Raw genomic sequence first — 144,179 nt, 5'->3', positions numbered from 1 at the left:
ATATTCAGCAACAAGCCTAGCCAGCCGGCGCCCTAGCCAACTTTGCTGGACACCACTCTCCCTGCCCCCACATGCATGGGAATGCACATACACGGCGATGGTGCGGCAGGGTGGGAGCACACATGTCATCACTTCACACCGGGGGGACAAGCACCAGTAATCCCGCTGGGGGGGGGGGGGGGGCATGGGTTAGGGAGTAGTGATGTGCTGGCCAGCTCGATACCCACGGGACCTGTGGGTAGGACGGGTTTTTGCAGACCTCAGTACATCAACTGCAGGTCACGGGCGGGGAGGGTGACCAGAAGAGCTCAACTTGCAGACCTTACACTGGCAGTTTCCTCTTCTGGCTCTCTAATTTATATAAATAGAGGGAAGAAGCCGGCTCAGGTAAGGTTAGGGTTGTGAGCAGTAGGGTTAGGGTTGTGAGCAGTAGGGTTAGGGTTGAGAGCAGTAGGGTTAGGGTTGGGAGCAGTAGGGTTAGGGTTGGGAGCAGTAAGGTTAGGGTTGTGAGCAGTAGGGTTAGGGTTGGGAGCAGTAGGGTTAGGGTTGGCAGCAGTAGGGTTAGGGTTGGCAGCAGTAGGGTTAGGGTTGAGAGCAGTAGGGTTACGGTTGGCAGCAGTAGGGTTAGGGTTGAGAGGAGTAGGGTTATGGTTGGTAACAGTAGGATTAAGGGTTGAAAGCAGTAGGATTAGGGTTGGGAGCAGGAGGGTTAGGGTTGAGAGCAGTAGGGTTAGATTTGGGAGCAGGCAGGTTAGGGTTGGGAGCAGGCGGGTTAGGGTTGAGAGCAGTAGGGCTAGGGTTGGGAGCAGGCGGGTTAGAGTTAAGAGCAGTAGGGTTAGGGTTGAGAGCAGTAGGGTTGGGAGCAGTAGGGTTAGGGTTGAAAGCAGTAGGGTTAGGGTTGAAAGCAGTAGGGTTAGGGTTGAAAGCAGTAGGGTTAGGGTTGGGAGCAGGAGGGTTAGGGTTGGGAGCAGGCGGGTTTGGGTTGGGAGCAGTAGGGTTAGAGTTGAGAGCAGTACGGTTATGGTTGGCAGCAGTAGGGTTAGGGTTGAAAGCAGTAGGATTAGGGTTGGGAGCAGTAGGGTTAGGGTTGGGAGCAGTAGGGTTAGGGTTGGGAGCAGTAGGATTAAGGTTGGGAGCAGTAGGGTTAGGGTTCGAGCAGTAGGATTAGGGTTCAGAGCAGTAGGGTTAGGGTTGAAAGCAGGCGGGTTAGGGTTGTGAGCAGGCGGGTTAGGGTTCAGAGCAGTAGGGTTAGGGCTGACAGCAGTAGGATTACAGTTGGCAGCAGTAGGATTAGGGTAGGAAGCAGTAGGGTTAGGGTTGAGAGCAGTAGGGTTAGGGTTGGAAGCAGTAGGGTTAGGGTTGGAGCAGTAGGGTTAGGGTTGGGAGCGGGCGGGTTAGGGTTGGAGCAGTAGGATTAGGGTTCAGAGCAGTAGGATTAGGGTTCAGAGCAGTAGGGTTAGGGTTGAAAGCAGTAGGGTTAGGGTTGGGAGCAGGCGGGTTAGGGTTCAGGGCAGTAGGGTTAGGGCTGAGAGCAGTAGGGTTAGGGTTGGCAGCAGTAGGATTAGGGTAGGGAGCAGTAGGGTTAGGGTTGAGAGCAGTAGGGTTAGGGTTGGAAGCAGTAGGGTTAGGGTTGGGAGCAGTAGGGTTAGGGTTGGGAGCGGGCGGGTTAGGGTAGGAAGCAGTAGGGTTAGGGTTGGGAGCAGTAGGGTTAGGGTTGGGAGCGGGCGGGTTAGGGTTGGAAGCAGTAGGGTTAGGGTTGGGAGCGGTCGGGTTAGGGTTGGGAGCGGGTGGGTTAGGGTTGGATTTCTCAACTGCACATCACTAGTAGGCAGATTGAAGAGGTACGTACCTTCCCCCCCCCCCCCCAAACATTGTGCCTCTTCTGCCTACCCCTAGTTCGGGCCCTGTTGATGTTTAACATTGTGCAATCATAATGCCTACCCTTAGCAAAAGTTATGAAAATGTGCAAATGCACAGTTAGTCGGCAAATAAGCCTACATTTGTTGCATTTATATCAAAATTCAAAATATCTGCCTAATTATCAGTGCTCTGCAAGTAAAAAGGGACCCGTAAATCCTTCTGTATCGCCTTGTCAAGTACTAAGCTGGATGCTGTGCCATCAGTATAGGGAGGAATCCTCTGCTGTCTAACTGCTCAAGAGCAGTAGGGTTAGGGTTGTGGGCAGTAGGGTTAGGGTTGGAAGCAGTAGGGTTAGGGTTGGGAGCAGGAGGGTTTGAGTTGAGAGCAGTAGGGTTAGGGTTGAAAGCAGTAGGGTTAGGGTTGGGAGCAGTCGGGTTAGGGTTGGGAGTAGTAGGGTTAGGGTTGTGAGCAGTAGGGTTAGGGTTGTGAGCAGGTGGATTAGGGCTGAGAGCAGTAGGATTAGGGTTGGGAGCAGTAGGGTTAGGGTTGAGAGCAGTAGGGTTAGGGTTGAGAGCAGTAGGAGTTGGGAGCAGGTGGGTTAGGGTTGAAAGCAGTAGGATTAGGGTTCAGAGCAGTAGGGTTAGGGTTGGGAGCAGGCGGGTTTGGGTTGGGAGCAGTAGGGTTTGGGTTGGGAGCAGTAGGGTTAGGGTTGAGAGCAGTAGGGTTAGGGTTGAGAGCAGTAGGGTTAGGGTTGAGAGCAGTAGGGGTTGGGAGCAGGTGGGTTAGGGTTGAAAGCAGTAGGGTTAGGGTTGGGGGCAGTAGGGTTAGGGTTGTGAGCAGTAGGGTTGGAAGCAGTAGGGTTAGGGTTGTGAGCAGTAGGGTTAGGGTTGTGAGCAGTAGGGTTAGGGTTGGAAGCAGTAGGGTTAGGGTTGGGAGCAGTAGGGTTAGGGTTGGGAGCGGGTGGGTTAGGGTTGGATTTCTCGACCGCACATCACTAGTAGGCAGATTGAAGAGGTACGTACCTTCCCCCCCCTCCCCCAACATTGTGCCTCTTCTGCCTACCCCTAGTTCCGGCCCTGTTGATGTTAAACATTGTGCAATCATAATGCCTACCCTTAGCAAAAGTTTTGAAAATGTGCAAATGCACAGTTAGTCGGCAAATAAGCCTACATTTGTTGCATTTATATCAAAATTCAAAATATCTGCCTAATTATCAGTGCTCTGCAAGTAAAAAGGGACCCATAAATCCTTCTGTATCGCCTTGTCAAGTACTAAGCTGGCTGCTGTGCCATCAGTATAAGGAGGAATCCTCTGCCGTCTAACTGCTCTCCTTCAGGGAACAGCCATAAAGCATCTGTATAAATTTTACTGCCAAGAGTCGGAGTCATTTCTCTGCAGTGAGATTCATTTAAGCCTCATTATACATTTTCTCTTTCACTTATTTACGACTGTTTGTATTATTTAAGGAAATGTTTATTTCATAAACAGTGAAAAAATGGAACCATAACAAGCACAATAGGGACTGCGCGTTACAGATAATTTGGAACAAATAAAACGTATTCACTGCACCCAGGGAAAGTGCAAACACTTCTAATTACACCTTTCTGTCTCACATTGAAAAACGATCTTTGAGATGTATCTGTATTCAATACATACAGACCTTCTGTAAATCATATTTAATACTTTACACAACCTTAAATACTGAATGGCACTTTGCACACAATTACTTTTATTTTTAGGTAAAAGTCATGACAAAGGGAAAATGTTGAAATGGTCACGCTTTGCTCCCAGTATGAACTAGGGGGTTTATAGTACATAGTGGTAATTACCCCAGTCCAACCCACTAGGGCTGTTTGTAAAATATACAATGTGTTTCAGGTCTAGAAACACATAGCAACCAATCAGATCTTTGCATTTAAACAGTACCCCAGATAATGCTACCTGCTTTGTTGATTATTTATGTAGCCCATACCAAATAGGAAATCTTTAACCCTTTTAGTGCCACAGGACGTACAATCTACGTCCTGGGTACCAAAGTACTTAAGTGCCACAGGACGTAGATTCTGCGTCCTGCTGCACTTCCGGATTTTGGGAGCAGAGAAGCGGCTTTTGACCGCAGATATTATTAGGCAAAAAAAAAAATGATTTTAGTGATTTTTTTTTATTTTTATCAATTTTATTGCATTTCACATTGTTTTTTATTAATTGTTTTTGCACATGGATATTTTGTCTGCTGTATTTCAATTTGGCATCCTGTGTACCCCACATAGTTTGGTAAATCTATGCATATTGGGCATCAAACTGTTCAGTAGACCCCTGGCATTCATACTTAGAGTGTTTTATGTTGGTACGTTACTAAATGTGGGGGTACATAATGGGGCAACATGCAAGCTTTGTGCCATAGAAATGCCATAAAAACCGTTCTGTTTAGCATAGCTAAGTAGAAAGTTGTATTTACCCATTTTTGTTTTGTCAGAATGTGTACTTTCAGAAAATATATGGTTTTATAGGGTCTTCGTACTGTTAGGGGTTCTTATGCCACATAATACACATACCGGGTGCAAAAATTGCATAAGTCGGAGTGTCTTATGTGAAAATTCATATGCACTATTTGGCTGCCCCTGTATGGCACGTAGTTTGGCCAATATATGCATATAGGGCATCAAACTGTTCAGTAGACCCCTGGCGTTCATATTTAGAAAGTTTTATGTTGATACGTTACAAAATGTGGGGGTACATAATGAGGTAAAATGCATAGCATTTAGCATAGCTTTGTAGTTTGGTAGTTTGCAGTAGAAAGTTGTATTTGCCCATTTTTGTTTTGTCAGAATGTGTACTTTCGGAAAATGTATGGTTTTCTGGGGTCTCCTTACTGTTAGGGGGTCTTATGGCACATAATGCACATGCCGGTAGCTTATATTGCAGCGTATACACTTTGTATGCACTAACTTCCTTTTGTATTTTAAGCTCTAAATCTTGTTCCAGAAGTGGAAATACACAAAAACTCAGGCAGATTTGGAAAGCTCAGGTTCTTCTGAAAAAAACAATATATAGTTTGCCTACCTAAACTTAACCCTGCCCCCAGTAAAAGCCCCTAAATTGAGAGAGCACAGAATGTTTACAAAACGTCTGGCACTGAGGGGAACCGAAATGTCAAATTCTGCTGGCACTTAAAGGGTTAATGGTTTCCTTTAACAATTAGGTTGAGAAAATTATATGCAAAAGCATTAGGAAATCATAAGCATAAAGGAAACCTATACCCCCAAACAATGTAGATCTCTATAAAAATATACTCAGTAAACAAGCTCATATGTAAAACCCTGCTTCATCTAAATAAACCATTTTCATATAAATATACTTATTTAGTAGTATGTGCCATTGGGTAATCCTAAATAGGAAACTGCCATTTTAAGTACTAAGGGCTGTCCCCTGGGATCATAGGATTCACAGTGCACACAAACAAGCCAAGGCACACATACATGCTAGGCCCCATCAGCCAATGAATGGGCAGAGTTCTGCCTTTTGCTCCCACACTACTTCCTGTTACAGTTAGAGCTGCATCACTTCCTGTTAGCTGATCTCTGAGGGAGCACAAAGCCCATCACTAAATGGCGGCTCAAGGGAAAGGATGTAAAAGGGCAATATTTACTGATATATATATTCCAGTTTGGCGAGATTCTTTAATAGGTCACTACACATTCGCCGCACATCCATGCCTGGAAAAAAATTTGCTCATCACTACTTTCCAGCTCATTAATATCCTTCTTAAGGAATGTTTCCTAAAACTACACGCTATATTGAAGATCAGGCTAGCGGGGATCTAAAAAGAGGCCAAATTATGTTTTAACCACTAGAATCGGATAGCACTTTATTTGCTTTATTAGCTACTGACTGATACTCCCTAGTGTTGCACAGTCTGTTGTCCACAAAAATCCCCAAATCCTTCTGCATTAAAGAAGAAGCTCCTAAAAGAAATAGTGCGTTTCAGCAGGTCTTGGGAACTAAGGAACATTTTTAGGAAGTCCAAAGTCTTCAAAAATCAGAAGAAACAGGAAAAAATGGTTGAAATTCAATAAATGAACCATAATAGTCTTTTAAATAGACAAATCTGAAAAGCGTTTAAACATTAATCAGTTTTGTAATTTCTAGGGTTGAAAAGAAGGGCCCTTGTAAACCTACATCACAAATATTTACAGAGGAATTGGACTGTCATTGGACACCCTGTAAAAATTGATGGGGGTTTTTTTCCTGTGATTTGAAAAGTTTGGTTGCAGCTTTTAAACAAGTTTGTATAGTACATTCCGCTGTCTTTCAGATTTTAATTTCAGAGCCTTGTTTGGTTCTAATGTTTATATAAAAATGTATAACAAAATTAAACACAACCCTGATACAATACTTTTAACAAAATGCTGACAGTTTAAAAACTGAGCTTGGATTAGGCTATTAGAAGTGCTACAACGTCTTTTTAATTGTTTTTTTTTTTGTTTTTTGTTTTTTTTTAATTTGTGTTTTGCCAAAGGCACAAAGCATTTATAGTCATTATTCCAAAGGAGCCTGTATATAATGTTAACGTGCAAGTTCCACTTACTTATATGGCATTGTCCCATCCAAATATGTCCCCTGGTTATAGTAAATGAGCAAAAGCAAAATACATTCAAGTACAGGTATGGGACTTGTTATCCAGAATGCTTGGGACCTGAGGTTTTTAGGAAAAGGGATCTTTCCGTAATTTGGATCTCCATACCATAAGTTTGCTAAAAATCATTTAACTATTGAATTAACCCAATAGGGCTGTTCTGCCCCCAATAAGGGGTAAATATATCTTAGTTGGGATCAATTACAGGTACTGTTTTATTATTACAGAGAAAGGGGAATCATTTAACCATTAAATAAACCCAATAGGACTGTTCTACCCCCAATAAGGGGTAATTATATCTTAGTTGGGATCAAGTACAGGTACTGTTTTATTATTACAGAGAAAAGGGAATCATTTAACCATGAAATAAACCCAATAGGGCTGTTCTGCCCCCAATAAGGGGTAATTATATCTTAGTTGGGATCAAGTACAGGTACTGTTTTATTATTACAGAGAAAAGGGAATCATTTAACCATGAAATAAACCCAATAGGGCTGTTCTGCCCCCAATAAGGGGTAATTATGTCTTAGTTGGGATCAAGTACAGGTACTGTTTTATTATTACAGAGAAAAGGGAATCATTTAACCATGAAATAAACCCAATAGGGCTGTTCTGCCCCCAATAAGGGGTAATTATATCTTAGTTGGGATCAAGTACAGGTACTGTTTTATTATTACAGAGAAAAGGGAATCATTTAACCATGAAATAAACCCAATAGGACTGTTCTGCCCCAATAAGGGGTAATTATATCTTAGTTGGGATCAAGTACAGGTACTGTTTTATTATTACAGAGAAAAGGGAATCATTTAACCATGAAATAAACCCAATAGGGTTGTTCTGCCCCCAATAAGGGGTAATTATATCTTAGTTGTGATCAAGTACAGGTACTGTTTTAATAATACAGAGAAAAGGGAATTGTTTAAACAATAAATAAACCCAATAGGACTGTTCTGCCCCCCAATAAAAGATAATTATATCTTAGTACGGTGATTCAAATTACAGATCTTAGAGTTTAATCAAAAGATGGCCTAACAGGTTTAGAAGATGCAGAGCTGCTACAGACAACTTTAATGACATGGGTATAGGGCTGCTGATCCTCCGGGCTGGTACTGTGAGTTCAATATATAAAATAAAGCATTCATCGCCATATACTTTCTCAGGTTCTTCTGTAACCAATAATTCTATTTGAACGTGTCACATGATAGAAATTAAATAATAAAGGCTACAATTAGCATGTTATATTATAAGGAAGAAGCTGTGGGTTCACTTGCCCGGTTTATGATAAGATTTTGTCCAGTCATGTACTGTATACAAGCCCTTTCCATATGTGGTAAATGTTTTTTTCTTTGACATTACACTGATACCTCAGGCACAGTAGTTCCCAGTGAAAATGTTCCGTAATATTGAAATACAGCTTAACCATAAATTACCATAGGTCTCAATAGAGACACCAGCATTTATCTTTCAAAACTTCTCTACAATATGTTCCTCTTTGATTTAATATCTCCGAGGCCCAAGAGGGTGATATATAACCGGATTTGCTCTAAGCTCTGCGCACCTATTTGATTTAGTAGAGTACAGTAAAATAGTGAAGAAATAACATGTCAGGTTGGAGAAGCCTGACTCTCTGTCTTTGAACTACAGGTATGGGCCACGTTATCCAGAATGCTCGGGACCTGGAGTTCTGTAGATAAGGGATCTTTCCATGATTTGGATTATACAGGCATAGGACCCATTATCCAGAATGCTCAGGACCAAGGGTATTCCGGATAAGGGGTCTTTCTGTAATTTGGATCTACATAACTCTAAGTCTACAAAAAAATCAATAAAACAATAATTAAACCCAATAGGATTGTTTTGCATCCAATAAGGGTTAATTATATCTTAGTTGGGATCAAGTACAGGTACTGTTTTATTATTACAGAGAAAAGGGAATCATTTAACCATTAAATAAACCCAATAGGGCTGTTCTGCCCCCAATAAGGGGTAATTATATCTTAGTTGGGATCAAGTACAGGTACTGTTTTATTATTACAGAGAAAAGGGAATCATTTAACCATTAAATAAACCCAATAGGGCTGTTCTGCCCCCAATAAGGGGTAATTATATCTTAGTTGGGATCAAGTACAGGTACTGTTTTATTATTACAGAGAAAAGGGAATCATTTAACCATTAAATAAACCCAATAGGGCTGTTCTGCCCCCAATAAGGGGTAATTATATCTTAGTTGGGATCAAGTACAGGTACTGTTTTATTATTACAGAGAAAAGGGAATCATTTAACCATTAAATAAACCCAATAGGGCTGTTCTGCCCCCAATAAGGGGTAATTATATCTTAGTTGGGATCAAGTACAGGTACTGTTTTATTATTACAGAGAAAAGGGAATCATTTAACCATGAAATAAACCCAATAGGGCTGTTCTGCCCCAATAAGGGGTAATTATATCTTAGTTGGGTTTAAGTACAGGTACTGTTTTATTATTACAGAGAAAAGGGAATCATTTAACCATTAAATAAACCCAATAGGGCTGTTCTGCCCCCAATAAGGGGTAATTATATCTTAGTTGGGATCAAGTACAGGTACTGTTTTATTATTACAGAGAAAAGGGAATCATTTAATCATTAAATAAACCCAATAGGGCTGTTCTTCCCCCAATAAGGGGTAATTATATCTTAGTTGGGATCAATTACAAGGTACTGTTTTATTATTACAGAGAAAAAGGAAATCATTTTTAAAAATTTGAATTATTTGATTAAAATGGAGTCTATGGGAGGTGACCTTAGAGCTGGCCTTATGACAGGTTTCTGGATCCCATATCCAGTACCATAGGAATCACCTGCAAATTATAGGGCTGATTTACAAGTGTACTTGCCAATAACCAACCAGATTTTTATTTTCATTCAAACTTGTAGAAGACTGATCAAAACTAACTATTGGTAACTGCACTGCAATCCAGCACCCATGTCAGTTGATAAGCCCCTATGACTTTTAAATGAAGTCATATTGATTTTCATATTGACTGGATTGATATAGTAGGCAGGGATGCAGCGAATCCCGATTCGGTTTGGGATTCGGGCCAAAACCAGGCTTTTTTTTGAAAGATTTGATTTCGGCCAAATGCACGGTCGCGGCCGAACCGAATTCAGATTCAGTTCGGGATTCTGCAGAATCAGTCAGGGTGGGTTCGGGGGTATGGTCGAACCCAAAAAAGTAGGTTCGGTGCATCCCTTACACTAGGACAGGGGTCCCCAACCCTTTTTACATTCTAAAGTAAAAAGAGTTGGGGAGCAACACAAGCTTACAGAAAGTTTCTGGGGTGCCAAATAAGGGCTGTGATTGGCTATTTGGTAGCCCCTATGTGTACCGGCAGCCCACAGGAGACTCTTTTTGGAAGTACTTCTGGTTTTTATGCAACCAAAACTTGCCTCCAAGCCATACAATTTTTTTGAAAAAGCACCTACTTTGAGGCCACTGGGAGCAACATCCAAGGGGTTGGGGAGCAACATGTTGCCCCTGAGCGACTGGTTGGGGATCACTGTAGTAGGGCATCAATAGCAGTAGGATTTATCAATGGAAGATCAATACTAGAAGCAAGACAATCCCAACGTAAATGAATTTTTCCAGAACATTATATATACATATAATTATATACATGTTCCAAAAGCAATCTAAATAATGCCTGCCAAGAGTCTGTGTGGCTTATGTAGTATCAGAGGGAAAGTGTTCCCCAATATGGGGCTTGTTTATTGCATTTCACATTTGTGTTCTGCGACAAATTGCAACACTCATGGGAAAAAACAAATGTGAAAAGGAATAGGTCAACTCCCCTATCAGAAGTTGTGTAATGCAGTTGGGATAATAAATGCAAGTATCTGAATGGGACCAACATTTGACCATTACACACCATTACTTCGTTCTTATTCATTTTTTATAACTAGTTAGTTCTCTTGGGGCTGTACTGTCTCCCGATAGCCTTTCCTACTTTTTCTTATGAATTAGTTATTGTCTTATGAAAAGTTGATGTCACTTTCTTACACTATATATTTTTATATACTAGTATTGCCTTTGTATTGCCTTTCTTACACATGTATCGTGATCTTTCTTCTTCTTTTGGTTGTCTTATAAAGGCTACCTACAAATGTGACCTTGTAGCCCAGCTTCCCTCTTGTTATCTGAAGCTAATATTCCAGATAATTTTGGACATCCAATTCATGGTCCTTGTCCTTCATACTTTATTCAATTATATCCTTACTTGCTTGATTGGTACTTCTTATGTAAAGATAAAAAAATAGCCAGTGACTGTGGCGGAGGATTAAATAATCCATATTGTTTAGCTTACAAATATAAATAATATGCTGGGGAGCAGCAGATCAGGAGGAGCTTCTGATAAATCTTCAGACTTTTCGAGTTAAGGCTACCTTTTGTGGCCCAACTTTTTGTCTGGTTCCTTGTAACTAGGGATGCACTGGATCTCGGATTCGGTTGGGATTCGGGTCGAATCCACGGTCCTGGCCAAACCGAATCCAAATCCTAATTAGCATAAATTAGCATATGCTAATTAGCAGTAGGAAGGGTTAAATGGCAGGGGGAAACATTTTCGGCATTCGCGCCCTTCCCGGCCCTAATTACCATATGCTAATTTGGATTCGGATTCGGTTCGGGATTCAGCAGAATCTGTCAGGGTGGGTTCGGCCAAACCCAAAAAAGTGGGTTTGGTGCATCCCTACTTGTAACAGTTTCAAATCTCACTATACCAAACAGAAAGGCAATCAGCGCGGCACGGGGTGTTTCTGTGAGTATAAGTCCAAACAGGAGATTAAATCGCTTGCTGCTCCCTTCCTTTCAGCCCTCTGATTAGACTTGGTAACACAAAACAGCAACTCATAATTAGCGAGAGTAATTTGATATACATACTACATGTGGGAGAGGTGGATGGATAGATAGATAGATAGATTATAGATGATAGCTAGATAGATAGATTTTGGGATAGACAGATAGATATATAGATAGATGATTGATAGATAGATAGATTTTGGGATAGACAGATAGATAGATGATAGATAGATAGATAGATAGATTTTGGGATAGACAGATATATAGATAGATAGATAGATAGATAGATAGATGATAGATAGATAGATAGATTTTGGGATAGACAGATATATAGATAGATAGATAGATAGATTGATAGATAGATTTTGGGATAGACAGATAGATATATAGATAGATAGATGATAGATAGATAGATAGATAGATAGATTATAAATGATAGATAGATAGATTTTGGAATAGACAGATAGATGATAGATAGATAGATAGATAGATTTTGGGATAGACAGATAGATATATAGATAGATGATAGATAGACAGATAGATAGATAGATGATAGATAGATAAATAGATAGATAGACAGATTATAGATAGATGATAGACAGACAGATAGATAGATAAATAGATGATAGACAGATAAATAGATAGACAGATTATAGATAGATCGATAGATAGATAGATAGATATTGGGATAGATAGATGATAGATAGATAGATGATAGATAGATAGATGATAGATAGATAGATATTGGGATAGATAGATAGATAGATAGATAGATAATGGGATAAATAGATAGATAGAGAGATAAATAGATGGTAGATAGATAGATAGACCAAGAGAAACATTTATATCAAATAAGAGTAATTTTAGATCTTTCTCAGTAAAACTATTTCCTTGCATAACATAATGCCGTCAAAAAGAGAACCATGAATAAGGAAAGAGCACCATGCAATTAAAGCAGCCACAAAATCATTCGCTGGGATTACACGTAAATCAATATGGCGTCTAAAGGAACATTTATAGTAAACTAAAATATCTTGCTGAGAAATAAATCAGTTTAATACAGCAATAACCTGGGCCGCACATAAATGTGTTCTCAGAGGTTTCATATGAAAAGCATCCTGTAGGAAAGATATACACAAGTCACGCAGAAGCAGAGGCCTGCTTAAAACTCATGGTATAATTGCAAATACCGGCACTCAATGTACAGAAGCAAATACAGGTATCGGGGGCAGAACAGCCCTATTGGGTTTATTTAATGGTTAAATGATTCCCTTTTCTCTGTAATAATAAAACAGTACCTGTACTTGATCCCAACTAAGATATAATTACCCCTTATTGGGGGCAGAACAGCCCTATTGGGTTTATTTAATGGTTAAATGATTCCCTTTTCTCTGTAATAATAAAACAGTACCTGTACTTGATCCCAACTAAGATATAATTACCCCTTATTGGGGCGGAATAGTCCTATTGGGTTTATTTAATAAGATATAAATAATCCTTATTGGATGCAAAACAATCCTATTGGATTTGATTCATGTTTTTTTTTTTAAAGATGTTTATTTTTCCATTTTTATAGACAAACAATACATACAAACTTTAGCTACAATAAGTGTAGCTGGTAACTTTTGCAGTCTCATTGTTAGGTACAATACACAGTTTTGTTCTCTTTATTATCATAGTCATTGTAAAGCCGTATTTGATTGACATAGCTTTCTATTGGCCTGGGTTCGGTTGCCTCTGATGCATGGCGATTTATAAGTGGCACAGTCTTGTTAATCATTGCCACCCATTCTGATATTGTGGGTGCGAGGGACTCATCCATTTCATAATAAGTAGTTTTTTGGCATAGAACAGCGTTGCCCTCATTAGGTTTCTGGGATGGTTTTGTGGGACCAGTTCATCTATTATGCCTAGAAGACATACTTCTGGGGTCATGACTCTAGGTAGGACCAGTTACTCATCCAGATATCGCATGATTCCAGACCAATAGTTAGCTATGTGGGTACAATCCCATACCATATGGATAAACCCTGCGTTGGCATTATGACATTTGGGGCATTCTGCATTTGGTGATCTACCCATGACTTTGAGTCTGGCTGGGGTGATATATACTTGGTGGTAGAATTTGAATTGTATGACTCTATCCCTTGTGGCTATGAGGAAGTCATATATATGGTCCGTTGCTTCTTCCCATTGTTCCTCACTTAGCTGCGGGAGTATTTTGTCCCATTTCTCTTTGGCTTTATCAAATGGGGTAGGTGTTACTTTCAGTATAGCCTTGTATAATTGAGACAGGAGTTTCTTCCCTCCCGGGTCCCATAGCCTAATTTCCCATGGGGTTGAGCCCGTTTCAATTGTTAAGGAACCAAATTGTGCTCTAAAAGCATGCCTTAATTGTAAATATCTAAAGAATTGTAAGTTTGGCTTTTCCAGCTTTTCTTTGAGTGCATTAAATTGTGCAAATTTACCATCAATTACCACATCTGAGAGCCATTTCACCCCATTAACTGGCCAGTAGTAGAAATCAGTCAGTTCCTTGAAGTGCTGTAGGTTGGCATTGTTCCACAGCGGCATTTGCGGTGAGTGACCCAGTGTATTTACCCTATTCTGCTTCCCCAGTTTGGCCCAGGCTGTCATTGGGGCAATAAGTACTTCTGTAAGGGGAGTGATGTCGCTCTTTTTTCTATATGGCGCATTGCGGAGTGCTTCCAGTGAGCCAATTATGTTCCCATGTAGTGCTGTGAGTGGGTTGTCCGGGTCTGGGTTAAACCAATTGTGTAAGTAAGTTAGTTGGCTAGCCATATAATATAACTGCATATTGGGAAGTGCTAGCCCTCCCTGCTGGTATGGTGCTGTAAGTGTATGCCATCCCACTCTCGGGGCTTTATTGGCCCATATGAAGGAGAGTAGTACCTTATTCACTTGATTAAAGAACTTGTTTGCTATATATACCGGAGAGTTGTGTAGTGGATACATAAATTTAGGAAGATAAATCATTTTGAAGAGATTGATTCTCCCCCAAACTGTTAGATGTAGTTTTACCCAGTGAACAGCATCTTTTTGGAACTTATTCAGGACTGGTTCTAGATTTGTGTCTTGGTATTTGGACAAGTCTCTAGTGACCTCAATACCTAGATATCTGAACTGCCGGACCCATTGCAGGCCTTGAAGCGTGCCTTCATGTTCTGGCCCTGATAATGTAAGGAGATGGCATTTTTGTCTGTTTATTTTGAGACCACTATAATTGCTGTATGTATCTAGGATTTTGAGAGCTTGTGTAAGCGAATTATCGTGGTTTGCCAAAAACAGAATTAGGTCATCCGCATATACCGCTATTTTTTCCTCAATTTGCCCCACTTGTAAACCTCTGCTTGCTGGATCCATGCGAATTGCAATGGCCAGCAGTTCGATAACCAGTGCAAAGAGCAAGGGGGACATCGGGCATCCCTGTCTAGTTCCGTTATGCAGTTTTATTTTGTCTGATAGTGTCGTGTTTACCCGGATCCGAGCATTGGGCTTATTGTATAGTATTTGGAAGGAAGTCCCAGTTAACCGTGTCAAAAGCTTTGGTTATGTCGAGGGATGCCAGAAGTCCCCCCCCCCGCCTCTGCTTTGCATTCTGTATATGCGTAAATACCCTTCTTAGGTTTATGGATGTTGTTTTGTGTGGCATAAATCCACTTTGGTTAATCAGTTCCGGGATAACTTTGAGGAGTCTGTTGGCTAGCACTTTTACCAAGATTTTTGCATCTGTATTAATTAATGAGATTGGGCTAGCACTTTTACCAAGATTTTTGCATCTGTATTAATTAATGAGATTGGGCGGTAGGAGTCGCAGTTTGTTGGGTCCTTGCCCTGTTTGAGGATTAGGGTTGTAATTGCATCATAGAATGTATCTGGGAGAGAGTGAGTATCAAGTGCTTCGTTGAATATTTTTGTTAAAGGGGGGGTTAATTGTTTTCCTAATAGCTTGTACCAGGCTGCCGGCAAGCCGTCTGGTCCAGGAGTTTTGTTAGTTGGTAGTCCGCTAATAACTGCTTCGATTTCTTGTGGAGTGATAGGGGATTCCATAGACTGTCTCTGCTGTCTGGTTAGCTTGGGGTTAGGGATGTTGTCTAAGGATGCCTTCATACTGTTTGGTGTTGCTGTGTTTTTTTTGTGTATATTTCTTTGAAATGTGCTGCAAATATGCTGGCTATTTCTTGTGGGTCTGTGGCTAGGTTTCCCTGTGTTCCTTTAATAGCTGATACTACTGTCGTGGCTTCTGATATTTTGGAAAATAAGCTAGTGCTTTGCCATTTTCATCTCCGGTTTCAAAGGTTTTTTTGGTTTTGGTATAGGAGTTTTTTCCTAGTTAATGTCACATGTTGTAGGTCAAGTTCCCTTTGGGCTGCTACTAATCTAGAGTGTGTTTGTTCTGATCTATTGATTATAAATTCTGCCTGTGCATCTTGATAGATTTGTTCTTTTTGTTTCATCTCCTCTTTATGGGTTTCCCTGACTCCCCTTATAGTACTAATCAAAGATCCACGTGCTACTGCTTTTGAGGCATCCCATACTATATTAGCAGTTGTTGAGTCTTTATTAATGCCCCAGTATTGTTCATAGTCGGCTGTGCATTGTTCTGCTACTGTGTCATTTTTTAACCATAGTGGAGATAGTCTCCATAGTCTATGATGGGTGCTAGGGCCCCATGATATTTTGATTAGTAAGGGAGAGTGGTCGGAGTGTACTCTAGGTAGAATTTGGGTGTCCTGGAGCAACTGCGCAAAGTTTGCCGTTCCAAGGGCTAAGTCTATCCTTGATAATGTGTTGTGAGATGCCGAGTGGCAAGTGTATTGTTGGTCAGTCGGGTGTTTGCTACGCCAGAGGTCATTAAGTGCTAAGGCTGTCATCCATCCCTGTAAGTGTGTTGACGCCGAGTCTATTCCTGTCAGTCTATCCATTGGGGGGTTTACTGTGCAGTTAAAGTCACCTATAAAGCCAAGGAGGTCTGTGGGTAGGGTCATTACCTTTTGTGCAATTTGCTCCAGTATAGTAATAGAGAACGGGGGAGGGATATATACATTCACCAGGATAAGTGGCTGGTTTTGTATCTTGCAATGTAGGATGAAAAACCTTCCATAAAAGTCTGTTTGTACAGTTAGTAGTCCAAATGACACACTCTTTCTTATTAAAATAGAGACTCCCCTGGAGTATGTTGAATAGGGGGCATGATAGACGTGCCCTACCCAGTGCCTTTTTAGTGCTAATAGCTTTTGTCCTGCTAAATGCGTTTCTTGTAATAATATAACATCGGTTCTTAATTTGTGAATGTGGTTGAGTATTAGTGCCCTCTTGAACTTTGAGTTCAAGCCCTTTGTGTTCCATGATAATATGGTGAACCCTGTCATTATTGGTTACTAGCTGTTCTGTGTTGTGCGTTGTACCTGCTCTTTTTTGTGTATTTCGGGGACTGCTTACATAAACATAAAATTATGTACAAACAATATTAACATTCCCAACTTTAGTTTCCCTTAGTGCTGGGCGGTATGACCAAAAATTTATATCACGGTATTTTTCAAAATTATATCGGTGTCACGGTATTTGACGATATTTTTTTTTCCAATTATTTAGGTGGCCAGGGCCCCTAAATAGTTTTCGCCCTTAGTGTTACTGCAACTGCAGTTGCTGTTGCAGAGTGCAAAGTAGAAAAAACAAGAGCAAACCAAAACGTTTTTCACAGACTGCCCAGAATAAAGGACCTATGTTTTCTTGTACAGCATTATATTCATGAGGGGCAACACGGAGGAAGCATGTATGCATCCACCTCTGGTATTTTTTACACACCCAGAACTTAGGGTTGGAGTTACGGGGCACCGGCAGTAGCCTTGACCATGTAGTAAGTACAGGGCTACCTTGCACCCACTGGCACTGCCCTCTGCACCTAGCATTTGCATTTGGGGCATTAATAAATTACCTGTCTCAAGTCTATTAGCACAGAGATTTTTTCATATCAGAAGCACATGCACTGATACGCCGCGTGCGTACTGACGTCACGTACGCACGCACGCGGCGCTCGTGCGTACTGACGTCACGTACGCACGGGGCGCTCGTGCCTCCGGACGTCATGTACGCACGGGGCGCAACCCCGATCCACTTGGAAGAAGAGAGGAGGCGCGCGCACACCGGTATTGGGGTATGCAAAAAATTAATTTTTTTTTTTTTTTAAAACGGTATTCGGTATGAGCCGGTATACCGCCCAGCACTAGTTTCCCTCCTCCCTGCCCACCCCCCGAACTTGGGTGGGCCTATACCCGTAACAGTAATTATTTTGAGGTACATGTTAATTGCCAAGACGGCCTTTTGTTGGCCTTTATTAAGTTATCGTCAAAAGACTCCCTTTTTTAGTTATTTCTGAGAATGGCAGGAGAGTTATAACAAGGATAGAGTTTTGTTGCCCTTTTATACTTCATCAAGGGCAGTTCACTTCTGGTTTTCAGTTCGGAAGGTCTCTTTTGCTTGTTCTCTTATGGGTTGCCGGTTTGGGGGTCGTTGTCCTTCTGCGGGTGCCTGGCTAGCAGGCGTAGTGTAGTTTAAATCCGCAGGTCTTGGAGTGAGTAGTTGAGGGTGCGTTTGCTGTGTTCGGATGTTGCTTCTCATCAGTAGGTCGGTAGTTTCAGCTTCAGGTCAGCCGTGTAGGCTCAGTTGGTTCAGCTAAATTTCGTAGGTGTTATTTTGCTGATTGCTTACTCAGGGGCTTCCCTGCGGGGAGCATCTCTGTTGCGTCGTGGAACTCTTTGCTTGTCGAGCCATTGGTCTGCTTCCTCCGCTGTAGTGAAGAATTGTGTTCGATCATCATGCACTATTCGTAGCTTAGCCGGGTACAGCATTGAGTAGATAATGCCCTCCGCTCTCAGCCTTCATTTTACTCCCTGGTATGTTGCTCTCAGCTTCTGTATCGCTTGTGAATAGTCAGGGTACATGGAAATATTCGCTCCATTATATGTAAGTTGCCCTTTTTTCCTGGCTGCTATCATCGCGGTCTCGGTAGTTATGGAACCGCATTATCAGTGGCCTGGGTGGCGCTCCTGGTGGCAATGCCCTTGCTGTTTTCTAGGTCTTCTGCTCGTGCAGTGAGGGTCATTATTTGTTGCTGTAGCGTATTAATTTGCCCCGGGAGTGGCGCGGCTGTGTCCTCAAGCGTTGAGATACGCGCCTCTGCTTCTGTGGTTCGTTCTCTCAGGGTTTGTAGGTCCTGCCGTAGCAGCGCATGTCTATTTTGATTGATTGCAGTTGCGCAGTTGCACTGGAGTGAGTGTTATTAATTGCCGCCAGTAATTCTGCGTTTGTTGGCTCTGAGGCTCCGAGACTCTGGCTATATGGCTGGGAGTTAGGCGATGCAGGCCCAGGGCCTTCGTCATCTGCATGGTCTTGTTCTGGCTGGGAGGGATGTAGGAATTTATCCAGTTTCTGCAACTGGTCTGCTTTCCCTCTCTGGGTGTGCTTCCCCATCTCTCTTGCCTTAGTTTTCTGGGTTTAGATGGGTGTCTTTATGTTTTGTGGCGCTCAGGATAATCTGGCCGACGAGGAGCTCTATGAAGCATGTTTACTCAAGTCGCCATCTTGGCCACGCCCCCGATTTGATTCATGTTTTATACATTTTTTAGTAGGCTTATGTTATGGAGATCAAAATTATGGAAAGACCCCTTATCCGGAATACCCTTGGTCCCGAGGATTCTGGATAATGGGTCCTATACCTGTACCAGAAATTTGAAAACATTTATCAAAGTCATAAGGCACCCACTGAGTCTGGGAGGGAGCTCAATGGGTGCCCCACCGGCCCAGTCTGACCCTGAAGATTAGTATCTGAACAACTAGAGTGCTAGAGTGCTAGAGGCAAAGATAGGGAGACACATACACCCCTTCCTTTCTCAATGGTGCTGGTTCAAGGTGGAGTCATTGATTAAGGTTAGTTCTTAAGAGGGAGGCAAAACCATTTTATGCTTTGCTCCATACCATACAAATTCTTCCTCAAGGTGCCTTTGTACAGATATAGGACTTGTTATCCAGAATGCTCGGGACCAAGGGTATTCCGGATAAGGGGTATTTCTGTAATTTGGATCTTCATATCTTAAGTCTGCTAAAAAAAATCAGTAAATTGATCAAATACAGGTACTGTTTTATTATTACAGAGAAAAGGGAATCATTTAACCATTAAATAAACCCAATAGGGCTGTTCTGCCCCAATAAGGGGTAATTATATCTTAGTTGGGATCAAGTACAGGTACTGTTTTATTATTACAGAGAAAAGGGAATCATTTAACCATTAAATAAACCCAATAGGGCTGTTCTGCCCCCAATAAGGGGTAATTATATCTTAGTTGGGATCAAGTACAGGTACTGTTTTATTATTACAGAGAAAAGGGAATCATTTAACCATTAAATAAACCCAATAGGGCTATTCTGCCCCCAATAAGGGGTAATTATATCTTAGTTGGGATCAAGTACAGGTACTGTTTTATTATTACAGAGAAAAAGGAATCCCATTTTAAAAATCTGAATTATTTGATTAAAATGGAGTCTATGGGAGACGGGATAACGGGTTTCTGGATAACGGATCCCATACCTGTATTTCAAATCTCCAAACAGATGAAAAAAAAATCTAAGTGTCCTATGGACTGAAGTGAAATAAAGCTTCTTATTTTTTAAGCACAGCCATTACATTACAGAGAGCACGTTCATCTAACGACAATGTTTTCCCTAGTCTAGAATTCTTTAGCATCCGTGTACTATTATTTTATCATTATAATGGATCATAAAGGTTTTGTAGTTATTATGGGTTTAGCCCGTATATGTGGCAAGTATTATGGGGTAGGTAAAATTTGCCTGGGGCTTTGACTTTCTGTTCCTTGCAGTGCTAAGTGGCTTCTATAAAATACCTGCACAAGCAGCATTCAGTGTGCCAAAAGTGGCAGATTTACAGCAGCGGAGATGTCCTGTCACAGTGGTTGAATGCGTTGCTGGACTCCAACTCTCTCTAAATAAACTTCACATAAACAAGAAAGTGGAGGAGGAGGGTGCAGAACATGAAGAGCCAGCAGCGGCTCTGCGGGGCAATTTGAATTTACTATGAAACACAATAAAAAAAAACTGGCTGCTTTCCCTAAAAGATAAAATATAAAATAATTATGGACGCCAGAGAGACTCATCAGGAACAATTTGCAGCATGAAATTATACTTGACCATACAACAAAACGGTACTGGCAAAACTTCAAGAGCTAACAACAACAACACATAATATCATTAAACCATGAGATGACATTTTGTTGGAATTTGTGTTTCACATGAGGTAGCCTGACCTTTCCTTTATAGTACAAAGACAATCCTCCTGAAACCAAAGAGACTATAATTGGGGACAGCGCGGTAAGCAAGAAACTTTACATCCCATCACAAAGACCAAGTTAATTGCATTGGAAGAGCCAATTACACACATTTCCATCACAATAGGAAACAGAAGGCTCTCATTTAGATCGGTGTCTGATCATATTCAATAAATAGATATAATAAACTATAATCAGTGCAATTACTGTTACATTATGGAACCCAGATTGATTACAAAATTACAAAGCAAATGAAACTCATCATTTTGGAAACCGTAATTTTGTGTTGCGAAAACCATTGTCTGATGGCATTTAACCGCAGATTTCTACATACGATTCAGTTGAAAATAAGGAATTTGGGTTTCATGTTTTATTGAAAAATGTTTTTGTTTGTTTTATACAGGTTTTTTATCTTTGGGTGACAACTTTGTTGCAGTTGCTCAGTATTAAACAATGCAAACACACTGACTATCTCCATGTCATCGGGAAGATAATGATTCAGTCCAATTCTGCTTTATTGTACAGGTATAGGACCCGTTATCCAGAATGCTCGGGACCAAGGGTATTCCGGATAAGGGTTCTTTCCATAATTTGGATCTTCATACCTTAAGTCTACTAAAAAATCAATAAAACATTAATCAAACTCAATAGGATTATTTTGCATCCAATAAGGATTAATTATATCTTAGTTGGGATCAAGTACAGGTACTGTTTTATTATTACAGAGAAAAGGGAATCATTTAACCATTAAATAAACCCAATAGGGCTGTTCTGCCCCAATAAGGGGTAATTATATCTTAGTTGGGATCAAGTACAGGTACTGTTTTATTATTACAGAGAAAAGGGAATCATTTAACCATTAAATAAACCCAATAGGGCTGTTCTGCCCCCAATAAGGGGTAATTATATCTTAGTTGGGATCAAGTACAGGTACTGTTTTATTTTTACAGAGAAAAAGGAAATCAGTTTTAAAATTCTGAATTATTTGATTAAAATGGAATCTATGGGAGACAGGCTTTCCATAATTCGAAGCTTTCTGGATATTGGGTTTCCGGATAAGGGATCCCATACCTGTACAGATTTTTCTAACAAGTGAGATCATTAAGAATGATGCAGTGCTTAGACACAAAGCACAAAGTAGTCCTTTGTGACCACAATGATACCAGAATTAAGGGAAAAAATCATGCATCGTGGGACACAGTGCCCCGGCAGCCCAGTTCAAGGCTGGCAACAATTCAATATAGTCAGAATTTTTTTTTTTCGCGACTTTTCTCAAAACGACTTTTCCTTGTGACTTTTCTTGGTAAATATTAGGCATTCGGAAAAACAAGCTTAGTTGGATTTGAAAATAAAAAAAATGAGAATTTACAGAGTGTTAGTAAATCTGCCCTTTAGTCATAAGTTGAACCCTGAAGGGCATCTTTTGTGCTCCCTGAATGGCTGAGGTCAGCCATGTTGTATTCAGAAGTGCCTTTAGGTGGTCAGCATTTGGCCATCTCACCTCCTAGCATGTGTGTGTTATTCAGACATGTAACATAAGGACCAGTAGAAGACGCAAGGCTCCAGGCACATCCTATACTTTCCACCTTGGCTCCCTTGGGTCCGACTGCATTAATCCAGAGCACAGCTGTCACCTAGCATTGCAATGAGTGCACCAGTGGCAATAGTAAATGAGCGCTATTGAGTCGCAAAAACATTTACATAGTTACATAGTTACATAGGGTTGAAAAAAGACCAGTGTCCATCAAGTTCAACCCATCCAAGTAAACCCAGCACACTTAACCCACACCTACCAATCTATACACTCACATACATACACTATATATACAACCACTAGTACTAACTGTAGATATTAGTATCACAATAGCCTTGGATATTCTGATTGATCAAGAACTCATCCAGGCCCCTCTTAAAGGCATTAACAGAATCTGCCATTACCCCATCACTAGGAAGGGCATTCCATAACCTCACTGCCCTCACCGTGAAAAACCACCTACGCTGCTTCAAATGGAAGCTCCTTTCCTCTAATCTAAAGGGGTGACCTCTGGTGCGCTGATTGTTTTTATGGGAAAAAAGAACATCCCCCAACTGCCTATAATCCCCTCTAATGTACTTGTACAGAGTAATCATGTCCCCTCGCAAGCGCCTCTTTTCCAGAGAAAACAACCCCAACCTCGACAGTCTCACCTCATAGTTTAAATCTTCCATCCCCTTTACCAGTTTAGTTGCAGTCTCTGCACTTTCTCCAGCTCATTAATATCCTTCTTAAGGACTGGAGCCCAAAACTGCACTGCATTCTCAAGGTGAGGCCTTACCAGGGACCTATAAAGGGGCAAAATTATGTTCTCATCCCTTGAGTCAATGCCCTTTTTTATACAAGACAGCACTTTATTTGCTTTAGTAGCCACAGAATGACACTGCCTGGCATTAGACAACTTGTTATCAACAAAAACCCCTAGATCCTTCTCCATTAAGGAAACCCCCAACACACTACCATTCAGTAGATAGTTTGCGTTTATATTATTTCTACCAAAGTGCATAACTTTGCACTTATCAACATTGAACCTCATTTTCTAGTTTGCTGCCCAGTTATCTAATTTTGTCAAATCGCTCTGCAAAGCGGCAGCATCCTGCATGGAACTTATAGTTTTGCACAATTTAGTGTCATCAGCAAAAATAGAAACAGTACTGTCTATGCCCACCTCCAGGTCATTAATAAACAAGTTAAAAAGCAAAGGCCCAAGGACTGACCCCTGCGGTACTCCACTAACCACACTGGTCCAATTACAAAATGTTCCATTTACAACCACTCTTTGTACTCTATCCTTCAGCCAGTTCTCTATCCAATTACAAATATTATGTTCTAGGCCAATATTCCTTAATTTGATCATTAACCTTCTGTGAGGTACTGTATCAAACGCTTTAGCAAAGTCCAAGTAGATGACATCAACTGCCATTCCAGCATCAAGGTTCCTGCTCACCTCCTCATAAAAGGCGACTAAATTAGTCTGGCAAGATCTGTTACGCATAAAACCATGCTGGCCCAAACTAATAGTATTGTGAACTGCAATGTATTCAAGTACCCTATCCCTTATTACCCCTTCCAAAAGGTTTCCTACTACTGATGTCAGACTAACAGGCCTATAGTTTTCAGGCTGAGAACGGGATCCCTTTTTAAATAACGGCACCACATTAGCAATCCGCCAGTCTCTCGGCACCATGCCAGACCTCAATGAATCCTGAAAAATTAAGTGAAGAGGTTTGGCAATCACAGCGCTCAGCTCATTTAATACCCTGGGATGAATCCCATCCGGCCCTGGACCTTTGTTTACCTTTACATGTTCAAGTCTCTTTTGAATTTCCTCCCGAGTGACCCATGCGCCAGTAGCTAAATTACTAGAACTGGGCATATTACAAGGGAAGCCTTCATTATCTGGCTCCTCAGATGTATAGACAGATGAAAAATAAGTTCAAAATTTCAGCTTTTTCCCCGTTCTCATCAACCAACTTACCCCCCCGTGATAATAAAGTTCCCACCCCTTCTTGCTTCATGTTTTTACTATTCACATAATTAAAAAATAATTTAGGATTCTTTTTACTCCTAGCTGCAATATCCCTTTCCATTTCTATTTTAGCTTGCTTGATAGCTTTTTTGCATGCTTTATTTGCTTCCTTGTACCTGATGAAAGTTTCTGCTGTCCCAGCTAACTTGAATGCCCTAAAAGCACGTTTTTTCTTACCAACCTCGACCCTAACACTTTTATTCAGCCATAAAGGTTTTGCTTTGCGATGCCTCTCCTTGCTTACAAGGGGGATATACTGTTGTGTATACCTACAAAGCAATGTTTTAAAGATGTTCCATTTTCCTTCTGTGTCTAACCCCATGAAAAGCCTTTCCCAGTTGACACATTGCAGAGATGCCCTTATACTGGCAAAGTCTGCACGTCTAAAATTGAGCGTATCTATCTATCTATCTATCAATAAACCAATTGCAAAACATACATAGTTACATACATAGTAAGTTAGGTTGATAGAAGACATACGTCCATCACGTTCAACCATAATGCCTATATATAACCTGCCTAACTGCTAGTTGATCCAGAGGAAGGCAAAAACCCATCTGAAGCCTCTCTAATTTGCCTCAGAGGGGGAAATATTCCTTCCTGACTCCAAGATGGCAATCGGACCAGTCCCTGGATCAACTTGTACTAATAGCTATCTCCCATACCCCTGTATTCCCTCACTTGTACTGAGAGCTATCTCCCATAACCCTGTATTCCCTCACTTGTACTGAGAGCTATCTCCCCTACCCCTGTATTCCCTCACTTGTACTGAGAGCTATCTCCCTACCCCTGTATTCCCTCACTTGTACTGAGAGCTATCTCCCCTACCCCTGTATTCCCTCACTTGTACTGAGAGCTATCTCCCCTACCCCTGTATTCCCTCACTTGTACTAAGAGCTATCTCCCATACCCCTGTATTCCCTTACTTGCAAAAAAGCCACCCAACCCCTTCTTAAAGCTATATAATGTATCAGCCAGCACGACTGTAACAAATCCTTTTTCGAATATTTAAACGGAACCTCCCTTCTTCTAATCGGTGCCCTCGTGCCCGTTGGAAGGACCTACTGGTAAATAAAACATTAGAGAGGTTATTATATGATCCCCTTATATATTTATACATAGTTATCATGTCACCTCTTAAGCGCCTCTTCTCCAGTGTAAACAAACCCAACTGGGCCAGTCTTTCCCCATAACTGAGACTTCCCATACCCTTTACCAGCTTAGTTGCCCTTCTCTGGACCCTCTCTAACTCAATAATGTCCCGTTTGAGCACTGGAGACCAAAACTGAACAGCATATTCTAGATGGGGCCTTACCAGCGCTCTGTAAAGGGGAAGAATAACCCCCCCTCCCGTGAATCTATACTCCATTTAATACAGCTCAAAACCCTGTTTGCCCTTGCAGCTGCTGCCTGGCATTGCTTGCTACAGCCAAGTTTATTATCTACAAGGACTCCAAGCTCCTTCTCCATTATGGATTTGCCCAGTGCAGTCCCATTAAGGGTATAAGTGGCTGCATTTTTTTACATCCCAGATGCATGACCTTACATTTATCCACATTAAATCTCATCTGCTACTCATCTCCAATGAGGAACAACTGTTATTTTTTGTACACAACCCATGACTAGTTCTTAATATTTCTGGAGCATGCCCAGTCAGTACTGTATCAGACCGTGGATATAGACCGTACAATTAGATCTGAAATCTGCAGCGCTGCACAAGGCATTCCTAAGGCGCACAGGGAATTTACTGAAATGTTCTTTGAATGAATTCCATTTTGGCAATGCTCTTAAAATATTCATTGAATGCAGACTTGGAATCAGCTTTTCTTTTCATGTCTCGGATAAATTTGTGCAGCGCGATGCTATAGTGGATAACATTTTTATATTTGTGTTTGTTATTAAAGTCAGTTTCCACTTTGATGAAAGACTTGACCACTTTTCTTAGAGTCAACTGTTGGAGAAAAAAAAAACCTTCTTCTGAATAAATCATGAGTTTTATACTAAATGAAAGTCCATGGGCACCATCAAACAGATACTTTGAGGATCAGAAAAACGAAGCTTCAGAAGAACTTGCAATGGTTGCATATGTGAAGAAGCCAAGGGTGGCCATCATCTCTAATCTTAGAGTGTATCAGTACCGAAGGTATCAAAGGCTTTCACCTGCTTTTCATGCCACTTTCACTTGTCTTCCCATTCTTACAGAGACAGTATAGACGGGATAAATTAGCTTTTCACTCCTGTAAGATCATGTTATTCCATGTTGGAGGTCCAACATCTATTTCCATCTCACAATAAATAAACTTCTTATGTGCCTTTAGACCCATTGATATCACCTAGCTCTCTTTTTCGTTTTTCAGAGATGTCTTGTATTCAAGATATCCCACGTTTGTTATAGTGTTCTTGGTGGACCTTGATGAGTTCTTAGAATTTCCTTCCAGAGTTTCTTCACATGGTGGAGTTTGAACCTCTGGGTCATGATTACCAAGGATAAACCCAGAAGAGTGTTTCATAATGTACAGCCTAAAGCTGAGTCTTCATGTGAATGCAGAGTTTTTAAACAAATGAAATAGCCTCTCCCTATCCTACACCCTTAGATATGCCCCATAAGAACATTAGTATATTTACTAAGGGTTGTGACAGACGGGGAGATTAGTTGCCGCGTGACAAATCTCCCTTGTCGTGGGCGACTAATCTCCCCGAAATGCCATCCCACCGGCGAGAATGTAAATCGCTGGTGGGATGGCATACGTGGCGCGGCAAATTGGCAAAGTCACGGAAGTTGCCTTGAGAGAAAACTTCTGCAATTTCGGCAAATCGCTGTGCCTTGTATGCCATCCCACCAGCAATTTACATTCTCGCCGGTGGGATGGCATTTTGGGGAGATTAGTCGCCCGTGACAATGGAGATTTGTCGCGCGGCGACCAATCTCCCCGTCTGTCACAGCCCTAAGAGGTAGTTTAAGACTTGCAACCAATAATCTAGTGTTAGGGCCAGCTGCAGGCCCAGACTGGCAATCTGTGGGTTCTGGTAAATGCCAGAGGGGCTGCTGTAAGATTCCATAGCGTTACATCCAGTCTGGAATTGAACCAGTGACCTGCAGGTTGTTGTGTGGCATCTTTTACCACTGGTCAGCTAAGGTCCTGTTCTCTGCTATGGTATCCTTGCATATTGGCTCCTAAGGAAGCGTGCCGTCAGCACGTGAAACATGTTGAGCTGTTCTACTGTTGCTCTTACATTGCTTTTATATCGCTGTACACTGTAAGTAGCCTGCATTGTGCAGGGGATTTATTAAATGATTTTATACTATTTTTGTTTTCCTCTCCATTATATATTCATTGAGGAACGAGAACTCACTGCAATCAATAATTGATTTGGTTTTCCTACATGCTTTATTCCAATTATGTCTGGTGAGCATTTATATTAGACATATTGAGTGATTGGTGGTACACTGTGTTTTTTATAAGCACTTTTGGTGTTTGGTTCATAGACTGTTTAGACATTCTACACTAGATTTTTATTTTTTCTTTTTATATGCGCTTCCATCAACTTGATTTTGCACACATATTCATGTAGGCATGGTTGGTTTTATCTGTTTTTAATCTGGTTACTTGTGTTCAGTGTTAACCATTAACCTGCCTATATAACCCCCTGCTCTGTTATAGGTCTTCCTACTAAAGTTCCTGGGTGTGCCGCGATCCTGTGTATTGGGTTCTGACCCCTGCCTGTATCCAGTGAACTCCGCCCGGACTGACTCCTTGCCTGTTTGACTTCTCTTCTGGATCCTGATTCTGTACCGCGCTACTGTTCTGGTTTTGACCTGGCCTGCCTGACTCTGATTCTAGTAAGCTACTTTAGTACTTTTCAAACAATCTGGTTCCCATGCTTACCCAGAACCTTTGCCCTGGTCCTCTCACTTTAAGAACTGGCAGCATACGAGTAGCGGAGGGATCCACCCTAGGCCAAAGCTACAAATGGAGGGCACTGCTCAATAAGAAATAACAGCCTTTATTTATGATCACTAGACACAGCCTAGGCCAAAAAATGGTGATAGAAATTGTGCCATTAAAATCACTATTTAGTAAAGTACTTGCACCTACTTGAGTTTATCTTTACTAGCTCAAATGCACCAATATACCAGCTTCACCTTGTAAAATAGGGCAGCACACTGAAAGGAAGCCCTCTACTTTATACCTGGTGCAGTTTAAGTATGAATGCTGCATTGTGGGTAGAAACAGTGGATATCAGCAATATTGCATGTTTTACCAAGTTGAAGTTAAGAAAACTATACCCCCAAACAATGTTAAAAAATAAAAATATATTGTATAAAACAGCTCATATGTAAAACTCTGCTTCATCTAAATAAACCATGTATGTGTGCCTTGGCCTGTTTGTGTGCAATGTAAATCCTATGATCCCAGGGGGCGGCCCTTAGTACTTTAAATTGCCATTTTCTATTTAGGATTACCCAATGGCACAAACTGCTAAAGTATATTTTTATGAAAATGGTTTATTTTAACCCAATAGGATTGTTTTGTCCCCAATAAGGATTAATTATCAAGTACAGGTACTGTTTTATTATTACAGAGAAAAGGGAATCATTTAACCATTAAATAAACCCAATAGGGCTGTTCTGCCCCAATAAGGGGTAATTATATCTTAGTTGGGATCAAGTACAGGTACTGTTTTATTATTACAGAGAAAAGGGAATCATTTAACCATTAAATAAACCCAATAGGGCTGTTCTGCCCCCAATAAGGGGTAATTATATCTTAGTTGGGATCAAGTACAGGTACTGTTTTATTATTACAGAGAAAAAGAGAATCATTATTAAAAATTTGAATTATTTGCTTATACAGATATCGGACCCCTTATCCGGAAAGTTCCGAATTACAGAAAGGCCATCACCCATAGACTAAATTTTAATGAAATAATTCACAAAAAAATTGTTTCCCATTCCCGAATAAGCCGCATGGTTTGACACCTCATTCATGGGTCTACGACAAACTAGTTATTTGCCAAAATCCCCATTATAAGTCAATGGGGCAAATTTGGAGACCTCTCTTGCCCTGGGGGTAAAACTTATACCCTTGTGCGGGGTATCTTCTGACACAATTGCAAACCTCTTCAAATGTGGTAAATTTCACGTTTCTAAAAAATTCCCACTCTGCGCTACAATCCGTCAAAGTTGGCCTCAATGTTATTGCCCCCTGCAGGGGCAATTAACCGCCCACCCCTTGCAAAAGTCATAGCACCCTATTCCCGAATAGGCCGCACGATTTGACACCTCACTCATGGGTCTATGACAAACGGTCTGGGACTAGTTACGCGCCGAACTTTAGTACAGAAGAATAATAATAAGCCTGTGAGATAACAATAGTGATGCTCGCTTCGCAAGCACCACTAATTAAGTTTAAACGATAATGACACCTAGCCCTGGTTTCTTCTATCCTCTGGCCTTGGCAGTAAACCATGTCAGCTTAATTAAATGGGCAGTTCATTATCTTTAAAGGAACACTACAAGCCCTGTGTGAAATTTTAAAATTAAACTGATGCATTTAGAAAAAAAACATGTTTTCCCATCATGGGAAAACATGTTTTTTTCAAAATGCATCAGTTTAATTTTAAAATTTCACACGGGGCTTGTAGCGTTCAACAGCAACCCTGTTATAAGACGTTTATTATGTTTTGATAATGTTCAATACTACGCAGCACTGCTGACATTAGAGGGCGCTCTTTCCAGCAAGCCAGATAGTATCATAGTCACTATGGTTTTGATACAGCCATGTGAGCAGAGCTGGCGGCCTTACAGTTTGCAAAATAAAGCCTTCTGTGTGTGTGTGTGTGTGTGTGTGTGTGTGGGTACAAACTGTACAACTGGCGATGAGGATCAACTTTCTGCATCATTTTGTTGACTGATTCTTACTAAAAGTGAGTAGCCTGCATTTATGCTCCTCTGTCAGGGCCCTTTGCACTGAGTACACTTTTCCACCATTTTGACTCTGATACTGAACCTAACTCTGCTGGACAATATACTCTTTTCCACCATTTTGACTCTGATACTGAACCTAACTCTGCTGGACAATATACTCTTTTCCACCATTTTGACTCTTGATACTGAACCTAACTCTGCTGGACAATATACTCTTTTCCACCATTTTGACTCTGATACTGAACCTAACTCTGCTGGACGATATACTCTTTTCCACCATTTTGACTCTGATACTGAACCTAACTCTGCTGGACAATATACTCTTTTCCACCATTTTGACTCTGATACTGAACCTAACTCTGCTGGACAATATACTCTTTTCCACCATTTTGACTCTGATACTGAACCTAACTCTGCTGGACAATATACTCTTTTCCACCATTTTGACTCTGATACTGAACCTAACTCTGCTGGACAATATACTCTTTTCCACCATTTTGACTCTGATACTGAACCTAACTCTGCTGGACAATATACACTTTTCCACCATTTTGACTCAGATACTGAACCTAACTCTGCGGACAATATACACTTTTCCACCATTTTGACTCTGATACTGAACCTAACTCTGTTGGACAAAGGTGGATGAGATGGATACAAAGATTTGAGAATGATCTGATTGCTATGGATGTCACTAATGCTGACAGAAAGAAAGCTTTATTACTGCATTTAGCTGGGGAAAAGGTGTATGATATCTATGGCACACTGGCTGAACCCACTGACACATACACAGAGCTGAAAGTGAAACTGACTGTGGAGACTAAGGGGCACATTTACTAATCCACGAACGTCCGAAAAGCGTCCGAATGCGTTTTTTTCGGAATGATCGGTACTTTGCGACTTTTTCAAGCTCTCAATACGAAAGTTGCGACAATTCGTGAAAGTCGTAATGGCTATGAAAAAGTCGCGACAATTCACGAAAGTCATAATGGCAATGAAAAAGTCGCGACAATTCACGAAAGTCATAATGGCAATGAAAAAGTTGCGACAATTCGCGCAAGTCGTAACGGTTACGAAAAAGTCGCGACAATTTATGGAAAAGTCGTAACGGCGACGAAAAAATCGCAAAAAATATGAAAAAGTCGCAAAATGTTCGTTTTCCAATCCGAATTTTTCTCATTCGGATTTGTGGATTAGTAAATCAGCCCCTAAGGGGTATATTTATCATGCTGTGTAAAAAGAGGAGTAAAGCATTACCGGTGATGTTACCCAGAGCAACCAATCAGCAATTACATTTCAACATTATATTTAACCTTATCCGCGCTTAACTAATATTAATCCCCACCGTGTGAAATTGTGTTTAAACCTCACCAAAGTTGTGAAATTAAATAAATCAATAATTAAATATATGAACTTAGTGCTGAGCAGCTGCCTTCCTCCAAACTAATCCCAATATAACAAAAAACAATCTGAAACCAGAGTTGGCGCTCCAATAAACAAATTACCAAGTGTTGTGATTTAGTTCAAAACATTTCGTATTTATTAAAAATTCACACTAAAATTATATATACATAATTATACCTTATATTAAAAATCTAGATAAACTATAACAATACATAGGATAATCAGAAATTCATTTGAGGTACTAAAATAAATCGTTTATAGCCAGCCTGATAGTTCAAAAAGTAATTACATTAACATAATATAATATAATCAAGGAGTCAATATGAAATTAGCACAATCAGATAATAAATATAGAGTGCCACTATAAAAAGAAAACGGATAAAAGATTGCACATATGCCCTATCAAGAGTTACATAGTAATTATTACTTCAGTGATATCTATTTGCCAGCTTCGGCACATCATAACAGGCAAATTAATCTATAGAAAACTCCCCCGTATGTGCTCTATCGGGGGACAGGTAAACTAGAGGAGATAGACTTTCAATTAGGCGCACATCTTGTGGTGTGTAACTTTACCACTAACGCTGAATAATCAAAATCTGTGCGCACATATATCATACAGGAGTTTACCGATAGATACTAAATAGTAATTCCCCCCATGCTGAGTCCAATATATCAGGTATATCACGTATTACCCTATATCCCGGCCGGGAACTTACTTTAGGGTCGCCCCGTCGGAGGAGCTCACTTCTACACACGGCGCAACACCGTACGGCACCAGAAAATGACGTCACCGCTATGAGCCGAAGTGAGAGCTACGGGTCCTCCTAGGTGGCCAAAAACCGACGCGTTTCGCGCACCTGCGCTTAGTCATGGATTGAAGAAAATCAAAGCATCTGATTGGCTGCTATAAACAACATCACCGGTGATGTTTTACTCCACTTTTTACACAGCATGATAAATATACCCCTTATTCCCTCCCTACCAAACTTGTCCCCGCAATGTAACACCTGACCAAGAAAAACACAATGACACCATCATTTTTTGGTGGGTGGAGTTCGGCCACAGCTTTATTAAAGAAATCCCAACGTCAGAAAAATAGTCCTTACATGTATTTAAAACTTTACCAAACATCACAACAACATTTTTATAACTGTTTTATAACGAATGCCGGCAGTGGGCATGTGAAAACCATCAAACACCACCAGAGATTAAATGGCCAAGGACTATCCCCCGCCATTTGCTGTGACAAACCAAATATGTACAGTATATATATGTCTTTGGAAATTTATTTTTTTTTGCATAAAGAGAACCTGCATGAAAATGAAACATGCAAATTGAGAGAACTTACCGGCCTATGGTTACTATCTAATTGCTCTTAAACAGGGAGGGGGGGAGGGAGATGCTGCTTCATGCCTGCAGAGTGAGACGCTGCTGAGAGAGCTGACAGGCAAAGGGGAGGGGGTGAGTACAGTTACTTTTCTTCCTGCCCAAAGGCTAAGATAATTAACTCCTCGCGTGCCGGAGGGAATTGGGCACAGATTGGCTCCCCAGTCCTTCTGCGCTTTCCTTACGTATTTCAGCGCCCTCTAAACTGCATATTTCAACCCTAAGAGGAATACACAGTATGAAATCTATATATTCAGACAAGCAACACAGCAGTCAGATGAAGCTCTGGATGCATATCACACTAGATTACGTTTGCTGGCTAAATACTGTCATTTCTCTAACACTGATGAGGAAATAAAAGCACAAATAATACAAAACTGCACTTCCTCCAAGCTCAGGACATATGCACTGAGAGAATCTGAGCTCTCTTTAAAGGACACATATTGGATGAATGGCAAAAACCCTAACCCTGTAGGCAATTATGAATAATATCCGGTGCTGGTTTCCCTTTGTGCTAAACATTAACCCTATCTGTAACAATGGCCCCTTTATTGGAGCTCCCTATCGATCCTATCACTTCTCTGTCCGAGTTTGAAATGAGGGGTGGGCGTGTCCTAACGGTCTCTGCCAGAAGCACAGTAGGTGGGCGAGAGCCAATCACAGCCCTGCACCCACACAAGCACAGACAGGCTTCAGTTCCCTATCAGGTCAGCCTAGCTGCTGATTGGTTCCTATCCTACAGTGCAGTGTACTGAGTGCCGCCGGCCCCCCTGCACATTCAGAGAACTCAGCCAGCAGGAAGTGGAACAGATGGGCGGGGCTAGTGGGGTTTTTGTGGAATTTCTCAATAAATCAGCCTGAAACACAACTTTTTAAGCACAATCCTTCTATATCTAGAGGAGTATAATTCATTGGCACATTCATAGATTTTTATAGGATATGTCTCCTTTAAAACCCCTACTGGACTATGGCAGATCATTAGAGATTTCTGATAAACAAGCTGCATGTATAGAAAGCAAATCCACTACTGATCAGTGTGCTGTAAACAAGACTGATGAAGCTTATACCACTGCACATACCAAATATAATCAGATGCCACTCACTACATGCAGAAACTGTCGTGGTTCCTACCCACATACAGGAATCTGTCCAACAAAAGGCCAGAAATGCAGAGCCGGTGGCAAAAGGAATCCTTTTCAAAACGCCGCAGGACAAAACTGCTTTATAAAAGTGAATCACTTTCTTACACCAAAGTGCAACCAAGGGAAGTGAATCATGTCACACCCCACACAATAATCAAGCCTGAGACTTTCAGTGATGAAGAAGGAATATACATTTGTGGCCACTGCCCAGTGCAAAGGCAAACAACCACAGGTAGATGTTCTCATTGACAACACTAAAATCACTGCAATGATAGAATCAGGTTCTGCTGTAATCTCATTGGAGAATCTACATTTCAGCTGTTGAAACCACAACTGTTAGAAAGCAGTATTAAAATATATGCATATGGTGCAGAAAGACCCCTTGATATATGTTGTAAATTCATCACCACCTGTAAATTCAGAGACAAAAAATTAAAAACATGGTTTTATGTGACCAAGGGAAATCATAATTCACTTTTGAGTTTTGAAACATCATCTTGCCTGGGTCTAATCAAACTCATGAACGCAGTCTCAACACTCTGTTGCAAATAACCTAGTGTTTCAATACAGTCACTTGTTTGAGGGAATTGGAAGGTTAAAAGACTTTCAGGTGCAACTTCACATTAATCCTGCTGTGAAACCAATAATACAGCCACACAGGAGAATTCCCTTCCATTTACGGCAAAAAGTCAGCATAGAACTAGAAAACCTTGAAAAGCAGGGTATTATTGAACGTGTATATGGGCCCACTCATTGGGTCTCCCCAAAAGTAACAGCACCAAAACCCAAAGACCCTGACAATGTTCGAATCTGCTTTGACATGCGACAAGCTAACACTGCAATCATGAGAGAGCATCATATCATTCCAACCATAGATGATATTATCCATGACCTCAACCAGGCTAAAATATTTTCAAAGTTGGACCTAAAAGCAGGTTATCATCAACTTGAACTGCATCCAGACAGCAGATACATAACAACATTTTTCACACACACTGGACTGTGGAGGTACGAACGCTTGAGTTTTGGGGTATCTTCTGCTGCTGAAGTCTTCCAGAATGTAATACAGCAAACACTGGACTTTCGGGTGTGACAAATTTCAGTGATGACATTGTGGTGTATGGGGCATCCCAGAAAGAACATGATGATAATCTAACAGCAGTATTCAAAAGACTCCATGAAAAAGGTTTAACATTAAACCGCAGCAAATGTGAATTTAATAAGACTCAGCTTCGATTTTACGGTTTTATTTTTTCTAGAGATGGTGTATCTGCAGACCCCAGAAAGGTTGCAGCCATTCACGAGGCAAGTGCTCCCAAAGATGCCAGCGAAATACGCAGTTTTCTTGGAATGGCTAACTATTGTTCTCGTTTCATTCCTCATTTTTTCTACTCTTGCAGCTCCACTGAGAGATCTGACAAAGAAAGGTGAACCCTGGGACTGGGGAGAAACTGAGAAGAGTGCCTTCCAAACACTAAAACAAAGCTTAACGAGTGAGCGGATTATGTCATATTTCAATCCTCACAGAGAAACTGGACTAATAGTTGATGCCAGTCCAGTTGGCCTTGGTGCCATACTAACACAGAAACACAGGTAAACAATATGTCATTGCATATGGCAGCCGTTCACTCAGTGATGTAGAAAAATGATATTCTAAATCAGAGCGTGAAGCATTGGCAATAGTATGGAGCTGTGAATATTTTCACCTGTACCTGGATGGGAGTCCTTTCACTCTAGTGACAGATCACAGGCCACTACAGCTCATCTGGAATAATCCCAAATCTAAACCTCCAGCCAGAATAGAGAGATGGGGCCTATGACTACAGCCATATAATTCTGTGTGGTATACAAATCTGGTAAAGCTAATCCAGCAGACTGCATGTCACGCCACCCCATACCGTCTACTCCTCTCAAAAATTCCAGAGAATGTAAAGTAGCAGAAGAGTATGTCAATTCTGTGTCCAGCCATGCAGTCCCAAAGGCTCTTACAATTCAAGAGCTTCAGGAAGCCACACTGAAAGATCCTGTATTACAAGCACTTGCGCAACTGATACGCAATGGTAAATGGTACACTGTAGACAAAAGCACCGAACAATCAGCAAAGCTCACAACAAGAGTTGCAAAGGAGCTCACAGTCACTGATGACAACAGCATCCTCTTAAGGGGTAACCGAATACTTATTCCATACTGTCTACAAAACCGAGTGTTGTCTCTAGCTCATGAAGGACACCAAGGTTTAGTAAAAATGAAAAGACTTCTTAGAAAAAAAGTATGGTTTCCAAACATAGATCAGAGAGCAGAGATGGTGGTGCAAAGATGCATTGCGTGTCAGGCAACGACACCTGGTACACACAAGGAACCATTACAAATGTCTGTTTTACCAGCAGCCCCCTGGTGTAATGTGAGCATTGATTTTTATGGACCATTTCATACTGGTGAAAACCTGCTGGTTATCACTGATGATTATTCCAGATACCCAGTGGTTGAAATTGTCAGATCAACTTCCTCTGTTGCAGTTCTACCTGTTCTGGACAAGGTGTTGGGCATTCCACAGACTGTAAAAACAGAAAATGGCCCACCTTTTAATGGAGATCAGTTCAAGAACTTTGCCTTGTACCTCGGATTTAAACATAAGCGTATCACTCCACTGTGGCCTCAAGCAAACGGGGAAGTGGAGAGGTTCATGCAGACAATGGAGCAGTTCCTTAGAGCAACTGCATCTGAAGGCCAGCCATGGAAACAAAATCTGTTTTCTGTTCTCAGAGACTACAGGTCCACCCCACATTGCACAACAGACAAATCACCTGCAGAGCTGCTGTTCAACCGCAAACTCAGGACCAAAATTCCATTTAGTGACAGCAAAACTGAGACTGTGGATAGAGATTTGTTTGAAAAAGATTCTAGAGCTAAATCCAAAATGAAAGCTTATTCTGACACTCATCGTCATGCAAGACACTCTGGGTTGGCAGTGGGAGACAGAGTCACTGGGATGTACCTTTCCACTGTTTGGTATAGTATGCTTTTGAATTGTTTGTTTAAATTTTGGTTGTTTATTTCACTGCATGAGACTATGAGACCTAAATATATTTGACCACATTGCTATTATATGTTTTAGCCAATGTATCTTATGTTGTTTCAAATCTGAATTAAGGGAGGGATGTAGTGTTCAACAGCAACCCTGTTATAAGATGTTTATTATGTTTTGTTAATGTTCAATACTATGCAGCACTGCTGACATTAGAGGGCACCCTTTCCAGCAAGCCAGATAGTATCATAGTCACTATGGTTTTGATACAGCCATGTGAGCAGAGCTGGCGGCCTTACAGTTTGTAAAATAAAGCCTACAGCAAAAGCCTTCTGTGTTTGTGTGGGTACAAACTTTACAGGGCTAGCCATATTCTTCATTTCCCAGGGTGCCACAAATGTGTGACCTGTGCTCTGAAAAACTTCAATCACACTTTACTGCTAAGCTGCAAGTTGGAGTGATATATACCACTCCCAGCGTCCGATCAAGCAGAGCAAGGTAGCAAGATAGCAGCTCCCAGTAGGTATCAGAATTGCACTCAAAAGTAAGATATCCAAGTCCGGCTTGAGACTCCTCCAGTTACATGGGAGCAGGAGAAACAATAGGTTAACTGAAAGCAGTTCTAATGTGTAGCGCTGGCTGAAAGCTCAGACTCAGGCACACTTTACTGCTGCACTGCAAGTTGGAGCGATAACCCCCCCTCACCCCCAGCAGCCAATCAGCAGAACAATGGGGAGGGAGCAAGATAGCAGCTCCCAGTAGGAATCAGCATAGCACTCAATAGTAAGAAATCCAAGTCCGGCTTGGGACTCCTCCAGTTACATGGGAGTAGGAGAAACAATAGGTTAGCTGAAAGCAGTTCTAATGTGTAGCGCTGGCTCCTTCTGAAAGCTCAGACTCAGGCACACTTTCTAATTTACCTCCCACCAATATGAGTTTTAAAGTTCTAGGCCCAGTTGTCTTAGCAGCTACTAAAGCAACTTAATTTCTTCTTTTCTTATTCCTACCGATCACTCAAACTGCTGTCTACAATCTAGGGACAGTGAACATAGACTGGCAGCCAAGTACCTAGATAAGGAGCGTGCTGGAAGGTTTGCTTTACTATAATGTTATAACATAACCTAACATTATAAATTAATATTTAGTCATGAAAAGGATTTCATTTTTTATAAAGGATATGTTGTAAAGACATTTTTGCTGATGAGTTCTCTTATCTTTGAGAGACTTTTCATTTGAAATGATAGTATTATTTGCTGCCCTGTGTTTCCGGTTTCCACACATTTCTATGTATGATTGCATTTAGGCATGGAACATCCAGAAATGGAATGGGGCATTGTAGTAATCACTTAATATTCTTGTATATGCACAAAAATACAGTTTATATGAAAAGTTGTGATCCCTTGAGTGCACCAGAACCAAGATATAATTACCCCTTATTGGGGGCAGAACAGTCCAATTGGGTTTATTTAATGGTTAAATGATTCCCTTTTCTCTGTAATAATAAAACAGCACCTGTACTTGATCCCAACTAAGATATAATTACCCCTTATTGGGGGCAGAACAGCCCTATTGGGTTTATTTCATGGTTAAATGATTCCCTTTTCTCTGTAATAATAAAACAGTACCTGTACTTGATCCCAACTAAGATATAATTACCCCTTATTGGGGGCAGAACAGCCCTATTGGGTTTATTTAATGGTTAAATGATTCCCTTTTCTCTGTAATAATAAAACAGTACCTGTACTTGATCCCAACTAAGATATAATTACCCCTTATTGGGGGCAGAACAGCCCTATTCGGTTTATTTAATGGTTAAATGATTCCCTTTTCTCTGTAATAATAAAACAGTACCTGTTCTTGATCCCAACTAAGATATAATTACCCCTTATTAGGGGCAGAACAGCCCTATTGGGTTTATTTAATGGTTAAATGATTCCCTTTTCTCTGTAATAATAAAACAGTACCTGTTCTTGATCCCAACTAAGATATAATTACCCCTTATTAGGGGCAGAACTGTCCTATTGGGTTTAATTAATGTTTATTGATTTTTTTTTAGTAGACTTAAGGTATGGAGATCAAAATTACGGAAAGACCCCTTATCCAGAATACCCTTGGTCCCGAGCATTCTGGATAACTGGTCCTATACCTGTACCAACTTCAGCATCTGCATATATAGCATGCACTTTTTATGTTAAAACCGGTTGTAGTAAAGAATGAAAACATACATTTTTAGAAAAAATAGACTTTAAAACCAAAGCACCAGAAATAATTCAGATAATTCAGGTAATTCAGATTCAGGGCCTAAAAAGGCCCCAAGGGAACACTGACCCCAGAAAACAATATATTTTTGTCCAGTACACATTTTGATGAGTACTCCAGAGTACTTTACTACAATCCTATTAAGCAGTTTTTAAAAAAGATTCTGAAAATCTCCCAAAAGCTTGCATTGTATAGCATCCAACAAAGAATGTTTTTTTTATAGCATGTGACTTTCCAAATATAACATTTAAACCTGCCCGGCTTTTTTATCTGTAAGAGACGGCTTGATTTGCAAAGAATAACAAGCTTAATAACCAGGAAAAAAACATCTCTCTTCTCGTAGCAGCAGAATGCCATATAATAGACCATTTTTAATGTGAAACTATTTAAGTTATACTATTTGTATATATATATATATATCTCTAAGTGAAGTGCCAGTCTGTCCCTGTCCAATCATTTCATTGTGTCCAGATTCATGCAGTATAGGAATATTAGCAATATTGTTTTCTTTTTAATGTGAATTGCTACTTCACTTCATTTCTTTCTTGCCTTTTTGGTCACAATATATAGGTGATCAACTAAAATTTTTATCGATACAATTTTAAAAAAGTCTACATGATATCGCAATAACTCCAAAGAAGTTCCTGCATCTCATACTTGCTAATTTATTAACATTTATTAACATTTTGTGCACAACCATGGCCACATTAATTAAGGCCTGGTTACACCCCACCAAACCCACCCACCCATTGGGGTTCACTTTCTTGAAGCACATTCAGTGCGGTTGCCATTTAGAGCCACAGAACTGAATCTGAAGCTGTTGCCTTCATTACTTTAGTCTGATTTCATTGTTGCAGTTCTTATATTCCTTCATTATAGTGTCCTATCCAGTATAATCTGACTATGAAGGTTTTCATTCATCCAGGTATGAGCTAATTGCCTTCTTATACCTGGGATATGTTGCTCTTCTCTCTGAGAATAAGGAAAGGGGTACAAAAGTCAGTAATGAACATGAAAACACACATGAATAAAAAAGGGATTAAAGGAATATTTGCCAACCTAATAGTAAATTGACCTACCTATGTTTTAGGCGTGAAATAACAAGTGCCAAGTACATCAGTGAACACATCACTAGCAAAAATCCACACGCGGCAACTGTTGAAATTATTATAACATTTCGATCGTTATCCAAATCCAGATCTTCCAACAAATCTTCCATCATTTCTGAAAAGAAATACGATTGTATTAGCTACTTGGGTCTCGTGCAGGAACCTAATGAACATCTGTCAGTGTCAAATATTCAGTAATAAATCATGCATTCCCTCCTCCCATAGGGCAGGTACCCCAATCTTATTGAAATATTAACGAAAAGGTCTAATTCCCCCAGAGTAGTGTTACCTAGTGCTGAGGAGGCTGGCACTGGAGATTGCACGTTAGTAGTGGTTTCTGTGGGAAAAAAAGAACAACATTAATATCAAATATGGAAACCCAATGGCAAAATAAACAGATTTAAAATTGGCCAACAAGGCTGCTAGGCAATCCTAGGGGGTATTAGAACACATTCACCTTAAAGAGTGAACTAGCAGCAAAAAGCTTAGTCAAGTAATTACCATTTACACTAAAGCATCTGCTAATTGCAGCCTATGACAACAGAATCTTCCCTGAAATAACTGCAATCGGGACAACTATGTCCTCATATATCACTTCTACTATTTTAGATGTAATACTCACTTTCAACACTTTTTCTGGCATCATTGGCCTCTTTTTCTTGGTCATCAACTGTTGCTAAAATTAAAAAAAATGTACAAGTCAGTTCTATGTCTAATGAAGTCATTTGTATATTTTCCTCCAAAGAATGTCAGACTTGGCAGCTGGATGGCATTTCATATTAATATATTAATGGGCACAATTTAAAACTTCCTTTCCTTACTTTTCATGTTACCAGTATCATTATATTCTTTTTCAACAAATTGTTACTATATTGTTATTTATGTGTACTTGAATCTTTAAGGAAATTATATGCCAAATGCTGTAAATGAACAAAGGACTATGAATTAATAGGAATGCATTTCCCATATTCACCTTCACTTGTTTCAGTATCATCTTTCTTTGCTTCTTGTCCATAATCTGCAGTTTCTGAAATACAAAAGATCATTATATACCTCCTATATTCCTTTATGGTTGACTACTATATATTGATGTGCCTAAATATTTAATGAAGTATAGGGTCACAGTGCAACGAATAGCAATCCCTAACACTATACAATACAGTGGCACATATATACCATGGCTGTACGTCCATACCCTGAACCCATTATGGGGACAATAGGATGGGTACTACTGAGGATTCTGTGCCATTGCAGTGGGGCTGTTTTTCAATTTGACTACATCTTCTTGTAAATGGTTTTAGTTTGTCCCAGTCTCTTTTCCTCCCCCCCTCCCTCCCTACTATATGGTACAACCAACTGTCACTGCTGTCTAACTAAACCAAAGCTCAAAGCAACAGTAGTTTATGCCAGACTACCTAATCAGCACCCTGCGTGGCAAGAAGGGGGGCATTGGATCTAATCCAGGGCTTGAACAGGCTGAAGCTGCAGAGGCTGCACCCTAAGTGAGATGTATTTTCAGTTCCTGTATTAGTTCTCCCTGTGATTAGAGAGCACTTACACAGATCCTGAAGGGAACACCAAGACTGCTACTGTTATGCAGACCCCTCATTAATATACGTATAATAGTGAGCTGAGGCTACAGGAGGCCATATACGTTGGCACTACATCTATATTCTATGGACACTTGAAGTTCAAAGTTTTTCCACAATAAATAAAATACTATCCCAGTCCTGGGGTGCTTCACGTGTGTGCAGTCTCCCCTCAGTCTCACAGCACCCTTGACATGGCAGGGCCTGTTAAAGATTTTTTTTTTGTGGGGGGACCTGGTCTGGGCAAGTTATTCTACTTGTGGAATAAGTACATTTTTAAACAACTCACTATAATATTATATTGAGGTGATATGGAAGAGTAGTGATGGGTGAAATGTTTCGCCAGGCATGGATTTGCTCTGAAAAATTCGCCGTGGACGGGCATCAAAATAAATATCCCGCGTCAAAATAAATAGTTGCGCGTCAAGAGGATAGTTGAAGTTTCAAAATAAATAGTCGCACTTAAAAGAAAATACTTGCGGCGTCAAAATAAATAGTCGCAGTTAAAAAAAATACTTGCGGCGTCAAAATTGATAGTCGCGCATCAAAAAAATAGTCGCAGATGTCAAAGAATAGTTGTGGCATCAAAATAAATAGTCGCGCGTCAAAAGAAAAGCCGCGGGCGACAAATTTTTTTTTACACGCAACATTTTCGCCGCTTTGCAACAGACAGATTCGCTCATCACTATGGAAGAGTAAATACATTTGAATAATTATCTATGTCCTTCGTGATATTTTAGCAGTGTTTTATGGACAAGATGATTGTGTTGTGGGAACCTGTAATACTCACTTTCCACATTTCTGCTGCTTTCAGTAACATCATTCACATTTCTGCTGCTTTCAGTTACATCTTCCACATTTCTGCTGCTTTCAGTTACATGATCCACTTTTCTGCTGCTTTCAGTAACATCATTCACATTTTCTTGGTGAACTTGTGTGGTTGCTGAATTTAAAAAAAAAATTGTTACTCAGTCCTATTTCAGGTATGTTTGAGTGTTAGACTGCTCCATATTTATGTGCTTTCACTTTATTCAAGTTTAGGTTCAGTGCTATGAATCACAATCTATTGCACTGTGAAATATAATGGTGCAAGTACCATACAACAGACCCCGGTGACCGTGTAACCCCATATAAACACGTGTAAACATAATAAACAATAAAAAAAAATGTAATATTTACATAGGTAACCATGAAAGTTTAGCAATGCTGTATAGACAAGATGTTATTGCTTTGTGGGAACCTGTAATACTCACTTTCCACACTTATGCTGCCTTTAGTAACATGATCCACATTTTCTTGGTGAACTTGTGTGGTTGCTGAATTTAAAAAAAAATTAAATTGTTACTCAGTCCTATTTCAGGTATGTTTGAGTGTTAGACTGCTTCATATTTATGTGCTTTCACTTTATTCAAGTTTAGGTTCAGTGCTATGAATCACAATCTATTGCACTGTGAAATATAATGGTGCAAGTACCATACAACAGACCCCGGTGACTATGGGGGGGAAGTTGGGGGGTAGGGGGACCTTGATCTATCAAAGTTTCTTTATGCTGGGGGGCTTGGCCCGGGCTAGTTACACCACTGGTAAAATTTGTAGAAACATAAGTGTAAATATAAACATAATAAACAAAATATTTTTCAATATTTACATAGGTAACCATGAAAGTTTAGCAATGCTGTATAGACAAGATGTTATTGCTTTGTGGGAACCTGTAATACTCACTTTCCACACTTATGCTGCCTTTAGTAACATGATCCACATTTCTGCTGCTTTCAGTACCATGATCCACATTTTCTTGATGAACTTGTGTGGTTGCTGAATTAAAAAAAAATTGTTACTCAGTCCTATTTCAGGTATGTTTGAGTGTTAGACTGCTTCATATTTATGTGCTTTCACTTTATTCAAGTTTAGGTTCAGTGCTATGAATCACAATCTATTGCACTGTGAAATATAATGGTGCAAGTACCATACAGCAGCCCCCAGTGACCGTGTAACCCCCTATAAACACGTGTAAACATAATAAACAATAAAAAATTTTTTAATATTTACATAGGTAACCATGAAAGTTTAGCAATGCTGTATAGACAAGATGTTATTGCTTTGTGGGAACCTGTAATACTCACTTTCCACACTTATGCTGCCTTCAGTAGCATCATCATATGCTTCTTCGTCATCTGTGGTTGCTAAATTTAAAAAAAATATATGTTATTACTCAGTCCTATCTCAGGTATTTCTCTTAGGTATGCAGAAGGGAAGAGGATAATCACATAGATGTAAAGAGGTCTATAGGCTCAACCTACAGCCAAAAGGAGCAGACTACACCATATAAACATAGAGAGCAGGCACTCAAAAATTCCAACCTTGACAGATTAAATTAAAAGTACAAAATCCAATTTATTTAAGTTTACATGTCCATAAAAAGACTTAATCATAGCCTGTGATTAAGTGCCTTATAGCATGGAACCAGGGGCGGGCCAAGCCAACCGGGCGCCCAAGGCAACCCAATCGGCCACCTCGCCCCTGCACCCTCCAGATGCGACGCGATAATTCATTGCCCCCACCGCATAATCACAAGCGGAGGGGGCAATGACAAAGGAACTAGGGGTAGGCAGGAGAGGTTCCTGCCTGGCACCCCCCAATCATTGCACCCTAGGCAGCTGCCTCTTCTACCTACCCCACCCCTAGTTCCGGCCCTGCATGGAACATGCAGACATGTAAATGTAATATAAAGATAGTAGCCCGGAAGAGCGAGCCTGGGATAGGTGGAGCGTAGCGAGGCCATGGTAAGGGGGGTGAATAGGGACCCATAGGAAGTTGGTGTATAGGATGATGGGAGTTGTAGTATCAAAGCAGCAAATGGGAGGAGAAAGAGGCCATATAAACAAGTGAAGAAGGCATCCATTACCTCGTGGCTGTAGAAGGGAGAGGACAGGTAATAAGTGGGAACTGGTTGATTAGTCACAGCTTAAGGCAGGGTGGGGCTGCCCTAGGGGGGGCCGAAAAGGGGCTAAATAGATTAAGGGACAGGTGCTTTTCTGGGGGGGTAGGCCTGGGGGCTAGGCTTTGGGGGGTCATAGTAGGCACAGGGGTTGGGAAAGTTTGGTTGTGGAGGCTTAGTCACAGGCTTGAAAGAATTCTTCAATTGTCTAAGGTTAAGTTATTATAATGGTAAGAATTGTAATGCAGCCTTCAGCGGCTAAATGGTATGTAACTATGTTTATGTAATTGGTGTAAAGTGTATTGAATGATACATTGATTACAATTATGTTGTGTTATCAATAAAATAAGCTGCGGCCTTTCCACCCAGAAAAATGCAGCTCTGTGTTTGGTTTTTGAGGGGGGTTAGACTGGGGTGTGGGTTAGGAGAAAAGGGGGCCGTGATTGCAACCCCCCATGTCAAGATATCTTACTTTTAATTGAAACTGTCAAAGTTGGAATTATTGAGTGCCTGCTCTCTATGTGTATACAATGTTTCTTAGGTACTTCATATGTGTGGGTTTGCGTATTTAGAATTGTATGAAGTAATTGCACTATTAAATAAGTATTTTTCCAAGTAATAGCAAGAATACGTTTAAATATACATTTAAAGTGACAAAACTGTACTGGCACAAGGTTTTGCCTGGGTGTGAATCAAAACAGAGAACATTTTTCTAATCATACATAGGGAACATCCTAAATATGAGGGTGGGCTTGCCTTGGGTGCCCTTAACTCTCAACCTGGCTCTGCCTTACGTTATTAACAGCTACAATTTAATCTTACCTGGCAGTGTTGTAACAGAAGGATTCGGCGGAATTGTTATACCATCATCATCATCATCATCCGTGAAAAAATTATTCCCTTCTGCAATAAGGAGAAAAGGAGATATTAGTCCTATTGAATTTGTAAAACTGTGTAGATTTGTTGGGGGGGGCCTGAGAATTGTGGCAGCCAGGCCTAAACCAATGAAAATAATGCACAAAAAAAATCTTCCCTGCTCTATAATAAAATAATAAAATCAACGTGACCATTATTAGAATAGAAATAAAACTGAGTTTTCTGTATTTTTGTGGATAAAAATAATATCTATAATATAATCTAGATAATAATCTAACATTGCTAGAGATATTATAGTTAGAAATAATTGTAAAGTTTGTGCTCAAAGTATTTAAGTATTTATTTATTAGATGTATGATGAAATAAAATAAATAGGTAAAAAAGTTCAACTTAAATTTAATATTATAATACAGAAAGAAATCCCCTTTGGCAATAAGGTGGGAAAATATTTCATTAAAAAAATATCAAGCCTACTAAGGAAAACTCACCTGTTTTCAGGTAAAATATTGATAAGTAAAATGAAATAAAAAGAAAATTAAAAAAAATGTTTTTAAATTTGAAAAACATGTCTGTCCTCTAGGTCAATCCAAACAGGACTGAGCAAGATCAGCTTACACTGTGTGACTGCGCTTCATAACCATTGTGATGTCATTGTGATGTCACAATGGGCTCTTGCTCCAGCTTCCAACTGTCACAGTGCCTGTTGGCTGAACTTATTGAACTCTTTATCTCTAACTGTTTATAGGAGACATTTAGTTCTAAACAACACTACAATGTTCTCAGAACAAGGAATGGACACTTTGAATGGCAATTCAAATAAAAAAAATGTTTTGCTATGTTCTACTGTTAATGTATAATAAAAAAGAAAAAATCACATTAGGGAACTAAAAGAACATTGGTTTATGTATGACTGACCATATAAATTGTTCAGTAGCGGCAGAATGATATGCTGTCCCGTTACACTTCGCCAAAAAATTGGCAAAGTGGCAAAAATGTCGCGCATAAAAGCAATATGTCGCCCGCATCTATTCTTTTGCCACACGACTATTTATTTTGAGGCTGCGACTATTCTTTGATGCCTGCGACTATTTTTTAACACGCGACTATTTATTTTGACGCCGCGACTATTCTTTGATGCCTGCGACTATTTTTTAACACGCGACTATTTATTTTGAGGCTGCGACTATTCTTTAACGCCTGAGACTATTTTTTAACACGCGACTATTTATTTTGACACTGCGACTATTCTTTTGACTCACAACTATTTTTTTTATGCCTACTATTGTTTTTGGACACGCAGTGAATTTTTCCGCGGCGAATCCATGCCTGGCGAAACATTTCGCCCATCACTAATGGTGTTAAATAGAAACCTTGATAAAGGGAAAGTTCACACTTCACCCTATACCTTTATAATTAATACTTAACATACTGATCATTCAAATCATAATAAGTGACCTATCAAAGAATCTTTTCAAATTGCAATAAACATGCAGGTCTGGACTGGGATTCAAAATAGGCCCTGGCATTTTAGGACACAGAGGCCCAAACAGCCCCCCACAGGTCTGCTAAACAGTGACTGTCTATGGCATCTTACAGCTGCCCCTCTCACATTTGCCAGAATCCATGGTCCCGGCCTGTATACATATCAATAAATATTGGCCTTTCACATATTTTCCCTCGAGTTACCATATTGTTATATTATATACGTCACTCGCTTATCACCTGACAGCAAATAATCCAGGTTCTAACTGTAACCAAATGATGTATGGAAGTGAAAGATACAGCTCTGTCCATTTGTCGGTTGATGTAACCATGTGTGGGTTTGGTTTTTGCATAAGCACAGTGCCTCATACTCGCCAGAGTATATCCATAAATACCTAAAATGGTAGTATTCGTATATAGTATTATTCAATGGCACAAACTGATAAAAAGTTTTCATATACAGGTATCGGACCCCTTATCTGGAAACCCGTTATCCGGAAAGCTCCAAATTATGGAAAGCCCGCCTCCTATAGACTCCATTTTAATCAAATAATTCAGAATTTTAAAACTGATTCCCTTTTCGCTGTAATAATAAAACAGTACCTGTACTTGATCCCAACTAAGATATAATTATCCCTTATTGGGGGCAGAACAGCCCTATTGGGTTTATTTAATGGTTAAATGATTCCCTTTTCTCTGTAATAATAAAACAGTACCTGTACTTGATCCCAACTAAGATATAATTACCCCTTATTGGGGGCAGAACAATCCTATTGGGTTTATTTAATGGTTAAATGATTCCCTTTTTAATCACTGTTTTATTATTACAGAGAAAAAGGAAATCCGTCTGGCCCTGTCCAGTCATTTAATTGTGTCCAGATTCATGCACTATAGGAATATTAGCCATATTTACAGTGAAATGTGCACTATTTTGGATGTAGGTTTCATCTTCCATTTATTTTCCCTTAAATAGGTGCTATAGCAGGAGTACGACCATTCCTTCTCTTATTTGTAAAAGTAGGCACTCTGATTGATTGGCTTTGATTTGACATTTGTAACCCTAGGGGCCCTGCTGTAGTTCATGGTTGCCCAAGCAGAAATTTGGGAGTTGCCACTAATGCATAAAAAGTAGGGGTGTGCACTTTACGTTCTACTTAAGGGCTAAATAATGGAAGACACTCCTTTTAAAATAACATGCTTTCCCACTTTTCTACCCTTACATATGAGCAGACAGGCTAAGGATCTAAAATGCATTGATTTGTTCATAGTCTTGAGGTATACATGTATATATACAGGTATACATATCTTGTGTGTATTAACCCCTGACAGCCCATGCTTATTGCTCATCTACAGGGGTGGTTGGCCATAAATGCTTTCTATTTAGAATGTATTTAATGTTTTTTTAGGTTTGGTATTTATTTGCCTTTCTATCCTGCCCCCCTGACTATAAGTGACTTTGGGGTGTGTTTACTAAGAATGGAGATAAATATCACCGGTGATGTTGCCTGTAGCAACCAATTAGGTCTTTGCTTTCTAACTTGTGGGTGACTGTTCAAATCTTAATGCTGATTGGTTGCTATGGGCAATATCACCGGAGATATTTATCTCCAATGTTAGTAAACATGCCCCTTAGTCTGTAATAGGATTGGCTAGTCAAACAGCAGGATAGATTTTTGGATCACCTTTTTAACCTTTTTTTTTCCCAGTTTGATGTTACTGTAATTGCATAGTTGCTGTAGGCCAGTGGTGCTAGCAAACAGAATGGGTTGCAGAATCAAAATGGACTAAATGCAGGTAGATTTAGGTTCTCGCCAGTGTACTTGGAGGGAATTTAGCACCTATAAATATCAACCAAAACTGGAACCTCTCTGCACCAATAGGGTATTTTTGTGAAAGCACAGCGGAGTAATTGTTGCCACCTAGTGCAATATATGTTGTCTAGATACATCCAGCCCAAAATGTAGTTCCATAAGTAAATAGCAGATTTGTTACACTTTGTACTTTTTTTTCCCTGTGCCGTAAGAGAGCGCTATTGTTACTCCTGGCACCATGTCGGGCCTGTTTATACCAGACGAGACGCTTGTTTTCAGAAGGCAAGTGATGGGAAATGACTGCATTGCAATTGTAGATAAAGTGAAGCAGTCCGTTATAGTAATGTCACAGCGGCTATATGTAGTGGGATGTGAAACAGGTCTTTGGTCCTACCTACTGCACTATATTTATTTGTATATGTACATACTGTACTTGGTATATTACTATTTATACAGTTATTTTTTCTGTAATGCCATAATTGTGGTTTTGGTCTGTTTTCTTCCTGTTTTTATACTGTCTAGATTCAATACACAGTGTATGGCTTGTAACCCTATTTTGGCTACTGTTGTACTTTTAACACGCAATCACCTGCGTGTGGCACTACAGGAGCCCTGAGCTTATTTTTGGGGGACAGGTATAATATTGTTGAATGGCGTTCCTCCACCCAGGGTAGGTATAGATAGAACTATATTTCTCCTCCTGGGAAAACTCAATTATGTCCTCCTTGGACCAGGACTCCCTGCAACTCCCAGTACCTTGCCCCTCCCTTGGGGTAGCTGCTTACCAGGCAGTTGAGGATCCTCAGTATATGAACAGCCAAGACACCGGTTATGATGGTGAACCAGATGAACTTGCTTTATTATTGATGCAGGCAGAACTTTCAGGGGATGTCACACAGATGGCTCAAGTCACACCCTCTCTCTTTGGGCTACCCCCACCGGATGATCCCACCTAGGAACTAACCACAGTCCACGCGTAGGGCCCCTTAAATGGGAACACTCCCAGGTGCTGACTTGGCTCTCCTGACTAGACACTACATGTCCTGAACTCCAGCCATGAACGCTGGGGGGTCTTAACCCCTCTCTCTTGTTGGGGCTATCTCTGCCCTTTCTCTCTAGCCTGCCTGTCACTCCTAGAGTGACCTATTACAGTATCTCCTATACTGAACACTAGCCTGTTGTACACCTCTTTACAGAGGGGAGGTTCCAGGACTAAAACCTGATGAACATGGAAGTCATCCCCTTTTATAACCCAACTAAAGGGGCCCAATTCATTGGAGTCCCTACAGGCTATTTGCAAATCCACATATTCATAACTGTAACTATGAGTATACCTATGCACTGCATTCAGTTGGCTTTTTTCTGCATCTCTCCTATGGAAAGGATACAGAATAGTCATTATTTTGAAGGACAACCACTTAGCCGGGAGCACACAGTGATTTTCATTCATGTTTTTTTTCCTCACTGCTTTTCTTCATATTGTCCCCAAGGGTCACCTATTGCTGCCAATGAATTATCAGTATGGGAGATTTCATGCGATTTTAGCTTTAAAATGCACTAGGTTTTTGAGCAAGGTTCACCTTTAGTGGTATTTTCACATGCTTCTCCTTGCCAGCAGTGGGTAGGCTTTGGGGTGATTATTGACAATTATGAAAACGCACTATAGTCCCAAGGGTCCCTTTAAGTGCTGGAGTGACTTTGACTTTCCCCAGCAGAGTCATTTTTGATTTATTGCATTCTCTAATGCCACACTAGGGGGTAGATTTATGATTGCTCAAGCCCTCTTGCAGGGTTTGGGGGGGGACAACTTTTTTTTTAGGTATTTTTACCTTAGTGGGCTTTCTTAAATAAGAAAATGTGCACTTTTTTTCATTCAATTTCTTTTATTTTCTCCTACTAATCTTCCTTCTTCTTTATCTAATTTAGTTACCCCCCCCCCACTATTTGCCAATATCCATCCCCCTGCTCTCCCTTTCTCCTTGCTACCTTTCTCTTCTGCACACCTCTCTCTTAAAATGTTCTTCTATCGAACAACAAACTATCATCCATGCACATTTATAAATATGAATAATAAGTAAACCCTCACTGTCAATATGACTTGTGGTCGTTGGGGTCAGTGACCCCCAAATATCACACATCTTTTTCAATAGCAAGGTGGAAATAGGCAAAATAGAAATGGTAAAAAATGAAAAGCCTACAAAATAAAAAGTAAAGACCAACTAACAATTTTTGTATAAAATCTGCTTAGAACTTGTTGCTCTATAATATACAAAAAATTCATTTAAAGTTAAGCTTCCCCTGTAATGTAAAGTTAGTGATATATGGGGAGATCCACCCATTCAGTAAGGTAGCAGATTTTTTGCCTTATTCTGCCCCTCAAGTGCCCCGTGCATGCCAAAACTCTCACTTTCTTCTCCAATCTTGGTATTTTTATTTATATAGCATTTTAAAATTTGTAAAGAATAAAACTGTATTTAGAACAATATATATATAGCAAATATTCTTCTTTATTACAGCTTTATTACATACTTGCTAATTTATTTATATTTTAGACTGTGCACAACCATGGCCACATTAATTAAGGCCTGGTTACACCCCACCAAACCCACCCACCCACCCATTGGGGTTCACTTTCTTGAAGCACATTCAGTGCGGTTGCCATTTAGAGCCACAGAACTGAATCTGAAGCTGTTGCCTTCATTACTTTAGTCTGATTTCATTGTTACAGTTCTTATATTCCTTCATTATAGTGTCCTATCCAGTATAATCTGACTATGAAGGTTTTCATTCATCCAGGTATGAGCTAATTGCCTTCTTATACCTGGGATATGTTGCTCTTCTCTCTGAGAATAAGGAAAGGGGTACAAAAGTCAGTAATGAACATGAAAACACACATGAATAAAAAAGGGATTAAAGGAATATTTGCCAACCCAATACTAAAAAGACCTACCTATGTTTTAGTCGTGAAATAACAAGTGCCAAGTACATCAGTGAACACATCACTAGCAAAAATCCACATGCGGCAACTGTTGAAATTATTATAACATTTCGATCGTTATCCAAATCCAGATCTTCCAACAAATCTTCCATCATTTCTGAAAAGAAATACGATTGTATTAGCTACTTGGGTCTCGTGCAGGAACCTAATGAACATCTGTCAGTGTCAAATATTCAGTAATAAATCATGCATTCCCTCCTCCCATAGGGCAGGTACCCCAATCTTATTGAAATATTAACGAAAAGGTCTAATTCCCCCAGAGTAGTGTTACCTAGTGCTGAGGAGGCTGGCACTGGAGATTGCACGTTAGTAGTGGTTTCTGTGGGAAAAAAGAACAACATTAATATCAAATATGGAAACCCAATGGCAAAATAAACAGATTTAAAATTGGCCAACAAGGCTGCTAGGCAATCCTAGGGGGTATTAGAACACATTCACCTGAAAGAGTGAACTAGCAGCAGGTTAAAAGCTAAGTCAAGTAATTACCATTTACACTAAAGCATTTGCTAATTGCAGCCTATGACAACAGAATCTTCCCTGAAATAACTGCAATCGGGACAACTATGTCCTCATATATCACTTCTACTATTTTAGATGTAATACTCACTTTCAACACTTTTTCTGGCATCATTGGCCTCTTTTTCTTGGTCATCAACTGTTGCTAAAATTAAAAAAAATGTACAAGTCAGTTCTATCTGTAATGAAGTCATTTGTATATTTTCCTCCAAAGAATGTCAGACTTGGCAGCTGGATGGCATTTCTTATTAATATATTAATGGGCACAATTTAAAACTTCCTTTCCTTACTTTTCATGTTACCAGTATCATCATATTCTTTTTCAACAAATTGTTACTATATTGGTATTTATGTGTACTTGAATCTTTAAGGAAATTATATGCCAAATGCTGTTCTGGCAAGATGGCTTTATAAGAAACCATAGTCATCTTTATATGAATAAATGTCAACTCCTGCAATACACGCCGACACTGTGGGTACATGTCTTTATTACATGTGTAGCCCTAGTGCATCCTGGTACAGTTAAAAGAACCAAAGACAGGGAACCTCTGAGATGTCAGATGCTCCACTTTGTGTATTGCCCTGTATATTTTCCTTAAATGAACAAAGGACTATGAATTAAAAGGAATGCATTTCCCATATTCACCTTCACTTGTTTCAGTATCATCTTTCTTTTCTTCTTGTCCATAATCTGCAGTTTCTGAAATACAAAAGATCATTATATACCTCCTATATTCCTCTATGGTTGACTACTATATATTGATGCGCCTAAATATTTAATTACGTATAGGGTCACAGTGCAACGAATAGCAATCCCTTACACTATACAATACAGTGGCACATATATACCATGGCTGTACGTCCATACCCTGAACCCATTATGGGGACAATAGGATGGGTACTACTGAGGATTCTGTGCCATTGCAGTGGGGCTGTTTTTCAATTTGACTATATCTTCTTGTAAATGGTTTTAGTTTGTCCCAGTCTCTTTCCCCCCCCCCCCCCTCCCTACTATATGGTACAACCGTCACTGCTGTCTAACTAAACCAAAGCTCAAAGCAACAGTAGTTTATGCCAGACTACCTAATCAGCACCCTGCGTGGCAAGAAGGGGGGCATTGGATCTAATCCAGGGCTTGAACAGGCTGAAGCTGCAGAGGCTGCACCCTAAGTGAGATGTATTTTCAGTTCCTGTATTAGTTCTCCCTGTGATTAGAGAGCACTTACACAGATCCTGAAGGGAACACCAAGACTGCTACTGTTATGCAGACCCCTCATATTAATATACGTATAATAGTGAGCTGAGGCTACAGGAGGCCATATACGTTGGCACTACATCTATATTCTATGGACACTTGAAGTTCAAAGTTTTTCCACAATAAATAAAATACTATCCCAGTCCTGGGGTGCTTCACGTGTGTGCAGTCTCCCCTCAGTCTCACAGCACCCCTGACATGGCAGGGCCTGTTAAAGATTTTTTTTTTGTGGGGGGACCTGGTCTGGGCAAGTTATTCTACTTGTGGAATAAGTACATTTTTAAACAACTCACTATAATATTATATTGAGGTGATATGGAAGAGTAGTGATGAGTGAAATGTTTCGCCAGGCATGGATTCGCTCTGAAAAATTCGCCATGGACGGGCATCAAAATAAATATCCCGCATCAAAATAAATAGTCGCGCGTCAAGAGGATAGTTGCGGCGTCAAAATCAATAGTCGCACTTAAAAAAAAAAATACTTGCGGTGTCAAAATTGATATTCGCGCATCAAAAAAAATAGTTGCAGACGTCAAAGAATAGTCGAGGCGTCAAAATAAATAGTCGCGCGTCAAAAGAAAAGCCGCGGGCGACAAATTTTTTTTTACATGTGACATTTTCGCCGCTTTGCAACAGACAGATTCACTCATCACTATGAAAGAGTAAATACATTTGAATAATTATCTATGAACTTCATGATATTTTAGCAGTGTTTTATGGACAAGATGATTGTGTTGTGGGAATCTGTAATACTCACTTTCCACATTTCTGCTGCTTTCAGTAACATGATCAACATTTCTGCTGCTTTCAGTTACATCTTCCACATTTCTGCTGCTTTCAGTTACATGATCCACATTTCTGCTGCTTTCAGTAACATCATTCACATTTTTTTGAACTTGTGTGGTTGCTGAATTAAAAAAAAAAATTGTTACTCAGTCCTATTTCAGGTATGTTTGAGTGTTAGACTGCTTCATATTTATGTGCTTTCACTTTATTCAAGTTTAGGTTCAGTGCTATGAATCACAATCTATTGCACTGTGAAATATAATGGTGCAAGTACCATACAACAGACCCCGGTGACTATGGGGGGGTAGGTGGGGGGGTAGGGGGAACTGGATCTATCAAAGTTTCTATATGCTGGGGGACTTGGCCCGGGCTAGTTACACCACTGGTAAAATTTGTAGAAACATAAGTGTAAATATAAACATAATAAACAAATTGTTTTTAATATTTACATAGGTAACCATGAAAGTTTAGCAATGCTGTATAGACAAGATGTTATTGCTTTGTGGGAACCTGTAATACTCACTTTCCACACTTATGCTGCTTTCAGTAACATGATCCATATTTCTGCTGCTTTCAGTTACATGAATCACATTTTCTTGATGAACTTGTGTGGTTGCTGAATTAAAAAAAAAATTGTTACTCAGTCCTATTTCAGGTATGTTTGAGTGTTAGACTGCTTCATATTTATGTGCTTTCACTTTATTCAAGTTTAGGTTCAGTGCTATGAATCACAATCTATTGCACTATGAAATATAATGGTGCAAGTACCATACAGCAGCCCCCAGTGACCATGGGGGGGGGTAGGGGGAACTGGATCTATCAAAGTTTCTTTATGCTGGGGGGCTTGGCCTGGGCTAGTTACACCACTGGTAAAATTTGTAGACACAAATATGTAAATATAAACACATGTATACATAATAAACAAAAAAATATTTTTTAATATTTACATAGGTAACCATGAAAGTTTAGCAATGCTGTATAGACAAGATGTTATTGCTTTGTGGGAACCTGTAATACTCACTTTCCACACTTATGCTGCCTTTAGTACCATGATCCACATTTTCTTGATGAACTTGTGTGGTTGCTGAATTAAAAAAAAAATTGTTACTCAGTCCTATTTCAGGTATGTTTGAGTGTTAGACTGCTTCATATTTATGTGCTTTCACTTTATTCAAGTTTAGGTTCAGTGCTTTTGTGAAATATAATGGTGCAAGTACCATACAGCCGCCCCCAGTGACCGTGTAACCCCATATAAACACGTGTAAGCATAATAAACAATTAAAAAAAATGTAATATTTACATAGGGAACCATGAAAGTTTAGCAATGCTGTATAGACAAGATGTTATTGCTTTGTGGGAACCTGTAATACTCACTTTCCACACTTATGCTGCCTTCAGTAGCATCATCATATGCTTCTTCGTCATCTGTGGTTGCTAAATTTAAAAAAAAAAAAATGTTATTACTCAGTCCTATCTCAGGTATTTCTCTTAGGTATGCAGAAGGGAAGAGGATAATCACATAGATGTAAAGAGGTCTATAGGCTCAACCTACAGCCAAAAGGAGCAGACTACACCATATAAACATAGAGAGCAGGCACTCAAAAATTCCAACCTTGACAGATTAAATTAAAAGTACAAAATCCAATTTATTTAAGTTTATATGTCCATAAAAAGACTTAATCATAGCCTGTGATTAAGTGCCTTATAGCACAAAATGCTTAAGTACCTTATAGCATGGAACCAGGGGCGGGCCAAGCCAACCGGGCACCCTAGGCCAGCGTTTTTCAACCACTGTTCCGCGGCACACTAGTGTGCCGCGAGATGCTGACTGGTGTGCCGTAGGCAGGGCCACAATTTTTACTTTCAAAGGGGGCCCGGCGATGCTACAGTTTTTCTTAGTAGCTCGGGCCCCCTTTAATAAAATCTGGGCCCTGTCATTGGTTGCGCCCCGTGTGTACGGGTGACGTCAGTACGCACGGGGCGCAACGTTATAAAAGGGCCTGTGTGCGGTCGCGTGTAGGCAGAAGTGAAGAGGCGGCGCGCCTGAGGGATACGAAGATGCTGCTGAAGCCACCGGAGAAGCCGCCCAAGAGCAGAAGTAAAATGCTGCTGGGCACCAATGTATTATGGGGGGGGCCACGTGGCACACTGACTTATGGGGGCACTGCTGCTGGGCACCAATGTACTAGGGGGGCTGGCTCTTGGCACCAATGTACTAGGGGGGCACTGCTGCTGGGCACCAATGTACTAGGGGGGCACTGCTCTTGGCACCAATGTACTAGGGGGGCACTGCTGCTGGGCACCAATGTACTAGGGGGGCACTGCTCTTGGCACCAATGTACTAGGGGGGCACTGCTGCTGGGCACCAGTGTACTAGGGGGGCACTGCTGCTGGGCACAGAGTTAAATTTTTTAACATTTTCTTATGGTGGTGTGCCTCGTGATTTTTTTCATGAAACAAGTGTGCCTTGGCCCAAAAAAGGTTGAAAAACACTGCCCTAGGCAACTCATCGGCCACCTCGCCCCTACACCTTCCGGATGCGACGCGATAATTCATTGCCCCCACCGCATAATCACAAGCGGAGGGGGCAATGACGAAGGAACTAGGGGTAGGCAGGAGAGGTTCCTGCTGGCACCCCCAAATCATTGCACCATAGGCAGCTGCCTCTTCTGCCTACCCCACCCCTAGTTTTGGCCCTGCATGGAACATGCAGACATGTAAATGTAATATAAAGATAGTAGCCCGGAAGAGCGAGCCTGGGACAGGTGGAGCGGAGCGAGGCCATGATAAGGGGGGTGAATAGGGACCCATAGGAAGTTGGTGTATAGGATGATGGGAGTTGTAGTAACAAAGCAGCAAATGGGAGGAGAAAGAGGCCATATAAACAAATGAAGAAGGCATCCATTACCTTGTGGCTGTAGAAGGGAGAGGACAGGTAATAAGTGGGAACTGGTTGATTAGTCGCAGCTTAAGGCGGGGTGGGGCTGCCCTAGGGGGAGCCAAAAAGGGGCTAAATAGATTAAGGGACAGGTGCTTTTCTGGGGGGGCAGGCCTGGGGGCTAGGCTTTGGGGGGGTCATAGTAGGCACAGGGGGTGGGAAAGTTTAGTTGTGGAGGCTTCGTCACAGGCTTGAAAGGGTTCTTTAATTGTCTAAGGTTAAGTTATTATAATGGTAAGAATTGTAATGCAGCCTTCAGCGGCTAAATGGTATGTAACTATGTTTATGTAATTGGTGTAAAGTGTATTGAATGATACATTGATTACAATTATGTTGTGTTATCAATAAAATAAGCTGCGGCCTTTCCACCCAGAAAAAATGCAGCTCTGTGTTTGGTTTTTGTGGGGGGTTAGACTGGGGTGTGGGATAGGAGAAAAGGGGGCCGTGATTGCAACCCCCCCCATGTCAAGATATCTTACTTTTAATTGAATCTGTCAAAGTTGGAATTATTGAGTGCCTGCTCTCTATGTGTATACAATGGGCCTGATTCACTAAAGGGCGATAAAACGTGTGCTATTCTTATTGTGCGCTAAAATTTTTACCGCAGCTTAATTTTGGCGATTTTTCGCACGATTCACTATAAGCATACTCGCGCTTTTTTACGCGCGATATTGCAAGCATTATTTAACTCGCGAAAGACTATTTCAATGCAGTATTTGCCTGTACATGCGCTAAATTACGCGAATAATCGCCGCATATGAATGGTAGCATAGAAATAATTTATAAAAATTGTCGAAGCATATAAATGGTGTATATAAATATTAGCCACATATAAATAGTATATGCTTATAAATAGTAGCCACTAGTGATGAGCAAATGTGTTCTGGTTTCTTTAGTGAAAAATTAGCAAATCTTTCGAAAGATCCACGAAACGGCAAAAATGTTGTGCGGGCAAAAAAATTGTTGCCCGTGACTATTATTTTTTGACACTTGTATCAATTTGTGGATGTGCGGTGAATTTTTGCGTGGCGAATTTTTTCATGCGTTTTGCCATTGGCGGATTGTTTTGCGAAACGCATGAAAATATCCGCCGCGAAAAAATTCAACGCACGTCCCAAAATTCGCTGCGAATCCATTCCTGGCTAAACATTTCATCACTTGTAGCCAAATAGAAATAGTTGCGCAAATGAACGCACGCCATGTTAGCCATACACGCCAATACTTGCGGAAAATTACTGTATTAAAAATGAACATTTCGCTGCAAACTGGCGGCTGCGTCACTCTGGGGGAAACACATACTTGAATAAATAACACTGTAAGTCCATATTTTATTGCAAAAAATCATTTACTGTACTTTTCTATAATTTTTCGCCTGCCTGTAGTAGGTGTTAATTTTCGTATAGCCGAATGCGATATTTAGCGCGCAAAAGTTATAGTGAATCATGCGATCGTATTCTTTTCAGCGCGGAAATTAATGCAAAATGGTAAAACTAGTGCGAGAAATACCCCATGCGAAAATGGCGATCTTTCGCACGCGATAATACTATGGTGAATCGCGCGCAAGTTATTTTGCGTTTTTTAACGCGAAAAAGCGTGCGATAATTTTTATCGCCCTTTAGTGAATCAGGCCCAATGTTTCTTAGGTACTTCATATGTGTGGGTTTGCGTATTTAGTGAAGTAATTGCACTATTAAATAAGTATTTTTCCAAGTAATAGCAGGAATACATTTAAATATACATTTAAAGTGACAAAACTGTACTGGCACAAGGTTTTGCCTGGGTGTGAATCAAAACAGAGAACATTTTTCTAATCATACATAGGGAACATCCTAAATATGAGGGAGGGCTTGCCTTGGGTGCCCTTAACTCTCAACCTGGCTCTGCCTTACGTTATTAACAGCTACAATTTAATCTTACCTGGCAGTGTTGTAACAGAAGGATTCGGCGGAATTGTTATACCATCATCATCATCATCCGTGAAAAAATTATTCCCTTCTGCAATAAGGAGAAAAGGAGATATTAGTCCTATTGAATTGTGGCAGCCAGGCCTAAACCAATGAAAATAATTCACAAAAAAAATCTTCCCTGCTCCTATAATAAAATTGTCGCAACCATTATTAGAATACAAATAAAACTGAGTTTTCTGTATTTTTGTGGATAAAAATAATATCTATAATATAATCTAGATAATAATCTAACATTGCTAGAGATATTATAGTTAGAAATAATTGTAAAGTTTGTGCTCAAAGTATTTAAGTATTTAACAATATATTTATTAATTAGATGTATGATGAAATAAAATTAAATAGGTAAATAAGTTCAACTTAAATTTAATATTATAATACAGAAAGAAATCCCCTTTGGCAATAAGGTGGGAAAATATTTCATTAAAAAAATATCAAGCGAACTGTGCCTACGGAAAACTCACCTGTTCTCAGGTAAAATATTGATAAGTAAAATGAAATAAAAAGAAAATTAAAAAAAATGTTTTTAAATTTGAAAAACATGTCTGTCCTCTAGGTCAATCCAAACAGGACTGAGCAAGATCAGCTTACACTGTGTGACTGCGCTTCATAACCATTGTGATGACATTGTGATGTCACAATGGGCTCTTGCTCCAGCTTCCAACTGTCCCAGTGCCTGTTGGCTGAATTTACTGAACTCTTTATTTCTAACTGTTTATAGGAGACATTTAGTTCTAAACAACACTACAAAGTCTCAGAACAAGGAATGGCAATTCAAATAAAAAAAATGTTTTACTATATATTACTGTTAATGTATAATAACAAAGAAAAAATCACATTAGGGAACTAAAAGAACATTGGTTTATGTATGACTGACCATATAAATTGTTCAGTAGCGGCAGAATGATATGCTGTCCCGTTATACTTACAAAAATTGGCAAAGTGGCAAAAATGTCGCGCGTAAAAGCAATTTGTTGCCCGCATCTATTCTTTTTACACGCGACTATTTGTTTTGATACCACGACTATTCTTTTGATGCTGCGACTCTTTTTTGACGTTGCGACTATTCTTTTGACGCGCAACTATTTATTTTGACGCCGCGACTATTTTTTGACGTTGCGACTATTCTTTTGACGTGCAACTATTTATTTTAACGCCGCGACTATTCTTTGACGTCCGTGACTATTCTTTTGACACGCGACTATTTATTTTGACGCCGCGACTATTCTTTTGACGCGCAACTATTTCTTTTGACGCCGTGACTATTCTTTGACGCCCGCGACTATTCTTTTGACGCCGCGACTATTCTTTTGACATGCGACTATTTATTTTGACGCCACGACTATTTAATTTGACGCCGCGACTATTCTTTTGACATGCGACTATTTATTTTGACGCCCGCGACTATTCTTTTGACATGCGACTATTTATTTTGACGCTGCGACTATTTATTTTGACGCCGTGACTATTCTTTGACGCCCGCGACTATTTTTTTACGCACAACTATTTATTTTGATGCAGCTACTATTCTTTTGACTTACGACTATTTTGACTTGTGATTGTTTATTTTGACGGACGACTATTCTTTTGATGCCCGCAACAATTTTTGCCAGAATCCATGGTCCCGGCCTGTATACATATCAATAAATATTGGCCTTTCACATATTTTCCCTCGAGTTACCATATTGTTATATTATATACGTCACTCGCTTATCACCTGACAGCAAATAATCCAGGTTCTAACTGTAACCAAATGATGTATGGAAGTGAAAGATACAGCTCTGTCCATTTGTCGGTTGATGTAACCATGTGTGGGTTTGGTTTTTGCATAAGCACAGTGCCTCATACTCGCCAGAGTATATCCATAAATACCTAAAATGGTAGTATTTGTATATAGTATTAATCAATGGCACAACCTGATAAAAAGTTTTCATATACAGGTATCGGACCCCTTATCTGGAAGCCTGTTATCCAGAAAGCTCCGAATTATGGAAAGCCCGTCTCCTATAGACTCCATTTTAATCAAATAATTCAGAATTTTAAAACTGATTTCCTTTTTCTCTGTAATAATAAAACAGTACCTGTACTTGATCCCAACTAAGATATAATTACCCCTTATTGGGGCAGAACAGCCCTATTGGGTTTATTTCATGGTTAAATGATTCCCTTTTCTCTGTAATAATAAAACAGTACCTGTACTTGATCCCAACTAAGATATAATTACCCCTTATTGGGGGCAGAACAGCCCTATTGGGTTTATTTAATGGTTAAATGATTCCCTTTTCTCTGTAATAATAAAACAGTACCTGTACTTGATCCCAACTAAGACATAATTACCCCTTATTGGGGGCAGAACAATCCTGTTGGGTTTAATTAATGTTTTATTGATTTTTTAGTAGACTTAAGGTATGGAGAGCCAAATTACTGAAAGACCCCTTATCTGGAATACCCTTGGTCCCGAGCATTTTGGATAACGGGTCCTATACCTGCACCAGCTTCAGCACCTGTATATATATATGCACTTTTTATATTAAAATCGGTTGTAGTATAAGAAAGCCTACATTTTTTAGAAAAAAATAGAATATACTTTCAAACCAAAGCACCAGAAATAATTCAGATAATGCAGGTAATTCAGATTCAGGGCCAAAAAAGGTATTCCGTATTTCCGTAATTTGGATCTCCATACCTTAAGTCTACTAAAAAATCAATAAAACATTAATTAACCCCAATAGGATTGTTTTGTATCCAATAAGGATTATTTATATCTTATCTGGGATCAAGTACAGGTACTGTTTTATTATTACAGAGAAAAGGGAATCATTTAACCATTAAATAAACCCAATAGGGTTGTTCTGCCCCCAATAAGGGGTAATTATATCTTAGTTGGGATCAAGTACAGGTACTGTTTTATTATTACAGAGAAAAGGGAATCATTTAACCATTAAATAAACCCAATAGGGCTGTTCTGCCCCCAATAAGGGGTAATTATATCTTAGTTGGGATCAAGTACAGGTACTGTTTTATTATTACAGAGAAAAGGGAATCATTTAACCATTAAATAAACCCAATAGGGCTGTTCTGCCCCCAATAAGGGGTAATTATATCTTAGTTGGGATCAAGTACAGGTACTGTTTTATTATTACAGAGAAAAGGGAATCATTTAACCATTAAATAAACCCAATAGGGCTGTTCTGCCCCAATAAGGGGTAATTATATCTTAATTGGGATCAAGTACAGGTACTGTTTTATTATTACAGAGAAAAGGGAATCATTTAACCATTAAATAAACCCAATAGGGCTGTTCTGCCCCAATAAGGGGTAATTATATCTTAGTTGGGATCAAGTACAGGTACTGTTTTATTATTACAGAGAAAAAGGAAATCCGTCTTGCCCTGTCCAGTCATTTAATTGTGTCCAGATTCATGCACTATAGGAATATTAGCCATGTTTAATGTGAAATGTGCACTATTTTGGATGTAGGTTTCATCTTCCATTTATTTTCCCTTAAATAGGTGCTATAGCAGGAGTACGACCATTCCTTCTCTTATTTGTAAATGTAGGCACTCTGATTGGCTTTGATTTGACATTTGTAACCCTAGGGGCCCTGCTGTAGTTCATGGTTGCCCAAGCAGAAATTTGGGAGTTTCCACTAATGCATAAAAAGTAGGGGTGTGCACTTTACATTGTACTTAAGGGCTAAATAATGGAAGACACTCCTTTTAAAATAACATGCTTTTCCACTTTTCTACTCTTACATATGAGCAGACAGGCTAAGGATCTAAAATGCACTGATTTGTTCATAGTCTTGAGGTATACATGTATATATACAGGTATACATATCTTGTGTGTATTAACCCCTGACAGCCCATGCTTATTGCTCATCTACAGGGGTGGTTGGTCATAAATGCTTTCTATTTAGAATGTATTTAATGTAGATCTACATATATCTGCAATTGGTCTTTTTCAGGTTTGGTATTTATTTGCCTTTCTATCCTGCCCCCCTGACTATAAGGGACTTTGGGGTGTGTTTACTAAGAATGGAGATAAATATCACCGGTGATGTTGCCTGTAGCAACCAATTAGGTCTTTGCTTTGATTTCTAACTTGTGGGTGACTGTTCAAATCTTAATGCTGATTGGTTGCTATGGGCAATATCACCGGATATATTTATCTCCAATGTTAGTAAACATGCCCCTTAGTCTGTAATAGGATTGGCTAGTCAAACAGCAGGATAGATTTTTGGATCACCTTTTTACCCTCTTTTTTTTTCCAGTTTGATGTTACTATAATTGCATAGTTGCTGTAGGCAAGTGGTGCTAGCAAACAGAATGGGTTGCAGAATCAAAATGGACTAAATGCAGATAGTTTTAGATTCTTGCCAGTGTACTTGGGGGGAATTTGGCACCTATAAATATCAACCAAAACTGGCACCTCTCTGCACCAATAGGGAATATTTTGTAAAAGCACAGCAGAGTAATTGTTGCCACCTAGTGCAATATTTGTTGTCTAGATAAACCCAGCCCAAAGTGTAGTTCCATAAGTACATAGCAGATAGTGCAGGGCACATCTGTTACACTTTTTTCCCTGTGCCGTAAGAGAGTGCTATTGTTACTCCTGGCACCATGTCGGGCCTGTTTATACCAGACGAGACGCTTGTTTTCAGAAGGCAAGTGATGGGAAACGACTGCATTGCAATTGTAGATAAAGTGAAGCAGTCCGTTATAGTAATGTCCCAGCGGCTATATGGAGTGTGATGTGAAACAGGCCTTTGGTCCTACCTACTGCACTATATATATTTGTATATGTACATACTGTACTTGCTACATTACTATTTATACAGTTATTTTTTCTGTAATGCCATATAATGGTTTTGGTCTGTTTTCTTCCTGTTTTATACTGTCTAGATTCAATACACAGTGTATGGCTTGTAACCCTATTTTGGCTACTGTTCTACCTTTAACACACAATCACCTGCATGTGGTGCTTATTTTTGGGGGACAGGTATAATATTGTTGAATGGCGTGCCTCCACCCAGGGTGAGATAGAACTATATCTCTCGTCCTGGGAAAACTCAATTATGTCCTCCTTGGACCAGGACTCCCTGCAACTCCCTGTACCTTGCCCCTCCCTTGGGGTAGCTGCTTACCAGGCAGTTGAGGATCCTCAGTATATGAAGAGCCAAGACACGGGTTATGATGGTGAACCAGATGAACTTGTTTTATTATTGATGCAGGCAGAACTTTCAGGGGATGTCACACTCTCTCTCTTTGGGCTACCCCCGCCGGATGATCCCACCTCGGAACTAACCCTGGTCCACGCGTAGGGCCCCTTAAATGAGAACACTCCCAGGTGCTGACTTGGCTCTCCTGACTAGACACTACATGTCCTGAACTCCAGCCATGAACGCTTGGGGGTCTTAACCCCTCTCTCCTGTTGGGGCTATCTCTAGCCTGCCTGTCACTCCTAGAGTGACCTATTACAGTATCTCCTATACTGATCACTAGCCTGTTTTACACCTCTTTACAGAGGGGAGGTTCCATGGAAGTCATCCCCTTTTATATCCCAGCACACCACCCAGTGGTTGGCTGCCTGAACTATAGGGAAACTCCTTCTTAGCACAAAAAACACACAGGACCACCTTTTGGTGTTCAATTCCATAGAGCCACCCTCTGGTGCCTGTCTAAAGGGGCCCAATTCTTTGGAGTCCCTACAGGCTATTTGCAAATCCACATATTCATAACCGTAACTATGAGTATACCTATGCACTGCATTCAGTTGCCTTTTTTCTGCATCTTTCCTATGGAAAGGATACAGAATAGTCATTATTTTGAAGGACAACCACTTAGCCGGGAGCACACAGTGATTTTCATTCATTCATTTCATTCATCTTCATATTGCCCCCAAGGGTCACCTATTGCTGGCAATGAATTATCAGTATGGGAGATTTCATGCAATTTTAGCTTTAAAATGCACTAGGTTCACCTTTAGTGGTATTTTCACATGCTTCTCCTTGCCAGCAGTGGGTAAGCTTTGGCGTGATTATTGACAATTATGAAAACGCACTATAGTCCCAAGGGTCCCTTTAAGTGCTGGAGTGACTTTGACTTTCCCCAGCAGAGTCATTTTTGATTTACTGCATTCTCTAATGCCACACTAGGGGGTAGATTTATGATTGCTCAAGCCCTCTTGCAGGGTTAGGGGGGGGGAACAACTTTTTTTTAGGTATTTTTACCTTAGTGGGCTTTCTTAAATAAGAAAATGTGCACTTTCTCTCACTCAATTTCTTTTATTTTCTCCTACTAATCTTCCTTCTTCCTTATCTAATTTAGTTACCCCCCACTATTTGCCAATACCCATCCCCCTGCTCTCCCTTTCTCCTTGCTACCTGTCCTTCTATTGAACACCAAACTACCATCCATGCACATTTATAAAAAAGAATAATAAGTAAACCCTCACTGTCAATAGGATTTGTGGTCGTTGGGGTCAGTGACCCCCAAATATCACACAGCTTTTTCAATAGCAAAGTGGAAATGGTAAAAAATGAAATGCCTACAAAATAAAAAGTAAAGACCAACTAAAAATTTTTGAATAAAATCTGCTTAGAATTTGTTGCTGTATAATATACTAAAAATTCATTTAAAGGTAAGCTTCCCCTGTAATGTAAAGTTAGTGATATGTGGGGAGATGCACCCAGTCAGTAAGGTAGCGGATTTTTTGCCTTATTCTGCCCCTCAAGTGCCCCGTGCATGCCAAAACTCTCACTTTCTTCTCCAATCTTGGTATTTTTATTTATATAGCATTTTAAAATTTGTAAAGAATAAAACTGTATTTAGAACAATATATATATAGCATATATTCTTCTTTATTACATCTTTATTACATACTTGCTAATGTATTTACATTTTAGACTGTGCACAACCATGGCCACATTAATTAAGGCCTGGTTACACCCCACCAAACCCACCCACCCATTGGGGTTCACTTTCTTGAAGCACATTCAGTGCGGTTGCCATTTAGAGCCACAGAACTGAATCTGAAGCTGTTGCCTTCATTACTTTAGTCTGATTTCATTGTTGCAGTTCTTATATTCCTTCATTATAGTGTCCTATCCAGTATAATCTGACTATGAAGGTTTTCATTCATCCAGGTATGAGCTAATTGCCTTCTTATACCTGGGATATGTTGCTCTTCTCTCTGAGAATAAGGAAAGGGGTACAAAAGTCAGTAATGAACATGAAAACACACATGAATAAAAAAGGGATTAAAGGAATATTTGCCAACCTAATAGTAAATTGACCTACCTATGTTTTAGGCGTGAAATAACAAGTGCCAAGTACATCAGTGAACACATCACTAGCAAAAATCCACACGCGGCAACTGTTGAAATTATTATAACATTTCGATCGTTATCCAAATCCAGATCTTCCAACAAATCTTCCATCATTTCTGAAAAGAAATACGATTGTATTAGCTACTTGGGTCTCGTGCAGGAACCTAATGAACATCTGTCAGTGTCAAATATTCAGTAATAAATCATGCATTCCCTCCTCCCATAGGGCAGGTACCCCAATCTTATTGAAATATTAACGAAAAGGTCCAATTCCCCCAGAGTAGTGTTACCTAGTGCTGAGGAGGCTGGCACTGGAGATTGCACGTTAGTAGTGGTTTCTGTGGGAAAAAAGAACAACATTAATATCAAATATGGAAACCCAATGGCAAAATAAACAGATTTAAAATTGGCCAACAAGGCTGCTAGGCAATCCTAGGGGGTATTAGAACACATTCACCTGAAAGAGTGAACTAGCAGCAAAAAGCTTAGTCAAGTAATTACCATTTACACTAAAGCATTTGCTAATTGCAGCCTATGACAACAGAATCTTCCCTGAAATAACTGCAATCGGGACAACTATGTCCTCATATATCACTTCTACTATTTTAGATGTAATACTCACTTTCAACACTTTTTCTGGCATCATTGGCCTCTTTTTCTTGGTCATCAACTGTTTCTAAAATTAAAAAAAATGTACAAGTCAGTTCTATCTGTAATGAAGTCATTTGTATATTTTCCTCCAAAGAATGTCAGACTTGGCAGCTGGATGGCATTTCTTATTAATATATTAATGGGCACAATTTAAAACTTCCTTTCCTTACTTTTCATGTTACCAGTATCATCATATTCTTTTTCAACAAATTGTTACTATATTGTTATTTATGTGTACTTGAATCTTTAAGGAAATTATATGCCAAATGCTGTTCTGGCAAGATGGCTTTATAAGAAACCATAGTCATCTTTATATGAATAAATGTCAACTCCTGCAATACACGCTGACACTGTGGGTACATGTCTTTATTACATGTGTAGCCCTAGTGCATCCTGGTACAGTTAAAAGAACCAAAGACAGGGAACCTCTGAGATGTCAGATGCTCCACTTTGTGTATTGCCCTGTATATTTTCCTTGAACAAATGAACAAAGGACTATTAATTAATAGGAATGCATTTCCCATATTCACCTTCACTTGTTTCAGTATCATCTTTCTTTGCTTCTTGTCCATAATCTGCAGTTTCTGAAATACAAAAGAATCATTATATACCTCCATATACTCTATGGTTGACTACTATATATTGATGGGCTTAAATATTTAATGAAGTATAGGGTCACAGTGCAACGAATAGCAATCCCTAACACTATACAATACAGTGGCACATATATACCATGGCTGTACGTCCATACCCTGAACCCATTATGGGGACAATAGGATGGGTACTATTGAGGATTCTGTGCCATTGCAGTGGGGCTGTTTTTCAATTTGACTACATCTTCTTGTAAATGGTTTTAGTTTGTCCCAGTCTCTTCCCCCCCCCCCCCCCCCACTATATGGTACAACCAACTGTCACTGCTGTCTAACTAAACCAAAGCTCAAAGCAACAGTAGTTTATGCCAGACTACCTAATCAGCACCCTGCGTGGCAAGAAGGGGGGCATTGGATCTAATCTGTATTAGTTCTCCCTGTAATTAGAGAGCACTTACACAGATCCTGAAGAGAACAACTGCTACTGTTATGCAGACCCCACATATTAATATACTTATAATAGTGAGCTGAGAATAATTATCTATGACCTTCATGATATTTTAGCAGTGTTTTATGGACAAGATGATTGTGTTGTGGGAACCTGTAATACTCACTTTCTACATTTCTGCTGCTTTCAGTAACATGATCAACATTTCTGCTGCTTTCAGTTACATCTTCCACATTTCTGCTGCTTTCAGTTACATGATCCGCATTTCTGCTGCTTTCAGTAACATCATTCACATTTTCTTGATGAACTTGTGTGGTTGCTGAATTAAAAAAAAAATTGTTACTCAGTCCTATTTCAGGTATGTTATGTTGTAGAAACATAAGTGTAAATATAAACACATGTATACACAATAAACAATAAAATATTTTTCAATATTTACATAGGTAACCATGAAAGTTTAGCAATGCTGTATAGACAAGATGTTATTGCTTTGTGGGAACCTGTAATACTCACTTTCCACACTTATGCTGCTTTCAGTAACAAGATCCATATTTCTGCTGCTTTCAGTACCATGATCCACATTTTCCTGGTGAACTTGTGTGGTTGCTGAATTAAAAAAAAAATTGTTACTCAGTCCTATTTCAGGTATGTTTGAGTGTTAGACTGCTTTATATTTATGTGCTTTCACTTTATTCAAGTTAAATTTATACGCGCTTGGGGAGGACGTCAGGTGGGGGGGGTAGGGGGCCCTGGGGGGGTAGGGGACACGGCTGGCTGGGGCACCTGCAGGGCCCTTGGGGCGGGAGCCCCGGTGGGCCCTGCACCCCCAAGTCCACCCTGTAAACACATGTAAACATAATAAACAATAAAATATTTTTTTCAATTTTTACATAGGTAACCATGAAAGTTTAGCAATGCTGTATAGACAAGATGTTACTGCTTTGTGGGAACCCGTAATACTCACTTTCCACACTTATGCTGCTTTCAGTAACAAGATCCATATTTCTGCTGCTTTCAGTACCATGATCCACATTTTCTTGGTGAACTTGTGTGGTTGCTGAATTAAAAAAAAATTGTTACTCAGTCCTATTTCAGGTATGTTTGAGTGTTAGACTGCTTCATATTTATGTGCTTTCACTTTATTCAAGTTTAGGTTCAGTGCTATGAATCACAATCTATTGCACTGTGAAATATAATGGTGCAAGTACCATACAACAGCCCCCAGTGACCGTGTAACCCCATATAAACACGTGTAAACATAATAAACAATAAAAAAATGTAATATTTACATAGGTAACCATGAAAGTTTAGCAATGCTGTATAGACAAGATGTTATTGCTTTGTGGGAACCAGTAATACTCACTTTCCACACTTATGCTGCTTTCAGTAGCATCATCATATGCTTCTTCGTCATCTGTGGTTGCTAAATTTAAAAAAAAACGTTATTACTCAGTCCTATCTCAGGTATTTCTCTTAGGTATGCAGAAGGGAAGAGGATAATCACATAGATGTAAAGAGGTCTATAGGCTCAACCTACAGCCAAAAGGAGCAGACTACACCATATAAACATAGAGAGCAGGGGCTAAATAGATTAAGGGACAGGTGCTTTTCTGGGGGGCAGGCCTGGGGGCTAGGCTTTGGGGGGTCATAGTAGGCACAGGGGGTGGGAAAGTTTAGTTGTGGAGGCTTCGTCACAGGCTTGAAAGGGTTCTTCAATTGTCTAAGGTTAAGTTATTATAATGGTAAGAATTGTAATGCAGTCTTCAGCGGCTAAATGGTATGTAACTATGTTTATGTAATTGGTGTAAAGTGTATTGAATGATACATTGATTACAATTTTGTTGTGTTATCAATAAAATAAGCTGCGGCCTTTCCACCCAGAAAAATGCAGCTCTGTGTTTGGTTTTGTGGGGGGTTAGACTGGGGTGTGGGTTAGGAGAAAAGGGGGCCGTGATTGCAACCCCCCCCATGTCAAGATATCTTACTTTTAATTGAAACTGTCAAAGTTGGAATTATTGAGTGCCTGCTCTCTATGTGTATACAATGTTAGGTACTTTATATGTGTATGTTTGCATATTTAGTAAAGTAATTGCACTACAGGTATAGGATCCCTTATCCGGAAACCTGTTATCCAGAAAGTTCTTAATTATGGAAAGGCCATCTCCCATAGACTCCATTATAAGTAAATAATTCTAATTTTTAAAAATGATTTCCCTTTTCTCTGTAATAATAAAACAGTACCTGTACTTGATCCCAACTAAGATATAATTACCCCTTATTGGGGGCAGAACAGCCCTATTGGGTTTATTTAATGGTTAAATGATTCCCTTTTCTCTGTAATAATAAAACAGTACCTGTACTTGATCCCAACTAAGATATAATTACCCCTTATTGGGGGCAGAACAGCCCTATTGGGTTTATTTAATGGTTAAATGATTCCCTTTTCTCTGTAATAATAAAACAGTACCTGTACTTGATCCCAACTAAGATATAATTACCCCTTATTGGGGCAGAACAGTCCTATTGGGTTTAAATTATGTTTAAATTATTTTTTAATAGACTTAGGGTATGGAGATCCAAATTACAGAAATACCCCTTATCTGGAAAGCCCCAGGTCCTGAGCATTCTGGATAACAGGTCCTATACCTGTATTAAATAAGTATTTTTCCAAGTAATTACAGGAATACATTTAAATATGTATTTAAAGTGACAAAACTGTACTGGCACAAGGTTTTGCCTGGGTGTGAATCAAAACAGAGAACATTTTTCTAATCATACATAGGGAACATCCTAAATATGAGGGAGGGCTTGCCTTGGGTGCCCTTAACTCTCAACCTGGCTCTGCCTTACGTTATTAACAGCTACAATTTAATCTTACCTGGCAGTGTTGTAACAGAAGGATTCGGCGGAATTGTTATACCATCATCATCATCATCATCATCATCCGTGAAAAAATTATTCCCTTCTGCAATAAGGAGAAAAGGAGATATTAGTCCTATTGAATTTGTAAAACTGTGTAGATTTGTTGGGGGGGGCCTGAGAATTGTGGCAGCCAGGCCTAAACCAATGAAAATAATGCACAAAAAAAATCTTCCCTGCTCTATAATAAAATAATAAAATCGACGTGACCATTATTAGAATACAAATATTTTTGTGTATAAAATAATATCTATAATATAATCTAGATAATAATCTAACATTGCTAGAGATATTATAGTTAGAAATAATTGTAAAGTTTGTGCTCAAAGTATTTAACATTTCATTTATTAATCAGATGTATGATGAAATGAAATTAAATAGGAAGTTCAACTTAAATTTATAATACAGAAAGAAATCCCCTTTGGCAATAAGGTGGGAAAATATTTCATTAAAAAAATATCAAGCCTACTAAGGAAAACTCACCTGTTTTCAGGTAAAATATTGATAAGAAAAATGAAATAAAAAGAAAATTAAAAAAAATGTTTTTAAATTTGAAAAACATGTCTGTCCTCTAGGTCAATCCAAACAGGACTGAGCAAGATCAGCTTACACTGTATGACTGCGCTTCATAACCATTGTGATGTCATTGTGATGTCACAATGGGCTCTTGCTCCAGCTCCCAACTGTCACAGTGCCTGTTGGCTGAACGTATTGAACTCTTTATCTCTAACTGTTTATAGGAGACATTTAGTTCTAAACAACACTACAAAGTCTCAGAACAAGGAATGGGCACTTTTAATGGCAATTCAAATAAAAAAAAAATGTTTTACTATATATTACTGTTAATGTATAATAACAAAGAAAAAATCACATTAGGGAACTAAAAGAACATTGGTTTATGTATGACTGACCATATAAATTGTTCAGTAGCGGCAGAATGATATGCTGTCCCGTTACGCTTCGCCAAAAAATTTGCAAAAATGTTGCGCATAAAAGAAATTTGTTGCCTGCGACTATTCTTTTGACACGCGACTATTCGTTTTGATACCACGACTATTCTTTTGACGTTGCGACTATTCTTTTGACGCACCACTATTTATTTTGACGCCGCAACTATTTTTTGACGCGCGACTATTTATTTTGACGTCCGCGACTATTTATTTTGAGCCGTGACTATTCTTTTGACGTTGCGACTATTCTTTTCACATGCGACTATTTATTTTGACGCTGCAACTATTTTTTGACGCGCGACTATTTATTTTGACGTCCGCAACTATTTATTTTGAGCCGCGACTATTGTTTTTGGACACGCAAATTTTTTCATCCGTTTCGCGAAACAATCCGCCAATGGCGAAACTCGGAAATTTGCCGCAAATCCATGCCTGCCGAAACATTTCGCCCATCACTAATGGTGTTAAATAGAAACCTGGATGAAGGGGAAGTTCACCCTATACCTTTATAATCAATACTTAACATACTGATCATTCAAATCATAATAAGTGACCTATCAAAGAATCTTATCAAATTACAATATACATGCAGGTCTGGACTTGGATTCAAAATAGGCCCTGGCATTTCAAGTACACAGAGGCCCAAACAGCCCCCCAGCCCAATAAATAGTGAGTGTCTATGGCATCTTACAGCAGCCCCTCTGGCATTTGCCAGAATCCCGGCCTGTATACATATCAATAAATATTGGCCTTTCACATATTTTCCCTCGAGTTACCATATTGTTATATTATATACGTCACACGCTTATCACCTGACAGCAAATAATCCAGGTTCTAACTGTAACCAAATGATGTATGGAAGTGAAAGATACAGCTCTGTCCATTTGTCAGTACAAATACTACCATTTTAGGTACTTCAAACAACGCCTGGACATCAGGGCCCCATTTCCCCAAATAAATTCGGCATCCCAGGATGGTAGTCTAGATGTGGTCGACCATGCTAATATAGGTTACCTATTGTTGGCATTACAGTACATTTGACCAGAAGCTACAGCTGGAGATCCTTGAAATTTGATGGTGTCAGATCTTTCAGTATTTGCCTATGAGAGCAAAACGATAAAGGGTAGAATGGATTGCATGGCCCCAGTTCTAACCACTGACATATCAAAGTGCAATGAAACATTATATTTTATGACAGTATTAATGAACTATAATTCCGTTTTTTGTACCTGGCTTAGCGCTCCCCACTGACAAGTCGCATCATGTGTCAGTTACTATCAAATATTTTCGCTCAGTATCATAAATCTAGGCGGTTTTATTCTTTTTCTCCTATTTTGAGACGGGTTCTGATTTGTCAGTATTTGCTTTGTGATGCATTACGCCTGTCAGACAAATATCAGATGATAGAAGGGATTGATATTGCCGGATCCGATGGCACAGAAACTTTAGATATGATAATTACAGCGCGGCAGAGAAGCGGCAGAGGAAAGAACAGTGCTTAGCTTTTGTTTCCATTACCTCTGGGAGTTTGCACAGCAAATTTATTTTACTTGTGCTGTAAAAGTTAATTTTACTTGAAATTACTTCTTCTTCCCTAGGAAAACGAGGGGCAGAAATCTGCCACGTGCAGCATATTCCTGAATTATTGCCCACATTCTGATCTTATAGATGCTATGTGCCAGACAATTCTCACAAATGTTGATTATATTTAACTATGAGCCTTTGTTTTGAACTGAAAAAGTCTGTAGACCACTAAGACAGAAAACGAGTGGCTACAGGTTGAAGAACAAGAGTTTATCAACTGGTAGCCACTCTTTGTTTGTCTTAGTGGTCTACAGACTTTTTCAATTTAAGCTTTCATTAGAGGATTAGCCTTTGTTCATCGGCCACCCCTAGCTCATAACAAGGTTACAGATATATAGGAACATTGGGGTAACAGTCACCCTGCTATAGTTCCAGGGGTACCCAGGGCACAAATAAGCACTCACCCCAAATCCCCCCCCTAACTGGCCTTCAGGCTGGGCCCCCTTAGCCCATAACAAGGTTACAGATATATAGGAACATTGGGGTAACAGTCACCCTGCTATAATTCCAGGGGTACCCAGGGCTCAAATAAGCACTCACCCCAAATCTCCCCCTAACTGGCCTTCAGGCTGGGCCCCCTTAAGGCATAACAAGGTTATAGATATATAGAAACATTGGGGTAACAGTCACCCCGCTATAGTTCCAGGGGTACCCAGGGCTCAAATAAGCACTCACCCCAAATCTCCCCCTAACTGGCCTTCAGGCTGGGCCCCCTTAAGGCATAACAAGGTTATAGATATATAGAAACATTGGGGTAACAGTCACCCCGCTATAGTTCCAGGGGTACCCAGGGCACAAATAAGCACTCACCCCAAATCCCCCCCTAACTGGCCTTCAGGCTGGGCCCCTTAGCCCATAACAAGGTTACAGATATATAGAAACATTGGGGTAACAGTCACCCTGCTATAGTTCCAGGGGTACCCAGGGTACAAATAAGCACTCACCCCAAATCCCCCCTAACTGGCCTTCAGGCTGGGCCCCCTTAGACCATAACAAGGTTACAGATATATAGAAACATTGGGGTAACAGTCACCCTGCTATAGTTCCAGGGGTACCCAGGGCACAAATAAGCACTCACCCCAAATCCCCCCCTAACTGCCTTCAGACTGGGCCCCCCTAGCTCATAACAAGGTTACAGATATAGGATAACAATGGTCTATTAGCCATCTAGCTATAATTCCAAGAATATCTAGGACAGCAAATACAATTGCAACTTATATGTCACCCTAACTGGTGTAAAGTACAGTACAAGTCTCAATGTGCTCATAGTTTTGCCAAAATGTTTGCACTTTAATTATTACTTATGTACTTGATCCTATAATGAAGAATTAATTCTCAAGCCATTCGTTTGGTGGCTCTTCACTGGGGCAAGCTACATCAGATGCGATCACATCAGGTAACAAATTCACATGTGGATCTTTACCTAAAAGCTCACTGCCATTGGATTCTGGAGCAGCATTCTCTGGAGTGATAATTGTATTTCACCATAAAGTTTGGGGTGGGCAGATGCCAGGAGAACACTGCCTGCCTAAATGCATAATGCATTACAGTGAACAGGGAAGATATTACAGTAATATGTATATTAGGGGTTGTGTTTGGTGGGGCTCTTTAGCAAACTTTGGTTTGGAAGATGGAGTTCCCCTTTGAAGCAAGGTTCATATAGAATGAGTTTTGCTATCGTTTTGCCTATTCTCCTGATATAGCGCACCCGTAGGTGGGGGATATCGGAAGAAGATCAGCTCGCTTGGCGATCTGAAGGTGTATGGCCACCTTAATGGTCTTGTGGCTGAATGGAAACAAATCCCCCAACCTTCCCAGATGGGTAGGGGCTGTTATAGCAACAAAGGAGGATTAATTTTAGATAAATACCCTTGGTTTTGAAATGAGGTGATGGACTGGCTGGTGTCCACATACTTTTGACATATCTGAGATTTTATTTTTGTCTATGTTTTTGTTAAATAAAAAAAAGTGTTGGTTATATTATAGTAGGAAGTTGCGTGTTCATTCACACAAGTCATGAATACTATATTTCATACTGTATATACAGGGAAATGCATAATGCATTATATATTGATGGGACCACAAAACTGGTACAAAATGTGGGAAAACATAAAATCAGGGCATGTAAAATTAAGGTTTCACTGTAATCGATTTCTTTACCCTTTAATCTGTATCTTTCTGACTATAAATCAGGGGTAGGGAACCTATGGCTCGGGAGCCAGATGTGGCTCTTTTGATGGCTGCTTCTGGCTCCCTGCCAAATCTTTAATTAGAAAAAAAAAAAAAAAAAAAAAAACATAGGGGGCATGGCCTGCGCACGGTGGATAGAAGACGTGTTCTAAGCCTTAGAACACGTCTTCTATCTGCCAAGCGCAGGCCACGCCCTCCTCCGCATCGCATCCGGCATCCTTGGCACCCACCCTACCTTGCCCCTGTGCTCAGCGGATAGAAGACGTGGTCTAAGCCTTAGAACACGTCTTCTATCCGCCGAGCGCAGGCCTACTACGCATTGCATCCGCATCCGGCATCCTTGGGACCCACCCCACCTTGCCAGCAGCATCCATGGCCAAACATATTGTATGGCTCTCACGGAATTACATTTTAAAATATGTGGTGTTTATGGCTCTCTCAGCCAAAAAGGTTCCCGACCTCTGCTATAAATCAAAATTTGATATCTTTGTAAGATGTACTTCGTAAGTCGTACAAAAGTTGTGGGTGGGGATGGCAAATGTGAGAAAGAGAAGATCTTCTAGTATCTCTTTGGTCTTGAATATAGAGTAAATGGGGTATTTTTTTAAAGAAAGCAAAGGGTTAATACGTTATTGTGCACAATAAAACACTTCTACTGTGCGCTTTGCTTATTTACAGGTGCCAGCAAGTGATATAATGAAAAGTCACTAAATAATGGAAGCAGTCAGTGTGTACAAAATGGCTTTGGCATTGCATTCAATACTATGAATTCCCAAATGGTGGACAGTTGTATAACCAGGTCCCAGGGCCCTAGGCCTAATTTAGGGAGAAAGATGGCTAAAGTGCAGCCTTGAGATTTATTGCACAAATAAGCTATAAGTTTCACAGACCTTTGGAACTCAGGGGCTCATTTGTCATTGCATGATTCTTCCAGTGCATTTGGTTTGCTTATAATAAAGAAAGTTTCATACCCGGACAATCAGATTTGCCAAATGCTCTGACGATGATAAGTGATTCCCCTACAAGAGAAATGGTGCAGGGCATAATGTAGATTGTAAGCTGTATGGGGCAGGGTCACCAGTTCCTATGTATCTTGTAGCATTCTAAGGCTGATATATCATAGACTGAACTGGGGAATCATTAAGAATTGCCAGCAAGTCAGTTTATTGGACCTAAAACCACATTTTTGGCTACTGCCTGGGAGAACACTGTTACATCAGGGACCTTTTTTCTAAAGCGGTCTCTTGTGGTGAAAACTGGTGGGGATGATGTTGCTGCACCACAACTTAATAAATGAAAAAATGGGCGCCATTGACTCTTAAGCATCTAAGCACTTCAAAACTAAGTAAAATGTCCAAGTAAAAAGGAAGTGCAACAGGTCTGGCCAAGTTAGCTACAACCATACAAAAGAGAGGGGGTAGATCAATGCATTTTCCCTGGGCGTGGTCGTGTCAAAAAGGGCGTGGTCTGTCAAACTGAGCACTGTCACATTAAAAAAAAAGGGCGCGGTCACATCAAACTGGGCACGGTTGCATCAAATTTGGGCATGGTCACGGCGGAAAAAGCGTGGGCGACAAAAAAACCCGATGCGGGCGACAAAAATGACGTGGGCGAAAAAAAATAACGCGACACATGCGTTTTGCAAATTTTTCGCCCTTTCGCAAATTTTATCGCGAAACGTGAGATTCGCTCATCACTAGTTATTAGCTTTTTTAGAAAAGAGATTACCAAGATCTGGTTATACAAGCTTTATCCTACCCAGACCAACACCCATTTTAAATTTCTAAGACCACCATTTAAAAGGACGGATGTGTGGGTGATACAACTACATGGCAGTTTGCCCATTCTTGCAGAGGAATTCTGCTTATGTATAAACATGTGCAAAAGGGGGCTTGTGGGTGAACTCCAGTGCTGAGTAATATATATAACACAGTTGGATGTACTCACTAAGTACAAAGGTTTCATATTGACACCACATAGGAAATGGGGCTTGTTAAGTTCACTTTTGTGGAATACCTGATAGGGGCTCACATACCCTCCAGTGGAAGCCACCTCTTTACTAGTTGTAAACTAGTCTGATTGCCTGTCCAGCTGGGTGCCCCTTTCCTTTAGGCAAGGTATTGCCTGGTGGAGCTACCTCCAGTCTACCAACTCTTTTTGGAGCCCAATGTTGACCTTTCTAAGCTGTTCTGACTATCCTACAACAATGAGGTGTACTATTCCAACCACCTACTATCTCATTTATGGGGTTCCTGCTCCCTGGTTTTACTAGGGAGCTAGTTCCTTTAGGGCACAATTTCTTTACTAGTGCTTTGAGCAGTCAAACACATAAAGGGGCATTTACAGCCGCAATGTGCATCGTAAAATATCAGACCCAAGTCACTCCTTTTTGTTTTTTTATCCACAATGCAGAATTTGTCCCCACAATTCCAGTTCAAATAGAATATATTTCTCAGTAAGGGGTTTTATTGTATGCATTTCACACTGGCCCAAACTCTAATATTCCCAGTTATGTTTCCACTGGTGAAAGGGAGATTTAGCCAGGGCAGCTTTAAGGTACCAGGGCAAAAATATCATTGGTGGGCCCCCACTGCCCCAGAAAATTTGTGGTAGAATAATATCATGAAGTTCAATATAGTAGTTCAGGCAGTGAAGAACTGGTTTGTGCTGCAGTAGACATGATCCCCAGATGTGCCGCCATGGACCAACAGCCCGGGGAGCAGAAAAATGACTAAATGGTGATTCCACAAGAAAAAAAGCAAATTGTAATAATGCTGTAGATGGTAGAAGGGTCTACCATCTCTGCAGGATGATTCTGCCAACAGTTATCCCAGATAAAAATTGTGCTAGTGGGCCCCAGTTTGGGTGGGCCCTGGACCAATGCCCCTTTGTCCATTTATTAAAATGGCCCTGACTTTGCCACATTGGCAAAACTGATTCGTATTGCGCATATTTTTTTTTTAATTGCATTTGTCTGCCAGGGAGGTCCTGGCCTCTCTATCATCAAATATAAATCCCAAAGCAACTTGGAATGTGAAGGCATCTGCTGTAGGATTTATATTTTATGATCATCTCTTCTTGCCCACTAGCTTTATGGGCCCAAGGCATGGCGGACGGCGGTGATTTAGGGAACGTACAGAATGTATGCAAAGAGCGATTTTATTGAGATGACGTTAAACCACTTACACTTGTTTCCCAAGCAGCAATCTAATTTTCGGGGGAGAAAATGAATTCCGGCTATGTGGCTGTCACCTCCATGACTTAGGTTTCAATTAAGGGACTGCTTGGCAATGGCGCTGACCTTGTTGCCTCCATTTAAAATTTTTAAGACATTTGCAGTTTCAGGCATTAAAAAACGTTTATTGCCCAATATATTAAATTGTCGTTTTTTTCGGAACCAGAGCACACTCGAAAAAGCAAAGATAAATCAGTGTGTTTATTGGGGAAAGCACTATATATAATAAATATTTAAAAAAGATGTATTCTGTGCAGCTTCTGTCCTTATTTACTCGTATCCCAAATGCAAATGGGTTTTATATCTCATTAATGTTATAGGAAATTATATTACTTACGTCCTCTATCTTCTCATACTGGAGAATGATTTAGCCAGGCAGTGGCAGTAGATAACAGCAGCGGAGATGCCGATGGCTAGTTTATTAATTTGGGGGTTTCGTAACATTTTTTCAATAAAGTCTAAAATATTAATAAGCACATTTTGAAAAATGTTTTATTTGTAAATCTAATAGCCATTTTAAGTAGCATCTGTCTGGCTGTTTGTATTATCGTAAATGCTGGTTCTGAAAAATGTTTATCTTAAATCTTAATGTCTTACGTTAACTTGCTGGTTCTGACTCCTGAAAAATGTAGCAGCAGCCATTTGATTATCAGACCTGAAGAACTAGGCCGGTCTTATGTTTGGCGGGACAAATTTGGACCATTTGGTAGGGCCCCCTTAACTTGGTGTTGCTGGCTGGCAGGCCGCAGGGGCTTCTGGGTTGGGTGGGGAAATAGTTACATAGGGTTGAAAAAAGACCAGAGTCCATCAAGTTCAACCCATCCAAGTAAACCCAGCACACAACCTAAACTTACCAATCTATACACTCACATACATAAACTATATATACAAACACTAATACTAACTGTAGGTATTAGTATCACAATAGCCTTGGGTATTCTGCTTGTTCAAGAACTCATCCAGGCCCCTCTTATAGGCATTAACAGAATCTGCCATTACCCCATCACTAGGAAGGGCATTCCCCAACCTCACTTCCCTCACCGTGAGGAACCCCCTACGCTGCTTCAAATGGAAGCTCCGTTCCTCTAATCTAAAGGGGGCCCTCTGGTGCGTTGATCGTTTTTATGGGAAAAATGAACCCCCCATCTGCCTATAATCCCCTCTAATGTACTTGTACATTAGAACAACCCCAACCCTGACAGTCTAACCTCATAGTTTAACCCTTCCATCCCCTTTACCAGAGTCAATGCCCTTTTTATAGAAGACAGCACTTTATTTGCTTTAGTAGCCACAGAATGACACTGCCTGGAATTAGACAACTTGTTATCTACAAAAAAACCCTCAGATCCTTCTCCATTAAGGATACCCCCAACACACTACCATTCAGTAGATAGTTCGCGTTTATATTATTTCTACCAAAATGCATAACTTTGCACTTGTCCACATTGCCAGCCTCCCCCTCTCTCTTCTAATGGTTGCCACTGTAATGCACTGGTCCCCAGCATTTCATGGCACAGGCTGGTCCCCAAGCATTTTATGGCACCCTGTGGCCCCAAGCATTTCATGACAGCCCCCCACGTAGATCATCAACTATCCCCAAGGCCTTGTCTCGTCAGGTAGTATTGGGGTCATTTTATATAATGTGGGGAGTGACATCAGTCTCACAGCCCTGGTAGGTATGGGGGCTGATGGCGGCCCAATAGATCCAACCAGGCTAAGGCCAGCACTGCTGAAGAAGAACTGACTTCTGCTACATGAACTACTACTCCTACTTTCCAAAGTCAGAACCACAAGAAAGTGCAGATAACAGGATAGGATGAACAAATACTATTCTCGTTTGCAATTTACATTTCCAAATAACTTTAAAGGCAATATAAAGCCTTAAAACAAATGACTGTAAAATGTTTTTTTCTAATTTTCAAGATATTAGCATGTTGATACTGTTAATAGGATGGATTTAAAATAACAGCCAACCACAGCCAGTAGAAAATGAAGTTAGTGAGAAAAGGAAAGTCTTGTTGCTCTGCTCAGTAAATGAAGTTAGTGAGCCGAAAAGAGACATCTGACGTTTCTCTGGAGCAAAGCATCATAATACTTTACTCTTCTTACCAACTTAGCTCATAACAAGGTTACAAGTATATCAGGCATAATTCTAAGAATATCTATGACCGCAAAGAAATAATAAACCCAAATCTCAACTTAACTGACCATCAAGTTGGGCTTTGAGGTGCATCTAGCAGAGCATATGGCCATTCCCCCCAATTCTCCCCAACTGGCCTTCATGCTGCCCTTTGCTGCTGTACAAGCCCCACCATAGGGGCCAACCCTACACTTTCAGAACCACTTCACTATTTATAAACTGTCATAACTGGAAACCGTCTACACGTTCTCCAACTTCTCATACTGAAAAAACTTCAACTTCAGTAAAAAAAAGTTTCCTGGTTGTTTACTGAAACTTTAAAGTCAACTAAACGTTTGACTATAAAAGTGAAAAGAATAAAGGTAATCGAATCCAAACGACTGGATATGCTGGAGGCAAAGGCCTTCGTGGAATTTGACTTTCTTCTTCGGGAATAATCAAATCTGATTTACGGAGGAGATAGATCTTCCCTCTGCTTACTTTTAGCCCTCTCTGAATATAGGATGAATATAAAGGAGGAAGAGAAATATTTTATGAGTTTCATGGCACCAACACCTTGTGACAGCGGAGATTAATGTCCATCCATTACGGAACAGTCTTGGGACATGTAATGGTTTCAGAGCGAGGAGATATATATTCCGTCTCTAGGACGGTAACTACACCTCGTAGAGTTGATCCGATATTATTTTACCAAATTTCTGACGAGACATAAACGTTAGAATCCCAAGGCGCAGGCGAGGATGATCAATGTCAGTTCACATTGCAGCACGAAAGCTCAACTCAGCAAAGTTTATCATTTGTAACTTTAATCGTTTCATCTTGCCCGGCGTCAAATATTCCGTCTCGCTAAACGATAATGCTGAATATCACAAGAATACATTTGGCTTTATGTTTTAAGTGGAAGATTACTGAAGGGTCGATGAACCCACCTATGAAATGTCGTCCTCACATATCACTTGTATTTATATTTTTATGGCGTTTCACGACCCACAGGAGAAACGGGACCTTCTTCTCAGTGAGTGTCTTCTATGACTTTTTGGAAAGTTGTTTCTTGAAGTCAATATTTATTTTTTTTAATTCCAAGATATTAAGGGTTAAAGTACTGTTCATATGAATGCATATTGTTACAATCAATTTTACTAGGGGATGCACCGAACCCACTTTTTTGGGTTCGGCCGTACCCCCTAACTCACCCTGACAGATTCTGCTGAATCCCGAACTGAAACCGAATCCTAATTAGCATATGCTAATTTTGCTCCTAACCCAATTCTGGTGATTCCCGAACCAAATCCGAATCCTAAATAGCATGTGCTAATTTGGATTGGAAGGGGTTAAAAATCGGCGCACGGCAAAAAAAATTCCCCCCGACCATTTAACCCTTTCCGAATGTTAATTAGTATATGCTAATTTATGCTAATTCGGCTTTGGATTGGGTTCGGCTGGGGCGGTGGATTCGGCCGAAACCGAATCCTTCAAAAAAAGGCTGGATTCGGCCCAAACCGAATCCGAGATTCGGTGCATCCCTAAATTTTACATCAATTTATTTTAAAAGTTTACTTATCCTTTAAAAAGTATATGTTTTTAGTTTGCACTTTGAATTGATTCCATAAATATATACAATTATGTAACCCTCCCACTTGGGTTTTTCAGTCGATACGGTACGTTTAGTATCAGATAGGAATGCCTGCCAAGTAGGGATCTTATTAGGAATGTTTCTGGCCGCAATGGGGACCATCAAAAAAGGGTAAGTTTAGAGCCACATGATTGTGTTAGGAGTAAAATAGTTTACTGCTGTTTTAGTTCAGCTACCACTGTTTAACAGAAGAAGCAGAGAAGAAGGTAGTGTATCATTTCTTTTTTGGCCAATGTGAAGGGGATAGTGCACAATGCCAGGGAGCCTAAGGTATTAATATTAGGTAGATTAGATAGATGTAGGGTAGATTTGTTGGAGCTCACTGCAGGTGGTGAGGGTGCGTTAGGTAGATGAGCAGTTGAAGAAGAGAGAGGGACCAGTATCCCGGTCGGTAACTCCCCAGTTAGGGACCCAGTGGAATAGGACAAGGTTAGATAGAGCCTAGGGTGCCTCAAACGCAAGACTGACCCCTATGCTGAAAGTCTGTAAGAAGGTACAGCATCCCAAGTGAGAAGGACGAAGAAGAAAAATAGGCATTAGTTTGGGGCCCAACGGCTTGGGGAACCTTAACTGTCCAGCAGTGTGAAAAGTGTTAATTTGGAATTTCATCACACAAACACCGAATTTGAAAATTTTTTGCTGTTTTTGCGGTTCTTTTTAACCCATCGGAAGCTCGATTTGAATATGCATATTAGGATTTGGTGCGGTATTTGGCCGAACCTTTCATGAAGGATTCAGGGTTTGGCCTAATCTAAAATAGTAGATTTGTTGCATCCCTAGATCAAACAAGAACTCCGCTACCCACATAGCTACTGGTCATTTCTGTATGACATGGCATTACACATCCATTATACTTGGTTAACTGCTATTGGTAAACTGACTCCTAATACTACTTACTATTTTCTTTCTCAGATCAAATGCCAGTCCACACATCAGTCTACATGTCTATGTCTATGTACATGTCTATGTCGGTCTATGTACATGTCTATGTCTGTCTATGTCTGTCTATGTGCATGTCTATGTCTGTCTATGTGCATGTCTATGTCTGTCTATGTGCATGTCTATGTCTACACATCACTACATATGACAAACACACACATGCAGGTTGGCTGACTCTATTTAGATAAATATTGAGCCTATTAGGGTTTATTTAATAAAACCTGTAAAAAAGGCAAAAATGTGTAAAAATCCAAGCATTAGTCCCCACTAACATTTGAACGTCTTTCCTTAATGTTATATACATTTTATGGGTTCATATTATAAATGGTCACTGCCAACCGACTGAAGTGTATCACTGAACTCTAGTTGTGCACATTATAAAGCTGTTCTTTGATAGGATTATATTAATACTTGTGCCTCATTCCCCGTTCCCAGGGCAGTGTCCCCGGTCAATAGACTGCTGCCTGTTTTCACTAGAACCCTCAGGAAATATTTCCATGCTGGAAATGGCAGCATCATAATTAATACTTAAGGGAAACCCCTGCTGACATTGAATCTTCTCTTTCATTAACCCCATTGTGAGTGATTTCATTAAGCGATTTGTTATGTCTTGCCTCTTCCATTATCCAATGTCTCGGGGGCAATCTCAGAGAGTGTAACCGTGATGCTCCGGCACATCTTTGCCATTTCTGTAGGGACCTGTGTACAACATTGCTGTTCAATCAGAGAGGATGTCTTTTATTTAAATGTAGCACCGGAGAGACCGTCTGAATATCTTTTCTCAGTATGTTGTAAATGTCTCATTTTATAAACAAAAATACCTTGTATTAATCCTTGTGTGGATACCTAGGGCTCTTTATAGCGGAGAGCTCAGTAGAAGTTCCTTCCTTTGCTTCTGTTGGCATTCCATCCATTTTCTTTACACATAAACTAAGAGCAAGCGAATTGTGTTTGGGGAAAGCCTTGAAACCTGCAGTCCATCCTTTCAACTTTCCGAGGCCGGCATGATAGTTCAAGTACATGTAAAGGTTTATAATGACCTTCATACCTTCTTTACAAACGTATCTTCCGTCTATATTCCCTCAAATGGAAAGTGTACTTAGCTCAATCTCGTTGCAGAAAAAGCCTTCCTGCATTGATATAAATGACCCGGAGTTGCCAATATGCTTGCCTTGGAAGAAAACTATAGATCTACTCCATCTAGTCATGGCCGTGCTGTGTACTTTGTGAGAATTCCTAAGGATACTAAATAGGCCTGGGCTTCTTTAGTGCATTAAGAATAAGTATGGCATTTTGATCTTGATCCCATCATGAATACAGTATATATATGTGTATGGCTACTGAACATCCACATGGGTCATGGTGCCAGTGCTAGGACACATTAAAGGAGAACTAAAGCCTAAAGATGAATATGGCTATATGGAAATATATACTAAACTGGCTGCACTAACTTAAAGTATTATCATCTCTATAGTAGCAATGATATAGGTCTTTACAGTTGTCACAGGAGCTTCACATCTTGGATTCTGTTAGAACTCAACAGCATGTTCAGTGGGCTCTGAGCAGCTGTTGAGAAGCTGAGCTTTGGGTTCGTCGCAAATGATCAAGCAGAAAATGGGGTTTGTCTGTCATATAAACTGATGATACAGGTCTGATAATTAAATTCTTATGCAAGTGCACTGGTTTCTGAGTTGTCATGTAATGTGAATCTGAATGAATTACTAATTACAGCCTTTTACTGTTACATTTATATTGTATATATACTGTGTATTGTGAGTGGGCCCCTAAGCTCAGCTAAGTGACAGCAGCACAGAACATGTACTGGGAATCAGCAGAAACCAAGATGGGGGGCTACTTTGGCATCTTCAGGGGCACAGATCTTCCCTGCTAAAGGGCTGTGGGGGCCTTGGGCTGGTACTGAAGCACAAAACACAATGTACAGGTATGGGATCCATTATCCGGAAACCCATTATCCAGAAAGTTCCAAATTACAGAAAGGCCATCTCCGATAGACTCCATTATAAGAAAATAATTCTAATTTTTAAAAATAATTCCCTTTTTCTCTGTCATAATAAAACAGTACCTGTACTTGATCCCAACTAAGATATAATTACCCCTTATTGGGGGCAGAACAGCCCTATTGGGTTTATTTAATGGTTAAATGATTCCCTTTTCTCTGTAATAATAAAACAGTACCTGTACTTGATCCCAACTAAGATATAATTACCCCTTATTGGGGGCAGAACAGCCCTATTGGGTTTATTTAATGGTTAAATGATTCCCTTTTCTCTGTAATAATAAAACAGTACCTGTACTTGATCCCAACTAAGATATAATTACCCCTTATTGGGGGCAGAACGGCCCTATTGGGTTTATTTAATGGTTAAATGATTCCCTTTTCTCTGTAATAATAAAACAGTACCTGTACTTGATCCCAACTAAGATATAATTAATCCTTATTGGAAGCAAAACAAGCCTATTGGCTTTATTTCACGTTTAAATAATCTTTTAGCAGACATAAGGTGTGGAAAGATCCCTTATCCGGAAAACCCCAGGTCCCGAGCATTCTGGATAATGGGTCCCATACCTGTACAACATTTCTAGCCTACTTCTTTAGTTGAGCTTTAGTTCTCCTTTAAGGTTTACCCCCTCCTGTACATAGCTTACTGGTCTATTTGGCGCTGCCCTACTGTGGTGTCAGTATTTGCTTCCTCCTAGACATTTTTACCACCAAGATCTCCCAAGCTAATCATAGTTGGATCCTCGCTGTACGGCACATTTGCCTTGACCCTGAGTGTGTCTGCTCCTGTAGTCAGTGCCAGGGCACATTAAAGCAGCATTGGATTGGGTTGTGTTCTACCCCAGGGGCCTCCCACACCAATGTTTCTGCTAATTTCTTCTCGGCTGTGTGTGTCTTTTGTGCACACGTTTTTAAACCATATGCACACAAAAACTGGTGTCCACAGTACAAAATGATGTGTTTTTGCACAAAATTCTTCACAATTTATTGTGTGCTCTGGTCTCAAAATTTGTGTGCGCCACACCGCATTATGGGCCCCTGCCACCCGCCCAGTCACATCGCTAGCCCCACCTCCCCACACACATACCTTATACCATATTCGCCACCATCTGGGAAGGGAGGGCTGCAAGAGAGTGACGGCAACAGGGCAGCGACCATACTTGCAGGTGGGGATTGGGTCTGGGTCAGCCTGTATTAAAGAGACATTCGATATAATATTCATATTTAGTTATATTATTCCACAAAATATGTAATGATGCAGAAGAATAAACATTTTGAATGCATTTTACCTCCTAAAACTGTCTATAGAGAGATGTACTATCTTCTGTGTCCAGGCTGAGTTGAGGGGGGGCGTGTCTATTTATTCCCCCACAGGAAGTGGTCTGAAGGCTGAACTCTACAGTAGCAGGGAAGCCCCTCCCACCTTCCTGCCTGGGTCTCTCTCTGCTCCCAGGCTGCTCATAGCTATTATGCTCAGGGTTGTCAGGTTGGCGTTTTTTCCGCCAAATTGGGCTACTAATTTAAAGCCCTGGTGGGTTTCCAAAGTACAAACCCACCAAGGTACAATTTTGGGCTATTTTTTGGAGCCTTGGCGGGTTTGTAGTTTGGAAACTAGTCAAAGTGTGCATGTTCCACATGCTGGGTAATGTAGTTTGTATCTAACACTTAGCCTACAGCTAGGATTAATATAAAACTACAATACCCAGCATGCAATTGGGCAGTATAGACAGAGGCTCCATTTTCTATTCATTTTTGCCCTTTCAGGCTCAACCTGTCTGCCCTACAACTAGCTCCCTGCTCTATAGGGTATGTGATTGTACTGTTACTTTCTACTGGGATGTGGGGCAGTTCTACCCCCTGCTCCCTGCTCTATAGGGTATGTGATTGTACTGTTACTTTCTACTGGGATGTGGGGCAGTTCTACCCCCTGCTCCCTGCTCTATAGGGTATGTGATTGTACTGTTACTTTCTACTGGGATGTGGGGCAGTTCTACCCCCTGCTCCCTGCTCTATAGGGTATGTGATTGTACTGTTACTTTCTACTGGGATGTGGGGCAGTTCTACCCCCTGCTCCCTGCTCTATAGGGTATGTGATTGTACTGTTACTTTCTACTGGGATGTGGGGCAGTTCTACCCCCTGCTCTATAGGGTATGTGATTGTACCGTTACTTTCTACTGGGATGTGGGGACAGTTCTGCAGTTGATCCTTAAGCTATAACTCTCAGGATATCTTGGGGCTGCTGAGAGTTGTAGTTCAACGCACCCATATGTATATCATGTCTGGGGTTAATGCAACATTGTGAATCTATTCCTGTAGTGACTTCCCAGCTGGACTGGGCACAGAGGGCAGGGAATTATCAGCCTTTCCAGTGGGTAGTGATTATACGCTTTAAAAAGGCAGGTTTTCCCATATATACTTTTATTTTTTTAGAATTTTTTTCATTGCACATATTGGGCTATTTTTGGGCTACTTTCAAAGGGGCTTTCTTTGGAGGTCCCTGCCCCGTAGATCTTACAATCTATATAATCCTAGTTTTGGGCTGGTTTTAGAACTGACTTTGGGCTGGTTTGGAAAAATAAATCTGGCAACCCTGCTTATGCTGCTGCCCAATCTTGCTTTGTGGAGGTTTTATATAAGGAACTTCCTGTATCTATTGGCTTTTAGAAGATTTATAAACAGTGCACAGTAAGTGGTACAGTCTTCCAGTTCCATGACAGCAGCAGAAATATTGGGTTTTTTTGTAACTCCCTACATCCAATGATATAGTGTTTCCACACATCAGTATCAAGTTCTCCAATTCAATATCAACATGCAGAGACATTATATCGTTGGATGCAGGGAGTTACAGAGAAAAACAGCACAGCAGGCTGTCAGAACTTGATATTGATGTGCAGGAATGCTTTATCATATGATGCAGGGAGTTGCTCAGGACCTGGGGTTTTCCAGATGAGGGATCTTTTCGTAATTTGGATCTCCATAACATAAGTCTGCTAGAAATCATTTATCCATTAAATAATCCCAATATGATTGTTTTGCCTCCAATAAGGGGTAATTATATCTTAGTTGGGATCAAGTACAGGTACTGTTTTATTATTACAGAGAAAAGGGAATCATTTAACCATTAAATAAACCCAATAGGGCTGTTCTGCCCCAATAAGGGGTAATTATATCTTAATTGGGATCAAGTACAGGTACTGTTTTATTGTTACAGAGAAAAGGAAATCATTTACCCATTAAATAAACCCAATAGGGCTGTTCTGCCCCCAATAAGGGGTAATTATATCTTAGTTGGGATCAAGTACAGGTACTGTTTTATTGTTACAGAGAAAAGGGAATCATTTAACCATTAAATAAACCCAATAGGGCTGTTCTGCCCCCAATAAGGGGTAATTATATCTTAGTTGGGATGAAGTACAGGTACTGTTTTATTATTACAGAGAAAAGGGAATCATTTAACCATTAAATAAACCCAATAGGATTGTTCTGCCCCCAATAAGGGTAATTATATCTTAGCTGGGATCAAGTACAGGTACTGTTTTATTATTACAGAGAAAAGGGAATAATTTAACCATTAATTAAACCCAATAGGGCTGTTCTGCCCCCAATAAGGGGTAATTATATCTTAGTTGGGATCAAGTACAGGTACTGTTTTATTATTACAGAGAAAAGGGAATAATTTAACCGTTAAATAAACCCAATAGGGCTGTTCTGCCCCAATAAGGGGTAATTATATCTAAGTTGGGATCAAGTACAGGTACTGCTTTATTATTACAGAGAAAAAGGAAATCAGTTTCAAAATTCTGAATGATTTCATTAATCTATGATTTAATTAGTCTATGGGAGACGGGCTTTCCATAATTTGGAGCTTTCTGGACAGCCGGTTTCCGGATAATGGACCCCATACCTGTACAAAACTGTGAATAAAAATTCTGATAGCATAAAAAAAATCCAGACCCAAAGTGTAGAACACACTAGAGACAAGCTGAGCTAAACGCCCTATTTAACTGGGAACCGATACATATTTGTGTGTGGTTTTTTTTCCTCTGTGCATCCGCGGGGCTCGAGTCGGCCACTTTGAACAGCAAAACATATAAATAAAGTACAAATCTTTTTTGAAACAGTTTCAGTTTTAAGTTATCGAGGCTCCCTGTCGGCGCTCGCCGCTCCGAGGGACCCAAGGAGTGATGTAATGGCGGGGAACCGCGTTGCACCGGTCTGTTATAAAATATGTAAAATATCAAGAGCAATGGAAGATTGTCAAAGCTTGTAAAAATCCCTCCTGAAATATATGTCTGCAATCTCACAAGTGGTTTCAACTAATAATTTTATTCGCATTACAGTCTTACCTTAGGCTTAAAGAAAAACACTCCTGGGATGCTGGCGGTAATATAAGAATGACTGCCATAATAAAACAGAAGATAGATGGCTTCATAGAATGTCTTTGGCTCCTCAAGGACAGAATTCCATGCGTTATCCCCGTCATCACAGCCGAGGGATGAGAAGTAAAAGAGACATAATGCTCGGATATTGATGTGGAAAGGCAAAATACAGACTGTGTTCAAAGTCAAGTCGGCTGTTTTTAATCTTCTGTCGGACCAACAAATGTTGCAGCGGGAGTCGCCTTGCGCTAAACAGGGGATTATCGCTCACTGCAGAAACAGGTACAGGTATGGGACCTCCTATCCAGAATGTGCGAGACCTGGGGTTTTCCAGAAAAGGGGTCTTTCTGTAATTTGGATCTCCATATTTTATCATTTAAACATTAAATAAATCCAATAGGATTATTTTGGTACAAATAAGAATAATATATTACTTTGGAGCAAGTACAAAGTTACGTTATTATTACAGAGAAAATTCTGAGCTTTCTGGATAACAGGTTTACAGATAACAGATCCCATACCTGTACAAAAGTAAAGGCTTCTTTAAAGGAGAAGGAAAGGCATTTTGGCATTTTACTGCCAATAGATTTGCCACATTTGTGCCACCTAGAACACTATATTTAATCAGCAGAAAGCTTTACCCTACCTGAGTAAACAGTTCTAGAAGCTCCCTCCATTTGTTTAAGATAGCAGCTGCCATTTTAGCTTGGTATCAGTAGCTTTCGTGCTGCAGCTCTGGCTGCTGGTAGCTCAGATCACACAAGACATACACTATAACAACTGGGAATCTAGAAACAAACACACTCTTTACAGAGATTATACATCATTCCCATCAGTCCCTGCCCCAGTGAGCTTACAATCTAAGGTCCCTATCACATTCCCATCAGCCCCTGCCCCAGTGAGCTTACAATCTAAGGTCCCTATCACATTCCCATCAGTCCCTGCCCCAGTGAGCTTACAATCTAAGGTCCTATCACATTCCCATCAGCCCCTGCCCCAGTGAGCTTACAATCTAAGGTCCCTATCACATTCCCATCAGCCCCTGCCCCAGTGAGCTTACAATCTAAGGTCCCTATCACATTCCCATCAGCCCCTGCCCCACTGGAGCTTACAATCTAAGGTCCCTATCACATTCCCATCAGTCCCTGCCCCAGTGAGCTTACAATCTAAGGTCCCTATCACATTCCCATCAGCCCCTGCCCCACTGGAGCTTACAATCTAAGGTCCCTATCACATTCCCATCAGTCCTTGCCCCAGTGGAGCTTACAATCTAAGGTCCCTATCACATTCCCATCAGCCCCTGCCCCAGTGAGCTTACAATATAAGGTCCCTATCACATTCCCATCAGTCCCTGCCCCAGTGAGTTTACAATCTAAGGTCCCTATCACATTCCCATCAGTCCCTACCCCAGTGGAGCTTACAATCTAAGGTCCCTATCACATTCCATGGATGCTCTGGCTGGAATCAAACACACAACTCCAGCACTGCACCCTGGAGGAAACATTAATACCTTGTATCCATGTGCCCAGGGTCAGGCTGGGCCAGTGGGACATCAGGAAAAGTTGGTGGGCCCCTGCCCTAGTGGGCAAAACCGATCCCCACCGGGAAGCATCAGCAATTTCAGCAGCTAGAATTTACTGGTCACCTGTTTAAAAGTGAACATATTATTGGTTGTTATGGTTATTGCTACTGAGCAAACTTAGTGCCTAAGTATCTATTGAAATCTGATTTACCCAGTCCTTTCTCTTTTCAATAGGTAATGACTCATCAATCAATACCTGTACAGGTATGGGATCCCTTATCCGGAAACCCATTATCCAAAAAGCTCCGAATTGTGGAAAGCCCTTCTCCCATAGCCCTTCTCCCATAGAAAGCCCTTCTCCCATTTTAAAACTGATTTCCTTTTGCTCTGTAATAATAAAACAGTACCTGTACTTGATCCCAACTAAGATATAATTACCCCTTATTGGGGGCAGAACAGCCCTATTGGGTTTATTTAATGGTTAAATGATTCCCTTTTCTCTGTAATAATAAAACAGTACCTGTACTTGATCCCAACTAAGATATAATTACCCCTTATTGGGGGCAGAACAGCCCTATTGGGTTTATTTAATGGTTAAATGATTCCCTTTTCTCTGTAATAATAAAACAGTACCTGTACTTGATCCCAACTAAGATATAATTACCCCTTATTGGGGGCAGAACAGCCCTATTGGGTTTATTTAATGGTTAAATGATTCCCTTTTCTCTGTAATAATAAAACAGTACCTGTACTTGATCCCAACTAAGATATAATTACCCCTTATTGGGGCAGAACAGCCCTATTGGGTTTATTTAATGGTTAAATGATTCCCTTTTCTCTGTAATAATAAAACAGTACCTGTACTTGATCCCAACTAAGATATAATTACCCCTTATTGGGGGCAGAACAATCCTATTGGGTTTATTTAATGTTTTATTGTTTTTTTAGTAGACTTAAGGTATGGAGATCCAAAGAGCATTGTGGGAGTCACATACCTTCCCCCTAGAGTTTTTCCAGCCACTCTGCCACAGTATATAGACCTTTGTGAATCATTTTTATACACGATTTGCGCTTTTGTTACTAACATTAGTTATGCTTGTATGTATGATTAAAAATGGAGCAGAGTAGAAGTATCTACTGAAATCTGATTTACCACTACAGGTGCTAAAATGCACCTCAGCCTGAAAACCCCCTCTTTGCAGGCCCAGAGTAATCCAAAGCACCATTATCCCCACACTTTATGGTAAAAAAAAAAATAAAAAAAATGTCCAATCTTTCTGGAATGAAAGATAAATCTGCAATAAAGGGCAATATTTCACAGCCATAAAAGCCAGTGGACATTCAATATACTTGACAAGCAGAAACATCGCGGCTAATCAGGTTCAGCTGCGCAGAGAGAGAAAAGCAATGTTTGATTTTGAATCATTTATAATGGGCCATTCAATTGCCTGTCAGAATATTAGCATATTTAAATAGTTTTAATCTAACCTCATCACCATGATTAAAATTGCTGACAAGGATGGAAGGCTTTGATGAGGTCTGTGAGGCATAGCGAATAAGGTGAATATTAATGGGTAATGGGACAGCTACGTTTTTGTGCCGAATGGCGTCTAATTAAAGTGACAGACTCTTTGCAGAATAATATTGATTCTTTGGAGAAAAAATAAGACTGACCCGTGCCGTCTACAGTGACATGGCCGCTAAAAGCATTGCCGCAATGCCTACAGAATATATTGGGGTATTGCCAGAGCTGTCTTTTGACGGACTGCCCCGGGCCGCTCAGAAATTGGGGTGCTACTAGGGTTGCTACCTCACCCCTTAGGCTAATGCCAGACGTGGTGTTTTTACGCTGCGTATTTTCTCAGCCTAAAAATGCAGCACAAGCCACACAGCCCCTGACTATGGCGTTTTTCAGCCTAGTACTGGTAACTTAGCTAATCCCGTTTCCCATGGTGCTAATAGTGCGAAATAGTAAAAAGCGCAGCTTATTTCCGCTAGGTCTGGCAGCTGCCTTTGTGTATACATAGGAATAGCTTGCTGTGCAAATACTGGCGTATTTCGGCAAACGCTTGAAAAATCTGTGGTAAGGCGTTTTCTACCGTATTTACGCATTGTGTGGTTTGCTTCGAGTCTTTTCAAGTTATTTCTATGGATGATGATATCAGGCGTTTTTCAGCCGCCGAAAGAACTAGAAAATACGCAGCGTAAAAACGCCACGTGTGGCATCAGCCTTAATACCAGCCGCATATTGAGTCCAAATCCTCCATGGCTAATAAGCAAATATCTTTGATGCTGCAGTCTGAACTGAATTATGTGCAGCCATGCAGCATGTATCTAAATGAATTCCTAATTAGCCAAGCAGGATGTGAATTCAATGTGTAGCCTAGGGGTGGGAAAACTTTTTGGCTCAGGGGCCACATTGACTTTTAAAATTTGACAGACAGACTGGGCCAGCGTTACGCCGTTTCCGCTCATCCGTCCCCAGACGCGTGATGAGACTTGCGGAGTCGGCAGGCCGGATTAAAAAGACTAACGGGCCGAGTGTGGCCCACGGGCCGTAGTTTGCCCACCCCTGGTGTAGCCAGTATTAAAGGGGTGAGGTGGCAACAGAGTAAGAGGTACACAGAGAAAGAGTGAGGATAGATATATACAGGGTAATGTAATATAAGGAGCAAAGTTTGCTACAGTTCTTACCATCTATAGCAACCAATCAGCAGCTAGCATTCACTGTTACAGCTAGCATTTACCTGTTTAAAACCAAACATCTCATTGGTTGCTATTGGTTACAGCACCTGGGCAAACTTAGTGCCTTTTATTACATATGGGGGATTGTAGGGCAAAATAACAGCAAGATGGAGGCAGTAACCCCCAACTATCAGTGTAGCTCATCATTGGTTGTTAAAAGTACAACCGGCCAACAGTTAAAGAGCCACTGATTTGGGCAGCTCCACTTTATATGAAAATTGGCCCCTATGAAATAACAAAGCTATTATTCATCTTATTTAACGGTAAAAGGTATTGAGTGACACTAGTGGGGTTATGCAATTTATCAGCACTGAGCAAATAAAAAAGCATGGTTGTGGCAAAAAAAAAGCGAGGTCGTGTAAAAAAAAAAAAAGGCACGGTTGTGGCAAAAAAAAGCGAGGTCGTGTAAAAAAAAAAAAGGCACGGTTGTGGCAAAAAAAAGCGAGGTCGTGTAAAAAAAAAAAGGCACGGTTGTGGCAAAAAAAAGCGAGGTCGTGTAAAAAAAAAAAAGGCACGGTTGTGGCAAAAAAAAGCGAGGTCGTGTAAAAAAAAAAAAGGCACGGTTGTGGCAAAAAAAAGCGAGGTCGTGTAAAAAAAAAAAGGCACGGTTGTGGCAAAAAAAAGCGAGGTCGTGTAAAAAAAAAAGGCACAGTTGTGGCAAAAAAAACCCAAGGTTGTGTAAAAAAAAAAAAACAAATTGCGCAACAAACCTGTTTCCCGGATTTTTTGCCGTTTCGCAAATTTTGCTGTCATTTGCCGAATTTTTCGGGACAGATTCGCTCATCACTAGCTTTGAGTAATAGATGTATTCAGTGTCGGACTGGGGGGGTGCAGGGCCCACCCACTGCAGCCCCCACAACTCTTACAAGGGCCCCTCCCACCCAGCCGATCCCCCTCCCCTGAGCACACATTAATTAAACTTACCTTCAGCACATCGGGGGAGAGAGATAAGTGGCTCTGGGGAGCTCCGGTGGGGATCAGGTCTGGGCTGGGACCAGTACCCAGTACCACCCTGGATGTATTTTTTTATACCAGGTAAAAAAAGTCTTGTATATGACTTTTAACCTGTATACGATATATAATAAAAATAAAGGAAAGGGGAAGAAACGGAATGTTAGTAATAGACTCTGCCCGGAGAACATGCAGCGAGTGAATCAGTCGCCTCTGCCTGGGAATATGTTCCAGAGAATGACTATTAGTTCCATCCCGGCTTACAGAATTGCCTGCGCTTCGTATCATGCAGCTACGAGTGCCACATCTCTTTCTATTATCACACTTGTTAGTTTGTGAGCTTTCTGAAACTGTCGCTTGGGAACGGAACGGGGAAAAATAAGTACCAGACTGAGACAAAACATAAACCTTCTCATCAAGCCGAAGATAAAAAATCTATAGCGGCAAAAGTGGATTTCCAGCTGGAATCCATAAAGTTTGTCAATTTCATCTGCTGTCACTCAGAACACTTGCAGGGGGAGAGGCAGTCTGAATGCTAAATTCTAATATAACTAACGTGCTATGTCCATGGCTTCAGATATAATCAACAGGGATTCATGGGGGGTCATTTACAGGGTGCACAGTGCAAATAAGGGCCCAATCTGCCATGATTTGTGTATTTTCATACTGTCCTGAACTTTGAAGAAATGTTATAGGTCTCTGTGCTCCAATATACCCCTCTAGGCCACATTTACCCGTTTGCGCCCCCTAACATTGGCATAATGGGGGTTAAAAACCCAGAAGGTTCTGTTGGAGGTTTTGCTTTTTGCTATTTAGTTGACACATTATATAATTATTCTTCTGCAAAGGCAGACTTAAACTGTTAGAATATCATATATATAAATTGTACAGATATGGGATCCCTTAATTGGAAACCCCTTATCCAGAATGTTCCGAATTACAAGAAAGGCCATCTCCCATAGACTCCATTACAAGAAAATAATTCTAATTTTTAAAAATGGTTTCCTTTTTCTCTGTAATAATAAAACCGTACCTTGTACTTGATCCCAACTAAGATATAATTACCCCTTATTGGGGGCAGAACAGCCCTATTGGGTTTATTTAATGGTTAAATGATTCCCTTTTCTCTGTAATAATAAAACAGTACCTGTACTTGATCCCAACTAAGATATAATTACCCCTTATTGGGGGCAGAACAGCCCTATTGGGTTTATTTAATGGTTAAATGATTCCCTTTTCTCTGTAATAATAAAACAGTACCTGTACTTGATCCCAACTAAGATATAATTACCCCTTATTGGGGGCAGAACAGCCCTATTGGGTTTATTTAATGGTTAAATGATTCCCTTTTCTCTGTAATAATAAAACAGTACCTGTACTTGATCCCAACTAAGATATAATTACCCCTTATTGGAGGCAGAACAGTCCTGCCGATCAGCAGAACAATGGGAAGGGAGCAAGATAGCAGCTCCCAGTAGGTATCAGAATAGCACTCAATAGTAAGGAATCCAAGTCCGGCTTGGGACTCCTCCAGTTACATGGGAGTAGGAGAAACAATAGATTAGCTGAAAGCAGTTCTAATGTGTAGTGCTGGCTGAAAGCTCAGACTCAGGCACAATGCACTGAGATGGCGCCTACACACCAATATTACAGCTACAAATACATTTGTTGGTTCAAGAATAAAATGTTAAATGGCAGAGGGAATTATTTGCTATGTAAACAGTGTAATTTAGAAATTTAGAAAAGTATCCCATAAAATCAAGGCTGCATTGGTCAAACGCCTAAAGGTCCCTTAGCTAATCGGCCTGTATATGGGCACTGCCCACGGGCCTGCCCGACTGATATCTGGCCTGAAATCGGCCAGATCTTGATTGGGCAGGTTTAAAAATCTAGTCGGGGACTGCATCGGCTTGTTGATGCGGTCCCCAGACCGACTTTGCCTATACCCGTCATTATAATTCGATCATTTGGCCCCAAGGCCCACCTGTAGGTGTATGGGCACCTTATAGCTGTCTATACAGGAGAAGAGGTTGGAAGGAAAACAAGTGGATTAAGACAAAGGAAGCGCAGGGCTGCTGACAGCAGAAGCAACTAAATCAGAAAGAATTTTGATGGGTTTTTTATTTGCCATTTCTACTAAAAAGTAGTCTGGTAGCAGGTGCATAAAGAGTTAACCCAACCACATCATAAGTGCCGACTATCTGTAATACAGAACCCATCAATCACCGGACCCTTATAGTGGATTTGAGTTTTATGCCTGAGCTGAAAGCCTTGCATCATGTGTCCGGCCTGACACGTGAAATGTTTCAGAAGCCGAAGTCCCTGATTTCCCCCGCTGGCCGGTAGCCGGGAGCGTGCCGACGCTTGGCCCCGAGATTCAGATCTGACAGAGTTGCAGAGGCAAGCGGTGATGCGCTGCCAACATCTGATCTATTTTACTGGAATACCAAGTACAAAGCAGACGCATAATTCTTTCACGTTTTAGAGCCGTCATTTGCATTCCCTGAGATCCGAGGTTCCTGTACGCGGATTGAGTGGTTACTGTAACCGGCGAGTGGATTGTAAACGTTCCCTCCTAATGATATGGTTAAAGTATTCATGAGGCCAGCTGCCGTACGTTGGCGAGATGTCAAATGAATATTCCTTCCCTCTCTTCCTCTCTGTCTCTTGCCCCCTCTCCGTCTCTCCGTGCCTGACTCAGCACCCTGGTTTCTGTGGCAAACTCACACTGCCAGTTATCATTTTTAATAATGAGACCGCTTTTTGGCGACTGCCGTCAATAGATAAATGGATCTACTTAACTTAATTGCAGGCATTCGTTTTGCCTGGTCCTTGTGACTACACCTTGGCAGATTCACTAGCCGCACTCCTGGTACTCGGATGTGCTAGGCTTTACCTGGATAATGAAATACAGGTATGGGACCTATTATCAAGAATGCTTGGGAGCTGGGGTTTTCCGGATAAGGGATCTTTCCGTAATTTGGACCTCCATACCTTAAAGGAGAAGGAAAGGTAAAAACTCAGTAAGCTTTATCAGAAAGGTCTATGTAAATACAGCCATAAGCACCTACAGTAATTCTGCACTGAGTCCTCTATCAAAAAAATACAGCCATAAGCTCTTACAGTAATGCTGCACTGAGTCCTCTATCAAAAGAATACAGCCATAAGCTCTTACAGTAATGCTGCACTGAGTCCTCTATCAAAAGAAACAGGATTTGTTGTCTCTTTTTTGTAAACATGATGTTCCAGTGTCTGATTCCTCTCTCTGAAACAGCCTTAATTCCCGGGGCCAGAGTCTGCGCAGTTCTCTCCTCTCTCCCCTCTCCTGCTCCCCCCCTCCCACCAAAATGCTAAAATGTTCCCCCCTCCCTTAGGAAGGTGTGATCTGAGCTATAACGGCTAGACTGCAAGCAGGAAACTACTTAAAATGGCAGCTGCTATCTTAAGCAAACAGAGAAAGCTTCTAAAGCGGTTTACTCAGGTATGGTAAAGCTTTCTGCAGAATAAATATAGCGTTCTAGGTGGCACTAATGTGGCGAATCTATTGGCAGTAAAATGCCAAAATGACTATCCTTCTCCTTTAAAGGTGGTCATACAAAGGCCAATTTCAGCTGCCGATATCAGTCCTTTAGGCAATTTGGCAGCTTATCTGCCTGTGTATGGGCACCGCTAAGTTATGGAGATACAAATTACGGAAAGATCCCTTATCCGGAAAACTGATCCGTCTGTTAGACTGATCCATCACACACTTTTTTCTTGGCTGTTTACCTGTATTTGGAATCCAGTAGCCTGGCCCTCCTTGCATAAAAGATACTGGGCAATGGGATTTACAGAAGCACACCTCAGGGGAATTCCACTAGGTAAAATAAAACACACACACTTTGCATCAACAAACATTAACCTTTTATGAAAGTAAAGATATGCAATGGGCATCTAATACAACTAACAATCCTGCCCTGGGGACACGTGGGGACCTCTATGTCTCACTAGCAGACTGACTGTCTACCTAGCACAGTCTCACACATTACTCTGGAAGGGTTTGAATGATCCACAGTTCAGTTCAATTCAAACTGTCCCTTTCCAAGAGCTGTTATACCGCAGGTAGCAGTACCTACCCCAAAGTACTGCTCCCTTTGGATCAGAAAGTTGCTCCCACATAGAAGCCTCAAGAGAAACACCTGTCCTCACACAGGGGACACACAAGGATGGCAACAGGCATCAACAGTCTCTTACTCTATGGCTGGAGCTCAAAGCTGTCCCAAGCTGAGCAGACTGCAGCCATAAGTGTTGCTGGCAGCTTCTTCTCTCCTTCCTGCTTCTCTGGATCTGGTGCTGGCTGGCTTTGCAGCAGTGCTCCCTTTATAACCTACTTGCCCAACCCACGGATTTGGGTCCTCTTTTATACCCCACAGGTGCACTGGGTCTCCCAGCCAATCATATTTTCTGTCAGTCTGTAAACCAGGCTGGACAATGTCATAAACAGAAAAACTGGGGAAAGGGTTCTCTGATCCCCTACAGAGATTTGTTTTGCTCTTTAGCCCAATTATGTACGTTGGACATGTTCAGCCACAACCAAGCACCTCATGCATTAATACAGTCTACTTCATCTTTCTACATATCCAAGAGCCAGAGACAACAATGGTCAGTTCAACACTCTTTCTTTATATAAGCTGTCAGTTCAGAAAGAAAAAAGAAACAACAGAAGAGTGGGCAAACAGAATATGGCTTGATGCATTAACAAATAAAAAATAGAAAAGGAAAAGTTGTTCCTTGAGCAGAAATGTATTTCGCATTGTCTCTGCTGAATAAATATGTATATGGCGCAGGCAAGTTTTGGCTGGTGTGGAGAGAAATCAATATAAAAATCATCATGCGGTGACAGAGCATAAGTAAATGGATCAGCGCACTAGGGAATGTATAAAACTATTCCAGGGGAATCATCACAACAAACATACTGAGCTTTGAAAATAAGCCTTAAAGCAGATTTCAGTAACAAAACCCAACATAGGGAAAGTCTATCGGGATTTTTAATCCAAGATGCCTTTAGAATCCAGTCCATCTAGGATAACATATAGCAGTGCAACACAATGGCAAGGGAGGGCATATTTTATTAGCTTAATCAACACCACTTCAGGGGTCCTAGCTGCCTGAGGCGGCCAAGTTGATGCCACCTCCCTCTTCCCCCCGCGTTTAGCGTTTTTGCATCAGAGGGGGGGACGCATCTCTAGTGCAGAAACACTATTGCACTCTCTGCACTAGAAGAGCCAAAATTCCGATTTAAAAATTTACCAGGAATGTCTTTTTGCCTCCCCTGGTAACTTGCCTGCCACCTGAGGCAAGCGTCTCAACTCAACTCATGGCAGCAGCGCCCCTGAGCTTAATGTACACAATTTCTCAATGTTCTATATATGTATTGATAATGGGTGAGTGCAAAGGACCTTTTGAATTTTGTGGTCACAGCCTCATTGCACCCCTTTTTTGCTATAGTTTATACAGGAGCAGTGGCCAGCTCATGTTGTAGCTCCCACCCTTCCCAGCTACAGTCAGGTGATCCCAGTGGAGCCAATAAAAAGGGCAACCTTTGGGAAGTTGCAGGTAAAACTTAGTCCCTTTGTAAAATGTATAATGAAGCATTAGAATTCTTAATGAATCAGATGAAAGTGAGTGTAGGACTGGCCAGACCAGGATTGGCATAGTTGGCCAGCTTGAAGCATGTTGCAATATATGGACAAACTATCTCTGTTTTGGTTAAAGAGGAGGGCATTTCCTACTGCACGAAATGTGAGAATTATACAAGCGGAGGTGCTGTTAGCCCATGTACACTGTAGTGGTGCAACTTTGCTAAAGGTATTCTAGATGTAGAAAGTCAATTTCTTTTGATTGCTTTTCTTTTCATTTAATGATTTGACACTAAACATGTCTTTTTCAGAACTGTCTGAAGGTTCCAATACCAGAGTTGCTTTTATTGACTGAACTGACTGACATTAGTTGGTATTTGGGGTCCAAATGATCGATTCCCCAGCTGACCAAAGATTGTATTGGACCTTTCTGATACAATCATTTCAACAGAGGGCTAACTGTTTCTGTTAGTTATATATAGCCCTGATAAGCGGGCCACTAACCCAAGATTCACTCATTATACAAGAAAATATATCTATGGACCAGATTTACTACTTTACTGTAACTTCTCCAGAGAGCCTATGATCATGGGTGGCATGGTATGAGTTATAGTTCCACAATCAAGCCGTGATCAATAGGTCTACTTTATTTTAGAAATAAAGAAGTGTAATGTTGTACTGCCACCAACATTCCTTATCACTAACAATGGATTTTAGGCATTCCACAAATCCTAGATAACTGAGCCCAAGCAAGAGAGGTAGGACATTAAAGTGCAAAAAGCAACCCCACCCTTTGGCATCGGCACACATTGCTCATAGGCTCAACACTTTGCACACACAAAACATTGTACTTACAGTATTTAAATATACAGCCATGAGTGCTTTGTGTATGGGCCCTAAGGGACTCAAATTTGCTCCCCTTAGCGCTAAAGCCCTTGAGCCTTTACCAGTAGAAAATAAAGCCTAATTCAATTTAAAATGAAATACAGGGATTAAAACCATGTATTTATTGGTCCAAAGTCTTTTATAAGTATTCAACTGTGTGACCCTGTGTATCACAAAAAAAGGATTGCTGCTAATTGGTATTCATATGCACCAAACTGGCAATAGAAATATCCTATCAATGTGCTGAGTTAACGGAAGATTATAGGGGCGTAAGCAAGATTGCACCAACTGTGGCCAGCACAGACTCATCACAGAGAGCTAGGACCTTTACAAATTAACACTCCCCATTGACTTGTCCTTCAATTTGACCCTATCATTATATTTTTCCTACGTTGATATTTTCCTGCATGGTTTTCTCTAGGGCAGAGTGTTCCCTTGAACGTCACCTAAGTCTTATATAATGAATAGCTTTTTATGTAGAGCAGAAATGATAATGATCATCTCAGATTATGCTCCAGGATCTGCCCAGACACTGAATACCAAAGGAAAGTGATGGAAAATATATAGTAAAAATGAAAGTCTATAATAAAGCTAAATGAGCGTGCTGCTCCTCCCGGTATAACCACAAATGGATATACTGTAACTTAATAACCACGCTAGTGCTTTAATGGGCATAGCTAAAGGGGAGACTTTTAAAAATGAAAAGGTTCTGTTTGTGCCTGAAAACAATAAGCAATATGTTATTGTGTAGACTTTGAATTCTGCAATTGAATTTAAATAGCCACTGTACCTACTAATAAGCCTGCGTAATAATATCTACGGCATGCTAGTGTAGGTTTATGGTATCTCTCTCCAAAGAGTTTAAGAAAATCAGTAGCATTGTCCCAGCTCATTTAGACTTCTGTTCAGCTAAAGTTCCCTTCTGGCTTCATGGTAGGGGACTATAACAAAAGCTCTGTGGGTTTGTAAGGCTATGTTGTGTAGCTAGACAGTGGTAGCTGAGGCTAAAACTGTAAAGTGAATCAGTACTACTTTTATAGAAACTATAACTATAAAATGCATCAGTTAATAGAGCTTCTCCAGCAGAATCCTGCATTGTAATCTGTTTTTCAAAACACAAACATTTCCCAGGATGCCACTGCCATGTGACCTGTGCTCTGCGCTGCAAGTTGGAGTGATATCCCCCCCCCCCCAGCAGCCGATCAGCAGAACAATGGGATGGGAGCAAGATAGCAGCTCCCAGTAGGTATCAGAATAGCACTCAATAGTAAGAAATCCAAGTCCGACTTGGGACTCCTCCAGTTACATGGGAGTAGGAGAAACAATAGGTTAGCTGAAAGCAGTTCTAATGTGTAGCACTGGCTGAAAGCTCAGACTCAAGCACACTTTACTGCTGCGCTGCAAGTTGGAGTGATATCCCCCCCCCCACTCCCAGCAGCCGATCAGCAGAACAATGGGAAGGGAGCAAGATAGCAGCTCCCAGTAGGTATCAGAATAGCACTCAATAGTAAGAAATCCAAGTCCGGCTTGGGACTCCTCCAGTTACATGGGAGTAGGAGAAACAATAGGTTAGCTGAAAGCAGTTCTAATGTGTAGCGCTGGCTGAAAGCTCAGACTCAGGCACAATGCACTGAGATGGCGCCTACACACCAATATTACAGCTACAAATACATTTGTTTGTTCAAGAATAAAAATTTAAATGGCAGAGTGAATTATTTGCTATGTAAACAGTGTCATTTAAAAATAAAAAGTACACAAATCATGACAGAATCCCTTTACCATATAACAAGGAAATATATTATATTGGAGCTGTGTTTTAAGAAAAAAAATAGTGGCTTTAGGCTCAATGCATGATCTCCATCCATGTTAAAAAACTCTGATTTCACCCTTATGGTAAAGGTATAATTAACCCATACTGTAAGTCTATTTGCAAATCCCCAGCAACAACCATTAGAGAAAGAAATCATTTAGGGTAAGGGGAGGCCTGCAGGCTGTTCCAGATTGGGTTTTTGGAAAACTTACCTCCTGGTGATACTAATGATTATGTTTCTATATTTCTGTCTGTTTTACCCATCTTGTAGGCCAGTAAGTTGACAATGGTTATGGTCATGATTTCTAACCTCACTAGAGCAGCTTGAAATCAAGAGGTCTACAAATCTCTTCCCTGAAGATGACTTTGAAGTAGGCAATAGCCCTAGGGCCAAATGGTGGGATCACATTGCCACATCAACAAGTCAATTATTTTCTTGCCCCAACCATTTTTTTAAACTTTCCCCAATCAACATCTAGCAGATTAGGAGTATTGGTGTATTGGTTTGGGAGGACTCCTGGAGAGCTCCATCCATAGGCCAATAAGATGCCGACACAGTCTGTAGGCAACTTCTATTGGCCCATATACGGCCACCTTAGGGTGATAAGCATCCGATCAATTCATGCCCCATCTATCCTGGTCTTCATTATAAGAATATCCTGAGTTCTGAAAATCTCTTCCCTGAAAATAGCATTGAAGCAGGCAATATTGAGCCCTAGGGCCAAATGATGGGATCACATTGCCACATCAACAAGTCAATTATTTTCTTGCCCCAACCATTTTTTTTAAAACCGCCCCAATTGACATCTGGCAGATTAGGAGTATTGGTGTATTGGTTTGGGAGGACTTCTGGAGAGCTCCATCCATAGGCCAATAAGATGACGACACAGTCTGTTTGCAACTTCTATTGGCCCATATATGGCCACCTTAGGGGATAAGCATCCAATCAATTCACCCCCATCTATCCTGGTCTCTATTACAAGAATATCCTGAATACATTCAATTACAGGACTAAAGGAGAACCAACTTACTTTATAAAAGGGGGGGATGATCCAAGTCCGGAGCGGAAATGGAAATTAGGGTTCTTCCATTTCAGGAGAGTGTTAAAGTGTTTCTACTGAGTCAGTGCTATTCTAAACCCCAGGGAATATGTTCTTAAAAAGGGTTTATTCATCAAAGTCTCTGCATTAATCCATTTGGGTCTTTCGAATGTCAAATGCTTTTCCCTTCAATCCCGCAGCTGGCAAATCTGACACATTTCACTTCTCATATGGCCGGGCCAGCTGTCTGCTTGCTGCAAACTCACTGAAAAGAAAAGTTACGGTTGCACTTTTGAAGAGAATTTTAGTTGCGTCGGTTTTAATTTTTTTAACAGAAGCCAAAAGTATTGTATAGAAGGATCTAGCAAATTACGGCCTGGATTTGGGGGGAAATGTTTTGGAATAGATTGTGGTTTTATTTTAAAAAGAATGAAAGAGAAAAGGAAAAAAATATTTTGAAAGGGCAATAAAACCTTCAAAGAAAGATGAATTGTTTAAGCATTCCTTGTCTCCAATAGTCCAATAGAAGGGGGTGAGCTTGGCAGCATAAAAGGGCTGAAAATCATTAGTACTGATTCTTTCTCCAGGGACTAGTAGGCCGTCAAGTGTGGTTTTGGGCATTTCTCTTCAAGCTGAATTTCACTCTCTATGATTTGTCAACCCTAATATTTCCATTAGGTACATCTGTACTGAAAATAAAAAGTGAAGCTGTTGTGGCCCTTTCCAATGGTGCTTCATCCAAGACCCACACTGGACCATCTGTACCTGGCTCCTCCTGTAGACACTAGGTCTGATGCTTCCATATACACCTCCTAATCTCAATGAAGGGCCCATTGTGAGTGTTACTAGATTGGGATGAAGCCCACCTAATATTTCCATTAGGTACAACCATACTGAAAACCAAAAATGAAGCTGTTGTGGCCCTTTCCAATGGTGCTTCATCCAAGACCCACACTGGACCATCTGTACCTGGCTCCTCCTGTAGACACTAGGTCTGATGCTTCCATAAACACCTCCTAATCTCAGGCAAGGGCCCGTTTTGAGTGTAATGGGACTGGGATGAAGCCCATATTCTGTGAGCAGCCAAAAGGGCAGTTGGAACATAAATTGTGAGCGTGCGTTTATGTGCCTCTCATTCGGAGGAGTTAAACTTGATAAAATATTGTCTTTATTCCACCCAAATGAACTACACAATATGTAGCTATGTTCTCTTTGGCTTTAATATAGCCGAGCAGCAATGTGGTCTACATGGGTACATATTCATATTTATGAGTTCCTGCAAAAGCAGCGAGCCCTGATCATACATAGCATAATCAGGAAAACCAAAGAGATCCCAGAGTGTCTGACTTTATATCCAGTTATAAATACATCCTCCAGCCGCCATCTGTAAGGTGCAGCTGCTGCCAGCCAAGAACTCTCAGTGCTTTATACGGAATATAAAATACATTTAGTGCACATGTTCCTGCATCAGATTCTGTCGTTACTTCTAAACCAAGAATTTGCTCGCTCAAATCATCTTTATTGCCTGGGTGTTTCATTTGTACAACCATAATGCTAACCACCCCAAATAGACACTGTGACCCTAGGTACAATACCATGCCCTGGTAGTCAGATAGACATCCCTCTTATAGTCATTTGTATTCGTTGGTAGAATCCAATTAAAGTGCAAGTGTTGTAAAAGTTCATAAATGAGTCAAGAATTCATTCATCATTTATTCAGATATTGATGAACTTCTCTCTTGGTTCCATGGAACCAGGTGGCATTTTATCATACTGCCATCTGTGCATAAATCAATTCTGTATCTATTTATCCAAGCATTGAAAGGGCCTCCGAATAGTTGTTGACCCCAATCTGGCCGATCCTGTTTTCCCTGTAGTGTGGACTAAAATCATTTTTCCAGTACTAATTGTAGTATTGAGTCTGCTTGATATAATCAGACAGTTATTGCTTCCATATATTACAACTGTGGTCCCATTGAAGTTCAGGTTATACAGGGGATCCTGAGAAAGGGCCACAGCCACCATAATTTTACATTGTGCCCTACTATACTGTCCTCTATTCATATGTGTGGCTCTATATTAATATTCAGATTTCATCATGTTCAATTAAAGCAGGTCAAGATGACCTTCTGCTGAACAGGGATGCCACCAAGAGGGTACAGGGGGTGCTGTGGCAAAGTGGGCAGGGTGTGGGTTGACCATGGTCCCTAAAGATGACCTTCTGTTGACCAAGGATGCCACCAAAAGAGTACAGGGGGTGCTGTGGCAAAGTGGGCAGGGTGTGGGTTGACCATGGTCCCTCAAGATGACCTTCTGCTGAACAGGGATGCCACCAAGAGGGTCCAGGGGGTGCTGTGGCAAAGAGGGAAAAGTGGGCAGGGTGTGGGTTGACCATGGTCCCTCAAGATGACCTGCTGAACAGGGATGCCACCAAGAGGGTACAGGGGGTACTGTGGCAAAGTGGGCAGGGTGTGGGTTGACCATGGTCCCTCAACATGACCTTCTGCTGAACAGGGATGCCACCAAGGGGGTGCTGAGTTCCAACACCCAGGAGACCCAGGCTACCAGTGGGCTACTAATTGGGGTTGCCTGAGGGGAAGCCCCTCGTAGCTTAGTAGTATGGTGCCCATGATTATTCATGGCTCTGCTGCTGAGTGTGGTGAAAACCATGTACATTGAGGAAGGGTATGGAAAAATATACATTAAATAGATATTTCATGCTGAATTGCAGTTAATTCTATACCAAATGAGTTTGGGCAGGTCATGTGCTGGGCTGGTGTAACAGCCCTCCCCAACCTCCTACTACCACCATGTGTGCCATACTCAGCCTGGGTATTGTGCCCATAACAGATTATAGCTCCGTGTATGCCCAGCTTTGCACTACGGCACCACGTTATATTTCTAGCATTCGGCCTCAACTGATGTTGCCTTTATAGACTTACAGAGGTGCGGAGGCTTTTGTCAATAATTACCATTAATGCAGTATGAGCCCCGGCCTCCACCACTGATGACAAAACGTCAGTAGAAAGAGAGGAGCCTCTCATATATCCATCCAATTTCATTACCTTTTGCATCACCTGCTGCGCCTGCCGAGGGTTTAACACAATCCGCATGACAGCCTTTGGCAGGTTATTAAACTGAGAAATGAAGCTGAACACAGTTATCATCTCCCCTTTATGTCTAATTAAAAGCACAAAGCCTTGTTGTTTGGTGTATCAGAGGGCGCATTTACCCATGACTGTAGAGATTTATGGTTTCAAAGAGTTCAAAAAAGGGAAAGTTGGAGACTGGCAGCCGGAGACCTCGGCGCATCAGTAGCAGGGAAATCAATTAACTTCCAAATAAAATAGTCACAAGTCTGGAATCAAAGAACTTGCAGAGCAGTAGAGATTGGTTCTGGAAGAGCTCGGGCTGACTTGGTGGATTGAATGAACTCGGCAATAAGAGACAGATCCAAGGGCTGTAGGGACTACAACTCAAGCAGGGAATTGGTGGAAACCATCTAAACTCATCCCCCAGTGAGTTCCCAGTCCCCTGTGAGGTCCCAATAGAGTGCTAGCCAGGTTGGTTCCACTTTGTTTATATTGAGTTGCTCAGCCACCAAAGGAGAATAAAGACAAGAGGGGCCCAGAGCCCTATGGAAGCACCATATGCCGAGTTATGGGGATAAGGAAGATCATAGATGGCAAATGCCCCTGAATTTTTTGAATGAATGAGTTTATGGCATATTAGGGTTCTGGGGTGGGCACATCTGTTTACTTCTACCAGTGCATGGGAATAGTACATTATATTTAAATATACAAGTTCATATTTTAGTATTGCTGGTTTCTTCAAAGGGAAACTCCAGTTTCCAAACCAAAGCCCCACACAACACAGAAACCCCTAATATCCCTATCACTGTAATCTGTATCTGTTCCTGAATAAATACCATTTTTATATGCTGAAATCCAGCTGCAAAACAGTTCTTCTCTTTCTGCATCATTTGAAATCCTGGCAGGGGAGGAGGGACTAAAACACTGATGTTACAAATTGTAACAACTTCTCCGCAGCTTACAGACAGCATGCAGGAACTACATAACCCACAATGCATTGCACTGGGATGTCCCTTTCCTTATTGACATCATGTGCAAGGTTGAGCAGAAAGGCAAATGGAAAAGGCTGAACATGAAGGACTGATGTCTCTTTCCATTCTTCCTCACTATGTTACGTTATTATGTTAATCCATCATTGATCTGAATCAGACAGGTTGTCACTCGCCGACGCATACAGACAAAAGGGCAACTAAGCGCCACTGACACCTACATAACATGAGACCTACAGAGAAGTATTTAATCAATGATTTCAACAGAGAAGCAAACAACCATGCAACAAATACTGTGTGTGTGTGATGTGATGGGCGGATGGGTTTAATGACTGCAGGAACCAAAACCACAGGGAGAATTTCCACAATATACTCACTAGTGAGAACAATTACACAGCAGCACTCAGATGTACCCGGGGCAATTAAGGGTTAATAACTGGGATAGCCCACGTATAGACTTATGCTAATGGTATATGCTTCTTCTTCAGGTCTTCAAGCAGACCTGTCACCCATAATTATACGCATGGAGGTTGGGATGTGGTTGGGGGGATAACAGTCATGGGTTGGGGTGGTTGGGGGTGTAACGACAACGGGTTGTGGTAGTGGGGTGCTGTGGGCATGGTCAAAAATGACCTGCATTCCCTGTAGGGGCAATGGGGCTTGTTTAGCAACAAAAGGTAAAGCGTTGATGCAAAATGGTGACAACTGTAACTGAAACATTTAGTATCAATATTGTAGCACCTAGCACTAAAGGATAAGTAATAAGGATAAAAGCCCCTAAATACAGCCCCCAGAATAACATACAATAACATTCCCCTGCCTTCCTTCAGTCTCATGTAGATTCTGTAGCACAAGCAGCTTACCTGCAGCTCTCTCAGCTACTTCCTAGTCTAGCGTAAAGCTCCACCCCCTTTTCTTTGCTGAGCTCTTCTCTCTGTCTACTGATCCAATAGAAAGCATGTGCAGTAGGCAGCTCTTTGATGGAAGGAAGGTTCGCTATACTATAGGGGGGTGGAGCTTCATGCTAGATAAGGAAGTGACTGATTTCAGCTCAAGGTTTCAGCTTCTATCTTATTAAGGACATCAGACTCCATGTTGGGAGAGGGGTATGCCATTTGGGGGGCTTTTTAGAGTATTTTGGGGGATATTAAAAGAAAAGGTTATTATTCTTTAATGTCTATTAACTGTAACTAAGGGTCATTTAATGAACACAAAGGTGCAACCATCGTTGGGCACCATTTATTAAAGGTACTTTAAAATACCCTCAGTCAGCCAGTGAAGGGGTTAAACTTGTTTAAGCCGAAACCTCATGTTCCTTCTGCCTGATGTTAAGGAAAGGGTTGCTATGGGCTCCAAGAGAAAAATGCCATCTAATTTGTGCTGCGGCTTGGGCAGCGAGAGTTATCGGATCTGTGAGGTATTTTCAGAAAGGAAAGAGTGCCCCCTGCAGGCAAACAGACCATACTGCAATGCCAGAGAAGTGATATCTTATTTAGCAATATGTACAGGGCTTAGGGAAGCGTTCACTCAAGCAGAATAAAATGACATTTACTGTAAAGGCAACAATTCCTTTTAAATATTATTCTTTTAAGATGACGTGGATGAGGCAGTGCCGAAAGGCTGAAGCAGTTATAAATAGGCCCCTTAGCCTGTTCTATTGTTCTATAGAGGCACCATCACTTGTTTATTCTCATTCTTTCCATAGTGTATGGGATGCAGCAGCAACCCTACCCCATTTATCTTCTCTATATAACTATATCGCTATAAGGATACAGTAGATACCGCCTTCCTTATATCTCATCATTATCATAGTTCTAAAGCTCCAACATATTCCCCAGCGCTGTACAACAGCAAGGAGTATATATTATTATTAACATTTATTTATAAAGCTCCAACATATTCCCCAGCGCTGTACAACAAGAGGGAGTATACATCAAACATTATTATTATTATTATTAACATTTATTTATAAAGCTCCAACATATTCCCCAGCGCTGTACAACAAGAGGGAGTATACATCAAACATTATTATTATTATTATTAACATTTATTTATAAAGCTCCAACATATTCCCCAGCGCTGTACAACAGGAGTGAGTATACATCAAACATACAGATTACATATAAGTATTGACTGATACATGAGGTAAAGAGGGTCCTGCTTATCACTTTCTGTTTTTAGTTCTCCAGGGGTGGGTCTGCCTTATTATTCCTCTATAATTGCCATTAATGATTAAGGAATGGTTCCTTGGAATGATGAGCAAAAGGGATTCTTGTTAGAATGAGATCTTGTAGAGACAGGACAGGAAAGTGAATGCACTTCATGTCCGCAGGACATGTCCCCACCATGGCTTCCAAGTCCCACTGGTTTTAGGGAGAACAATCAATAAGGCCTTCCTATGATAGACGCTGGCACGGTCAGGCTGGGATTGCTCCAGAACGTTTATGTCATCTCCCATAATAGCACTTGATTGGCAGAATATTGCCCATTCATAAGTAAATTTTATGTGCGGGATGGGGATGGAGTTTCTTTGACAAAACTGTCCAAATTCCTTGTGTTTCATATTCTAAAGTGCCAATGTCTCACACTAAATCAACTTTCCTTATCACCTCCCACAACCATCCCATTGTGTTATAATCCCCTTGCAAGCATGCCCACCATCAGAAATCATAGAGCCGTATTCTATGGAGTTGGGACGTTCCTCCCATCAGGGGACAGAGCTTATTGGCCACTGTCTGTCTGTTCTTCCCGGGTGATGAGCCATACAAAGTACAATAAGCCCTCAAATTAAATCCTACTATCTAATACACCTACAATTTACCCCAAACACTGCCCGCTCTTTCCCAAGATCCCTTCCTTTATATCATAGGTTTTTCTTATAGACTGCACTGAATGCTACTATGACATTATAGCAGCATTAGTACTGCCCTTTTACTACACATAGATCAGCGGGGAAACATTTGGCTATAGTAGCCCAAAGCTTCACAAGGCAGTAGCATCTAAGGACCAGCATTAGATTTAGCAGCCCTATAAATATATGAATATATACATGTACAGTATTATCGGCAGTGGGAAAGCGGCAGGGTTTTCTTTTGTGATGTGAAACTGCAGCAGCGACAGACAAAGGACTAGAACATCTCATTTAGAAGAACAGAATCTGATCGGGTATCAGAATTTACATCTAAAGCCTTGGAATGTTACAGCCTGAAATAAAATTAGCAAATCCTGACATTTTGACTATTCTTGCTGCTGGCAATGACTGGCGAATTTTTAAGACAAGTACAAGTGAGTTAATATACTTGGGAGAATATTTCAGAATAATTGAATCAGTGCAGCTACAATGTTTTCTCTTAGATCAAATGGGAGTGACTCCCTGTTGTTGTTGCTGGTATGGTAATAAAGATGCTGAACAAGGTGGTATTATGGTTATTTCGGGGTTTAGGAATTATTTTAATATTATCTTAGTAGGGAGAGATAGTGCCTATAGTAGCAGTGGGGGGATAATAGCCTCTGGGAAGGGACTGGGGCTGTGGGATAGCAGGTATAGTAGGGAGAGATGGTGCCTATAGTAGCAGTGGGATAATAGCCTCTGGGAAGGGACTGGGGCTGTGGGATAGCAGGTATAGTAGAGAGAGATGGTGCCTATAGTAGCAGTGGGGGGATAATAGCCTCTGGGAAGGGACTGGGGCTGTGGGATAGCAGGTATAGTAGAGAGAGATGGTGCCTATAGTAGCAGTGGGGGGATAATAGCCTCTGGGAAGGGACTGGGGCTGTGGGATAGCAGGTATAGTAGGGAGAGATGGTGCCTATAGTAGCAGTGGGAGGATAATAGCCTCTGGGAAGGGACTGTGGCTGTGGGATAGCAGGTATAGTAGGGAGAGATGGTGCCTATAGTAGCAGTGGGGGGATAATAGCCTCTGGGAAGGGACTGTGGGATAGCAGGTATAGTAGGGAGAGATGGTGCCTATAGTAGCAGTGGGGGGATAATAGCCTCTGGGAAGGGACTGGGGCTGTGGGATAGCAGGTATAGTAGGGAGAGATGGTGCCTATAGTAGCAGTGGGGGGATAATAGCCTCTGGGAAGGGACTGGGGCTGTGGGATAGCAGGTATAGTAGGGAGAGATGGTGCCTATAGTAGCAGTGGGGGCATAATAGCCTCTGGGAAGAGACTGGGGCTGTGGGATAGCAGGTATAGTAGGGAGAGATGGTGCCTATAGTAGCAGTGGGGGGATAATAGCCTCTGGGAAGGGACTGGGGCTGTGGGATAGCAGGTATAGTAGGGAGAGATGGTGCCTATAGTAGCAGTGGGGGATAATAGCTTCTGGGAAGGGACTGGGGCTGTGGGATAGCAGGTATAGTAGGGAGAGATGGTGCCTATAGTAGCAGTGGGGGGATAATAGCCTCTGGGAAGGGACTGGGGCTGTGGGATAGCAGGTATAGTAGGGAGAGATGGTGCCTATAGTAGCAGTGGGGGGATAATAGCCTCTGGGAAGGGACTGGGGCTGTGGGATAGCAGGTATAGTAGGGAGAGATGGTGCCTATAGTAGCAGTGGGGGGATAATAGCCTCTGGGAAGGGACTGGGGCTGTGGGATAGCAGGTATAGTAGGGAGAGATGGTGCCTATAGTAGCAGTGGGGGGATAATAGCCTCTGGGAAGGGACTGGGGCTGTGGGATAGCAGGTATAGTAGGGAGAGATGGTGCCTATAGTAGCAGTGGGATAATAGCCTCTGTATAGTACAGTATATGAGGGAGATATGGTGCTTATAGCAGCTATAGGGGACTGTAGCTTCTACTAAGGGTTGAATATGAGGAATATCAGTCATTTAGCAAGAAATGAGCATTAATTTCTGAACCAATTCCTTCTGCCCTCTGTGTATAATACTCATACAGTAATTAGCAGTATCAGATGCGCTGTATTTTCTTACTGAGAATAATAACATGTTGTTTATGTATGGCCTCTGTAATGCATTTGGAAAACGCTAGCATATAACCTTACATATGTAGACATTTATCTGATTGAAAAAAAATATTTCACAGTGATACGAAAGATCCATTTGTAGATTGAATTTCTGAGAAGCAGACTTTCCTGGAAGGCGTAGAAACTGCCATGAGAAATGAAACTTTAACATGAAACGCCGGGCGAGCGGAGCAGCCTTTATCCAGAACCCTTCGCTCTCCGCATACGAACAGACTGATTTGCCTTCCTTTGGGTGAGGTTACAGTCGTTTGCCTACAATTACACTCACCAGTAAAGTGTCATTTTTTTTATTTCTATTACCCAAATAAAGGATACTAATAAAATAATTATACTCTGGTACTAAAAGAGTCTGCAATTCCCAAAAACGAACGTAATGGACTTTAGGATTCATATACAGCCATTAAATGTCCCCCCAATAAAAATGGCAATTATATATTCTTTATTTCTTGCAGTACAGGTATAGCACCTGTTATCCAGAATGCTCGGGACTAAGGGTATTCCGGATATGGGATCTTTCTGTAATTTGGATCTCCATACCTTAAGTCTACTAAAAAAGCAATAAAAGAGTAATTAAACCCAATAGGATTGTTTTGCATCCAATAAGGATTATTTATATCTTAGTTGGGATCAAGTACAGGTACTGTTTTATTATTACAGAGAAAAGGGAATCATTTAACCATTAAATAAACCCAATAGGGCTGTTCTGCCCCCAATAAGGGGTAATTATATCTTAGTTGGGATCAAGTACAAGGTACTGTTTTATTATTACAGAGAAAAGGGAATCATTTAACCATTAAATAAACCCAATAGGGCTGTTCTGCCCCCAATAAGGGGTAATTATATCTTAGTTGGGATCAAGTACAGGTACTGTTTTATTATTACAGAGAAAGGGGAATCATTTAACCATTAAATAAACCCAATAGGGCTGTTCTGCCCCCAATAAGGGGTAATTATATCTTAGTTGGGATCAAGTACAGGTACTGTTTTATTATTACAGAGAAAAGGGAATCATTTAACCATTAAATAAACCCAATAGGGCTGTTCTGCCCCAATAAGGGGTAATTATATCTTAGTTGGGATCAAGTACAGGTACTGTTTTATTATTACAGAGAAAAGGGAATCATTTAACCATTAAATAAACCCAATAGGGCTGTTCTGCCCCCAATAAGGGGTAATTATATCTTAGTTGGGATCAAGTACAGGTACTGTTTTATTATTACAGAGAAAAGGGAATCATTTAACCATTAAATAAACCCAATAGGGCTGTTCTGCCCCCAATAAGGGGTAATTATATCTTAGTTGGGATCAAGTACAGGTACTGTTTTATTATTACAGCGAAAAAGGAAATCAGTTTTAAAATTCTGAATTATTTGATTAATATGGAGTCTACGGGAGACAGGCTTTCCATAATTCAGAGCTTTCTGGATAACGGGTTTCCGGATAAGGGATCCCATACCTGTATTTATGTTTTGTCTGTGCCCAGTATCGAACTGGAGAGCCAAGGGCCCACCGGAAGACTTGACTTCAAAGACTCCACTGCCACTAACAACCCCTCGCCCCCCACCCCTGTCACCGCCAATCCCTCCTGCCCCGCTGCTACAATCCCCCACCCCAAAAAGCACATACCTGACACACAGAACTGGAGGGGTTTTGTTGCTGATGAAATCCTGGCCTTTAGTTTCTGGCATCTCTACTGCTGGAAGAGAGAAATTCTAATTTTGCCCCCCAGTTTATGGGTAATTTCCAGTAGTGCTCATACTTCTCTATATATCTGTGGGTCAGACAGCCCATGCAGTTAGTATGATCCCCAAACTGGTGCTAATGGGGGTCTTAAATGAGTGGCAGGGGGTGCTCGCCCTGAATGCCATTAGGGTAAGGTTTGGGGTTAATGCCTATTTGCTAATAGATGCACCAAAAGACCATCTTAAACTCTGATTTAATAAGATATAGAGTTAATACTGACTTACTTACACGGAGCGGTGGGCGTGTTACTCCTGCACTTCTGGGGTAGTGCTGTAGTTTGATTTCACCTGCATGACACCTGCCTAGTTGGGGGGGTTATAAAATACGAGTGGGGATTACATTTGGGTTATTGGCTCCTGAGGAAGCGTGCTGCTAGCACATGAAACGCGTTGAGCTATTGAATATTGCTTTTTTACTTCTGTACACTGTAAGTAGCCTGCATTTTAGCTGGGGATTTGTTATTGAACCTTTTTACACTATATTTGATCTCCATTCTGCTTTTATATACATTGAGGATCCAGTTCCCACTGCAATCAATGCCTGCTTTGGGTATCCTTTTGCTTCATTCCAATTATGTCTAGTGAGCATATATATTGGATTATTTGAGCTGTTATTACACCTGGCTACACTTTTAGTCACCAAGCACTATTGGGTGTTTGTCCTATTTAGTCATTTAAATTTTTTGCACTAGATTTTGTTTTTGTTTTATTTTTCATCTACTTGATCACTTACTGTCTGTCCTAGATATTTTTGGAACTAGGGATCAATAGCTTTGTTATTGGCTAAGGGTGTACTGACCAAAGACTGGACTTTTCTGGATACAGTACTGCACAGAAAGTTATTGATAAAACTGAGGCATATTGGCCTGGAACATATTTATACTTGGATAGAGAACTGGCTGAAGGATAGATTACAAAGAGTGGTGGCAAATGGAACATTTTCTAATTGGGCCAGTGTTTGTTGTTTATTAATGACCTGTTTCTGTTTTTGCTGATGACACTAAATTGTGCAAAACTATAAGTTCCATGCAGGATGCTGCCGCTTTGCAGAGAGATTTGACTAAAATGGAAAACTGGGCAGCAAACTGGAAAATGAGGTTCAATGTTGAAAAGTGCAAAGTTATTCACTTTGGTAGAAATAATATGTACGCAAGTTATACACTAAATGGTAGTTTGTTGGGGGGATTCTTAACTGAGAAGGATCTGGGGGTTTTTGTAGATAACAAGTTGTCTAATTCCAGGCAGTGTCATTCTGTGGCTACTAAAGCAAATAAAGTGCTGTCTTGTATAAAAAAGGGCATTGACTCAAGGGATGAGAACATAATTTTGCCCCTTTATAGGTCCCTGGTAAGGCCTCACCTTGAGTATGGGGGGCAGTTTTGGGCTCCAGTCCTTAAGAAGGATATTAATGAGCTGGAGAGAGTGCAGAGACTGCAACTAAACTGGTAAAGGGGATGGGAGGGTTAAACTATGAGGTTAGACTGTCAGGGTTGGGTTCACTTGAAAGGATTTGGGTATTTTTTTAACCCAACTTAACTACGTAACTATGTAATCCCTGCTCTAAGAAATGCCCTTTTGTGTGTGCACGTAAGTTATAACATCAGTACACACATAATAGAGTTCTTGCATAAATCTACGCGCCTCAATGCACCCACAAAACCCCCCAAAAATCTCTTGGTGGCACAGTGTAGATTTTCTCCGCTGGAGTTTGTGTTGCATTCAGCATTTATACCTTAACCTTTAGCAAAGAAAGTACAAATAATAACAACAGGCCCCCTGTTTGGGAATAATTTGCATTTATTTTCCCTAATCACATTGATCAAGTGCAATTTACAATTCTAATACCGCGCTCCCAATTTATGATCCATCGGATAATAAGCCAGGAATATTTATGTGGGCCTATGAGGGCTGCCTGAGTTACAGTTTGGAGGTCACATTGCATCACATTATCTAAATCCAAACCAAGTGTATAAACTAAGCCTTGTGTCATGATTTCTATTGAGTTTACCCTTTATTATTTATCAAAGTATTCTACTGTATAATGTAGGAAAGGGTTTATTTTACCCCTTTACGTGGTTGCAATTTGTATTTATATACGTTTTCAATTACTTTATCTCTAATATTTATTGGTATTAGTATATGCCGTAATATACATGACAGTAATAGTAATAATGACAATAAAGAGCGCAGGAGTCAGGGTGCAGTGTGCCCCACTGAGGGCAGTCACTAAGGAGCCCCCCATAAGGGGCTATCTGCACATAGGATCAGGTTGCACCTAACTGCTCCCCGTTTTGTAGAGAATTGGAATGGGTCAGAGCTCAAATCATCTTCTACACGTTTGGAAGAAATTCCCTTTAAAGGGAAGCAGTGAAGAGTGAAGATGTGCGATTAGAGAATGGCAGTAGGTGCAGGCCTTATTATATCCCTGTACTTACAGACTCCCTCGGTCGGGCTGTGCCCCCAGTGCTCTGCATTTAGTGTCGGGTTTCCATTATGGTGCTAGGTGCAGACCATAGCCAGACCCCCCACGTCAGTGTTTTTTAAATGGGGGGGGTTTAAAGGTAGCATGGTTTTGTGACCCTTAGTGTTCCTTGTAATGATGTGTACCAGAAGGACACTGAGTTGAAAATGGTCTCTCTGTACACCTTTTACTCCATGGTCTCTTACTACACCTTTTACTCCATAGTCTCTCTGTACACCTTTTACTCCATGGTCTCTTACTAAACCTTTTACTCCATGGTCTCTTACTACACCTTTTACTCCATGGTCTCTCTCTATACCTTTTACTCCATGGTCTTCCTACACCTTTTATTCCATGGTCTCTTGCTACACCTTTTACTCCAGGAAATCTCTTACACCTTTTACTCCATGGTCTCTTGCTACATCTTTTACTCCATGTTCTCTTGCTACACCTTTTACTCCAGGTCTCTCTAAACCTTTTACTACAAGGTCTCTTGCTACACCTTTTACTCCAGGGAATCTCTCACACCTTTTATTCCAGGGAATCTCCCTGCACCTTTTACTCCATGCTTTTTCTCTACTCCTTTTACTCCATGGTCTCTCTCTACACACTTTAGCCCATTGTCTCACTCTACTCCTTTTACTTCAGGGTTTTTGGAGAAAGAGACCAACCCCAAGAGTTGCAGGAGGACAACTAGGAAATGCAGTAAGCTTGGAGATACCCCTTCTTGCATCAAAAAAGTCTGACGTACAATGTAATCATGGTACCCTGAGACAACTTCCAACTATGCTTAGGAGCTCAGGAATTTCAAGCCAAAGCCTTACAGGGTAGTACGGAAAGGTCATTATTCCCCTTAGTAGCCCACACAGTGGCCCAAGACTATAAAGTGCTAGAGAACAGATGACAGAGGAGATCTGTAATTACCAAGCCAAGCACCTAAAGAACTAATTAAAAGTTTCTGAAAAAAGAAGTTGGCCTTGGCCCAAACATAAGAATATATCAGGATCTGCCTGCGATTATTATTCTTAACAAAAAAAAATGTTAATGATGCATTGATTTCAGCATTTATTTCAGTGATGGAATGTTCGCGGGCAGCGTCCAGCCGCCTTTTGCTGATTCCAACATTTCTCCAAGTCATTTTCCAACTAATTGATCATGTGTCACAGCTACGATTTCAGATATCAATCTTTTGCATTGCATTAATGGTACGTCCCGGCGGATTTAACAGGTCCTGGAAGCAAAGCAATTATTTGTTTTACCATCTACGATTCAATAAAATGACACTGATTTTCAGTATACGCAGAGTCACAAAGGGAAGCCGAGGAATCCAAGCAGAGCTGAACTACAGCCATTACACTAACCATGCTACCAAATGTTGACTAAGGAAACCCTTAACTTCTCTCTTTAATAATTCATTTGCAATCAGGGACCTTGATATCAATAATAAATCACATCTCATTATCAGTGTATATTTAGAAAGTGAACCCATTTGAGGCTATTAAATGTAACATGATGTACTTAATAATAATACACAAAAGCCAGGAATCACCTGTAAAATATATACTCACAAAGTACTTTCCAAGTCATCAGGTATAACCAATGTTTAGCATGGCTCATTAAAACCTATGTAATAAAGGAAACAATGTACCCCAAATTTAACAGTATAAGGACATTAAAAGTTACAGAGGATTTCCATGACCACATAAAGGCTGAAGGCCACACATCTGCCAGCCAAAATCTACCAGCTTTTCTTTACAGAGCATCCCTCTTGGGTTTTATGGTGCTAATTTGATGGAAATTGGTCACATGACAGACCTGTGGTTCAAAAATGACTTTAAATATTTCTATATATATATATATAGCAGATTTAGGAGTTGGGCGTACTCTCACAACAAGATTTAAGATGCCCATACGCATGTAAGTATTGTCCTATACAGTTCCTACAGTAGATTTTCATTAAGAATATAATCATATGTAAAGGTCGTACAGTTGTTCAGATTGATCAGACACGTACAGATATCATTGTGTATGGAGCTTTTATGTAGTTAAATAGATTCTAGGTAAGCTATTAATTTCAAAATGCCCTAATATTACTCTGTACAGCCCTCAGGATAACATACCTTTCTCCCTACATGAAGATTTATTTTGTTTCTCTATTACAAACAGCTGAACTGCAGCTCTTTTACTGACTTCCTTGACTAACATGAAGTTCCACCCATTTTGCTTTGTGAGCCCTCCTTCTCTCTCTGACTATGATGACATCAAAGAGGTGCCTACTGGGCATGCCCACTGCCTCCACTTCAAATCAATCAGGCATGCACAGTAGGCACCTCTTTGAGATTATCATAGTCAGAGAGGGGAGGAGGGCTCAGAAAGCAAAAGAAGGCAGAGCTTCACGCTAGTCAAGGAATTCAGTAAAAAAAACTGCTGTTCAGCTGCTTGTAACATGCAGATGTATTTTGTTTCTCTATTACAAACAGCTGAACTGCAGCTCTTTTACTGACTTCCTTGACTAACACGAAGTTCCACCCATTTTGCTTTGTGAGCCCTCCTTCTCTCTCTGACTATGAAGATATCAAATAGGTACCTACTGGACATGACATGCCCACTGCCTCCAATTCAGATTAATCAGGCATGCACAGTAGGCACCTCTTTGAGATTATCATAGTCAGAGAGGGAAGGAGGGCTCAGAATGCAAGAGGGGGAGGAGCTACATGCTAGACAAGGAAGTCAGTAAAAGAACTTCTGTTCAGCTGCTTGTAGCAGGATACAAAATAAATGCAAGATTTACTTATTCTTTAATTTCGTTTGAAAAAGGATAATAGTCCATCAATTTAACCCCTCCACATGACCCCCAGTGCATAAATATATATTATACTTCCGCCACTGACTATCATCTCATTGTACTTAACCCTGTTGTCTGTACTAATGAACAGAAAGAAGTAAATAACCAGTTAATGTACATGCTGGATCTCCAGCATACACTCTAAAAGCTTTCTCTGATGCTAACTAGCTAATCTAAAGGCATTGCATGAATTCTAAACATTTATATGGGCAATTTAGACCCACAGTGATTGTTCTTGTGGACAACGTGCTAATGCTATTCACTTTTGCTGCCAAAAAAATATATATCATACACACATTAGTAAATGGTTTATTCTCTAAAAAAAGTGACCAATGTAAGTTTAAACATGGCTCTCTTGAAGGAGAACATCTGAATTCTTACTGCTTACTGGTTTAAAAACTGCAGGTCTGGCACACCCCCCCTAGCTCTAGATCAGTGGCTGGGGGAGGAGTTCAGCCTGAAGGACAGTTATGGAAAGATTTGGGGTGAATGCTTGTTTGCTCTCCTATATACACCTGAAAATCCAGCTTGAAGGTCAATTAGGGTGAGATTTGTGCTGCCCTAGATATTCTATGGAACATGGCTGAATAATGATGCACCAATATCTGTAACTTTCTGTAAAATTGTTATGAGCCCCCTAACCAAATGTTGGACCCCCAAGGGGAGCCTAAGGCAAGAAAGTCCAAGAACCACCGCCTTAAAGGAGAAGGAAAGGTAAAAACTAAGGAAGCTTTATCAGAAAGGTCTATGTAAGAGAGTTCTCTATCAAACGAAACACAGGATTTCTTTTCATTTTTTGTGTAAACATGTTCTTCAGTGTCTGACTTTATTCTCTCAGAAAAATCCTTCAGGGCAGGGGCCAGAGTCTGTGCAGCTCTCTCCTCTCTCCCCCACCCTTCTCCTGCTTCCCCTCCAATCAGAATTCACTTCCCCTCCCATCTCTGTGTAATCTGAGCTACCAGCTGCTAGAGCTACAGCACGGAAGCTACTGAGACCAAGCTAAAATGGCAGCTGCTATCTTAAACAAACAGAGGGACCTTCTAGGGCTGTTTACTCAGGTGTGGTAGAGCTTTCTGCAGAATAGGTGGCACTAATGTGGCAAATTTATTGGCAGTCAAATGCCAAATTGCCTTTCCTTCTAAAGGCAACAGGACAAGGGTTTTTATGGTGGGTTCACATTCTTGGACATTTGATAAGTTGCCAAATCCATTATGAATCCTAATTTTGATTCGTTTAGGGCATGTACAGTTAGAATCTCCACTCTATAAGTGTCGAGCAGAGATTATCTTCCTTCAGAATGTAGGTGTATGTTGGGCTATGTATCATGGAAGACTCATCTCACTCAGTCTTATGAAACATTCCCGCCATTAACAAAGAATGACTCCCATGAACGAGTCCCATGAATATGAAGTAATGTTCAATAAGGACCCTGGTCGTTCTGAAAGGCAAACAGTGGCGGAGCGCTTTAGGAAATTGCCATCCTTCCGCAAGTGTATCTCCCAATCTTGGCACTGGCACTCAATCATTCGCTAAGATGAATCCTAACTCGCAGACAGAGAGCAGCCATTATTATGAGAGGATGATGTATGGCGATAATTATTTGAGGTACCAGTACAGTAATTTACATAGAAACCAGCAGAAAGACGTAGCCGTGTGAAGTAATGGAATTCCTCGCTGAAATACGGCGGAGTTATCATAATCACTAGGAAAGATCCAAGTTAATGTTGGAGAAAAAATGTTGTATTAGATTAAATAGCAATCACTTGCACGGTGTGCACATCCAGATGGAATTACCGGGGTGGGGGGGGGGGACAAGATACGGCTGGGGACAGCTATAGATCAAGGTGCCTTTATGGCATAGGCATTTTCAATCAATAAACTGCTGACAGGTGCTATGTAAGAAAAAATAAACTAATAAATCAGAATATTAAAAATGCTTAGAGTGTGAGTGATTTACTGGGTGAAAACCTCCCACATCCGTCAGCCGGCTCTATGGTTTGCATGATCTGTAATCAAATAATAATGTCTTTATTCTTATTTATTCTTATAAGGATCCGTAGTGGAAATCCCTAGAGGCAGAAAGACTTTATATGAGAGAGTACTGGCTAAACTCAGGGGAATATTCTCTATTGGCTAGTACTAAATACCAGGAGAGTTTCTGGGAAGGCAAAGGGCTGACATAAGGATATAGTGGCAAGGCTCGGGCCGGGGTTCCGTCTTAAATTTCATGAAATGTCATCTGCTTATTGCACTGGCCGAGTTACTGTTCCTGAGTGGCGTAGCTTCCTATAATTTCCTTGCAGATTTCCTTCACTTGTTTCCAGAATAAGGTAAGTTTCGGGCAAGTTAACCATAGGTATGTATGTATGTATAACTGTATTTATAAAGTGCCACAAGGGTACGCAGCGCTGTACAGTCTTACAGAATACAAAATTACACACAGGGAGGACAAGTGTTATAATAAATACAATAAATATATATATAAATACAAAGGGAGTAAGTGCCATGTGGTATGAGACACAGTAGGAAAGAGGTCCCTGCCCCGTAGAGCTTACAATCTAAGTGTAAGTGTTCTAAAGTCCCTGTAGATTGGTTGCATCTCCAGCATATGTCATTTGGCATTAATCCCATTGTATAGAGCACTACTGGCGTTCTGTACCACCTTGATATTAGTTTATAGGAGGATTCCTGGAATCTACTGCTCACTGAGCACTTAGCAATGGTCTTAAAGATTTGTTCCCAGTCTTCTTCCGTTAGGGTTATATTTAGGTCTCTTTCCCACGCCTTAGTATATGTGGGGAGAGCTTTGTATTTTTCCACTATTAAAATTTTATATAGGGCTGCTAGACTATGTCTGATCGGGAAAGGCAAGGCATTTAGTGTTTCAAATTTTGTCAATTCCCTGGCTTTTGTTTCGCTAAGTGTGTTTGCTCTTAGCCATGCCAGTAGCCATGTCTGTATCTCCACTGGTCGGTTTGTGACCATATTATCTTATTCTGATAAATAGGGGGGCTCTTTACCGGTTGTCGTTTTTATTAAGTGGGCTAGTCTGAGGTTTTGCATTCCGAAAGCTGTCCCATAGCCCTTATCAAGTATTCCTGAAGTGAACTCCATATTGCTAGCCATGGGCATTAATGGTGAGGGTTACGGGGCTAATTTATATTTATTTCTGACCTCAGACCATATTTTTATACATGTTTATATGAGTATGTTACCTTGCATTGAGGTTGTTATGGTTGGTTTTTGCATCCAAGGCAGAGATTGCAGGAACTTTCCTGACCATTCATTTTCAATCTTTCTCCATTGCAATAATGCATATATTGCATATATTCCATGGAGTAGAAATACAATCTGTTGGGTCTCCTTACCTTAGTTTTAAAAGAGAAGGAAAGTCATTTTGGCATTTTACTGCCAATAGATTTGCCACATTAGTGCCACCTAGAACGCTATATTTATTCAGCAGAAAGCTTTACCATTCCTGAGTAAAGAGTCCTAGAATCTCCCTCTGTTTGTTTAAGGTTGCAGCTGCCATTTTAGCTTGGTCTCCATAGCTTCCTGTTGCAGCTTTAGCTGCAAGTAGCTCAGATCACACATGCAGGGCCCACCCTAACCCCCCCCCCACAGGGGCCCCTGTCCGACGTCCTCCCCTGAACGCGCGTATGTGAAACACGTCTGGGGAGGACATTGGAGGCCAGAGGAAGCAGCAATAGGGTCGGGTCTGGGCCACTGGGGCCCACCGGGTATTTTCCCGGTGTCCCGGTGTCCCAGTCCGGCCCTGCACACATTCCTAAGGCAGGGGAGAGTAAGTTCTTGTGAATTCGTATGGATGGAGGGTGCAGGAGGGGGGAGTGAGTTCTTGTGCATTGTTATGGGAGGGGGGAGCAGGAGAAGGGGGGAGGAGAGGGAGATAGGAGACAACTGAGCAGACTCTTGCCCCAAACCTCATGGAGCCCTAAAGGAGAGGAAATCTGATACCGAAGAACATGTTTACAAAAAAGGAGACAAGAAATCCTGTGTTTCTTTTGATAGAGGACTCTTATGGCTTATGGCTGTATTTACATAGACCTTTCTGATAAAGCTTACTTAGTTTTTACCTTTCCTTCTCCTTTCAATTCACACCATAACGTATCAAAATAATTAGCTCAAATCCAAAATGCAGGCGGTTTGGGAAACAAAATGACTACACGAGCGGAGCGAGACATTTCTACTCCATTATTTCCAGCAACGCAGAAACAAGTCTCCCAAAAGGAACTCTCTCCATTTAGAGTCAATGCTATTAAACTATAAACAAGACTCATTTTCCCCATCAGGATCTGCATTTCATTGATCTGAGTGCTGGAAAAATGAACTCTGATTATTCTAAGCCGGCATTTTTCTGTAGCCTATTTTTCCACATCTAATTACAAAAAAAAAGGGTAATATTTTCTACTACTCCCTTGTACTTAAATTCCTGATATAATTGTATTAAAGCGAAATGAAAGGATGCAATCTTCCAGAATATTTATTCATAGCGGCTATTAAAACGTAACATAATGTAATATTTAATTTGTCGGGGTTTTTTTTTCTCTTACACTTCATCATAATGAACTTTTCAGTGAAAGGCATTAAATATCATTAAATGAACCATATAATGAACATCAGTTCTTAATAAGGAATTTAATCAGAAACCTTGTAGATATTAAAAAGTTCCTGCGTTGCTGGGATACCGGCTCCAACTTCAGAAACTTCATTGCGTCTGATTGGCAACATGCCTTATATCTTTAAGTAGGGGAACATGGTGAAAATTAATATTTAATATTCATTATATCCATTTTTATATGCTGAAATCCAGCTGCAAAACAGTTCTTCTCTTTCTGCATCTTTTGAAATCCTGGCAGGGGAGGAGGGACTAAAACACTGAAAATTGTAACAACTTCTCCACAACTTACAGCCAGCATGCAGGAACTACATAACCCACAATGCATTGCACTGGGATGTTCCTTTCCTTATTAACATCACATGTGCTGGAAATTGTGGGTATGCGAGGATGTTTGGGTGTAGTTGTTCTTCTCTTTCTGCATAATTTGTAATCCTGGCAGGGGAGGAGGGACTAAAACACTGATGTTACAAATTGTAACAACTTCTCCACAGCTTACACACAGCATGCAGGAACTACATAACCCACAATGCATTGCACTGGGATGTTCCTTTCCTTATTGACATCACGTGTGCTGGGAATTGTGGGTATGCGAGAATGTTTGGGTGTAGTTGTTCTTTTCTTTCTGCATAATTTGTAATCCTGGCAGGGGAGGAGGGACTAAAACACTGATGTTACAAATTGTAACAACTCCTCCACAGCTTACAGACAGCATGCAGGAACTACATAACCCACAATGCATTGCACTGGGATGTTCCTTTCCTTATTGACATCACGTGTGCAGGGGATTGTGGGATTGGGAGGATACAGGCTGAAGGCAGGCTGAGGACAGGCGACTACTGTTACATTTTATTTGAGTCACAAAGCAGATCAGCAGAGGAACAAGGGGCGGGGCTTAGGGAACTGTTCCAAACTATATTATTAGATTAAAATTCATGTAAAGGCTGCATATTTTTTTAATTGTATATTGCAAAGTTGCTTGAAACTATGTTTACTTTTTGAAAAGCTTAAGCTGTGTTTGGGTCGAGTTGCCAAAACAAGTAATTTTTCACTATCCCCCTCTCGGCAATCTGTCTCTCTACCTGCAGGAGCAAGAGTCAGATGATTAACACTCCAGATTCAATTAGATGAGAAAGACTTATCTCCGTATTCAGTTTCAGATTGATCCATAGAGCCAGATGCAATTCACTGAGAAAAACTTATCTCACTGTTTATCACATGGCAACTCTATTATAGTCTATGGGGAAAAAAAACTGGAATGGAATAAGGAAAAAAGTTTTTTCTCTTTGAATTGAATCTTGCCCATAAGTTTTTGCTTGGTAAACCATACAATAAAGTTTTCTCATTGATTTGAAGGTGGCCCATCACACATTAGAGCCAAATGTCTTTTAAAATAACTGACTCTGACACAACGCTGCATGTAGAGAGACAGAATTCAGAGAGGGAAACAGCAAAGAGCAACTTTTTTAATTCAAATTTTTAATGGATTCTATTTAGACAAGTTTCTTATTTCCATGACATGAACCTTAAATATAATTTACGTTTTTCTTTACTTTTCCTTATTCAATTTACAGTTTAAAAAAAAAATCAAATCTCAAGTAGGATTTGCAGTCAGAAACGAAAGGATGTCCTACTGGTGTCACATGGTAATGTATTAAAATGTTGGGTATAAAGATGGCATAATGGGCATAGCATAGACCTACTGGATGAAGATTTAGGACTCGCGGTTACAAATATACCACTCCATACAAGTCGCCAAAATGGTGAGCTTCCAGTTCTGGATTCGGTGCCTGCAGAAATTGCACATATACAGATGTACCCTGCTTTATTAGTGCAACTAGTACACACGGCACCAGAAAAAATGAGTGTGGTTCCAGATGTATCAATTAACCTTTCATAGAAGAGATTTCTCTTTGTTTCCAGTTCTAGACAAGAAAATCCCATTTACATGGGTTTATCCTATAGGCCAGTGTTTTTCAACCTTTTTTGGGCAAAGGCACACTTGTTTCATGAAAAAAATCACGAGGCACACCACCATTAGAAAATGTTAAAAAATTTAACTCTGTGCCCAGCAGCAGTGCCCCCCTAGTACACTGGTGCCCAGCAGCAGTGCCCCCCTAGTACATTGGTGCCCAGCAGCAGTGCCCCCCTAGTACACTGGTGCCCAGCAGCAGTGCCCCCCTAGTACATTGGTGCCCAGCAGCAGTGCCCCCAAGTCAGTGTGCCCCGTGGCCCCCCCTAATACATTGGTGCCCAGCAGCATTTTACTCTTCGGCGGCTTCAGCAGCATCTTCCCCTCACGCGTGCCGCCTCTGCACTTCTGCCTACACGCGACCGCACACAGGCCCTTTTATAACGTTGCGCCCCGTGCGTACTGACGTCACCTGACACACGGGGCGCAACCAATGACAGGGCCCGGATTTTTTTTTTAAAGTAAAAATTGCGGCCCTGCCTACGGCACACCAGGCAACATCTCGCGGCACACTAACAGCGGTTGAAAAACGCTGCTATAGGCTACAGCTCACCCACTGGGTTTTGAAAGCAAAAGCCGGGATAATAGCTGATCAGATTCCCAACTACAGACCGGTTTTGCCTTTTTTTGGGACTCATCAGTGTAGTGCAGGGTTTTCTGATCAGCTTAGGTAGAGCCAGGAGTGGGGATTCAAAAACAAATCATTGGGGTTGACGAGACCGCCTCATACAGATACAAATAAACAAAAGGAATTCTGGGAATGAATTCCAAAGAGCTCCAAGAAAATCCCATTTACATGGGTTTATCCTATAGGCTAAAGCTCCACACTCATGGCTCTACCTAAGGTGATCAGAAAGGACTTCAACTGTTGAATAAATGAAGTGGAACAATCTGTGAATATACAGGTATGGGATCCCTTATCCGGAAACCCATTATCCAGAAAGCTCCGAATTACGGAAAGCCCGTCTCCCATGGACTCCATTTTAATAAAATGATATAGAATTTTAAAACTGATTTCCCTTTTCTCTGTAATAATAAAACAGTGCCTGTACTTGATCCCAACTAAGATATAATTACCCCTTATTGGGGCAGAACAGCCCTATTGGGTTTATTTAATGGTTAAATTATTCCCTTTTCTCTGTAATAATAAAACAGGACCTGTACTTGATCCCAACTAAGATATAATTACCCCTTATTGGGGCAGAACAGCCCTATTGGGTTTATTTAATGGTTAAATGATTCCCTTTTCTCTGTAATAATAAAACAGTACCTGTACTTGATCCCAACTAAGATATAATTACCCCTTATTGGGGGCAGAACAGCCCTATTGGGTTTATTTAATGGTTAGATGATTCCCTTTTCTCTGTAATAATAAAACAGTACCTGTACTTGATCCCAACTAAGATATAATTACCCCTTAATGGGGGCAGAACAGCCCTATTGGGTTTATTTAATGGTTAAATGATTCCCTTTTCTCTGTAATAATAAAACAGTACCTGTACTTGATCCCAACTAAGATATAATTACCCCTTATTGGGGCAGAACAGCCCTATTGGGTTTATTTAATGGTTAAATGATTCCCTTTTCTCTGTAATAATAAAACAGTACCTGTACTTGATCCCAACTAAGATATAATTACCCCTTATTGGGGGCAGAACAATCCTATTGGGTTTATTTAATGGTTAAATGATTCCCTTTTCTCTGTAATAATAAAACAGTGCCTGTACTTGATCCCAACTAAGATATAAATAATCCTTATTGGATGCAAAACAATCCTATGGGGTTTAATTCATGTTTTATTGATTTTTTAGTAGACTTAAGGTATGGAGATCCAAATTACGTAAAGATCCCTTATCCGGAATACCCTTGGTCCCGAGCATTCTGGATAATGGGTCCTATACCTGTATCTATAATATTTCTGTATTTGCCTTTAACTCGTAGGTAACACTCAGCACAAAACAAAGTCCTTAATGCAAAAGAAATATTCCTAAGCAGAGAAGCCCAGACAGAGAAAAGTGCGGAGATTATTATGAACTCGATCTTTTATCCACTCTCCTGGCCGTAAATCAAAAGTATATGTCTTACTGGTAAAAACAACAAGAGGATATAAAGGATATTTATAAGCCGGAGTGGTTATGGGCTTTCAGTAGGTCTTGGTCCCCTCCAGCTCCCTCTCTGCTGATATATTACAGTAACAAATCGTCCAACCAATGGCGTCTTGATTGCAACTGGCTCCAATACTTCATCAGCGGGACAGAAATGTAATGCCCTCCGGTAATGCATCACTGTACCAACTGACACGGCAAAAAAAGAAAAAAAAAACAGGACAACGTAAACAGTAGATATAGGGAAATAATTTGGCGCAATCATTTGTAGATGGTTTATTGCGAGATAAGCCACAGAGCGATTGCCCATCTATGACTCTAATTCAGCACTCAAACTTCTGCCGCGTCTCTAAAATGGCCAAAATATTACTATTAACATAACTATTAGTTAGTATTGCAATGCAGAAAGCAGAGACTGGGCAACCTGCAGCCCTCCGGTTAAACTACAATTCCCAGCATTCTACTGACTACTACGCTATTATGGCTGGGAATATGCTAAGCCACATACCTGTGCAATGGCTCAAGAGTAGTGCATTCAGTGTGCAGGTATGTACAGGTTACATGATGAAAGATTGTAGGAGACGTGTAGACATGACGGTGGTACCTTCAATACAGATCTACATGCTAGGTCCAGATCCAGTTTACAATTTGTCAGATGACAGCTAAAACTATTTTAGAAAATGCAGAAATGTTGCCTTGGTGGTCATAGTGCCCCTACCCTTCCATTCCACGAGGACCTCCAGCCAAGGCTGTTTTAATAAATGGGCAATAGGGGCATTTGCCCAGTCTCCACCAGGATAGGGGGGCCACTAGCACACCATTCATCTGGTCAAGTATCCTACAGAGATGGCAGACAACTGGAAGAGCTCTATGGTATGGTCCTTTGAATTTCTTTGCGTTTAGTTCTTGTGGCATTTTGTCCTTTTTCTGCTTCTAGAGCTGTTAGTCCAGGGCGGCACACCCGGGGATCATGTCTACCTCAGTAAGTATGGACCATTTGGGCATTTGGGGCCCACCAATTTTGTCAAGGGCCCACTGGTACCTTAAAGCGGCCCTGCCTCCAGCTGTTTTCCCTGGCTATCCAACCACTATTCTATAGCTATGCCCACGGTGACATCGTTCCTTCCCAGTCACCAATGGCAGAACCCTCTGATTAGCTGCTAAAATTGGCTGGCGCATGTGGGCACCCCTGAGGGCATCTGGGAAGGGAAGAGGACCTAAGAGGAGCCTGGTCTTGGTGGGTCTAAAGCCTATACTGCTTAGGAGAGCATAGAGGGTACTATCCCCGTGGAGCTTGGACAGAAGGAAAGGCCTGGAGCTCCAGCTTCACAGAGAGACCGACCCACTACCAACCAAGGTGTAGAGCACCCAGAAGGTCACCAAAGCAGCTGTGCTAAAATTACCAATGAATTCCCATCATGCTAATCACCGTGAGCATCCTTGAGAGTAGGCAACCATTGGGAGGATATTGGTAAACAATGAAGACCAATTGAAAAGTTGCTTAAAATTGGCCATTCTATAATGTTCTGAAAGTTAACTTAATGGTGAAACGCCCCTTTAAGAGTTCTTGTGGGACTTTGTGCTAGGAACTGGTCAGGCAGAGGCTTCCATGTTCCCAGGTTTGTTCTACTGTGTTAAATTCCCAACTTAAACCCTCCCCAACCAGACTTCTCCCCTCTATTTATAGACCCACGCCCATCCTGGCCCACCAATGAGGGCATGTTCCTATAAATCCAGAAGCACAACTTGGCAGTCTAAGGTCATGGGTGGGGAGAGCAGGGAGAAGAGCTCAACCCCAACCCGCGACCTACAAATGATACACCAAGGTCGGGCCGAACATGCGCAAAATAACCATTTGCCAAAAAATATGCGCTGCCCAAACATTATAAATGACCCCCAGTGTGTCTCAGTACTTCTGTATATGAAAGATCGGACCAAAAGTTCTCCGTTCACTTCACCTGTAGGACCCAACTCTAAGGCTTTCTGCCTGCAATGAATCTCACAAGAAAGGCACCTAAGGAATAAATCTCCGAGTTTCATTTCGGTAAAGTTTTATCAGCGTCGGATAATTGTACAATTCTGTCTGGTTGCTTTGATGGACAAATGAGTTATGGAGATAACAAACGGCGGAGGGAGTGAGTTATGGCGCGGGGAGTGCTCTCGTACCATCCTCATAATTCATCTCAAATTTTTCCTATTAAAATTAAATTGCTTATTATAATAAGAGCCCCATAAATTTCTATTGTGGAAGATAAATCGGAATGATCATTGTATCCATCGGCAAAACGTGTTCTAGGTCTGCAATTGGGTCAAAGATTGGTAAAACATAATAAGTTAAACGATTATCCTGTACTGTAAACTTAGGGGGCTGTTCCTGCGGAATTGTGCTTAGTACAGGGGAATCCCTATGTGCCATAGTTTTATGGTATCTCTCTGTACAGGCTATGAGCAAACTTAGGGGGCTGTTCCTGCTGAATTGTGCTTAGTACAGGGGAATCCCTATGTGCCGTAGTTTTATGGTATCTCTCTGTACAGGCTATGAGCAAACTTAGGGGGCTGTTCCTGCTGAATTGTGCTTAGTACAGGGGAATCCCTATGCTGCCTTAGTTTATGGTATCTCTCTGTACAGGCTATGAGCAAACTTAGGGGGCTGTTCCTGCTGAATTGTGCTTAGTACAGGGGAATCCCTATGCTGCCATAGTTTTATGGTATCTCTCTGTACAGACTATGGGCAAACTTAGGGGGCTGTTCCTGCTGAATTGGGCTTAGTACAGGGGAATCCCTGTGCTGCCATATGCCATAGTTTTATGGTATCTCTCTGTACAGGCTATGAGCAAACTTAGGGGGCTGTTCCTGCTGAATTGTGCTTAGTACAGGGGAATCCCTATGTGCCATAGTTTATGGTATCTCTCTGTACAGGCTATAAGCAAACTTAGGGGGCTGTTCCTGCTGAATTGTGCTTAGTACAGGGGAATCCCTATGCTGCCATAGTTTTATGGTATCTCTCTGTACAGGCTATGAGTAAACTTAGGGGGCTGTTCCTGCTGAATTGTGCTTAGTACAGGGGAATCCCTATGTGCCATAGTTTTATGGTATCTCTCTGTACAGGCTATGAGCAAACTTAGGGGGCTGTTCCTGCTGAATTGTGCTTAGTACAGGGGAAACTTTTGCTATGCGGAATCACTTTGTACTTGTATTAAGGGGGTGTCCCTGCTAATAATTTGTATTTAGAATTCTACTAACAACCATTAATACCAATAAGACCAGACCATGTCCCCTAGCTTACTAGACTTGCCCAGTCTATATAACTTTTTAGATCCTAGATAATACAATAGGAGGTCTGTAGGCACTGAGGAGGAAGGTTATGGTCAGTCATCCTGAGATAATGGCAGTTTTCTATATCTGCACTCACTGAGGGGTTCTGTGCCCATATAAAGGCACAAGGCTGCAGGCTGAGTTATACAGGGAACTCTGAGTATCACTCATGTATTATAAGGGATAATGTACCCCCTACTGTAAATGATAAGGATATTAGCAGTCACTGAGGGGTTCTGTGCCCATATAAAGGCACAAGGCTGCAGGCTGAGTTATACAGGGAACTCTGAGTGTCACTCATGTATTATAAGGGATAATGTACCCCCTACTGTAAATGATAAGGATATTAGCAGTCACTGAGGGGTTCTGTGCCCATATAAAGGCACAAGGCTGCAGGCTGAGTTATACAGGGAACTCTGAGTATCACTCATGTATTATAAGGGATACTGTACCCCCTACTGTAAATGATAAGGATATTAGCAGTCACTGAGGGGTTCTGTGCCCATATAAAGGCACAAGGCTGCAGGCTGAGTTATACAGGGAACTCTGAGTATCACTCATGTATTATAAGGGATAATGTACCCCCTACTGTAAATGATAAGGATATTAGCAGTCACTGAGGGGTTCTGTGCCCATATAAAGGCACAAGGCTACAGGCTGAGTTATACAGGGAACTCTGAGTATCACTCATGTATTATAAGGGATAATGTACCCCCTACTGTAAATGATAAGGATATTAGCAGTCACTGAGGGGTTCTGTGCCCATATAAAGGCACAAGGCTGCAGACTGAGTTATACAGGGAACTCTGAGTATCACTCATGTATTATAAGGGATAATGTACCCCCTACTGTAAATGATAAGGATATTAGAAGTACATTTACTGAAAGTCAATACATACATTACAGAAAGTTTGTGAAATATGATACTGAGAGTTGATACTGCCACTTTAAATTCCCTTCATTTTATAATGATACTGACTGAATTATATTTTATAATTTATAAGTCATTACTTCTAAACTAGCAAATGACTGGCAATAACCGCTGATGGGACAAAAGCTCCATCACAATTATCATTTCATTGAGTCTTATTATAATTTGCTAATCCAGCATGTATATATCCGTCCATTATTTGCTCAGGCTTATTTATCAGATTCCTGATCTATATTCGCTGAATCGTGCCTGTATCCGCCTCCGATGGCATTTAGCGCCAACGTCAGCAGCGAGTTAATCTGAATGCTCCGTGCTGCTCTCAGTCATATCGCCAGGAATCTGCAATCTGATTATTAGGGATTCAAGGTTTCCCACGTGCTCGGAATTTCAGCAAAAGTCAAACTCAAAGAGAATCATCAAAGGGTTCACCTTTGAGTTAACTTTTAGTATGATGTAGAGAAAAATATTCTGAGATAATTTGCAATTGGTCTTGGCGTTTTATCAGTGATTTGGTTGCTGGGGTCTAAAGAGGGTAGAGTAGGACGGAGCGTGTAAAGAGGCTGAAGAGGGACAGAGGGGGCAAAGAGGCTGGAGTGGGACAGAGAGCGTGAAGAGGCTGGAGTGGGATGGAGCAGGTGAAGAGGCTGGAGTGGGACAGAGAGGGTGAAGAGGCTGGAGTGGGATGGAGCAGGTGAAGAGGCTGGAGTGGGATGGAGCAGATGAAGAGGCTGGAGTGGGATGGAGCAGGTGAAGAGGCTGGAGTGGGATGGAGCAGGTGAAGAGGCTGGAGTGGGATGGAGCAGATGAAGAGGCTGGAGTGGGATGGAGCAGATGAAGAGGCTGGAGTGGGACAGAGAGGGTGAAGAGGCTGGAGTGGGATGGAGCAGGTGAAGAGGCTGGAGTGGGATGGAGCAGATGAAGAGGCTGGAGTGGGATGGAGCAGGTGAAGAGGCTGGAGTGGGATGGAGCAGGTGAAGAGGCTGGAGTGGGACGGAGTGGGCGAAGAGGCTGGAGTGGGACGGAGTGGGCGAAGAGGCTGGAGTGGGATGGAGCAGGTGAAGAGGCTGGAGTGGGATGGAGTGGGCGAAGAGGCTGGAGTGGGATGGAGCAGGTGAAGAGGCTGGAGTGGGATGGAGCAGGTGAAGAGGCTGGAGTGGGATGGAGTGGGCGAAGAGGCTGGAGTAGGATGGAGCAGGTGAAGAGGCTGGAGTGGGTCAGAGCGAGCGAAGAGGCTGGAGTAGGATGGAGCAGGTGAAGAGGCTGGAGTGGGATGGAGTGGGCGAAGAGGCTGGAGTAGGATGGAGCAGGTGAAGAGGCTGGAGTGGGATGGAGTGGGCGAAGAGGCTGGAGTAGGATGGAGCAGGTGAAGAGGCTGGAGTGGGTCAGAGCGGGCGAAGAGGCTGGAGTGGGATGGAGCAGGTGAAGAGGCTGGAGTGGGAAGTGAGGTCAAAAAAAGGGTTTAAATAGGGCTTGGCCAGCTCTGATTGGCTGACTGTAGGTTCCTAGCTTGAATCCTAGCTGATCCTAACACCCTATAAATAAAGCAGGATGTTCTTACTTCTATTTCTTCTACTTTCCTGTTCCCAAACTTAAGCTGGCCCGTATGTAAGAAGAAGGGGTGTCTTTATCCACTTTTGGCACCAACTCACTGGGCCAAATTTGAATCATTTGATCATTTGGTCCCAGGGTTTGGAGGTTCTTTGGGTACCCAAGTGTTTTAGGTACATTGGAGCGAGAAGCAGTGGTGGCTTGCAGGTAGATGACAGGGTCCAAAAGGGTGGGGGCCCAGCGGCATTTTTCCCGGTATCCAGACCCTGTCTGAACCCATGCCGATGGTGCTAAATAGTGAACCCTACAGATAAATATAGTTAAACGGGGACCTATGGGTTCAAGCAGTGACATCTGATGGGCTCTATACTCCTGCGATATTTGGTAGGAGTAAATAAATATCATGACCCTCAAGGTTCCAGGTAACACCTTGGACCCTACCGGTGCACTCGCAGTGCAAGTGATTATCTGAGAAGCATGTGACCCATGTAGTCAGGCGACTACCATTCTAGACAACAGAGGGGAGATTCTGCCATTAAAGTTGGAAACTGTACAGGCAGCAAATCACTGGCCACCATTACCCTTAGCCCCATTACACACAGCTGTTTATAAGCCATAAATAAGGCGAGACAACCTGCCTGGATGTTATTGAGACAACAAAGTGGTAAGATGGAGCAAGCCAAGCCATGAGGTGGTGCTTAGGTTTATACCAGGCATGTATTTACTAGAGTAACCCACTTAATGGTGTGAGTAAATGCAGACTTTATAGAGAGGAAAGTGCAGTAATAAATGGTAAGTACTGATCAAACCCCGCAGGCTGCAGATGCTCTCAGACTTTATCTCTGGCTTTTTTCCCGGTCATATAATATGCACAACTTTTATTTCAGCTTCCAATGTTCTGATTATGTAGTCTGTATATCTAAGACTTTGGGGCTGATTTACTAAGACACGAATTCGAATCCAAATTGGAAAAATTCCGATTGGAAAACAAACATTTTGCGACTTTTTCGTATTTTTTGCAATTTTTTCGGCGTCTTTACGACTTTTCGGAAATTATCGCAACTTTTTCGTTACCAATACGATTTGCGCGAAAAAACGCGAGTTTTTCGTAGCCATTCCGAAAGTTGCGCAAAATCTGGCGATTTTTTCGTAGCGTTAAAACTTGCGCGAAAAGTCGCGCCTTTTTCGTAGCGTTAAAACTTAAAAGGCGCGATGTTTCGCGCAAGTTTTAACTCTACGAAAAAATCGCGACTTTTCGCGCAAGTTTTAACGCTACGAAAAAATCGCCAGATTTTGCGCAACTTTCGGAATGGCTACGAAAAACTCGCGTTTTTTCGCAAAAATCGTATTGGTAACGAAAAAGTCGCGATAATTTCCGAAAAAAACGCAAAATACCGATCAAAAACGCAATCGGACGCATTCGGTCCGTTCGTGGGTTAGTAAATGTGCCCCTTTGTGTATGAAGTACGGGGCAGGGTGCAAAGTATAACAGACAGGTGCAAGGCACCCAGACCCATGATCCAGAATGTGCCTTTTTCATGAATGCAGTGCTGTCTGCCTTCAGCAGTGCTGTATTCATTAGGGAAAGATGGGGGTGCATAGATGTCTTCTTGGATGATATTTAGAACTACAAGCTGGAGAGGATAAATGGCTTATACTTACCAACTGCCTATGGGATTGACTACTAGAACACCACAAGCCAGCTAAGTTTGCGAAGATTTCAGCTAATTTAAAGATGGCTGCAATATCTGACTAAGGCTCAATCAGATCTCTCTTGGAGAGGCCACCAGAAGGGCCACTTATACAGGCCAATAAGCTGTCAAGTTGTTTAAGGGTCAGCAGCCAAAATCCACCTGTGTGCAGCCAGCCGTACCCTCCTCATCAGTTACAGGCAAGGCAATCTTTTCATCATTAAATAAACCCAACAGGGCTGTTCTGCCCCCAATAAGGGGTAATTATATCTTAGTTGGGATCAAGTACAGGTACTGTTTTATTATTACAGAGAAAAGGGAGTCATTTAACCATTAAATAAACCCAATAGGGCTGTTCTGCCCCAATAAGGGGTAATTATATCTTAGTTGGGATCAAGTACAGGTACTGTTTTATTATTACAGAGAAAAGGGAATCATTTAACCATTAAATAAACCCAATAGGGCTGTTCTGCCCCCAATAAGGGGTAATTATATCTTAGTTGGGATCAAGTACAGGTACTGTTTTATTGTTACAGAGAAAAGGGAATCATTTAACCATTAAATAAACCCAATAGGGCTGTTCTGCCCCCAATAAGGGGTAATTATATCTTAGTTGGGATCAAGTACAGGTACTGTTTTATTATTACAGAGAAAAGGGAATCATTTAAACATTAAATAAACCCAATAGGGCTGTTCTGCCCCCAATAAGGGGTAATTATATCTTAGTTGGGATCAAGTACAGGTACTGTTTTATTATTACAGAGAAAAGGGAATCATTTAAACATTAAATAAACCCAATAGGGCTGTTCTGCCCCCAATAAGGGGTAATTATATCTTAGTTGGGATCAAGTACTGTTTAATATTACAGACGAAAAGTAAATAATTTTTAAAAATTTTAATTATTTGTTTGAAATGGAGTCTATGGGAGATGGCCTTCCCGTAATTCCGTTGAAATATTAAATTTATTTATAAGCGACGCAATGACAGCTTTTCATTTCCAGACAGGTCTGTGCCTTCCGTTTAATTGAATGCACCAGGCGGAGGGCCTTTTGCCTCGTTGGCACACAACTGCCCAAATTGAAGGTGATGCCCCCTATTCCGCGGCACTGGAAAATGTGTTTTGTTGGTTTATAAATCATGCATGGCCATCGTGTTAGATGTTATAGGATTATGATTCGGGTCTTAACGATTGTAACTTCATCAAGAATAAAAGGAGGGATAAGGACGGAAGAAATAATTTGGAATTACAGAAATAATAATGTCTTTGTCCCTCCTATTATTCTCTCCGGCCTCTGTCTCTGTTTGGCACAGTGACTACACAGCCTTCCCCTTTATAGACAGGAAACAATAGGGCTCATCTATGTCTGGCACTTTTCCCCACAGTGAGTTGCACCTAAAACCTCTTTCATTAAGGGTATTTGTGTCAAGTGCGATCCGTATAGTTGCGCTTGGGGCAACTCATTCCTTCCTGCCTTCTGTTCCGAATAAGGCACTGTTACACCTATTGGCACAGAGGAACCAAGGAGCTTCCACCACCTCCAGACTAGACTGTAGCTACATGGTTCCCTCACTGTCAGTAGGTGCAGCCTACTTCACACACCAAATACCAGAAATTACGCGTTAAGCATTAAGGTTTCGTACGATATTATCGGTGCATGTATGGCCAGCTTAAGTCAGAGAACAATGGGGATGTGCTCCTAGGAGGGCCCATAGTAGTGACCAATGGGCTAGCCTATAGGGCATTTAGGGTAAGAAATGGAGAGAATGCCGCTGATTTACTCGTAAGGAGTACGATAAAGAAAAGCAGACACAGTCAATCCACACAATGACCATTTTTGGGCCGTTAGTAAAGGAGCCCTTATATATTTTTTACAATTCAGGAGTGCACCAGTATATGGCAATACCCTAAAATAGGCCAATACTAGCTACGCGATAAAGCTGGTGCACTTGATGGTCTTTGTTAAAGAGACAGTATTGCAAAATCAGCAGGACTCGTGTTTGAAACTTTGTCCCAATTTTTCTTTTAAAAAAAAAACCCATCAATAATTTTTGTTCTACTATAAAGCATTAATAGATCAATATTTTGTTTTCACTTGTTGAGATAATGAGCTCTGTATAACCATACCCCACCCACATTTATTTAGATAAAGAGAAGCTCATTATACAGAGCAATTTGTCTCACTTCCTTCTCCTTCTCCCAGAGTGGCAACAACAACCAGGAAGTTGGAAAGTGAAACTGCTTTCAATGAGCTCAATTCTGCTCCATTTTGGTATTTATAGGGTTGTCAGTCTTAGGAAGGAATTGTCCATGACATATAGTGCCACATTTGTTTACTCTATAACACATGGATACTCTGTACAGGCTTATCTCTTGATTATAGTTGGCCAGGTCAGCATTTACACCAGGGATCCCCAACCTTTCTTACTCGTGAGCCACAGTCAAATGTAAAAAGACTTGGAGAGCAACACAAGCCCCATAAAAGTTCATGGAGGTGCCAAATAAGGGCTAAGATTGGCTATTAGGGGCCTCTATGCACCCTATCAGCTTACAGGGGCTTTATTTGGTAGGAAATCTTGTTTTTATTCAACCAAAACTTGCCCCCAAGTCAGGAATTCAAAAATAACTCCCTGGTTTGGGGGCACTGAGAGCAACATCCAAGGGGTTGGTGAGCAACATGTTACCCCCGAGCCACTGGTTGGGGATCATGAATTACACTATGGAAAGAGGGGCCTGGATGAGTTCTTGAACAAGCAGTATCCAAGGCTATTGTGATACTAATATCTACAGTTAGTATTAGTGGTTGTATATATAGTTTATGTATGTGAGTGTATAGATTGGTAAGTATAGGTTGTGGGTGCTGGGTTTACTTGGAAGGGTTGAACTTGATGGTCTTTTTTCAACCCTATGTAACTATGACAAATGGACAGTGATTCAGGGCAACCATGGTGCCTACATTGCTTCTGGGGGACGCAGACTTCCTTCACCCCCAAAGGAAGGACTAAACGTGTCAGCTACCCACCATATGTCCATCTATTGACAAGGCCTGTTTTGCTGTAGCCACATAAGACCCCCCATCTAGCAGAGTCCATAGGACAACCAATTTTTAAAAATAGTGGCCACTAAGGACAATTCTAAAGGTCAAGGTGAGTACACAGCCTTCTAATTGGAATTCTGGGTATGATTTCCTTCAACAGTATAACCTGCCTGGGGTATTGTAACAGCATACCAGGCTTTTGCTTAAAAATCATACCAGCCATTAATATTTCCGCGGAGAAAGAGAGAAGTTTTTCATTACTCTTTAACCAAATTTCCGCAGTTAATTGCACAGAGTTGGGGGGCTCTTAAGAGATTTATTAAGAGCTTAAAAGTTTTTATAGTCGGACGTGATATCTCCATATCAGCCTATTCCCTGTATTTTTGTTCCCAGGGATAGTATTTGGCAATCACATGGCTTGTAAATTAAAAACAGCATGTCCAAATAACCCACAGCTCCGCCGAGACCCGATCTGAATTAAGGCTGAACAAAAAGCAATTAAATAAAAGTGCAACTCTATAATAGTACAATTTGCAGACACTTCAGGTGAAAGGAATTAATGAGGAAAATGAAGAAATAACGGAACGTAAAACTACACTCGCTAATTTAGTTATAGGGATTAAGGTAAATGAGAAAGAAAGGGAAGAAATTTAATTCCGCTCCTTGGAGGTTCCTCTGATGTTGCTGAGCTGGAAGGATCGGGGCGTTCATCTTTCAGCTATGTTCAGGCGTCCGATCTGCTCATTTTCATTTCTGGTCTAATAGGGAATTATCAGAATACTGTATTAAAGGGGAACTTCGGCTTCCGAAGCAAAATTTGTTTAAACAGCCCCACACAGCACAGAAACCCCTAATATCCCTATCCCTGTAATCTGTTCCTTCAAAAAGTAGGAATAAATACCATTTTATATGCTGAAATCCAGCTGCAAAACAGCTCTTCTCTTTCTGCATCATTTGAAATCCTGGCAGGGGAGGAGGGACTAAAACACTGATGTTACAAATTGTAACAACTTCTCCACAGCTTATAGGCACGTGTGCATGGAATTATGGGATCTGGAGGGTGTAGGCTGAAGGCATGTTGCAGCAAGAGCTCCAGCAATGAGAATAAGGATTTATTTTCGGGATGTACCGAATCCCAGATTCGGTTTGGGATTCAGCCGAATCCCAGGGTTTTAACAGTAAAACATTATGGTTTAACACATTTGAGTCTTAGGGGGAGATTTATTAAGACCCGAACGGGTCCGAACACGCCGAGCGGATTCGCGCCAGATTTTTTCGAGCAGCCGCTGCGAAAAGTCGTGCGCCCGCGCGAAAAATTTGGAAAGACTGCCGCTGTTTGCAATGGTTTGGTACGAAAATTACATGACTTTCGGATCGCCAATACGATTTTTTCGTGACTAATACGATTTTTTCGTAAGCATTTTCGGGATATTTGCGATCTTCAGAAATTTTCGTTTCCAATCCGAATTTTTCCCATTCGGGATTCGAACTCGGGTTTTGATAAATCTGCCCCTTAGACACTTTTTCCCCCCCCCTCCGCATGACACAGTGGATTGCGGCTTAGGTGACCCAGTCCAGCCATTTATCCCCTATTTTGTGGTATTTTTTGGGGCTACCCCTTTTCCGATAGATAAGGTTCTCTAGGGTGGATATACGTTTGACTTCTAGAACCCAATGAGAGGAGTTGGGGGGTGTGGACTGTTTCCATTTTCTTGTAATAAGTTTCTTTGCTGTGAATAGTGCTTCATTAATAAAGGTGCTTTGATACCGTGTGTATGACTCTTGTAATCCTATACCAAATAAAGATACCCGCAGTGTTCTGGGGAGTTGTATTCCCAGCAGAAAATATAATTGGATCATGCGATCTCTATACTTCAGAGATATCGATAAGGGGGATTCCAGCAACTGGTCCCATTCGTCATCATCACATCGACCTATATCTCCTTCCCATTTATTTCTAAGGGTTTCAAGGGGCTTATTATGCAGTTTAGCATGAAGTTCTTGATATAGATTGGAAATAAGGCCTCTAGTTGAGCTTTGTTGTAAACGGTCAGTTAGTGAGTATTGGGCAAGGAGGATAGTGTTTTTATTATTTTGTGATTTCAGACATTTTTGAACTTGGATATATTTCAACCATTGATGTGAGCCCTAATTTATTTTTACATGTTTGTAGCCAAAACTGTGGACAATTAGAGGCTTAAAGATCCCAGTTAAAGGTTCACCTTGGTACCAGGTTCTCCCCATCCTTTTTCCGATGCAGGCAGTTTCCCAATACCCCCCAGGGCTAGCATATAATGTATTGTCCAACAATACTCTGACTAGCGCACCCAATCTGTGTCAAACTGGAGACTCTAGGACCCACCGGAGGACCTGACCTACAGGGCCCCATCAACCACCCCTCCCCTCTGCCAACCACCCTATCTCACCCCAGCCGCTGCCAACTATCCCTCTACCCCCTGCGCCCCACGCTCATGTAATAAATCAGGGTATTTATTCTTTGTATTTAGTTATAAAGTCAAAAGCTCCTATAGTTTATCCACATAGTTACATGTCTATTTGACCCCATTTCATATCACTGCTCTAATGACTTTGCCTACAAATTATGTCACTGAGGTCGCATTCCAAACAATTTCTATTGGATTTTAATACTTCACGAAGACCTTCGGAGCCTTACCTATAAAAATCCAGCGGAAGATAAATAAGTGATAAAAATACACACAAACAAAAGCATTTGGATAATGACCACCATTTCTACTCAAAGTGCCCATAAAAAGATTGCAGATCATTAGCAGCCCAATTGAATTCCCCAGACCAGAGCATGTCCCTTTAACTGTGTGCCAAATCCATTTGTCTGTTTATGAACTTTATTAATGGTGTTTACTCACTGTTAAAGTTCTCCCTCAGGCGACTCAGAGGAAAATGAACATAGAGGTTTCAAAGGGCAAAGTCGATGTTATGATGCTCGCTATGTGGGCTTTTGTAGAAGTTTCCCACTGCCAAACTGGAGTAGACTTCATACTACAACACAGTTAAATGCATAAACTGTGTTCTCCCCAGCTGATTGCACAGCATTGTGGGATATGTTGGTCCTTAATAGTGGTTTAATAGCGGCTGGAGAACTTCAAGTTGTATTAGAAACTTTGGAGCCCCCACACAAGGATTTTACCCAAAGGCAAGCAAAAGGGCGTTACAATTATCTAAAATACACCAGTCAGATTCTAGATATTGAATAGGACTATTTAACTATTACAGTTCCAGCTTCTGTGCGATTCTTTGAGATGGCACCCCAGAACTTGTTGCACTTTTCGGGGCAGTTTGATATTTAGAAAAGTTTATAAAAATGAAAATAAAAATGGCCAATGGCTAAAACAATCAAGACTTTTCTCTAAAATAACATGTTCTCACACTAACTGCTGAGTTACCAAACTGTTCATGGGGAGTGTGGGGTTTCTAAGGGGATCAGAGGCAAATACATGTGTAGATTGTAAGCTCTTTTGGGCAGGGCTCTCTTCACCTCTTGTATCGGTTATTGATTGCTTTATATGTTACTCTGTATGTCTCCTTGTAGATTGTAAGCTCTTTTGGGCAGGGCC

At 40.9% G+C, this 144,179-nt stretch overlaps 2 protein-coding genes and 1 long non-coding RNA gene across 3 annotated transcripts; all 3 read right to left on the bottom strand.

Moving 5' to 3' along the window:
- Positions 1–40,128: 40,128 nt before the first annotated feature.
- On the bottom strand, positions 40,129–50,930 carry LOC116411538. The gene is made up of 11 exons (XM_031903983.1): positions 50,871–50,930; positions 45,863–46,073; positions 44,226–44,285; positions 43,825–43,917; positions 43,356–43,418; positions 42,893–43,045; positions 41,487–41,540; positions 41,136–41,189; positions 40,803–40,850; positions 40,484–40,628; positions 40,129–40,376 (listed from the first exon to the last, which is right to left on the bottom strand). Exons 1-11 carry the CDS (start codon positions 50,928–50,930, stop codon positions 40,349–40,351), a joined length of 969 nt encoding a protein of 322 aa, XP_031759843.1. The 3' UTR covers positions 40,129–40,348.
- Positions 50,931–55,787: 4,857 nt separating this feature from the next.
- Positions 55,788–59,717, bottom strand: LOC116411473. The gene is made up of 3 exons (XR_004223121.1): positions 59,620–59,717; positions 56,139–56,198; positions 55,788–55,848 (listed from the first exon to the last, which is right to left on the bottom strand). It is a non-coding gene; the product is annotated as an uncharacterized LOC116411473 (long non-coding RNA).
- Positions 59,718–66,590: 6,873 nt separating this feature from the next.
- On the bottom strand, positions 66,591–132,248 carry LOC116411537 (acidic repeat-containing protein-like). Its single transcript, XM_031903982.1, has 11 exons — positions 132,233–132,248; positions 71,564–71,650; positions 70,049–70,108; positions 69,650–69,742; positions 69,199–69,291; positions 68,852–69,004; positions 68,178–68,231; positions 67,619–67,672; positions 67,287–67,334; positions 66,968–67,112; positions 66,591–66,860 (listed from the first exon to the last, which is right to left on the bottom strand). Exons 1-11 carry the CDS (start codon positions 132,246–132,248, stop codon positions 66,833–66,835), a joined length of 831 nt encoding a protein of 276 aa, XP_031759842.1. The 3' UTR covers positions 66,591–66,832.
- Positions 132,249–144,179: the final 11,931 nt, after the last annotated feature.

This window comes from Xenopus tropicalis, chromosome 6 (assembly GCF_000004195.4).
Source record: "Xenopus tropicalis strain Nigerian chromosome 6, UCB_Xtro_10.0, whole genome shotgun sequence".
Taxonomy (NCBI): domain Eukaryota; kingdom Metazoa; phylum Chordata; class Amphibia; order Anura; family Pipidae; genus Xenopus; species Xenopus tropicalis.
Note: the sequence above shows the minus strand (reverse complement) of the source record. Positions and strands in the feature narration are given on the sequence as shown.

Coding starts and splice junctions, on each gene's coding strand:
- LOC116411537 (XM_031903982.1), bottom strand. Junction 70,109..71,563: donor TTCTGTTACAACACTGCCAG/GTAAGATTAAAT, acceptor TTTTAAATTTAG/CAACCACAGATGACGAAGAA. Junction 69,292..69,649: donor AAGCAGCATAAGTGTGGAAA/GTGAGTATTACG, acceptor TTTTTAATTCAG/CAACCACACAAGTTCACCAG.
- LOC116411538 (XM_031903983.1), bottom strand. CDS start 50,930: ATGACTCTGCTGGGGAAAGTCAAAGTCACTCCAGCACTTAAAGGGACC. Junction 41,190..41,486: donor TGATACTGAAACAAGTGAAG/GTGAATATGGGA, acceptor TTTTAATTTTAG/CAACAGTTGATGACCAAGAA. Junction 40,377..40,483: donor ATTTCACGCCTAAAACATAG/GTAGGTCAATTT, acceptor CCTTATTCTCAG/AGAGAAGAGCAACATATCCC.